This window comes from Pagrus pagrus (assembly GCF_965226575.1).
Source record: "Pagrus pagrus genome assembly, chromosome: 9".
NCBI lineage: Eukaryota > Metazoa > Chordata > Actinopteri > Spariformes > Sparidae > Pagrus > Pagrus pagrus.
Genome location: NC_140193.1, coordinates 29,303,426 through 29,447,604, shown reverse-complemented (window position 1 = coordinate 29,447,604; position 144,179 = coordinate 29,303,426). Strand labels below are relative to the sequence as shown.

General features: G+C 42.8%; 6 protein-coding genes and 1 long non-coding RNA gene across 7 annotated transcripts; all 7 read right to left on the bottom strand.

Moving 5' to 3' along the window:
- Positions 1-5,840: 5,840 nt before the first annotated feature.
- LOC311262396 (trace amine-associated receptor 1-like) lies at positions 5,841-6,974 on the bottom strand (the record flags this gene model as incomplete). The annotated part of the gene is made up of 2 exons (XM_084361738.1): positions 5,841-6,651; positions 6,802-6,974. 2 exons carry the CDS (start codon positions 6,972-6,974, stop codon positions 5,841-5,843), a joined length of 984 nt encoding a protein of 327 aa, XP_084217864.1.
- A 43,797-nt stretch (positions 6,975-50,771) lies between these two features.
- On the bottom strand, positions 50,772-129,467 carry LOC311262154 (trace amine-associated receptor 3-like; the record flags this gene model as incomplete). Its single annotated transcript, XM_084361384.1, has 4 exons — positions 50,772-50,966; positions 51,953-52,661; positions 127,843-127,978; positions 129,383-129,467. The coding sequence occupies 4 exons, from the start codon at positions 129,465-129,467 to the stop codon at positions 50,772-50,774; spliced, it is 1,125 nt and encodes a 374-aa protein (XP_084217510.1).
- LOC311262852 (trace amine-associated receptor 1-like) lies at positions 59,338-60,569 on the bottom strand (the record flags this gene model as incomplete). Its single annotated transcript, XM_084362601.1, has 2 exons — positions 59,338-60,148; positions 60,337-60,569. 2 exons carry the CDS (start codon positions 60,567-60,569, stop codon positions 59,338-59,340), a joined length of 1,044 nt encoding a protein of 347 aa, XP_084218727.1.
- LOC311262654 (trace amine-associated receptor 6-like) lies at positions 76,804-77,976 on the bottom strand (the record flags this gene model as incomplete). Its single annotated transcript, XM_084362219.1, has 2 exons — positions 77,795-77,976; positions 76,804-77,614 (listed from the first exon to the last, which is right to left on the bottom strand). Exons 1-2 carry the CDS (start codon positions 77,965-77,967, stop codon positions 76,804-76,806), a joined length of 984 nt encoding a protein of 327 aa, XP_084218345.1. The 5' UTR covers positions 77,968-77,976.
- Positions 99,064-105,130, bottom strand: LOC311262851 (trace amine-associated receptor 1-like; the record flags this gene model as incomplete). The annotated part of the gene is made up of 4 exons (XM_084362600.1): positions 99,064-99,874; positions 100,050-100,257; positions 102,987-103,200; positions 104,651-105,130. The coding sequence occupies 4 exons, from the start codon at positions 105,128-105,130 to the stop codon at positions 99,064-99,066; spliced, it is 1,713 nt and encodes a 570-aa protein (XP_084218726.1).
- LOC311262647 (trace amine-associated receptor 13c-like) lies at positions 111,313-112,471 on the bottom strand (the record flags this gene model as incomplete). Its single annotated transcript, XM_084362211.1, has 2 exons — positions 111,313-112,123; positions 112,299-112,471. The coding sequence occupies 2 exons, from the start codon at positions 112,469-112,471 to the stop codon at positions 111,313-111,315; spliced, it is 984 nt and encodes a 327-aa protein (XP_084218337.1).
- Positions 113,841-115,266, bottom strand: LOC311262655. The gene is made up of 3 exons (XR_014623285.1): positions 115,188-115,266; positions 115,038-115,107; positions 113,841-114,222 (listed from the first exon to the last, which is right to left on the bottom strand). It is a non-coding gene; the product is annotated as an uncharacterized lncRNA (long non-coding RNA).
- Positions 129,468-144,179: the final 14,712 nt, after the last annotated feature.

Genomic DNA, 144,179 nt, shown 5'->3' with positions numbered 1-144,179 from the left:
ACAATGAGCAAGTTCCACAGGTATTATGCCCTCCAACAGATCATGTGCTAGATCTGGAGGGTAGCTTGCAGTGAGGGTTACAAGAGGGTTACAAACCTCAAAATCGTCAATATAAAGGTTTATGGAAATTCTCAACTTCTCAACAGCTAGAAAGCCATTTCTTTTATAATGCTCACCATCTCGAAAAGATCTGTAAACACACTGATCGCCATTCAGATTGTCTCCACTTTCTTGAGCTATTTGTTTTTCAATCAAACTGTCCAGTAATTTATTGTGACTCAGTATTTCCTGCAACAACTGTAATAAATGGATGTACTTAAATGACTTCCTTTGGTCTGTAGATAAAAAATACTCAACAGGCTCTACAACCCTAAAATTTAGCGTGTAGAACAGTTTTCTTTTTTAAGAAGTGGCAAGAGGGCCACACTTTCCCAAAATTTTAGCCACAGGGTTAGAAACACACACAGAATTAGCAAGTATTTCAATAACAGCCTGACCAATATGGAGGTTATGATCTTTCAAAAATTTCTGCAATTGTACGCTTTGTTAGAGGCGCACTAACGGAACTTAACAGAAAATGTAACTCCTCTAATTACTCATCTACTCCTTTTGCTGGAATATGAAATATTTGTTCCAATTTCAACAATATTACTGCTATTTTTCGTTCAATTAGTTCTGGCTGACTTTCAACAACACTATCAGCACTTTCTGTCATTGACTCACTTTCAAATTCACCATATGATACATCTGCAGAACAGCTAGCCCTTACGTTATCAGAAGAGCTGTCACTTGAACCGGGTCCACAAGTGTAATTACATTGGCTTTAAAATCTTTAAGTGTGTGTGGATGATGCTTCCTCTTTTTGTGTGTATAAAATGTATTGTAAATATTTGTCTTGAAAGGGCAACCAAGAAACACACAACTGTCTCATTACTTTGCAGATGTGTTCCAATATGAACAAAAAAATCTCTCTCCGAGAAGACGTCACTGCATTCAAATAACTCACATTTAAAAGTTACTGAACTGGAAGCTGTCTGTGTAAACTGAGATGAATGAGCTTTATAGACATAAGTGTTCAGTCCACTCCGTGTCTTGAATGTGCATGGACAATTTACATATATGCACAGATAATGTTGGTCTATTCCATAATGATGATGTAATTTATAATGCCGAAGTAATTTGTACCTACTATGCCCTCTGGTGATACAATGTTTGCACTGTCACATACACGTCACTAAAGAAAAATAAATATACATTAGCAAATGATAATATACCAAACACAAGCTGGTATTGGGTCAGGGGGATTAAACTTGTGCATAATGCCAACTAGACAACAGATAAACAATAGGGCAAAAATATGAACTTACCATATATTGTTGGAGGTGCATGAAAATCTCAGAGCATGGGGATGTGGCTTTATTTTGTGATGTATTACTGGAAAAAAGAAAAAATATTTTAAAGTTATAACTATTATTAATATGTATTTTATCTACATACACTGAAATGTGAAGACTGTTAGTCAGCCTTAATGCAAAGCACCAGAAAGCAGAAAAACAATGATAAGAACAATCTTCCACATAAATAATTCTGAATTCAAAAATGAAATGGGGATATTACAGAAAAAGAACATGCACATGCAATGACTGATAGATTTTATCTCGCTTCTTGTTATTATTTCACATTCAGTTAAATGTGAAAATATTCTGCATTCATGCTGTTGTCCCCCACTATATTGCACTCCTCAAAGACACCAAACTCCACTGACAAAAACAGCAATTTTACCAAGCAGAGCATCTTAAAACACTTCAAACTCACCAAAACCGTCTCGGTTAGTCTTTCCATTTTTCAAACAATCACCAACTCCGGTTAAGTAGTAAGAAACCTTTAATTCAGTTATATGTGAAAACATTACGGCTCTATGCGGCTTTCTCACCTACATCGCGTTCTTCAAAGTCAGCAAACTTGCGTGGAAAAACAGTTCTAACCATGCACATAATCATGAAACACACCTCATTCAAACTCAACAGAAACCAAATCTGCCATGTTAGTCTTTGCACTGTTCCAACAATTAGCGACTCTGGTTAAGTTGGAAAAAAACTAATTCACCAATTCAATTAAATGTGAAAACATTCTGGCTCTACACATGGTCTGTTATATCGCACTCTTCAAAGTCAGCAAACTCCACTGGTAAATAATTTTTTCAAACCACGCAGATAACCAAGAAACACCTCATTCAAAGTCGACAGTAACAAAATAAAATTCACTAAAACGATTCAGATATTTCTCACAAACTACTATTTATCACTCACACTACTGACCTAAATACATTTATCAAGAGATTACTTACCTCACTATCAAGTTTTCCAGAGGATTCACTCCGCACACGCTCGTTAACGTCTCAATGGACTTTTCCGCATCAGGTGGGCGTGCCGTGGAGCATGGGCAATAGCTGATGACATAGCTGCCAACTCTCACGCTTTCGCCGTGTGACACATGGTTGAATGCGTGTGAAAACAGGCAAAACCGTGTGTCACACAGCGAAAGTGGAGAGTTGGCAGCTATGTGATGATATCAGAGTCGCTGGTTTGATGGACCTCATTCTCATTGGATTGCCATGAATGAATTTAACCCATCAGAATTTTCTTTGAGTCATGTACAACAAACAAGAATTAAGTATTTAGTGGACATAATCATGATTTATTCATGTAATGTAAGCATATTATTAGTTTGCTAATCAAACACATGTCCTGGCCTAGTTGATTTTTTTGAGTGCAGCCTGTGGTGGCCACACATAGTGACCACCTTTAAGTTGAGTATTTTGTCATTTTATCTTAAATGATGACACACAGTCTTTTCTTTTCATACATCACGTTTATTGACACTTGTTGATTAATTTGAGTGCATGCATTTTGGTTAACAGGCTGTTAATTAACATTTCCTTTGTTTGACTTGAAACTCACCTTGTGTGTCTTGTTGTATGCAGCTCTCCCTAGCTCTGGAAAGGGGGCGGCGCCATCCAAGATGGCCTCTTACGGAAGCAGGACAGGAAATGGAGGAGGCCAACTTGGAGATGCCAGAGGGGAGGCTGTCTTTTTCTTTGAGATCTATTTAATTTGAGATGATTAAGAGCTTTAAGTTTACTTCATGATTTGAGTGTTTATATTGAGTATGTATAGGTTTCCATTTGTAGTCTCTGTTCACATTATGTTTCGTTTGCATTATGGAAGTAATGGTTTATGTCTGTTCCCCCCTATTGTCTGTGTTGGCTAGCCAGTGTCTATATAACCCCCACCTATTGTCTCACTCGTAAGGTAAGTTATGTTGAGTTAAGTCACTGTTTGTTTAAGTTGATCTCAGTTTAAGTTATTAGGGCCCTTATTTGGAGTTGTACCAATATACTTTTTGGATATTGTTCCTTTGAATTGAGTTTGTAAATAAATTAACATCTTTTTGACATTTACACCTTGTGTTCTAGAGCCTTTCCTGTTTGGTCCCTGACACAGCCTCTTAGTGATTGGCCCATTCTCTAGCCCTCCATTCCCAAGCTACCACGTCAGCCCCATTGGCACTGCCACAAGGAAATTTTCTGACAATAAGAGACTCATAATAGACCTCTCTTCTCCCCTGGCACACCCAGCATCAACAGCCTTATCCCCAGTCTGGATTTTCAAAGTCAAATTTCCACACATCATTCACTTTCTGGATGACTTTCTCACTGTATCTCCTTCTACATTATAAATGTCCTTCTTGCCCTCCGATGTACCAAGCATCAGCTTCTCTCCCTGCGTGCACACCTAAATTTCGCCATCATCCTTCAATGTTGATCCTTGATTTCCTGCTTACTGTCCCTGTGTTCAACCATTCCATCACTCCATGACTACATCATCATGAACAAATCCTGCAAATTGAAGTTGGGATTGTGGCACAACTTCTTTTCCTCTTGGAACAACCTTTCTTTTTATCTATGACAACCACATTATTGTAGACCAATGCAGCACCCTTAATCAGTTTTGGAGGTTACTATGGCCGCAGATGGTCAGAACTGTCCTCGCTCTTCATATTAACTTGTCACCACTACCCTTCTTTGGTGGCTTGAGTGGTCAACAAGGTTATCCTCCTTCATTCAGACAACCTCAATGCCGTTGACATCATAAATCACTACACATCATGAAGTTCATCTGCAGACTGACCTTAATTGAATCCAACACCAGTTGATCATTCCTGACTCACTGTTCTCATTCCAGAAATTCAAATCCTCACCCTACACCGGTTGCTCCAATCTCAGCCACCATTTTCACCTGAACCCTCAGCCCCTCCACCTTTTCCACCAGTTCTTGCAGGTGCAGTTTTGAGTCCTAAGACAACCTACCAACCAACCTTCCATTGACAACATATAAACAACCAGCTTCATCTCTGGGCTACTTGCCAGCCACCATCCAAGTTTAATAGGTAACTATTCGACCACAGCCGTGGTGTGGCTGGATCATCATGAACCGTGTGTGTAGCCACTGCCTGATTAGGTGTTGAAGAGTGGGTTTTGTGGGGAAGCATAGAAGGCTAGTCTCTGGTTTATGTTTAACCATGCTGCGTTCAAAACATCTGGAAAATGTCTCATATCACTTTTACTTTATGATCGGATGAATAAAATAGCTCAAGAAGACACCACTCTGTACTAAGCATTGATCACCCTTTCTCAGAATTTATAGAATTTGAAGAGTTCTTATTGTGGTTGCCATTACGTCTGGGTCATTTCACTCACTAGGAACCTTCCTAAGCAAAAAGGACTATAGACAGTAGCACACAAGTTAGGGGATCAGCAGTCAATAGCCTTCCTCCTCTGGGAGGAAATCCAAGATTTCATGGCAGTCAATCTGTAATTGTTGAGATATTTCATTCTGGACTCATGCCACTTGTATGGCTTAGTAGGCAACATACTGAAAACGAAAAATCACCAGCAATATATCACAGTGCTCAAATTATTTTGTGTTGAATTTAAAGGCTGTATTGGGCACACATTTTAGTTTAGCGTTGATTGAGGAGAGTAAGTTTATTTGAATTGTGTAATCGAAAGGATTGAGTGTTGTTTTTATAGCATTACTTAGTAATGAAGCTGAGAAAGAATCCCTCAAAGATGGGCTGTATTTTTTTCTTTTTTTAAATTTACTCTTTTGTCTAACTTGTATAATGGTTTATTGAAGCCACAAGGAATCAGAACAAAAAATGAATAGACCACGAATAGACCAAAATTCAAAAGTTGTTTCAAGTGGGCCGGTATGCTTCAATGTTTTTCTTTTCTTTTTGTATTTCTTGAGGTTCTGAGCTGACTGTTAATTGCTGGCTCTTAGCTTTATTTTTATTTGTAGGTGTTCACATACTAAATGGCTGCATTGAAGGCCTGGCTTGCACCACCAGTGAGGACACAGTACCTGCTAAATTCTGTGGGCATGGACTTCAGTCAAGTATAAAATGGAGTACAACTTCCAACATTTTCTTCTGATGTGGATAATAACATCTGAAAAAACACTACTAGAGGTTGGGAATGGAAACTCAGTTTTCTCACTCCACTGTGAAGCCACCACCACAAAAAAAAGGTTATAGTCCTGATATTTACAGACTACACGGTAAACCCAAGAGATGCTGTTTTGAAAGAAATAATGGAAAATTAACAAGCCCGAAGTTGCTTCTATGTTTCCACTCAGTCATTGTTAGAGAATATCATATTGTAGCATAAGAAATGTAAAAACACACGTGATTCACAGCATTTAATTACTCTTCACCGTGACATGTACATTTGTCTCTTCATGTTCAGGGTCTCATTTTAGGCCCCATGCAGAGTGTCTCTACAGTATGTTCGCCTCACTGGAGTCAGGCTGCAGTATCTTAAATGTAACTATGAGCTTAATTGATTTTCTTAACCAGGGATAACAAAAGGCATAAACCACAGGATTTAGACAGGAGTTAAAATAATACAAACATAAAACAAAGGCAGCAGATGAAGCATTGAGTAAGTTATCTTGGCCTGTAAGAGCAACACAATAAAATGGGCAGAGACATATTAGAAACAAAACTACAACAACACCAAGTGTCCTGGCTGCTTTCATTTCAGATTTCTTTGCAGTTACTTTCCCTGATTGTGTGACAGCTGCAATATGAGACCGCATGGCACGAGCCTGAGACACAGCCACCACAAATATTCTCATATACAAAACAACAATAACAGTAATGGGAACAATGAAGGAAAAAGTGAGATCTGCAAGTCCAGCAATGTAGTTAATGAAAAATATACACTCTCCAATGCAGGAGTGATACCTGCCTGGTTCTTTCAATATATCCTTCAGGATCAGACTTTGAAAAATTACAGAGCATATCCAACACAGACAAACACACACCTGAACTCTTTTTTGTGTGATTTCACTGGAGTAATGCAGAGGATGACAAATAGCCACATAGCGGTCAACAGATATGAGCACCATGGTTCCTACTGAGACAGAGGAAATAACATAATCTACATACTGATACAGAGTACAAGTGAGGTCACCAAGGAACCAGCAGCCGTCTATGAGCATAATTTGAACGAACATGAGGGGGCCAACGAAGAAATCTGTGACAGCCAGAGAGAGGAGGAGGAGGTTGGTGGGAGTGTGGAGCTGCCTGGAGAGGAAGAACAGCATGAATTTATCATTATTTATCAATTTTTAGATAACAGCAGATACAACGATCATACAATACTTTTTTATTCATTAATTTATTTTTTCTTTGTTTTTGTCTATGTATCAGTTTCATAAATTTATGAATGACTACTTGAAGTGGGAGATGGAGATGATGACCAGCAGGTTAAGAGCTGCAGTGAGCAGAGAGATGAAGGACAGCAGAATGTAAATCAGCATGGTCTCAAAGTGAGGACGTATTGGCTTCTTGCAGGAGCTGTTGAGGAGTTGTGGAAAGCAGAGTTCAGTTCCCTCCAAGGTCTCCATCACCAGAGAGAGGAGAACCTGCTGAGCTTTGGCAGCTTTTTGACCAAAGGTTTCCGTCATACAACTAATTTATCACTATCCTTCCAGCCCAGCCCTCCTTCCTCCTCACCTCTGCTGCTTTGTTCCTCTCCATAGAGATTGAAGTATTATGCCTTCTTTTTTCATCCTCCTCAATGTTGGTGACTTTGGTTTATGTTTATCTCCACCTTTGGCCATCTGCCAGATGTCACAGGTCAAAGTTGGCTGAGCTCAAGTGGTAAATGTTGCTCTTTGTGAGAGTACGTTCTTGCTCTAATCCCTGTGCATTTGAGATTATCCCAGCTGGTAGAAATCCCATGAACTTGTTCTTATTTCTGGAAGTGTATGTAAATTATCCCAAAACACCTATCCCAGTCTAGCCCAAAGTAAATTCAAAGCTGTTGGTGAACCATTTGGAGTACAGACATGGTTTGGGGCTCTTTTGAAAGGTTATTAAGATGATTTTGTGCTGGGTTAGAAGAACCTAAATTACTGCTTAATTTTTAATACAAAATAAGCCTGAAGATGACCTGTAACGGCCTCTGTCAGCTGGAAGACACAATGGGCCCTAATTAGACGGTCTATGGCGCCGGTCTAAAGCTCAGCCCCCTAGTACATTTAGGACATGTCCAAGTCCATTTTGCAAGTTGAAGAGGTGGCATAGAGGTGGTTTTTCGACTTCGAATTAGTCATGTTGTGTTTTTTTGGCGAAAATAAATCAAACCAATCTGAGTGTCATCTCCCATTGCCTTTAAGAGCCAGGTGCACCAGGGCCTGACACATATTAAACAGTAGTACTCTTCTTCACAGAGGGAAAGCGATTCCTTGCCATTTCACAATCATCGGTCCCATCAACAACTCTGTTTGACTGCATATGAAAAAATACACTGATATTTAACTGAGGAGGAGGAGAAGTGCTGCTGCTGCGTCCCTCTGTGTGTGCACGGATCTCAGTCCGTGGATCAGACAGCTCATAAAAAGTATCATCCTGATCAATAACCAGTGGGATGAGAGGGGGGAAATACGTCCTTAATGAGAAAAATATTAATGACATTATCGGCAGCGACCCTCCAGCAGTAGAAACTATATGTGTATCTCTACATTAACATGCGCATTTGCGCACAAGAAACAGCTGATGAACTTCACTGATTATTTCAAACTCCTAACTCGTTTTCCTTTGGAGAGTTTATAACTACAGATTTTAGTTTGCCATGATATTTGATACGGTACATGACTGTGTTCATGGAAATGTTTAAAATAACTGAAAGCAGCCTCTCAAAGCAGCAGGAAACAGACTGCGCTGGTGTGACGACCCCTCCCACTCAGCCTGGTGGTCTGACATGCTCTGACTGTTTTTTGCAGATATAGGTGGAGCTGGGAGGGTCGTCTACCTGTACCTGCCTTTCTGGGCTGGGCTTCCAGAGTATATATAAGGACTGCCTTTAGGGGTGTCTTCCCTCTCTCACCCGGGCCTGCAGCAGGGCCCTCAGCTTCTTTTTCCTTTGTTTGGTTTGATGCACTTGACAAACACACAATACAACATATCTTCACTCATCCACACACTGCTAACACCACTGATACCTTTCCTATTGTACACATCCAACTAATTAGTTAACATTTATCTTAGTTTGAGTTAAATAAACTACTTTTTGCTTAAGATGTCTGTGTGTGGCCTCCCTTCTTGTTGCCATCCTTGAGCCAGGTGGTAACAAATGGGGGCTCGTGTTTTGTGTTTAAGGGAGTGTTGCACACAGATTTTGGCTTACTCTGGTATTTGTTGGAGTTGGTTTTTGCCTGGCAGTAATTAACTGGTGTTTTCCTGAACTGGTGGTAGCTGGTAAGGGCTGGTAAGTTGTTTGGAACCCTTATTCCTGACAGGTATAAGCAATGTGGGGCACTTCCTGTCTCCATTGACCCTTTTTTTTGTTTTAGTTTGTTATTTTTGTGCAGTAAGTGGCTAGAGCAGTTGCTCGGGTGCACTTCCACTGCCTAGGTGATTTTCAGCACGATGGAGATTAACCGGGTTGCTGGGCTTTGTGCTTAATTTATCCTACCACTAACTTGCATGAAGACTAGGGTTGAGTGAGTCAGCTAGTATTGGTTAGGCAGTTAGCCAGAGGGATGGAGTTTCATATTTGAAGCAGCCGGTTATCATGTGGTCTGTCACCGTGTGGAAGATTTTTGGTTGGTGTTTCCAGTCTGTCTGGTTGACAGGAGGGTTTTGTGCCAGTTAATTGTGTCTCTTGGTGGTTTTGGGGAGATTGCTTCCATTGAAGATTTTGTGCAGTCTCCAAGTGAGGAATTGCTATAAGAAAGATCAGCTGTTGAAAGTGGCTGACTTCTATAATGTGGATCTTCCCTAGAAGTTGAGTAAAGAGGAACTGTTGGACACATTAAAGGACAAATTGGTTGAAAGAGGGGTTTTGTCTGTTCTTGGGGAGGGTGCACATGTTGGGGTGACTGGTTCTGCTGATGTAGCCTCCCCTGCTGTCAGTGGGTCAGGTATTGTTCCTAGTGTGGCTGGATTTGAAGCTGGACTGACTTCCTAAGTCCTAAGTTTAATGAGCAGGACCCTGACATTTTCTTTGTGCTGTGTGAGCGGTTAGCTGAGACACAACATTTGTCTGATGCTGAGCGTACCTTGCTGCTTCAATGTGTCCTCACTGGAAAAGCCCAGGAAGCTTTCTCAGCCTTGAGTGTTGCTGATAGTGGTAAATATGGATTAGTTAAAGCAGCTGTTCTCAAAGCATATGAGTTGGTACCAGAAGCATACCGTCAGCGGTTCAGACAATTCAGGAGAGGGAGACAGACTCATACTGAGTTTGCTCGTGATTTAGTCACTCATTTTAACCGCTGGTGTGCTGCTTCTCAGGTAGAGGCTTTGGAGGATCTGCAGAAGCCAATCTTGCTGGAGCAGTTCAAGAATACTTTGTCTGATCATGTTGTGACGTACATAAATGAACAGAAGGTGACCACAGTTTCAGATGCTGCTAAGTTGGCGGATGAGTTTGTTTTGACCCACAAAGGTTTTTTTGGTGAGAACAGTGGCCAGGGAAATCCTAATTGTAGAGAAAATATGGCAGGGGCTCACGCCAGTATGTGGTTGTCTGACAGGACTGAAAGGGTTGCAAGTAAAGTTGGCCAGGGGTTACAGGGGAAGCTGGACCCTAATCGTGTCTGTAATAACTGTTTTGGAAAACGTCACTGGCGGAATGAGTGTCCAGTTTTGAAGAAAAAGTGGAAGTCAGGTGCATTTGCGGAAAAACCATGTGGGGCTGCTGCTACTTTGTGTGCTGATGAGCGGAGCCGTGCTATTGCTGCTGTACAGACGCACACAAAACCTTCAGCGGGGCCATTGATTGAGCTTCCTGAAGTGGAAACACAACCGTCCGATTCTTCAGTTGGTGACGAGATTTACCCTGGTTATGCTGCCTCTGTGTCAGATGGCTATGTTTCACTGATTTGTAGTGACAGGAAAGTACCTGTGAAGATATTGGGATTCGGGCGCCCTTGACTAATTTTTTGTAGGCTCTGTGTTGCCTTTCTCTCCTGACTCTGCTGTTGGTTCCAGTGTTGAGGTCCGAGGGATGGATTTGACAGTTTTTTTCTGTTCTGCAGCATCGTTTGACCTTAATCTCAGATCTGATACAGGGTGACGTGGTCATGGGGGTGCGTCCTTCATTGCCTATGGGGGGAATACAGGTCATCCTGGGAAATGACCTGGTTGGTGATCGGGTGTGGTCGGATGTGCGCGCTCGGAGTGTTAAGCCATCTTCTCAGGTAGTAAGTAGTGAGTCTCTTACGGCCACTTCTACAATTCTTCCCACCTGTGCACGAGCTATGAGCTGTGTCAGTGGTGTCTTGCAGTGACCTTGTTCAAGAGCAAAAGGAGGATCCTACACTTCAGGCTTTGTATTGCCAGGTACTCCCGGACCATGAGCTGGAGAGTGCAGCCTGTGGTTATTTTCTCTAAGATGGGCTTTTGGTGAGAAAATGGGTTCCTCGTGGGGATTGTTTTGTGGGGGGTGACATTGTTCTGCCGGCTAAGCTAAGACCCACAGTACTACAGATTGCTCATGATTGCGTGTCAGGTCACCTAGGGGTAAAGAAAACTTATGATCAAGTTATGTGACATTTTTACTGGCCTCGGTTGAAAAAAGACATCTCTGCCTTTATTAAAACTTGTCACACTTGCCAACTGACTGGAAAACCAAATCAGGTAATTAAGTCTGTCCCTGTGTTTCCTATTCCTGTTGTTGAACACCCATTTGAGCATTTGATTGTCGACTGTGTTGGTCCCCTGCCATGCTCCAACTCAGGTAGTAACTTTTTGTTTACCGTGATGTGTCAAGCTACACGTTATCCTGCAGCCTTTCCACTCAGAAATATAACCACAAAATCTGTTGTGAAGGCTTTGACACAGTTCATGTCTACCTTTGGTATTCCTAAAGTTATACAGTCCAATCAGGGGTCTAACTTCTCATCAAAGTTGTTCGCGGAAGTGTTGCAGCAACTAAACATCAACCATTCACAGTCCAGTGCTTATCATGCTCAGAGCCAGGGAGCTTTAGAAAGGTTCCATCAAACTTTGAAGTCCCTTCTTCGTGCATATTGCACTGAGTTGGATCATGACTGGGAAGAAGGGTTACCATGGCTGATGTTATCAACTACGGAGGTGTCTCGAGAGTCTGGGTTTTAGCCCCAATGACTTAGTGTTTGGTCACACTGTGCGTGGCTCTTTGGTCTCTTTACACAGTGATTGGAAAGCAAAAGAGGCTTCACAAAACTTGATAGATTATGTGAATGGTTTCAGACATTGTTTGTATCGGGCCAACAAGCTGGCAAAAGAAAATCTACAGGCAGCTCAGCACAAAATGAAAAGTGTCCATGATCGGCGTGCAGAACGTCGGGAATCAAGTTCTGGCACTTTTGCCTTTAGTGGGATCTCCATTCCAGGCTAAGTTTTGTGGCCCTTATATGGTGGCTTAAAAAGTGTCTGACTTGAATTATTTAATCTCAACCCCTGACTGGAAGAAGTCGGTGCAGTTGTGTCATGTTAACCTGCTTAAACCGTATTTCACTCGGTCTCCAGTGACAGGACCTGGGTTGTCACCTTCTTATGTTGCTGTAGCAGTTCCAGTGGGTCAGGTACATGTACCATCTGATCTGGCAGTAGACGCAGAGGAAGAACTGTGTACACCGGATGATAGCATGTTGAGAGGTCGACTTAAAAACTCTGAGTCTCTTGTGAATCTGGATGAAATGTTGAACCATTTGCCTGAACCAAGGCAATCAGAGTTAGTGAAGCTAGCTAAAAAATACCCCTGCCTGTTTGCAGATACCCCATCTCCAACCTATTGAGCACGACATTGATGTGGGAGATGCTCAACCAGTTAGACAGCGGTTTTATCGTATGTCACCGGACAAACGTGAACATTTAGAGGCAGAAGTCAAATACATGTTGGAAAATAACATTGCTGAGCCATGTGCATCTCGCTGGTCTTCCCCTTGTCTGCTTGTAAAGAAGTCCGATGGTAAGTTTAGACCATGTACAGACCTGTGTAAGGTAAATAAAGTGACCAAACCTGACTCTTTTCGACTCGCACGTATGGAGGACTGTGTGGACCAGGTTGGGTCTGCCAAATTTGTCAGTAAGTTTGACTTGCTTGAAGGTTATTGGCAGGTTCCACTGACACCCAGAGCTAGGGAGACTGCCTCTTTCATTACACCCAGTGGGTTGTACTTGTACACAGTAATGCCATTTGGGTTGCGTAATGCCCCAGCCACCTTCCAGTGCTTAATGAATAAGGTGGTGTCAGGTCTGGTGGGCTGGGCTGTGTATTTGGATGATGTTATTGTTTATAGCGACACTTGGGAGGATCATCTACAGCGAATTCAGGCTTTGTTTGACTGTCTGGCTTGGGCTTGTTTGACTGTTAACTTGGCGAAGTGTGAGTTTGCTAAGGCAATAGCTACCTACCTGGGTAAGGTCGTTGGCCATGGGCAAGTGCATCCGATAAGGGCTAAGGTGTAGGCAGTTGACCAATTTCCTGTTCCTACCACTGGGAAAGACCTGTCGCGTTTCTTGGCTATGGTGGGGTATTATCGTGGGTTTTGTAAGAACTTCTCCACAGTGGTCGCTTCCTTAACTTCTTAGTCCAGAATTTAATTTTGAGTGGTCTCTTACCCATCAAGAAGCTTTTGAGTCTGTTAAGTCTTTGTTGTGCTCTGCCCGTCCTAGCAGCCCCGCAGATCGACAAGCCTTTTTCATTGTATGTGGATGCTAGCAAAGTGGGAGCGGGGGCTGCCCTCATGCAGACTAATGGTCATGGTGTTGACTGTCTGGTGAGTTTCTTTTCCAAAAATTTCAACATACATCAGTTGAACTACTCTATCATTGAAAAAGAGGCACTGGCGCTCATCCTGGAACTGAGACATTTTGAGGTTTATGTGGGCAGTGGAGCTTTAGTGGTCTACACCGCAAAATGCAGTTGCAGATGCCATGACACAAGCGATATCCTCAGTTGTTCTTTTTTCTCCCTGCATGGTCTCTTTGAGTTCATTTTGGTGTTATCTCCCCTTAATCTGCTTCCTAGCTACCATGGTTGCTGAGGTGGTGCCCTTTATGGACAGGGTGTGAGATGTCATGTAGGTTGTACAAACATTCAGGTTTCTTTTAGCATACCAGAGTGTTGAAGTTCCTTAGTAATTATGTTGGCTATTTAGGGCTTGTGTTGTGGTAGTTTAAATGTGGGGATCCTGGTCAGGATCCTCATTTGAAGGGAGGGGGTGTGACGACCCCTCCCACTTTGCCTGGTGGTCTGACATGCTCTGACTGTTTTTTGCAGATTTAGGTGGAGCTGGGAGGGTCATCTGCCTGTACCTGCCTTTCTGGGCTGGGCTTCCAGAGTATATATAAGGACTGCCATAAGGGGTGTGTCTCTCTCTCACCTGGGCCTGCAGCAGGGCCCTCAGCCTCTTTTTCCTTTGTTTAGTTTGATGCACTTGACAGACATACAATACACCATATCTTCACTCATCCACGCACTGCTAACACCACTGATACCATTTCCTATTGTACACATCCAACTAATTAGTTAACATTTACCTTGGTTTGAGTTAAATAAACTACTTTTTGCTTAAGATGTCTGTGTGTGGCCTCCCTTCTTGTTGTCATCCTTGAGCCAGGTGGTAAGAGCTGGTACCAGCTTTTTCTTTGTCCATGACACGTCACTTTCCGCTGCCTCAAGATAGCAATGTGCCATCAGTGCAGGGACGGACTGGCCATTGGGCAATGTGGGCAAATGCCACTGCGGCTGCCCGGTGATGCGGCCGCGAGGCGCATAATAATAAAAACTAAAGCGGAGCTGAAGGCGGCCACAAAAAAGAGGGAAAAATCAAACAAACAAACAAAACGGCCTGTTGACTCTGACAAATAATAGGCATACTAAACTAAATAAAAATAATTCCTTTTTTTTATTTTTCCTGTAAAGGACAACTCGGCGAACCGAGCCGGCGGCGCGGAGCGAGGGTGTGTCGGTCTGATGGTGTTGGTGTCTGATAACTGTACAGATCCTTCACTCAACAAAATAAAGATAAATGTCCCACAAAGCAACGTTACATTACCATACAACAGTAACGTAGTAACTGGTCGTGTCTTTGGCAACTTATATGAGGAAAATAATACCGCAGTTATTCGTGGAGAAGTGTCTGTCAGCCTGTCGGTCCGGCCGACTCTTCATCACATCTCTGCCCGAAAAACAGCGTCTGTCCCCGGCAGAAAACTTTAATTCACCAAGTGTTTGTTGTTGGCTGACGGTCAGCCCTCCGTACTGAGACTTAATGAACTTCGTGAACTCCCCGAGTGAAATGGTCAGACAGCGTCCAGTTTACTGATGGCGATTATGTAATTATGTAAATTATAGAAAAACGTAACTTTGTCACTTTCCACGATGTTTGGTGGGTCAGGATCTCAATCACAACACATTATAACAGCATCATAAGATTATAAACAGACAGCTGGTACATGTTTAGATTAACAGGAGGACACGGGGAAACACCTTGGAAAAAACACATACGTCATCATCATCACGTGTATCGTCACGCCTCCGCATCACTACAGACAATGGTGCTAACATTGTTGCTGCAATAAGGAATCTTGGCTGGCCACAACCTCCATCTTTATTTACTTTGGATATTTAAAATGTCTTCTTCACGTTCCAATGTTAAATATTCTTTAGAAATTAAGGTTTATTGATCTTTGAAAGGGTGTACTTGCATTATTATGCCATTATCATTATATTAGTTGAAAAAATGGTCTCAAAGCGACAATATTATCGTTTATCGCAATAATTTCTAGGACAATTTATCGTCCAGCAAAATGTGTCTTAATGAACTTAAGTGTGAAAGAAGCTTCTCCACACTAAAGTTCATTAAGAGTCGTCTCAGGAGCAGAATGCGAGAGGAAAATTTGGAAGCCTTCATGTTGATGGCAACAGAGGAGATCCTCATGAGACTGGACTCGGATGATGTGATTGATAGAGTGGCAGAGAAAAGCAAATTATTGCGCAACCTGCTAATGTAACTACATAAAGGTAAAACATTTATTTTTCATGTTCTGGTTAAGCTATACTATTATGTTCTGTGGCAGTGTAATGTTTATGTTTCTGTTGGTTGCAGATGACCTGAGAAGACAAACGTGGCCTCTCTCTGTCAAAATTGCCAGTGCCTCTTTTTGGTGCCAGTCCGCCACTGCATCAGTGTGTTACAGGTCTCATACATTTCGTGTGCGTCACAAGTGCGCCTGACATAGGGTGACCAGATGTCCCGCTTTGTGCAAGACTGCACAGCATTTGAATTGCTTGTCCTGCGTCCCACATATTGAGATGATGTCCTGCAATTGAATTGGCTCTAGTTTTAAGTCAAACCACTGCAGGACAGATGCTTCCTCTAAAATGTGTCATTTATCCAGTGGCTGTGAAGTAAGGAGGGACGGCAGTCATCCCCAGTCTGTGTCAGCAGCTGTCAATCAAACTGCGCAGTCAGTCAAGTTAACCTGTCACTGTCTTCGCTGTCTCGCCCCCGCAATGAGGAAAACTGAGAGTGAAAGGGATGCAGATTTTGGCAGCATATAATGGAAACTATTACAAAAAACGACAAAGCAGCTACAACAGAGACTGCGAGACTCTACGATTCTTATCAAGTTTTTTGCAGACTTTGCCAGTTATTTCTCAATTTCACACGGATACGACCTGAAGCAACAGTACTTGCTAGTCTCATAAGAAACATGTGGCTCAAAAAGATATGAGCCAAACTATGAAAACATTCCTCCTGAAACCCAAAGATGACTGCCAGACAGATAAGGTAACAGCAGCTGAAATAACCAGCATTTACCACACTGTGCAGCACTCTCAATCATACAGGTCAGCAGACTGTGGTTGTAAGCTACGACCCGTCATTTTCCCGACTCGGAGATTCCAAAAAAAAATGTCATGTGGTTGAACAAAATCAGCAGCTGTAGTTACAGATGTGCTTGCACCTGCCTCCGTGCAGAGTTGTTTGAGACAATTAAAAACACCAATGGTTCCCCCACGAAGTGACAGAAACACACACGCCATTTTTTTCAGTGGCTCCAGATGCTTCTAAAATAGAAACAGGGCTGCTTAAAATATGATAATTGTTAAGTCCTTCACATGGTAAATAAAGGTCTTACCTGTAACCTGTATAGTCCTATTGTGTGCTACTAAATCAACCAGAAGGTAAAGCATAGATGTTATGAGCTACCAGGCAGAATAGAAATGTTGGTCGCACTTTATTTTACGGTACGTTAATAAGACGTAACAGGCCGTACTTTGTATCATATTAGACAAAAACAATACCTAATAAGACGTAACAAGCTGCACTTTGTATCATATTTGACAAAAACAACACCTAATAAGACGTAACAAGCCACACTTTGTATCATATTAGACAAAAACAATACGTTAATAAGACGTAACAGTACGCTAATAAGACGTAACAAGCCGCACTTTGTATCATATTAGTCAAAAACAAGACGTAACAAGCAGCACTTTGTATCATATTAGACAAAAACAATAGCTAATAAGACGTAACAAGCCGCACTTTGTATCAAATTAGTCAAAAACAAGACGTAACAAGCCGCACTTTGTATCATATTAGTCAAAAACAAAACGTAACAAGCCGCACTTTGTATCATATTAGACAAAAACAATAGCTAATAAGACGTAACAAGCCGCACTTTGTATCAAATTACACAAAAACAATACCTAATAAGACGTAAGAAGCCGTAGGCCTGGGAACAGCATGACGTTCCGAAACACCTCCATTGCGAAACCCCTCCATCTCGACACACCGCTGTTCCGAATCCGACTTTCAACTTCCAATTACTTCCCAATATGGTTAGGGTTAGGGGTTAGGGTCAGGGGTACCACATTAGGCTTTTCGGAATAGCGGGGTCTTTAGAAAAAATGAGAAACCACGTCATTACGATGAATGGAAGTCTATTTTCGGAACAGCGGGGTTTCGGAAAAGCGGGGTGTAACCCGTAGGCCTACTTGTTGGCCTTTATAATAGGCATTGCCTTTATAATAGGCTATTCGGACAAACACACACAGTTCAGAGGAAAATACATTTATTTGAGTTTTAGTTAACATAGTTTCACTTTCTTACAGAGTCATTTATAGATCATTAGAGGAAAACAGTACCTTAACTAAAGTCAAACCACATTGGTTAACATCTGGTCGCTTCTACACACGTCCCTGGTAACCTGGATGTTCCCTGGAGTCTTGTGGAGTTTGTAGGTGGCTTCCTCGACGCCCTGCTCCCATAGTTAAGACATCAGACCATTTAAAGCCATGTCACTATCCAACCCCAGTAATATTAGACCAGCTATTGAAGCTGCCAGGACATTGCATCTTTATTTCTCACTGTTAGTCACTTATTAGTCTTATTAGACCTAATAAAGGATCATTTCTGGCACATTACAACAAAACAGCACTGCAAACTGAAGTGCGCCATCTCACTGTTATAGTCTTATTAGACCTAATAAAGGATAATTTCTGGCACATTACAACAAAACAGCAGTGCACCATGAAGTGTTCCTTATCAATGTTAAACATTTATTAGACTTTCGTAGAGGGTCGCTTTTCTGACCCTTGAGGACGGCCAGAAAAACAATATTATCTCCTGAATTAAGGAACAGATGTCAGTCAAATAACTGAGCTGCTCAGTGACGTTCACTGAACAGCTAACTTGTGCTGGCCGATGCTACATCGGCAACTCAGGCGGCATTCGTGGTGGTGACGGACGAAGACAACCTGTAGGCCTACTGTTGGCATGCCTGAGTTCCTGAGTATCCGCTGTTTTGTTGATGAAGCACAGGAGGACGAACTTATTTCCTTTTAGCAACTGCTAGCTGATTGTGTAGCTACCTGGTTTCTCCTGCACTCGCTCGGCTCTAACGTTACCCGTCTACCTGTTACTCTTCTTCTCTGTACATCATTCTGCAGTCTTTTCTACTCTACACAGTACGGAGACATCTACTGGTGGGGGAGCGTAGCGACACTGACAGTGCGCAGTATTAACATCCATAAAGAGGCTGTCAACACAACAGCTGCCTTAAATCACCAATTTTAATAAAATAAACCAAATAAATGTATTTTCCTCTGAAATAAAAAAAACAAACATTTCACAAGAGCTCCTTCAGCACTTTATTTTGGTACAAACAGTAAAAAAACAACCATTTTACAAAATATATATATATATATGCACAAAACAGGAAGGGCAGAAAACTGTCATTTAAAATATGTAAAATACAACTATCACTTACTAACATTGGAACTGCAAGCATAGCCTATCACAATTAACTAAAATCACACACAATATATTAAACTATGCTATTGACATGCCCTGCCCTAACAACAGCAACACTCCTCAAACAGGGTCTTTTTTGTGGCCCTTCCGTTGTGGCTCAACATCTGTTGGAAATAAAGAAAAATCAAATAAAAATGAAATTTCTCAAACAACATACTATAGAGTGAACAATTTTGATACATGCTGTAGTATATTCATAATGGTGCACTAAACTTAACCAATACAAACACTACAAAAAGGACCTTACTTTCTACTACTTTCTCCTCTTCTGGACCTTTTTCTGGACCATTTTCTGGACTGTTGTCGTAGCATTGTGACTGCTCACTATCCAGAAACAAACAAACAAACAAACAAACAAACACACATCAGTACTGTACATCCATTGCATGTACAGTTTATGGGGCTTTCACGCCACTGTACGGTAACTCGCCACTTCCAGTCATTTCAATGAGGGGAAGCAGTTTCAATCATGGCCGTTTGAACTGGGGTTTGAACTGAAGCGGTTGCAGCCCACGTGAACGCGCACAGATTTTGCTCTGCCACCCAAAGTTCAGCATGATGAACTTTTAGCGGTGTTGCACCAACACTATTACTCTAGACTGCAGCAGCCACTTTTTAAAAACGCTTTGCTTTCTTGGGGAATGCTCTTGCCGGTAGGCGGCTGCCGGGGCAGTTTCCATGCGGCAGTCTGAAAACAGCTTTAGGCTCACAATTAAGCAGACACAAGGGTTATCAAAACTTTAAAAAAGTACAAAATGCATTTAGTGACTTGCTAAAAATCACAAATCAGCCAAGGTTCGCAAAGGATGATCAATACCAGTCAATCCGCTATTTCTGCTGAGGATTTACAGTTCAAAGTTGCCGAGTGTATCCTGCCCTTTTGTTTTAGTGAAATCTTTCCCCTTTTCCCACCCTGACACAAAACATGCCTGGGATAATGCGTAATGGAACAATGCTATTGTAGTCCAAAATGGTGTACTACGAAGCGAGATGTATGGTTTTGTCAGGTATGTTGAGCCTAAAGCCAGAGTTTTCAATGTTGCCAAGGTAGCTCTCTTTTAACCTGGCTACATCACCATGGTTAACTTACGATGCACACCTAACCTGCTCTTGAGCAGTTTATATTCTGAGTTTCAGATGTAAATCAGCTGTAAAAAAGCAGCGTCCTTTCACAAATTCTTTTCCTGACGATATTCTCTATGAGCGATATAGATTGTCAGCTGAGGGAAGATGTTATATACGCATATGATGAGATTTTGCCAAGACAGACATGTTCCTGCGCTGCATTTCATTAGTAGTTCCACTTCCCCTCGTTCACTTACCCTCAGCCCTTGGTATGACGTAAGGTAACGTCGCACGGAGGCCACTTGGAGCACGAAGGGAAAGTGGGCAGGGGAGGAGCGGGGTGGATACAAATGAAACGCACCTGCCCTTGTACACTTTCAGCCCCAAATTATCATGGATCTATCGGCAGTTGCAATGCGTTGTGGGTGATATACACCTCGGAGTAACCACAGTTGTTGACGGGCTCCCTCAGCCCTCTGAGGGTCGATCTCACCAAGTTCACTTCAGTTTTTCAGAGAAATGGAACAACAGTCATGATGGCGGCGGAGATTCCGAAATGAACAAGGGCATGTTGAACGACTAATAGATCAACATTGCGATCAACCAATCACAGCCCTCTGACATCATCAGTGTGCGTGCTGCTGCTCCTGTGCCTCTTTCCAAATTCCTTTGTGCTTCTTCACAGATAAGCTAATTTTTCCAAATTGAAGTTAGTACAATTGAACAGAATCCTCAATAAACTGAACAAAATCCTTAACTGCATGTCTTTAAGTCATTCATATTTAATCTTTATAGTTTAGAACCTACCTAGAGCTGCAGCTATATGAGCTACTGCAGGGTTAGTGAGTCAGCAGAAGTCATCATTTAACTGAACAGGAGCATTGCAGTTTTTCCAGAAACAATTTATGATGCGAAATAATTTTGATGGCAACTAGTTGAACCATACTTATTCATACGAGAAACTAATTTTGCTCTTTTCATATAGGCCATGCTGACAATAACGAAAATGTATATAAATAATAAAAAGACTTATCCTTTAGTACCGACTTGTTTACCATTGTGAGTCACACAAAGATCTGCAATGAACACATTTTCCCTCCCTTTTTATAGCCCATTCAAAAGTTCTTTTTTTTGTAGTGCTAGTGTTGATCAAGGACCATCATGGCCATGTTGACCCTGGATAATTTGCTTATATTGGTCAACATGGCCATGATGGTCCTGGATCCACACTAGCACTTCCAAAAAAAAAAGATTGGTCTGTGATTGTAGATGTGATTGGTCCACTAGTCAGACCTAAATACACTTAAATTTGCTTTAAAGTTTAAAGCTCTGAATGTGCAACTGCCACGATAGAAATAAGTGGGAGTCACTGAGAGGAAAAATAAATGACCTTACGAATTTACACAAATAAACATTTTCTGCCAGCATTCCTCTCTTGCCTTTTTTACAGCAACAGTGTTGCTTTTTACAGTAATATTTTTCATAGCACTCCATTACTATTGCTTTAATTGGTGGTGTAAAAATATTGCCTCCATGATAACTGAAATACTATTTGGCTTATAACTCTGGACATCAAACCTGCATTCAGACTCAGATGCCAATAGCCACTAATCTGGTGCAGAAGCATCACAAAATTTCATAGTGTACATCGCATACAATGCATTATACCTTTTATTAAGTCCAACACTTCCTTGAGGAATTTGCACTCCTCCCGCAGTTCCTTCTCCTGCTCTCTTAGCCTCTTTAATTGAATCGAGGCAGTATCAGAGGACTTCTTCTTCTTCGAGGACCCCTCCTCAGTAACTGGAAAATATTTCACACAGAGCAAAAGCACATAATGATAGTTATTGTATGAGCTATCCATGTGTATGCATGTATGAATTAAAATAATTTTGGTCTGCTAAATACAAGGCAGATACAGTTTGACACAGATGGGCAGTATCGCCATTTCTTCTACATGTACTCCTATGTTTACATTACAGGCAACAAGTCTTTAATGGAAGTTGGTGACATGAAAAAAAAAGTCATAATCAAATAAATTCCATTTCCACAAATGCTAAGCAATGACATCCAACATCTCAGACTATACTATAATATACTATACTACAATATACACAACTGAACTACAACAATATGTGTTTTTTTTTTTTGTTGTTATGTTAATGACTGGATGCTCATCATTTCTGTAAGGATAAATTTTCACTAACCCATGGCATTGATTTTTAAGTCTTGTACATCCTGCACTTCCTGCAGAAATGTCTCCATGTCAGTTTTGTTTTTAAAAACTGTATGTATGTAAACTGTAGCTATACGTATTTGGGTGTTTTAAATGTTTTAACAAGATTCTTACCATAGGCCTCTCTGATTTCGACATCCGATTCAGACATTTTCTGAAAAGTATGGAAAGTTAACCCTCATTACTGCAAAATAGACTTAACTGTATGCAATGAAAAACAATGTTGTTTCATCATAACTCAGATATATGTCATTGTCTTCATTCATGCAGCTAACGTGAAATAAAGTTACCGAACAGAACTTGTTCAAATAACTTTTTATTTTTATAGCTATTCAGGAGTGTTTTTGCATCACCTTACATTGGCAGCAACTTTATACACACAGCAGTTGCGAAGTAGCCGCCTTAATCAGCGATTTTAATGTAATACTTACGTAATATTAATTAGGACTGAACTTGACTACTTTTAATGAGCTCACGCAGCTGGCTGGTGCACGATGAGAAAATGGCCGTCTTCTTCGTCGTCGTCGTTGTCTTCTTCTTCTTCTTCTTCTTCTTCTTCTTCTTCTTCTTCTTCTTTTTCTGCTGCTGCTTCTTCTTCGTGTTTAAATGGCGGTTGACTAGCCATCTTAAATGTGCATTACTGCCATCTACTGGACAGAAGTAGGTTACGGGGCAGTAGATTTGCAGAAAATAAGTAAATTAATTAATTAAGAAAATAAACTACATTGTCTCTATTATTCCTGTTACTCTGAAGTAATTCATTAGAAGATTGCGTACTTGTCATGATGTCTTTCTCAGCAGATCAATGTTGCGTTTTACATCATCTTGTAGGCCCTACTGATATTCCCTTCCTCCTGCATCACATAGTAGCCTTTTGCAGTCTATCAGTAGGTCTACATCTTTGACATTTTCAAGTTTAGTGTATGCATAGTCTAGTAGGGTGCTTGCCTATTCTATGATGTTTGTCATTTAACCCTGAATTTCCTGTTGTCAAACAATAATGACCATCTCTTCCTATGATTTCCCACTTCGTATTCCACCAGAGTTACATGTTTTTGAATACTGTAAAGATGTCTTCCTGTGTCACTTAAGTGCCAGAATTCCTGCCATGTTTTGAGCATATAATCCCTTAAAATAGTTTTAACCTCTGCTTTACTTAACAGTACTTGTATGTCAATTAACTGTCGTTTCATTGTTTAGCCAATATGTCTACCTTCTCATTTCCTTTCATGAGCAGGATCCCAAAAGAGAAGATTTCCAAACCCCTACAATGTCTGAGCAGCAAATGCACGATTTGATCAACAATATCCTGCCTGCATGACGTTTTTTCCACACTTAATACTTAAAAGCACTGACAAGCTATCAGAAGCAATTACAACACTGGGTTTGTTATTGTCTTCCATGCAAATGCTAACAATATTCAGAGGAATTCAGCTCAGTGAAAGATGGTTTAATACTCTCTTTTTCGCTGCTACCTGCTTCACAATGAGGGATGAAGAATGCAACACTGTGCCCAGTCTCCAGTTTTTTGGAACCATCTGTAAAAAATGATATCTTGTGTTAGTAGTTAGTACTTCTAACCCACATCAAATCGTGTCAATATACGCCATACTTTATTAGTGTTATTAAATACGTTGTTATGTTGATAAGCAACTGGTTGTGTATATTTTAAATTGGGTTTTGTATTTCCCCTCAGTGTCCAAGAAAGATCCACTGACAGGTGTAGTGTGTGTGAGGGCGTTATCATATCATTATGTTAGTCATAATTTACAATACTTTTACTTTTGATATTTGATGTACACTTGTAAGGTGGACTTTTAGTGGAGCAACATTTTACCATGTATAGGCCATCTTTACTTTCACTCAGTACAGGGTGTGATTTTTCGTCCATCACTGTTAATATGGTACAAGACATCAGCATTCTGCAATTCAAAACACCTTAATTATGACTTACCTGGTATAAAATCTGATGTCCTCGTCTGATCCTGCAAAGCGCTTCAGTCCAAAACAACTCCGCAGCTGTACAGTCTGAATTTGTAGTTCGAGCTCCTTTACTTTCTGGCGAAGTGTATCATTTTCCTCAGCCAACTGATCTGCGATCATTGTTGTTGTTGGAGTAAGACAGTAATCATGGTCTGGTGCCAGGGTAGCCACCTCCATCTCTTCCTCTGAGTCGATGTCATGGACAGGAGGAGGGCTCTCCGCTTTGGGTCTCTGCTCCCACACGCTCGCCCTCTGTGCCGGTATTTGAAAGTTATTCCAAGAAAAAAGCACAGGAACGGTCCCTTTCTTCAACCTTCTCAATTTCCCTGCCTTGTTAACAAAATCTTCCCTTTTGAAATGCCTGCTGCAAACACGACTCGTCTTGCTTGGTGTGAAGTCGTCCTGCCGTACCCTCACCATCCATTCAGCTCTCACAGACACATCCACTGGAAAGCTATGGAAGCTTATAGTACTATTGTACCTCGATGAATTGTTACAAAGGGGTACACAACAATGGAGTGTGGTCTTTTTCACACGTTGATACGCCAACCGCCTCTCTTTTAGCCGAAATCCGCTCATATTGAAACTTTGTCAATCAAAATATTAGCAGCTACTCGAAACTAGCATCTCCGCAAAATCTCCACCGCAACACGACCTACCGGAAGTACTTGAGCGTACACTCAAAACACGGAAGTTAACCGGAAGTTCCATTGTGCTCGTAGCCTAGCCTATCTTCGCCAGAATGTCCTTAGCTAAGAAATTGTTGAGAAAAGTTCAAAAGCGGGGGAGGAAAAGGATAGCTAAATGGCTCCAAAAAAAGAAATTACTTGTGAGGGGAGCTTAAGTGTCCGTCCTGCCGGAGGAAGATGAAAATGACCAAAACCAAATCAACGAAGGATGGATATCGGTGGTGAGTTCTGATTATTTTCAAACCCCATATGGCTTTTTGTAAATTAAGACTGAATTGTGTGCCGTTATTAATACAGTTAATTTATGCAAGATCATTTCATGTGCCTCATTGTCTATATATTATTCACTGAATAAGTTACATTAGTGTAGACCTTGTGGCGCCGTGGTTCTTTTGGAAGACGGTGGTCTTCAGGCGCCATGTTGAAAAGGGCTGTTAGAACCGTGTAACATTAGCTAATCCTTTGTTACTGATGCTGCTGTCTTTAGCGTTTCAGGTGCACGAAAACTTACAGAGGACAACTTCTGTTCTTCTGTTATACTGTCAGTGGCTACTATGTCATATTAGACATAGTTTTTGTGCCAAAGTGGCCAGCAAAGGCGTCCACAATTTATATAGGCTTGTTAACATGTACAAAACAAAATTAAATAAATAAAGCTATATTGGGCATTTCTATTTAACTTTTATTTGGCCAGGATTTGTAATTGTAAGTTGTTGAAAGGTCATGTTGCTGTGCTTTCCAAAGCCTATGTTTAGGATATGAAAACTATCACCTCCAAGAACACACTATGCACACATTTGTGGAGAGGGGTGGTAAAATGCATGCATTTCTAACCAATTTATTTCCATGTTGTAGGGTATGCAGAAGAAAAGGACACAAGGCTGTGACATGGAGCATATGAGTTGGTTCCATTTTTAGCCAATCCCATTTGTCACTGGGGGCTTGGTTTACCTTCATGCATAGGTATGTTTTTAAATGGTTAAAACGTGTTAAAATGATAATGCAGAATCAAAAACAGGTGCCATGTTTTACACATTTCCAAATACGTATTAAAGCACCAACATAACATTTGTAATACTGTGTTAGTAATAACTTGTGTTGGGGTTTAACCCTTCATTATTAGCGCTCTTGTTTCAAGTGGATGTATGGCGTCAGATTTATGTCATATTTAGCGAGCAAGCTAAAACATGCTTATAAACAAATTATATTATTTCACACTTGCAGATATTACCTGCCACTTACACAATAGAAGACGCACTCGGTGTGTGTGTGTGTGTGTGTGTGTGTGTGTGTGTGTGTATGTATGTATGTATGTATATGTATAAATACATAATTACATAAAAGGTGACAATTTTTGGTTGAATAATTCGTAACATTATTGTTGATTTTCAGATTTGCACAGGGATTAAGGCTGCGTCACATTGACCTGATAGACGATGGCTTGTGTGGTAGCAGTGCTACCTTAACAAAGATGACCAAGGCACTGAAGAAAGTGTGTATCAAAGCCTTAAAACGGCACAGACAGAGGGGCAGAATGACCATCGGTGGACACAGAGCATATGTGGTGATAGATGAAAGCAAGTTCTGCCACAAGAGAAAGGTACTGCGCACATTTAAATCGAGCTTCATTGGATTACATTCCCATCAATATATGCAATTATTTATTCAAAGTTTGGCCATTTGCTAGTGTCCTGCCTATATGTCGAACCTGGCTTTCATTCTTAAATCGTCGATATAATAATTATCCGGTTTGAATTGGCTTGATTCAGTCCCCCTGGGACCACCAGAGGAAGTACAGCTATTCTGGCTAAGTCTGTCTTAATTTCAGAAGTTTTATTAATCTGCATTGTCCTTTCCAAATAAAAAGCCTTAAAGAGCAGTCTTGCTCACCTGGTATTCGATCAATGCATCACAATGTAATTCTTAAGACAATCTTAATATTCTCACAAATCTTCTAAAGCACTAGCATCGACTTTATGGTTTGTCTTATTTCAGTATGCCCGTGGACGGTTCCGATCGACCTGGAGCAGAAGAGCTTGGGTTTTGGGCATGTTGGAAATTAAAGGAAGAAGAAGAAGGCCACTGCTCAAAGTTGTGAGGCGAAGATCAGCACAAACCTTGGTTCCAATCATCCGAAAGTATGTGCGCCGTGGAACAACCATCCTCAGTGACTCATGGGCATCATACAGACGTTTGTCTGATCATGGCTACATTCACTATCAAGTGAATCATAACAGGTACTTTGTGCATCCTGGCACAGGAGCCCACACCCAACACATTGAACGAGCATGGAGGAGCTTCAAGACTGACGTATACCGCTATAGGGGGAATATGACTCTAAAAACTCTCAAAGAACACCTTTTGTTCATTGAATGGGATCACTGGTGAGCAAAGCTGCACAAAAAAGGCAAACTTGCAGCTTTGTTTGCAGACATTAGAGCTGCCTATAAATTCTAAAGGACTGGTGACGAATTAGCATGTTTCTCTGGAAAAACGTTTTTGAATCAGAGTTGCACTGATTCAGCCAATACAGAGTTTCCGATTGTTCTTAAAAATAAACACTGATTGTTACACCTGTTTACTCTTGTGATTGTGTATTTTTAAAAGGTAAACAGTTCAATTACATGTGGCTTCATAATTACAATGTCATTTTTTTTGTCTTATTAAACTTTGTTAAAAAATTGAATACTGGTATAGTTAGTTAAATTACTTTTGTGGCTTGGTCACGCCAGCCCAGCGAGCTCCACCATTACACCCCCTTAGTGCTGGTGAGCATGTCTGCTAATGCCATTGTGTTCTTCTGATTTTGTACTTCTGTTTGCCAGCCAGTCTAGTCTCTTCCTGTAATCACAAGACCAATATTTATGTAAATGTTGCATTACAAAATCACAATTCAACAGCTGCTGGCAAAACTGGAAAAAAAAAAGATTCCTCTGGCCAGGACAGATATTTTGTTCAATATAAGATGTTTGTTTGTTATTCTTATAGATTTGGAGGGACTAGTATACTCATTGACCTTCTTGTAAAAATGATTCATGTCTTACTGACCAGTGTAAGAACTCGTAATGTAAATGTGATGCCAAAAAACGTGTTCTGTGCCTTGAACAGTATAAATCAGATCCATAAAATAAATACCTAAAGTAAAACATGCTTAAAATACAATAAATAAACATAAAACATTAAAATGGATTTGAGTAGGTGGCCATAATAGAAATATAAGGAAATAACACTTTTCGGTAAAGGGTTCCAGCGTTTGTGGCAGGACATCCGCCCAATCACAGGCGGAGTTCACAGTTGGAGGCGGACCGGGCAGACGGACTTTCTCCATCTTTAGAACTTTACGTGTGTCGTACTTCTTTACTGGCGTTAGCTATTACCAGGTGCTGGAATATACGGAGGTGAGCTTTTTAAAATAGATATGTGTCTTTGCCTCTGTAAGTTACAGATGTGAAGAAATTACCGTAATTATCATTAGGCTATATAAATGTGTTATACGCTACGTTAGTGCCATCGTGGTAGCTAGCTAACTAAGCTAGTGAGGCTAACGCTAAGTTAACAAGCCTGCCTGAGACTGCAAACCTGAAACATTACTAGGGTGGGTCTTTAAATATGGTCTACCGGTTACATAACATTCCCGTTATGTTGTGACAAGCAACAAGTGATGCCGGTAACGCGTTAGTTAGTTAGTAACGCGTTACTGTAATCTGACCACTTTTTTCTGTAACGCGTTAATATTTCCAAAACAGTAAGCACATTAAAGTTACTTATTCAAGTCACTGTGCGTTACTATTATTTTTGGCATTTTCCTTCGTAAAAATATATATTTTTGCTTTGTTCTTGAGTCTCGGAGAGTGATGTCACTTATGCGACAAGATACGTTTTCAGCATGAGGACAGCCCTGGTGTAACACCACACAGAAACACAAACGACAATGGAGGGAGGAGAGAGATGCGCGTTTTCTAGCTTGAAATACAGTCATTATTTTGAGTTAGTGTCAGCTAAAGATGCGAATATTAAGTTTCGTTGTACATTCTGTGCTGGCGACAAAGTACTTTCAAGCTTCAAAGACACGACGTCAAATTTGAAGTCGCAGCACAGCACAGTTAAGTTTACAGAGCAAGTCCCACCAGGTGGTGTTAAGCAGAGAGCTGCAAGCAAAGCCACGGTGTTGTCGGCACCTGCTGAATGTAACTAATAAAGTAGCTTGTAATCTAACTTAGTTAGTGTTAAAAACAAGTAATCAGTAGAGTAACTAAATATAAAGGAGTCATCAGTAATCAGATTACTTTTCAAGGTAACTGTGGCAAAACTGCTAGCCCCATATCATTAAATTAGCCAATTGTATTTGTATTTTCAAGGAATGCCACGAAAAGTGGTAAAAACTGGCTCCAAGAAGCCTTCAGGCTCCCACAGGGAGGGTCACAGGTGATCCTGCAGATGAGCAAGGTAAGAGAAACGGAGAGAGTCTCAACAGCCTGCTTTGTAATTGTGGGAAAGTTGATTTGTTTTGGACAGGAGGCTTCCAAGTTCACAACATTGCCAGTACACCCATTAAAAATTGAGAAAAGGCCTAAATAATTCCACTTCATGTCATTGACACTGGGGCTGCACTGGGGCTAACAACTACTTTGATAATTGATTGTTATTCTATTAATTGATTATTGATCAGATAAAAACAAAAAAGCTACATTTGGATGAGACCTGTGCTTTGTTATTAGAAAACCTAAACAAATGGTTAATCTAGTATGTAATCTTATATCTCTAAAATGTGGTCACAGTAAGATTTAAATATAATTGTTTGAATTGTGATCTTGTAACCTCCAGAGACACAGTCTGACATATCCAGATAAAGTTAAATAAAAATCTGTCATCAATACTGACTATAGACAATGCTTTGGAAAAATGTAGTAACAATATATGTTGTTGTTGTTGAAGGTGTAAGTGGACTCAACCATCCACCACAGCAAGCCCCTCAGATGCCAGCGCTTGCCCCAACTGGACTTGCAGCAATTGCAAGTCAGGAGGCCATTGTCCGAAAGCTGCAAAGTCAGAGGGATAAACTTCGGGTGGAGGTTTTAAATACATTGAGGGCAGCATCCACCACAAGCCTGCCACCAGCAGATTTGACCTTACCAGGTAAAGTGAGGCTAAAAAAATATTTTGTTGTATCCTGTTTAATGTGGGTTAAAGCTTTTTTCAGTCTCTGTTTTTTTCAAGTTGATTTATTAGGGGTGTAACTATTCTCCAAATCCACAACTTTGGTTCAGCCCTAGATTTTTGAGCCACGGTTTTAAACCCTGTGGACTTTGGTATTGCGGTTACACCGCTATTATTTGTCTTTATTTAACTTTGCTGAGCATGTTTGTTATTTATTCACCACTTTGAGTCGCACTTAGGCCGACCTTACACATGAAACCGTTTCATGCAATGCAATTTGCCTCACCAGGGGAGGAAAGGGCCACGTCCCCTCCGGCCCAGGTGGAGCACCTGTCATGATCCCCCTAAATCCACGAACGGAAACATACTTATGAATATTGCATTCCATTTCAGTCAATAGATCCCCTAAATGTTACATGCGTGAAAAAGTTCCCTGTGTAATGTCGGCCATATATAGTGTGTCATTTATATCTGTGGATGTATCTGTGATAGTCGCTGTGTTGTAATGACAACATTTATTTTAGTGCCCAGATGCGGGAGGGACTACTCCTCAAGTGATAGCACCTCAACGTCTGAGGATTCGTCCAGTGAGGTATCTTCAAAGAAGAAGAAAAAGGGCACGGGAAAAAAGAAAAAAAGGCAAAGGCGCAAGGTTTCAAAAAGGGGTATGTAAATTGGATAATTTTTTTGTTTGTTTAATACAGGACTTTAATATAGTACTTGAAATCCAACTGCCTATCTGAGAGCCAGAACCTCTTGCTTTGCTTGCTCGTGCATTAAAGCTGACACAGCCCCCTGATAAAGCCTGATAAATCATATTGACATCATACAGCAACAGTACACCTTTCACTACAGTTTCGATGTCTATATCTGTAGAATATGTCACAGACATGACAAAAACATATATATATTTTTAATTTAAACTCAATACTTCCTGTATCTGTTCCAAATTAAAAGCCCTCTAGCATTTCTGAGGACAGAGTCACTTCATTTATTAACAAGGCTTTTATTAGGGCCCGAGCACAGAGTTGCGTGAAGGCTTGAAGGTTGAAGGTTTCTGTGCAACGTCATCATAGACATGCTCGTGCAACTAGGGGGCAGAAAGCAGCACTCTTCACGGGATATCTAGCAGAAAAGCAGAGATGACAAGGAGTTGTTGTGCAGTAAACGGAAACAACGACAGAAAAGATGGAATGAAAACGTTCAATAGTTCCATAGTGTAACTGACTGGCCAAAGGGGCAGTTTTAGGGGGCTTGAGTGAGAGTCAGGGGGCCCAGAGCACAGCCTGGATCTGTGGGACTTGATAGAGGCTGTTTGGGGGCTGTGGGACAGCCAGGCCGCTGAGAGGCAAGCCAGGTAAACCCCGGGGAGCAATGTAAGTGAGGTGGGATCTCGGCCCCACGGGATCCGGTGTTGAATCGAACAGTAGACCGCTTCTCATCAGTCCGTCATTTATATTCTCCGGCCGCACAGCGAATATCAGGCTACACGTCATCGCTGACGTGTTCTCAGATCTGAACAATCCTCTTCTTTTTTCTTTTTTTTTTTTTAAATCACTTCGCAGGTTAATCAATCACCTTCCAGCAGCCAGAAAAAGAGAAATAACTCACATTTCATGTGGCTTTCTTTATTTCCCACATTTAGCTACAAAAGTAACCATCAGTAGCCTATTGTATTTTTTCCAACAACGTAATTTCAAAGTCTGTGTTTCTAGTTTGCCGCCGCATTGAGTATAAGACTAAATGACTTCTAGTTCAATCTAAACAAAGTGTGTGTCTGCCTCTAATGTTCGGTCCTGGGGGTGAGTGACGCCCTCAGCCTCTGGCGGACGTGGTGGAGGTGGAGGTGATCATGACTTCATGTTCATCTACTCAGCAGGATGTTAGGAAACAGATGTGTGTTAAACAGCATCTGTTGGTGATAAATCTACTACAAGTTAAAATATCCACTGAATAAACTTTAACTTTGTTTAATATGTGAAATAAAACCAAAGTGAGGAGCCATCGTGAGACTGCCTTTATATATTTCATTTTCAGCCGATTTAAATTAAATAAAATAGCCTAAAATAAAACATTGAACAACATTCAACCACTTCCTCAAAGGCTAAAAGAAAGTGATGTTAAATTCAAAATGAAAAGACGACCGCATCTAAAATTCTGTCAGTGATTTTTATTACGGCCGCAGCCGTGTTACTTTTTTTCCCCCAGAAAATGTCTGCTTCCTGTTTTCTCCCCTGTTGCCATGGTGAATCACAGTATCGGAGCTCCATTGATGATGGCTTTTTACTAGTCGTCAGGCACGAGCTAAACTCAGAGTTAACATACTCAGAGTCGACTTACCTAACTCAGATCAGCTGTTCTGGAACTGAAAACTCAGAGTTTCACTTCACAGGGTGAGTCAACTCAGAGTTCAGGGTTAGCCTCAGAGTTTGTTGAACCTCCTTTCTGAAATAGCCCTCTGGCCTGAACACATCTACATGCCAATTAGGAGTCATACTCATTGTGCCATCTACTGGCAACAAGAAGTAACCCTTCGGTGACAATCAATATTTGATTTACATTACATTTTCATGGTTTGGATCTACACTAATTTAAATGTAACGAATAATTAGTGGGTGTTCTCTATCGACACATAGTGGCAGAGCTTTCCATAAGCGCCAGCTGTCCAAATGACTCATTACTACTCATTTAAGTCCAACTGGCTACTTTATTATATTAGTTTGTGACTCTAATGAAATAGTTTTGATTAACAAGTTATGCGTGTACAATTTAAGACCACTAACATCCGCTTCATAACAATGCAAGCAGGATTAGAGAAACGTAGTCATCTGTCTGCAGGGCACAAAATTAGCACCATCCACCAGCCAAATGCTGGTAAAATATGCAAGTGGCTGGTAGATTTGCTTCAGTCACCAGCTAAAAAAACAATGGTAATCTCTATTTTGTGGTTGGTAAACTTTGAACATTCACTAGCCATTTGGCCGGTGGACAAAAAAAGTTATTTTTGCACCCTGTCTGTCTGTATCAGTCCCGCCCCCAAAATGCTCTATATGACTATGTGTGTGTGTGTGTGCGCGTGCGTGTGTGCACTAAGCTGAGAGGTTGTGTCCTGGCGAGTACAGAGCAGAGTTGTCTTTAGCCAGCGAAGCTAGCCGCTAGCCAGTTAGACCCTTGTCAATGACGGACAACCCAGTGGAGCTGAGTGCTTTAGCCTTTCCCCGCACACAGCAGCACGAAATGTGGTTACCCATCTCTTGATGGTGAGAGATGTTAGTTGCCTGGAAGTGCTGGTCGTAGCCTTTAATGTACAAACTGTTTGACCATATTTTTAACTTGAGTCTTGCCTCCACTCCTGTACTGTCCTGTTTTTCAGACAAGTGCAGTTTTAATGGCTTTTATGTGTTTGGAATTTTTTTTTTTTTTTTTTTAGCCCTTAAGCGCAAGAGGAGGGATTACTCCAGCTCAGAGTCTGAAAGTACCTCCTCTTCCGATGACTCTTCTGAGTAGAGGAGGCCAAAGAAGAAAAAGAGCAAAAAGGAGAAAGGGAGACATTTTCCCCAAAGAGGTATGTGCCCTTTTTTGTATGTCTTACTCAAGGCTGCTATCGTACTTGTACTTTATTTACAATAGTGATCATTTTACATTTGCCAGCATTATTTGTATTGTACTTTGTAGTGTGTTAGTGGGAAAGGGGCTGTGTAAGAAATGATCCACAAGATATACTACACATTCTTCTTAAGCTACTAAAAAGTTAACTTTTTACTTTTGTAACCAAATCTAGGACAGCAATTTTCTTCACTATTGGTGATTGAATTTGTCCTATGTGAAATATCTTGTTTTGTAGTGAAAGATGTGGGGGACGTCCAGCAACGCTATGACGTGTTGCTGAGGAAATATAAAAAATGCAGAAGCTTGAAGATGACTGTCAAGCGCTACAATATTGACAAGGTGACAATAAGGAACACGGCAGTAATCGCTGAAATAGCAATTGCTGCCCCAGATGTCATCCCAACACCACAGGGAGAGGGGCAGACACTACTTGCCTATGCCAATTCGGTGAAGGCATTTATTAATGGACTGCCAGAGGTGAAGGAGACCATTAAAAAAATGAAAAAGGGCAAAATGTTGCTCCCTGTTTGAGGAGTGTTGCTGTTGTTAGGGCAGGGCATGTCAATAGCATAGTTTAATATATTGTGTGTGATTTTAGTTAATTGTGATAGGCTATGCTTGCAGTTCCAATGTTAGTAAGTGATAGTTGTATTTTACATATTTTAAATGACAGTTTTCTGCCCTTCCTGTTTTGTGTATATATATATATATTTTTGTAAAATGGTTATTTTTTTACTGTTTGTACCAAAATAAAGTGCTGAAGGAGCTCTTGTGAAATGTTTGTTTTTTTTATTTCAGAGGAAAATACATTTATTTGGTTTATTTTATTAAAATTGGTGATTTAAGGCAGCTGTTGTGTTGACAGACTCTATGGATGTTAATACTGCGCACTGTCAGTGTCGCTACGCTCCCCCACCAGTAGATGTCTCCGCACTGTGTAGAGTAGAAAAGACTGCAGAATGATGTACAGAGAAGAAGAGTAACAGGTAGACGGGTAACGTTAGAGCCGAGCGAGTGCAGTAGAAACCAGGTAGCTACGCAATCAGCTAGCAGTTGCTAAAAGGAAATAAGTTCGTCCTCCTGTGCTTCATCAACAAAACAGCGGACACTCCGGAACTCAGGCATGCCAACAGTAGGCCTACAGGTTGTCTTCGTCCGTCACCACCACGAATGCCGCCTGAGTCGCCGTTGTAGCATCGGCCAGCACAAGTTAGCTGTTCAGTGAACGTCACTGAGCAGCTCAGTTATTTGACTGACATCTGTTCCTTAATTTAGGAGATAATATTGTTTTTCTGAGAGCTTCGATAGCTCAGCAAACCTCCAGAGAAGGACTTCCAGAGAGCGACCATCAGCTCCTCACGAGCAGCGTGTGTTTGAGCTGGAGCTCGGCTACAAACAGCTGTGGAGGCCCCTGTGTGAAGAGAGGGCCACTGTGATGCATTGTGAGCCGCACAGCGCCCTTTAGCCCTGTGCGGACAGAGCTCTGGAGCACTGGAGGCTGTCCTCAAGGGTCAGAAAGCGACCCTCTACGAAAGTCTAATAAATGTTTAACATTGAGAAGGAACACTTCATGTTACTATAACAGTGAGATGGCGCACTTCAGTTTGCAGTGCTTTTTTGTTGTAATGTGCCACACATTATCCTTTATTAGGTCTACTAAGACTATAACAGTGAGATGGCGCACTTCAGTTTGCAGTGCTGTTTTGTTGTAATGTGCCAGAAATGATCCTTTATTAGGTCTAATAAGACTATAACAGTGAGATGGCGCACTTCAGTTTGCAGTGCTGTTTTGTTGTAATGTGCCAGAAATGATCCTTTATTAGGTCTAATAAGACTATAACAGTGAGACGGCGCACTTCAGTTTGCAGTGCTGTTTTGTTGTAATGTGCCAGAAATGATCCTGTATTAGGTCTAATAAGACTAATAAGTGACTAACAGTGAGAAATAAAGATGCAATGTCCTGGCAGCTTCAATAGCTGGTCTAATATTACAGGGGTTGGATAGTGACATGGCTTTAAATGGTCTGATGTCTTAACTATGGGAGCAGGGCGAGGGAACATCCAGGGACGTGTGTAGTAGCGACCAGATGTTAACCAATGTGGTTTGACTTTAGTTAAGGTACTGTTTTCCTCTAATGATCTATAAATGACTCTGTAAGAAAGTGAAACTATGTTAACTAAAACTCAAATAAATGTATTTTCCTCTGAACTGTGTGTGTTTGTCCGAATAGCCTATTATAAAGGCCATGCCTATTATAAAGGCCAACAAGTAGGCCTACGGCTTCTTACATCTTATTAGGTATTGTGTTTGTGTAATTTGATACAAAGTGCGGCTTGTTACGTCTTATTAGCTATTGTTTTTGTGTAATATGATACAAAGTGCGGCTTGTTACATCTTGTTTTTGACTAATATGATACAAAGTGCGGCTTGTTACGTCTTATTAGCGTACTGTTACGTCTTATTAACGTATTGTTTTTGTCTAATATGATACAAAGTGCGGCTTTTTACGTCTTATTAGGTGTTGTTTTTGTCTAATATGATACAAACTGCGGCTCGTTACGTCTTATTAGGTGTTGTTTTTGTCTAATATGATACAAAGTATGGCCTGTTACGTCTTATTAACATACCGTAAAATACACCCTAGGCTGACCACACCTCATTTTCAGACCAACACGCCAGGGGGCGCAGGAACGTCTACTTTTTATACAATGTGGGGTCTGGGCAAGAAAATGACAGCTGCGTCGGTCTGAAACTAGCATTTACCGCTTTGCACTGAGCATAAGATAGAATGGGTCCACATCACGTAATCTTACATGGTCCAATTCAAGTTCAATTCATTAACAATACACTCAGCACTTGTTTTTTCTGAGGAAATATCCAGGCAAATAATGCTATTGTATGACCTCAAGAGTAAACAGAGTAACACGGGCAAAAACTCAATATAGTTCTTTATTTCCTTATTTACTCTACCTTTGTGTATATAATATAGTCAAAAAAGTGCTTAAAGCCTATTAAAAGAAAAAAATGCATAAAACTACATAAACTTTAAATTTATAGCTTTAAAACCTGAAATAAACTGGTGTCTGTGAGGAGTTTTTTCACAGATAAAAGCATGAATAGGCATCCATGATTGCAATTTTTTGCCACTTCGACACCGTTTCCTCTTGGAATACTGTGTGTTTGGACATAATATGTTACTGAAATGGATGTACTGGACATTTGGGAATAAGAGAAAACTCTTATTGTTTCAGCTGCCATTTGCCTCCTTTCACTCTTGCAGGGGTGTAGCTGAGCACTCAGTGGAATTTAGGACTGTAGCTGCAGATGCTGGGTTGAAAGATGAAGCCTCACAGGGGGTGTTTTTTTTAGGGGTGTTAGTGAGTAGCTTAAGGGTGCGTTAGTGGCCTGAGATGACCCAGACTTGGCTCTCTAATTTCCCTGACCATTAAGTTACATAATTGCCTTTGCTTTGTAAGTGAGCACCTCTCGCCTCTCTTCACAACCATTCCAGAGTGCAGCGTCAGTCCCCATCCCAGCCAACCAAGCTACCTACCTACCGACCAAGGTCCTAACACCTCCCTGTCCCGTGGCGAGGAACCCATGCAGCTGGGCTGAGAGTCAGTCGATAGTACCAATGCCCTAGATGTACGTTTCAAGCAATTGCAAATTGCCCACACAGGCCCATTGTAGGTTACCCCACAGAGTTTTTCTCTTTGGGCCACAGAAATCTCTGATGGATTCACATACTTTACTCATACAGGGCCCCCCAAGTGGTAATTGCTGATTTTTTTCAACCTTGAAAATCAGTCCAACATAAGTGACCAGTCATAACGTCTAGTGGAAATGTCCTCATGAAAACATGAAGCAAACTTTGTATGCAGCATGATTAATATTCTGTCGTACAACTAATCTTTTACGAGCCTTCCAGCCCAGCCCTCCTTCCTCCTCACCTCTGCTGCTTCTCTTCAGAGATTGAAGTATTATGCCTTCTTTGTTCATCCACCTCAATGTTGGTGACTTTGGTTTATGTTTATCTCCACCTTTGTGTATCTCCAATGTAAAGTGTAGATAATGGTCTGTCAGTGATGAAGGCTGCAGCTTCTCAACACCAAAGTAGGCTTAATCTCTGGAAAAGTGAAGACACATTGTTTACAATCTCCCAATGCTCTGCTAATATAACGTAATACCAGACAGACTCCATTATAAAGTCATGGTGAGTTCTTGAGTTAGAGGAAAACTTGATAAAGTGAACTGCCATCTCTAATAAAAGATTTGTATTCCTCCTTGTACCATTGTGTTGGCTACTCTGTGACTAGATCAATTACCTGCCTAGTGAACTGCTGATTAGCTGCACAGATGAGTGCACTGCACCGACTCAATTTTGACTTTACACTGGATGCAAGATTTACGACCAGTAAGTTTTAGTCACTTTGTCTCCTTTGTAGTTAGTTCAGTCTCAGTTCAGTTATGTAGGGGCCCCTTTTTCTTTTGGTTTTGTCAAATCTTATCTGGAATCCAGTTGAAGCTGTAGTATCCTGATCCACGGAGTGGCTCCACTTGAAGCTGTAGTAGCGACCGGACTGCCGCTCACCCGCTGAAACCACTGCGAGTCGCCGTCGTCTCCTCTCAGAAGTCAACCATAAAAAAAACAACCTGCATAGTGTACAGTTTAACCTTATTTAAAGTCCATATTGATTGTTTAAACTATGGAGCATCAGTAGATCTTAGCAGCTCGTTTTGATATCTTTCATCTTTACTTATTCACACAGTCACAACACAAATAAACACGCTTTTAAGAAAATAAAACTTAAAAGGCTATTGTTCCTACTAGTAGTATCTCATACATTATTAAGGCAACAGTGATAAGAATTTTTTTCCAAACACCTCACATACCTCCGATTGTTTTTTTTCCTCACTCACGTTCGTGAATTGAGCTCAAGCTAACAAAGTTAAGCTAGCACAGAAAACGTAACACACTCACCGGAGAATAGTCATCAAAACACATTAGTTAGTTGTCCTCCTTAATCTTCTGGTGACACAACATGAAGCAGCGAGGTTTGGATTTCTCGGTCTTACATTTTTTTAAAAAGCTTTTTTTTTTTTACCAAAAACTGTGCAATTTCACATAATTTTGACCACTATCATTACTATAGGTAACTAAAAAACAGACTCAATTTGCTGTAGTTGTAATTTACACTTTATTTGCACAATTCACAGCCCCCTTTTGAACATTTAATTCTTCTGGCTGAATTGCTTCTGTAGAACCGCCGAACAACCCAGTGAGCAAAGAGTGGTCTAGATCACGTCTTTTAGACATCATTTATGGACATCCAAGACGTCTAAAAGACGTCCTCTGGGGAGCCAGAATGAAAGTTTTTTATGTCTTTTCTGGACGTTGTATAGACGTTTATACATCGTTTATCGACTAATTCTGGCTGTCAGTGGACGTCCAGATCATAGTCAGTATGACGTCTATTCTCAACTAAGATGGTCAGTGGATGTCTAGATTATGGCCTGACTGGACGTCTTTTCTCAACGTCATTTATCGACTAATTCTGGCTGTCAATGGACGTCCAGATCATGGCCTGGCAATGTTAATAGTCAGGCCATAATCTAGACATCCACTGACATCCAGAATTAGTTGAGAATAGACGTTCATACTGGCTATGATCTGGACGTCCATTGACAGCCAGAATTAGTCAATAAATGACGTTGAGAAAAGATGTCCAATCAGGCCATGATCTGGACATCCACTGACAGCCAGAATTAGTCGATAAACCACATATAAACGTCTATACAACATCCAGAAAAGACGTATAAAAAACTTTCATTCTGGCTCCCCAGAGAACGTCTTTTAGACGTCTTGGATGTCCTTAAATGATGTCTAAAAGACGTGATCTAGACCACTCTTTGCTCACTGGGAAACTTCTCCATGGTAGAAGTTCCTGGCTGAGGGCCATCAATTGCCACCCGGCAGCAGACAACTAAGTGGCAATCTGTCAGCCTGTTTCGCAGAGGTGTCTTCACCTAAAAATTAGATTAACCTTAAAAATTAGCATCTTAATTTGTGTAATTTCCTTCTTTGAATAATGATATTTTCATATAAAATTTCTTACTAGCTTGAGGGCTGAGAAGAGCCTCTCCACGTCTGCAGTCTGAACTGGGGCAGTGAGTGCTATAGCAGCAGCCAGACTCAGTTGAGGGAACAGCTCCATGGCATCTGGGCTTATCAGCCACTTCATGGCCTATTCCAGAGTTTTTGACTGAAGAAAGAACAAAAACACACATTCTGTAACATTTCCATGCACTTGACAGTGAACAGTTCATTAGTTGTTTATTAATTATATATTGTTGTTTGTGTATTGTGTTTTGTGTTATCAGGATTACAGATGGCAGTAGGTTGTCTGCTAAATCTAATGCACACGTCTATCTATCGCCCTTTAAGAGATCATAATATTGCTGCTGTGTTTTAAACATCACTGTTTCAGATTGAGAGGTCTAATGTGGAGTTATAGAGCTGGGTGGAGGTGTGTGGGCAAATCTATGCTTTCTGTCACGCTCCCTCACTTCATTAGCTCCCTACCTCACTCGACCGCAGCTATGCTAGCTAAAGTAGCAGCATACTATAGAAACTTACTAACGCAGCAACGCCTTTTTATATTCTAATATTTCACATTGCATTAACATTTTTTATATCTAACAGTAAAGCGGAATAAAGCTATAGTAGTGCCCCATCGAAAGGACCAAGCAGTAGCTGACGTCAGCAGCCTGTGTTTTAGATGTACAAAACAGAGATATTATGAGACAGGCTGCGAAAACAGCAATTCGAAAATACAGTCTATAGAATTAGGGACCCTTTATCTAAGAAAAATACATATGAATTAGAGGGGATACAAAAACCATTCGAGAAATTTTACCAGGCCTTGTACACCCAGCCCAAACCATTTGATGCCTGTCATTTTTGAGTCAGCTGGACCTGCCCTCTCTGGGTAGACTGCATAACGAAAAATTGATAAAAGAAATAAAAATAGAAATAGAAATCGATGAAGTGATCTCCTCCTTGAAATATCCGGGTACAGACGAATTTCCAGGAGAATGGTATAAGTCACTGAGGGAGCGATGAATACCAATATTACATAAGAGTTTCAACTACACTCTGAAGGAGGGAGTCCTCCCCCTATTTTGGAGGGAGGGCACCATCTCAGTAATTCCAAAAGAGGGTAAGGACTTGATGGAATGTGGGGCATATAGACCCAGGATTATAAAATAAATGCCGCTATTTTAACCAAATGAATGGAGGAAGTGATGCCCTTATTGATTGAGGAGGACCAGTGTGGATTTATTCAGTGTAGACAGACTCAGGACAATATAAGGAGGACTTTAGGACTTCGCCAGCTGCACATGTGGCTGAAGGGGTATTTGTGGACAATTTTATGGCTTTTTTTTACAGACCCCACCTTTTTAAACAGGACGGCCTGCACCCAAACCAGGAGGGATCGAGGCTTTTATCAGTCAACATTGACCTGACTGTCCGGTCCTGCACCACAGCCACCTCCTGACTCACTACACCTACACACAGACACTCACCTTCACCCCCCCCCCCCCCCCCCCTACCTACACCATACATGACAGCTTTAACAATAAAATAAGGGCAACACTGGACTCAGTAGCTAAGTAAAGCCCACAACCTGCCTTTTAGATCCAAGTCCCACACCATTTTTTAAAACACTCTATGGATTCTTTGAGGAACAGCCGTTATATATGGTGAACTGCTCTCTTCAGATGGGTGTCTTCCCCACCTCCTTTAAAACGGCAGTGGTGAAGCCCCTTCTGAAGAAGAGCGATTTAGACCCCAATGTTTTAAATAGTTATCGGCCTGTATCCCACTTACCATTTTTAAGTAAAATTTTAGAAAAACTTGTTTTAAATCAAGTGAATGATCTCTTAAACTCAAAACATATTTTAGAGAGCCATCAGTCTGGTTTTAGGATGGACCACAGTACAGAGACAGCCCTTTTTAAGATTTTAAATGACATCAGGAGCAATTTAGATAATCATAAACTCACACTCTTGGTACTACTGGATCTAACCTCCGCCTTCTGTACAGTAGACCATCACATTTTATTAAACAGACTGAGGAACCTGGTCGGCCTCTCTGGTACTATTCTTAACTGGTTCACGTCCTACCTTACTGATCGAAGTTTCTTTGTAAGTGTAGTATATTGATACTATAATTGCTTAGCTGCTATATGTTACACAGTTTGTGTTTAACCACCGCCATCTAGTGGTCATTTGGTAATACAGCAATACCCAGATGTTTACTGGTTTTGAGTGGTCTGAGAACTGCAATAAAGGAGTGCAGACGTTTGCAAGTTGGCTCCGTGTTCCGTATCTGTTATGGATATATTAACAGTGTTATATTAGGGCAAAGTTATCACAGTGGCGACGAGGATGGGATCCTTTTAAAGGACAACTACCGTTTTTTACAACCTGGACCTTATTTCTAGCAAAATATATGGTCATTTACTCACCCAGATAACTTTGGTGTCATTCGGCGTCGTTCGGACGAAATTAGATCCAGCGTAGCGCCGATATATCCATATAATGCGAGTAACGGGGCATCGACACACAGCCTCTATATAACGCATTATCTGCCACGAAACTAGTTAATTTCACCAATATTTTGTAACGATATGCTAGTGCTATTCCCCTCTGAGTCAGGGCTCGTCTGTTGTCAACATCCGGGGTCTGTAGGTTGACCTACTACCTCTGACCTGGAAGATGTCGTCTCTGAGCTGCGCGCGCACCCGCGACAGCCCAGCTTGTTTACCTGTAGCTGCTACTGCTAGTTTGACCCCGGATGTTGATAACGGACGAGCCCGGACTCAGAGGGGAATAGCGCTAGCATATCGTAACAAAATATTGGTGAAATGAACTAGTTTCGTGGCAGATAATGCGTTATATAGAGGCTGTGTGTCGGTGCCCCGTTACTCGCATTATATGGATATATCGGCGCTACGCTGGATCTAATTTTGTCGGAACGACTTCAAATGACACCAGAGTTATCTGGGTGAGTAAATGACCATATATTTTGCTAGAAATAAGGTCCAGGTTGTAAAAAACGGTAGTTATCCTTTAAGTCGGAAGGGAATTCCAGTGGCAGTGCGAGGAAATTAAGGCGTTACACGGAGGTAACGGGACTGTGCAAACTAGCGCTAGCAAGACAAGCCAAGCTAACGTCGACGGTGCAGCATGGCCATGTTCATCGGAAATCTCGGCGAATACAAGGAAGGTCAAGAAGACTTTGAGTCATACCTCGAGATGTTTGAGCAATGGATGATTGTAAACGAATTGGAGGACGGTAAACAAGCCAACGTTTTCCTGTCTGTAATAGGTGCAGAAGCCTATGGACTATTAAAAAACCTTTACATACCAGATAAGCCAAGTAGCCTCTCGTATGAAGTGCTAAGCGGAAAACTATCATCCCATTACAAACCGAAACTGCTAGTTATCGCGGAACGATTTAAATTTCAAAAAAGAAATCAGCAAGAAAATGAGTCCGTGTCGGATTATGTTGTGGCGTTAAAGCAGCTATCCTCCCATTGTGAATTTGGTCCCCATTTAGACGAAGCACTGAGGGACACATTTGTTAGTGGATTGAGAGTGGAGGCTATTCAGAGAAAGTTGCCCACGGAGCAAGATCTGACATTTGCAAAAGCATGTGAACTGTCTTTATCAATGGAAATGGCATCGAAGAATACTTTGGAGTTTGCAAGCAAAATGAAAGGACCTGCCACGGTGAATAGGATTGACAAGAAGAGAACAAGCAAGGGTGTGTGGAAAAGTAAACCAGCCACCAGTGAATGGAAAAGTAAAGCCACAAGTGACAATTCCAGACCACAGAGAACAGAAAACAGAACAGACAGAATAAAAACAAATAATACTTAAAAGAACTGTTCTTTCTAATGCACAGAATTCCAAGAACTAAACTTGATCTGTAAATAATATGACATAGTAGCCTATAGCTAACGGTCATTATGCTTCTGGCCTCTACCTGGTCTTTTTAGTAAACTTTTCTCCCCCGGTCTGCTGTCAGCAGGGTCGCCGGCTGCAGCAGCCTCGCGCCTGTGAAGTGGGCTCAAGCCGCGTTCAGCCGCGCTCGAGTGTGACACTCGAGCCTGTGACACAATGTGTATTTCTTTTACTCTGTGGAAGATCTCCCAACGGAGTGAGGGACAAAGCAAGTGGGACAGATCTGCCCAGTCCCTGAGCAGCGCGCGTTTCAAAGACAAGCCACAACGCAGAGTGTAAACAACGTCACCTGGTTCAGCAGCACCATGGACAGCTGCGGGGGCGGGGGGGTCGGAACAGCGGTGTTTTGACACTCCCACCCCCGACTCCTGAACGTCACTCACTCACTCATCCGGGCATGTACTGCGGTCTCATGAGGAAACGTAGCTTTTTCATATGATGTTTTTCTTGTTCCCGAATACAAATATTTTTTAAAGTATTTGTTCGAAATAAGTATTTGTAAAAAACACGTTATTTGTGCCTTTCCGAATACCGTATTCCGGTTCGGCTCCACCCCTAGTAGGTATAAAACAGAGACATGCCACAAGTGTTCAAAAGTAGGACACATAGCAAGGATGTGTAAAACTAAAAATAGGCAGGGACATACACAGTATGTAACTGAAAATAAAAATGAGACAGCAGGAAATGGTGATGATGAACTGTTTGGGTCATATCCTATGAATGCTGTGTATCCCACACACACTCCTCTAGAGATGCAGCTCGACACAGGAGCTGCTGTAACACTTGTTTCTGAAATAGTGTATAAGAAGCATCTCTCTCATCTGCCACTGAAAGAAAGTAAAGTGCAGCTGTCAACCTTTTCCGGTGAGAACATTCCCTTGATGGAACAAGTGACTGTCAATGCAAAATATGGGAACCAGAGTGGTGATCTACCCCTAGTGATCGTGAAGGGTGACAGACCAGCCCTTTTTGGCCGTAACTGGCTCACAAATCAGACAAGTCAATTCGTATCTGTGGAGACTATAAGGTCACAGTAAATCAGAGTGTGGAAGAGGAGAACTATCCACTACTGAACGTCGAAGATCTCTTTGCCACACTGGCTGGGGGCACTCTCTTCAGCAAGTTAGACCTGTCACATGCTTACCAACAGCTTGAGTTAGAGAAAGACTCAGAAAAGTATTTTCGACAATAAATACTCACAAAGGACTGTATGTCTATCATAGACTTTCATATGGAGTGTCTAGTGCGCCTTCTATGTTTCAGAATGTGATGGACCAGATCCTCCAAGGCTTGGAGCACGTGACCTGCTTTTTGGATGACATATTGGTCACAGGAAAAACGAGAGCTGAGCACCCGAGGAACCTGGAGGAGGTACTGAGCCGCCTGGAGAGCTACGGGGTGAGAGTGAAAAGAGCAAAATGTGACTTCATGCAGGAGAAAGTAGAATACCTGGGGCATCTGATTGATAGTGAGGGACTGCACCCCACTGAGACAAAGGTTGCCGCCATAGTTAATGCACCCCAGCCTACAAACGTCACAGAGCTACGGTCATTTCTAGGACTGTTAAATTATTACGGTCGGTTCATGAAAGACCTGTCGACTGTACTGCAGCCGCTACATCAACTTCTAAACAAGGAAGTCGATTGGAAATGGACTCCTGAATGTGCAGCAGCATTCAAAGATGCAAAAGAACAGTTAGTGAAGAACTCAGTAGTAGTTCACTATGATACCAAGAAACCCCTGAGATTAGCTTCAGATGCATCCCCTTATGGGATAGGGGCGGTCATGTCTCACATAATGGAAAATGGGGATGAGAAACCTATTGCCTTTGCGTCTCGTACATTGACAGAGGCAGAAAATAAATATAGTCAGATAGAGAAAGAGGCTTTGGCCATAATTTTTGGCGTGACCAAATTTCATAAATACTTGTATGGCCGCAAGTTCAGTTTAATAACTGACCACAAGCCCCTCCTTGCCATTTTGGGACCCAAGTCTGAAATTCCCACATTAGCTGCCTTACGAATGCAGCGATGGGCTCTGAGACTGATGGCTTATGACTACAGTATAGAGTACAGAACGTCAGCAGAGAATGCAAACGCAGATGCATTATCTAGACTGCCGGGGAAGGAAAAGGATAATACAGCGGAGGAAAACAGTATCTTCTATTTCTCAGTAGTGGATGAGCTCCCCGTGCAGGCTACAGAGATCGCACAGAGCACTCTCAAGGACCCAGTCCTATGCAAAGTACTGGAGCTGACTCGGTCCGGATGGCCAAGTCATATCAAGGATGAGAGACTGAAACCATACTTTACCCGAAAGAATGAACTGTCTGTGGAACAAGGTTGTATTCTGTGGGGAATTCGAGTTATCATTCCACCAGCACACCGAGAGCGACTACTGCGTGATCTACACCAAGGCCACCCTGGAGGGTGCAAGATGAAGGCCTTGGCCAGGAGCTACTTGTGGTGGCCCCAGCTAGACAGTGAAATGAGAACATGCAGTACAGCAATGTGATTCCTGTCAGAGTGTGAGGAAACTACCAGCAGCAGCACCACTACACTAGTGGCAGTGGCCGACTAGGGTTTGGCAGAGGATACATATTGACTTTGCAGAGAAAGATCAACACCACTTCTTAGTATTAGTGGACAGTCATTCGAAATGGCTTGAGGTAATCGCCATGGCAACAACCACAGCCGCCAAAACGATTGAGGTTTTGCGGAACATCTTTTCTTCCTACGGCCTCCCTGAGGAGATTGTTTCTGACAACGGTCCTCAATTTACTTCGCAGGAGTACAAGACATTCCTGCTAAGCAACGGCATAAAATAGACTTTGGTACCAGCTTACCATCCCGCTTCCAATGGAGCTGCAGAGCGAGCAGTTCAGACAGTGAAAGCATCACTGCTGAAACAAGTGCTCGGTGAAAAGAAACAGAATGTCACAATAACAATGCAGCACAGGCTAGCAAACTTCCTGATGTCATACAGGAGTACACCACACAGCGCTACAGGATACACACCAGCTGAACTGTTCCTCAAACGTCAAATCAGGACCAGGTTCAGCTTACTGAAACCAGATCTTGCTCGTGTGGTGGAAGCAAAACAACAAAAGCAGAAAGACTACCATGATCAAACCGCCTCCAAGCTGAGACATCTGTCTGAGGGTGACTCAGTCCTGGTCCGAAATTTCCGCGGAGGAAAGGAGAGGTGGACGAAAGGAACAGTGGAAAAAAGACTCGGACCAGTCACCTACCTGGTATGGAACAGAGTGAGCCGACGCTCAGTCCACATCGACCATCTGCTGTACAACCGACTGTCCAGTCCAGAGACATTGGAGTTTCCGGATGAGCAGTTGGACGTCACTAACAACTACCCTGCGGTGGTTCATGCGGACTTGGGGGGGAAAGGCACACCTGGAGCAGTAGGTGGTAGCCCGTACTCACCTGAAGAGAAACCATTGAAACGTATGCAGACTAAAGAGACACTTGTAACACCTTCACCAGGCTCAGTGGCCTGTGACAAGGCAGTTACACCTGCCAAACGAGCAGCCAGTTCCCCAGAGGTGCTTGGGCGCAGGTACAATGTGAGAGAAAGAGCGCCTCCTAAACGACTGAACTTGTGATCAGTCAGTTGTGAGGAATGTTGTTCCTAAAGTAAAAGAGTTCCTGTTCATACAAAAATGTGAAAAAGAGTTCCTGAGACTGAAATGTAAAAGACTGAAATTCTGGGTCTAATGGTTGTGTTAGCAGTAATAATTTAGTTACAATTTTGAAAGTAAAGTAATTAAATTACTTAAGCAAAGGTATTTATGGGTTATGAGTTTATTCTTAATAGGAACTTCATAGTTTAAGGGGAAGGAGTGTAGTATATTGATACTATAATTGCTTAGCTGCTATATGTTACACAGTTTGTGTTTAACCACCGCCATCTAGTGGTCATTTGGTAATACGGCAATACCCAGATGTTTACTGGTTTTGAGTGGTCTGAGAACTGCAATAAAGGAGTGCAGACGTTTGCAAGTTGGCTCCGTGTTCCGTATCTGTTATGGATATATTAACAGTGTGAAATTAGGGCAAAGTTATCACAGTAAGTATGGATACATGTTCCTCGAGAAGCCACAAGACAAAGTGTGGAGTTCCCAAAAAGAACATGCATAATCTACAATTACTACAAAACTCAGCCGCACGCTCGCTGACGAGGACCAGAGGGCGGGAGCACATTACACCAGGTTTAAAATCGCTGCATTGGCTCCCTGTGACAGGACTTCTATAGATTTCTCCAACTCCGACATTATTTTGATAAGAACATTAAAGGGGACATATTATGCAAAACTGACTTTTTCCTTGCCTTTAGTATGTATAGTTGCGTATCCGGAGTGCCTCCCCACCCCCTAAGCATGAGTTTTGACAACTAAGTCAATATTTTGTACCTGGCAGAGTCAGGAATTGAGTCTCTAAACGAGCCGTTTGGATTTCGACTGGATTGTGACGTAACAATCCGGTCTTTTGCATTCTCCCAGCCCTTGCGCTGGCTATCTCCTCCCACATTACGCCAGCTACCTGAACGAGGATCCGCCATTTTTTTCCCCTCGCTAACTTGTACGCGACAGCCTGACCGCTACCATGTACGACCCGAAAGCCAAGCACTGCTGCTCTGTCGTTGGATGCACGGATCCTCATGTTTCGCTACATCCCCTCCCTACCAAAGAGGATATCAGAGCGAAGAGGCTACTTTTTATTTATCAGGGTCCCAGCTTCAGTGAGCAGAAGCGTTATGGTCTTTGCCAGTCACTTCACCCCGGACTGTTTCAGCAACCAGGGTCAGTACAACGCTGGACTGGCAACGAGATTGTCCCTTAAAAGATGGATCCATACCCACTGTCAGTGATGGAACTGTAAGTATTTAAAAAACAGTATAGTTTGTGTTACTTTGGCCGTTTAGCACATGAGCTAACGCCAACCGTGGATGTAAATATGAGGCTGAGCTAACATTACATGTGAAGTTATCAACGTTGGGCTTACTGGCCGTAGGATTCACGATAATGTTAATGATACGAAACGCTTATTTGTCATATCAGCACTCTTTTAAAACATGACAGTGAATTGAGCAAATTAAATTGTATATTGAGATTTTATCGCTTCTAACCAGCCGGTGAACCACTGCTCGGCCATGAACATGGGGAGGAGACGGGGTGAAATGTCTCAGTTGTTCGCGGACAGTGAGCTGCTGCTCCGCGGTGAACAAACAGAGGAGACGGGGTGACATCGTCTCAGTTGTGTGTGTCAGTTGTTCGCGGACGTTTAGCTGTTGTTCCGCGGTGAACACGCAGAGGAAACGGTATGAACTGGTCTCTGTTATTCACGGCCAGTGAGCTACGTTAATTCATTAGCATGTTGTGCTAAAGGACAGTGTGTAAGCAAACTTCTAGAAGCGTGTCTTGTCTGAATGCACTGCTGACTGTGTGACAGCCCGAGGAGCTGCTGTAGTTTGGCAGATGTCATGGCTCTGGGAGACTGTCCTCTGACCGTTTTTCTGTGTGTTGGTATACATGTAATACGTGTGTAGCGTTAGCCGTAGCGTTAGCTGTAGGCTACAGCTAACGGTACAGCTAATGCTACAGCCTGTAGCGTTAGCTGCTGGCATGAGAGACCAGACCTGAGAGTATCAAAACGTTATCTGCCGTAAAGCAATCACTACTTTGTTTTGGAGCTGGAGACAAGAGCTACCTGCTACATGTCTGCTGTGCTACTATCAGTTTTATGCAGGCACGGACACAGAAAAGCTGCGTTGCGCTGTGTATTGCTCGTTGTTTTTTTTTTTGTTTTTTTTTCTCAACTTTATTGGAGGTTGCTGTGTAGCGCTCGTTGCCATGGTCCCGCGATGCCGTCCTCACGTCTTCCGGTCGGCAGGAAGAAGTGGGCGGTGCACGCAGTAGCTTATTAGCATAAAAGGGAAAGTCACTGAATCCGGCTGCTGAGAGCAGGGCTGTGAAACTGGTGTGTAAACAACCCTGCTGTGCTCAATCCTTCGGTTTTTTCGACCAAAGCATGTTACTGTCATTCCATTTAGACATCAAGGACCCATGTCAACAAGCAGAAATGAGCATAATATGTCACCTTTAAAGTACATATGCCAAGAAATGTATCAGGCATCACCCAAATGTTTATTAGGTCTTATAATGCAAAATTGTCTAGAAAAATCACTGGTGAATAACACAAGTACATAGTTGAACTAAGAAGCCGCTCAACCAATTACATAAAGGTAAAATGGGAAAAAGAATTGGGAATTGTCATTGCCTCTGAGGAATGGCCAAATATAATCAACACACATATCACTACCACAGCCTCACAACTGTGGAGGGATTTTTCTTGGAAAAACTGTGTTAGTTTTTGTATAACACCAAAGCAAAAATCTAGACAGACCGGATCACTACCCAAGTGCTGGAGAGGATGTGGCGACTGTGTGGCAGACCATGCACACATATTCTGGGGCCGTCCAGTTCTTAAACCCTTCTGGGAGGGTGTTCATAGTATTATCAGAGAAGTCCTAAGCTGTGATACTAAATTCACCTGTCTGTCCTTTTACCTGGGGAATATGGACCCAGAATAACCAAAAAATCTTTATGGCAGCAAGTAAAAAGGCCATAACAAGGCGATGGCTCCGTAAAGAACCTCCCACTATTGACCAATGGGTAGTTATAATTAAAAACATTCAGTGTATGTGTAAGGAGTGGGGAGTGTAAACAATAATGAAAGGAGATAATTATTGAATAGGTGTAGGTTCTGAGTAATATCGGGGGAGAGCACGCTGTCGGTGACGTTTACAAGAGGGCAAAAGCGACAGATGCCGGTGCATACAATGATTTATTCAAAGTTTTTTTTTACAGGAGTAAACAATACAATGATAAAACTCTCTAAATGAGGGTTAAAAAGATAACTACGTTAATGTCCATTAAAAGAGAAGTCTCTGTTCCTTAAACGAAAAAGTCTTAAAAGATCGTCAGACCAGGACAGTTGCGTCACGTGGAGGTCCAGTAAAGCACAATGCCCTAACATAGGGATGCATACACCAGAGTGTTACTAACGGCCCGAAGGGATACTCACACGCCAGGCAGAGCGATTAAGCTCTGCCGCTGCGATTGTGACGCGTCGTAACACTGGATTTTCCGTCGCCGTCTCGAACTCTTCCTCTCTCTGCCTTGTTTCTCGGTCTCTCCGTCTTCTCTGGACACGCTCCCGTTGCCACTCTTCCACTACGCTTTTGTTCGTTCCTTTTTCCCGGTTCAAACCCCGTTCCTCCGCCGTCGATTGGTTCCTGTTGGGGACAAGGGCAGAACCTCCAGGTGCAGTGCATTTATCATTTTATGGTGCGTTCACAGGCAGTAGGACATTTCTAAAACGTGCAGTAAAAAACTAAAAACACGCTGGTGAATAAAACCATGCAAAAACTCTAAAAATATACAATAATATACACAATAAAATAATAAATAAACCCAGTCCCAACTGCCGTGTGACATATGGAATGTATGACATTCAGTCTAAGACTGCAAAAGGACAAAGGTGATGCGTCTGGGAAAAATGGGACAAATACCTTACACAAAGTGGTGATAACTCGTCACACATTTGATATACATTGATTAGGGAAAACAATGATACCATTATAGCCTCTGGCGACCTACTCATACCCCCCATTCAAATGTTTTTTTGTTTTTGGTTTGTTTTTTGTTTGTCTTTTGTATGTCTCTCTTTTTTGGTTTGTTCCGTTCTCTCTAGCTTAACTAGAGGGCTACATATTCTATTCTGGTGTTATCACTGGGATGTATTGTATGCAATTCTCCAAAGTGTACTTTCCATTGGTGTGCCTATTCATTGATGTGATACTGTCTGTATTCTGTTTGCAAAATTCTGGAAATTTGGGAAAAAATCTGGAAAAAATTCTTTCTCTGACCTGTATTATCATTAATAGTAATATGAAGTAAGGAAGCATGTTGGGTTATGGTTTCAGCTATAGTAATGACAATGACCACCATTTTTTGTGTGACAGACAACATGAATCATGAAGGTTTGAAATTATAAAGTTACTTTGTCCAACCATGACACCTTTTTTACTTGACTTCAGTGTCTCGTCTACAACCGTGAAAGCTATTTCAATATTTCTCTGTTTTATTGGGGTTGCGCACCAGTCACTCTCTACAGTATTTTAGCATCACAAGAGTCATGCTGCAGTATCTTAAGTGTTACAGTGAGTTTAATAGATTTTCTAAACCAGGGATAAAATAAGGCATAGATCACAGGGTTTACACAGGAGTTAAAATACAGCAGCCACACTATAATGGGTGAAGATGAACTACTGTCTTCAATATCCTGGCCTACAAGGGATGGGGAGTAATATGGACAGAAACATATTAGAAACACAATCACTAAAACACCAAGAGTCTTGGCTGCTTTCATCTCAGATTTCTTAGCAGTTTCACGCACTGAACTCTGCCGTGTGACAGCTGCGATGTGGGACCTCATAGCTTGAGCCTGAGACACAGCCACCACAAATACTCTCATATACAGAACTATGATGACAGTGATGGGGGCAACAAAGGTAAAGACAAAGTCAACAGCTCCTGTGATGTGGTTGAGGACCACTACACACTCTCCATAGCAGGAATTGTGTGAATCAGGATGTCTCAGAAAGTCCTTTAAAATGACACTGTTATAGAAAATAGAGCAGATCCAACACAGACAAACACAGACTTTTGTTCTGTCCAGAGTAACTCTGGTGGTATAATGTAGAGGGTCACAAATAGCAAAATAACGATCGATTGATATGAGCACCATATTTCCTACTGAAGAAGAGGTAATGATAAAATCTGCAACATAATACAGAGCACACATGAGGTCACCCAGGAACCAGCAAGTGTCTGTCAAAAGGATCTCAACTGGCATCAGCAGGAGGCCCACAAGGAAGTCTGAGACAGCCAGGGAGAGGATGAGAAGGTTGGTGGGGGTATGGAGCTGCCTGGGGAGGAAAAATCATCATTAAATCACATTATCATCAACGATAGCTTGTTAGTTAATGCAGTAGTAGGAAAGGCATTCGTATGGATATGAATCTATTCTGGAGTGCCAGGTTAAATTATTTTGTCATAACATTACATTTAAATATATATTTCTTTGTGAGACACACAAATGGAACATTAACATTAAAAGAAGACATGCAGTTCTTGATATTTTCATTCTGAAAATAAAGTATTTTGTGCTGAGTGTTTATCTGTGCCTGAAGTGGGAAATGGAGACGATGACAAGCAGGTTGAGAGCTGCAGTGAGCAGAGAGATGAAGGACAGCAGAATGTTAGTCAGCATGGTCTCAGACTGAGATGGTGTAGGTTTCCTGCAGGAATTGTTGAGGAGTTTTGGAAAGCAGAGTTCAGCTCCTTTTGTAGTCTCCATCTTCAGAGAGTGAAGCTGCTGATTTCTAGCTGCTTTCTGACTGCATCTCTATGTTATACAGCTGACTTATTTATCCCTTCTCATCTCTCTGAGTTGCTCCTGCTATTTTTTTCTCTCCAGCAGAGACTGAAGTCCCTCCCTTTATTGCTATAGTCTATCTTTTTCATCATCCTCTGCAAGGACAATTTTAGCTTTCTTTAATATCATCATTGTTGGGTAACTTGGTACGTTACTGTGTTATCTACTGAAGCGAGTACTTTAGAATTACCAAAATTTACAATAAAACCCCTTTGTGACTCGTTGCACATGTCAGTTATATTGTTCAGACGGCATGTAGCCTACTGTACATGTACCTTTGAATGTATTGACTCTACTGTCATTTTGTAGCCTTCTTTACGGTTACAGCTTAGGAGTTCAGCTCCTGTAGTCTCTTCAGAGAGAGAAGCTGCTGTTGTCAAGACGAGGTAATGATAAAATCTGCAACATAATTCAGAGCACGCATTAGGTCACCCAGGAACCAGCAAGTGTCTGTCAAAAGATTTATCATTTTAGTTTCTAGTGTGGGAGTTTCAAAACACAAGTTTTTACGTTTCAAGAGAGTGCAAGTCGCCCACATAAAAGCCCAAACTGGTCATCTCTCGATTAACCCACACAGGGTCCCCAAGAGTGTCTCGTCTTTTGGCAACAGAAGTCTCAATGGCTCCACATGATTTAGCCCATCAGGCCCAAAGCAATGTTTTCCCTTTTAAATCAAGTGGTCATTTTCAGAATGGTGAAGCTGGACTATCCAATATTTGATAAAGAGCTGCCACTGTTGTCAAAAGAGGTAAGAGAGAGGTTTTCACTTTTGTGATAAACATTTAAGTATGTCTGATAAAGAAAATGTAGTGGAACAGTAGCATGAGAAAAAAATAGTCATTAACAGCAATGTAAGAATTACAAAGCAATATTTATCATAACTCATTAACCACCATAGTGGTCCTCTCAAATGATCCAACAAACAAAATTACATGATCTACCAATAAAAGCTGGCCCAAAATACAGGCCTCCCCAAAAAACAAGGGTGGACAAAAATTCTGATGTCTGTCATATAATTTGAATGCCACCGAAGCACAATGTACAATTCCATTGCTTTGCTGTGGCTGGACTTTAGTCTATGGGCCCGGCCAGGCCCAGCCCGACACAGCTAAGTGGAGGCGCCCCCCTGTGGGCTCACCACCCACAGTGGAAAAAAATCAGGTCATGTGCATTGTGTATCAGGTGGTGAGCGAGGGTGGGTACTTGGGTGTCCTGACCCCAGACTTTGCAGCCTGGCATTTGGGACATAGAAGGTCACCTCTCTGGTGGGGAAGTCACTGGTGTAGGAGGGAGAGAGGAAGTTAAACATCAGGGATATTAGTCCATTTTGGAAGCACAAGTGATTATGAATAAATTTGACCTGCTTTGATATTAATGAAAGTGACAACAGGGGGGTACTTGAGGCAGTACCTGCAGCCCAATCAGGTTGTACAGGTAGTCCAGCTTCTCCAGGATGGCACATCCATATGTGTGGTCGCAAGAAGGTTTGCTGCGTCTTCCAGCACAGTCTCAAGAGCATGGAGGAGATACCAGTAGACCATCTGTTGCATGAGGGGAGCTGGACAGGGCTGTAGAAGGGCATCAACCGAGCAGCAGGACCAGTATCTGCTCCTTTTGTGTGAAGAGGAACATGAGGAGCACTGCCAGAACCCTACAAAATGACCTCCAGTAGGCTACTGGTGTGCATGTTTCTGACCAAACTGTCAGAAAGAGACTCCATGAGGGTGACATGTGGGACCTGTGCTCACAGCTCAGCACCGTGCAGCTTGATTGGCAATTTCAAGAGAACTCCAGGATTGGCAGGTCAGCCATCGGCACCCCGTTCTCTTTACAGATGAGAGCAGGTTCACACTGAGCACATTTGACAGGCTTGAAAGAGTCTGGAAGTGCTGTGGTGAATGACCGGTTTGGCAGTAGGTCAGTGATCGTCTGGGGAGGCATATCCTTGGAGGGTTGCACATACCTCCGTGTCATAGCCCACAGTACTCTGACTGCTGTTAGTTACAGGGATGAAATCCTCAGAGTGATTGTCAGACCTTAGGCTGGTGCAGCGGGCCCTGGGTTCCTCCTGGTGCAGGACAATGCCCGCCCTCATGTTGAGTGTGTAGGCAGTTCCTGAATGACGAAGGCATTGATGCCATTGACCCTTTCGCCCTGATTATGAAATAATTATAAATAAGGCTCAGGAACAAGACTATGTCACTCTTACTAATTCAGCCACCTGTACCTCACTAGTTCAATCTACTTTGAAAACCTTAGATTGCTTACTTTATGGATTATGAGCTGGTTCTCAACCCCTCGGACAGTGGTCTGTTTGATGATCAATCCGTGTTCTCTGCATCTCCCTCCTTCCATCATCATCTCCATTCTGACACAACTAGCCACCAAGCCATCACGTCCATTATTCCCTACTCTTCATAAGTAGCTCTGGCCAGACACCACTGAACCCACACAGAGGTTGTAGCTGCCATTGCCATCCTTCAGGAGAAAGTTGACCTTCAAGCTTTTATAGCTCTTGATGGCCACCACCACTCCAAACAGCTTGTCACTTCTGGGGATCCTACCCAGCACCACCCACAAGCAGCACACTGATGACATCACCACACAACCTACTACAGTGGAGCAGCAAACTCATCCAGCCCTCACTGAGGTCCAGCCCAGGTCATATCTCCCAATGTGCCTTCTCTCCACGTCTCTTATTTGTCTAAAGTGTTTTCTCTTTTCTGTCGACCCTGTGTCCACAGGCCGCAAAATGGACCCTTGTACACAAAGCTTTCCATTCCAGCATCATTTCTTCTACACTTCCTCAAGTGGCTAACAAAGCTCCTCTGGCTCTGCCCACTTCTGCAGCTAATCCTGCTTTCTCTCAAGCAGTGAGCACCACTGCCCACACTGCTGTTCATATTGCCACAGCCACAATGAGGCAGGAGGACCTTTTCTGTCCTTGTTCCCCTCCCTCACTAACACCTCCCTAACATCCACAAGTTATTTGTATTCCTGCAGCATGTCTCTCAGTCTCCCCCTAATTTATCCCATGACCACCAATAATTTAATTTTGGCAGGGCTCTTTCACACTTAGCCACTGAATGTGTCATTGAAAACCTGCTACCCCACCCTTTCGCCCCACCTGCACACACTCCTGTGTGTTCCAGGCTTGGACCTACTGCACATTTTCCACCCATTGCTCCAAAACATGCCCTGTAGGATGTAGGATGTAGACAAGCCTTGTCTCTGACCATGTTGTTATCTTAAAACGGCCATTGGCATCAAAACCTGGAAGTCCACTTCGAAATCTCACTGGCAGTTAGTCCACTTCCACATTCATTGCTTCACTTTTGGTTTCCACCCAGACATCGAGGTCGTCACAGAATCTTCATTCACTTGTCATAATCCCCAGTCCACACATGCTGAGTCGATACGGTAGGCAGACTGCATGCCAAAGAAGTCGATGGCGGCTTACAGGCTGGACACACTGGATGCATGTGCAGCGCTGCTGTGTGGCGTTACCTCTCATGTTGACATTGGATGCCTGAGACATGCTTCTCATGCGCGTGTCAAGCGTGGCTGCTGCGTCGTGTCATCTAGAGATTCAGAGTCTTCTTGACAAAAATTAACCTGAAAACGACCTAGACAGTCATCTGGACATCATACCAGCATTTTAAGACAGTTTTAATGTCTGTATGTGTAGAATATGTCACAGACATGAAGAGAATACACACAACAGGTGAGGGGTAGTTATTTTCCTGTGTACTCTCTTTCACTTTCACTTTCTCTCCCTCGCTCCCTCTTGCAAAAACTCTATGTAAACAGATACAGCAGGCAGGAGCCGTGCTGCAGCAGCTGCCACGCAGCCTTTGTGAACCCAAACACTCAAGTGAGCAGCAGCAGCTCTGTAACGCAGCAGCCAGGCAGTACACAGGAATCCAGTGTGCCCAGCCTGTTAGTGATTGGCCCATTCTCTAGCCCTCCATTCCCAAGCTACCATGTCAGCCCAATTGGCACTGCCACTAGGACATTTTCTGGCAAGAAGAGACTCATAAATGACTGCTCTTCTCCCCTGGCACACCTAGCATCAACAGCCTTATCCCCAGTCTGGATTTTCCTATGCCATCAATCTCATCCATCTCACCTGTCATTGTGCCTGGTTGGCCAAAGCAAATGTCATTATTGCCTTCAAATTTCTGCCAATACATCCAGATTTCTTAAATTTCTTTGAGGTGTTCTCTTGAAAGATTCCATCTCACCTTTTGGTGCAAGAGCAGCCCAAAACAACTCAACAATCACCAATTTCCACATATCATTCACCTTCTGGATGACTTTCTCACTGTATCTCCTTATACATTACAAATGTCCTCCTTGCCCTCCAATGTACCAAGCATCAGCTTCTCTCCCTGCTTGCACACCTAAATTTCACCATCATCCTTCAATGTTGATCCTTGATCTCCTACTTACTGTCCCTGTGTTCAACCATTCCATCACTCCATGACTACATCATCATGGACGAATCCTGCAAATTGGAGCTGGGATTGTGGCACAACTTCTTTTCCTCTTGGAACAACCTTTCTTTTTTGTCTATGACAACCACATTACTCAACCCAAAGACATCCAGCTGTAGACCAACGCATCACCCTTAATCAGATTTGGAGGTTACTATGGCCACTAGAACTCCAGAACTCTCCTCACACCAACTTGTCATCACTGCCCTTCTTTGGTGGCACGAGTGGTCCAAAAGTTAATCCGCAGACTGACCTTAACTGAGCCCAACAACAGTTGATCATTGCTGACTCACTGTTCTTATTCAAGAAATCTATCTTTGAGCCATTTAAAATAAAACTACTATGTGCTATGGTGGTCTTTGTTAGTAAATCAAATGCAAGACATTCATTCTCATAGTTATCAAGACATTTCACTAAAAGCCACAAATGTCAAACTATTTGTGGCATTCGAGGTGAAGTAAGGGGATCAACAGTCAATAGCCTTCCTCCTCTGGGGACCATAAATCCAATCCAAAATTTCATAGCAATCAATCTGTAACTATTGAGATATTTCATTCTGGACTCATGCCACTTGCATGGCTTAATAGGCAAGATACTGAAAACGAAAAATCACCAACAATAAATCACAATGCTCAAATTATTTTGTGTTGAATTTAAAGGCTTTATGGGGCACACATTTAAGTTTAGCTTTGATTGGAGAGAGTAAGTTTAATTTAATTGTATATTTGTAAGGATTGAGTGTTGTTTTTATAGCATTAATTACAACATTTATTACAACCTCCAAAGGAGGGGAAGAGAATGTGCACAGCCCCACCAGATGCATACAAAGGCCAACAACCCCAAGACCCATGGTTAATGTCTGCCATGATCAAGTAGATCACTTCCCAGCTTTATCAGATGAGGGAAGGTGCAGGCTTTGCCCAGAAGGACAGACAACAATCTACTGCACAAAATGTGGTGTTCGTCTGTGCATCATAACCAGGAAAAACCCACACAACTGCTTCCAAGCGTTCCATAAAAAATGAAATATAGAACGGAAATGAGGGGAATTGATCAGAGTTCCCACCATTATGGAAAACCTGGACCCATAAAACTTTGTCCAGTGTTCAGTTGTGTATGCATCATTTGAGAAAATGAAATTGCAGTGTTGTTTTGTTTTTATGTAATCTTCAGTGCACAAAAAGTTCAATATATTCATCATGAAATGAAATTTGTGTCACTTTTTTATGAGATTGCTTTGTTGTGAGATTACTAAACTGGATTGGTAAAAATGAATAAAATCAACTTTAAAAGTGCTATGTGTAATGTAAATGACCAATGAATACAACAATGTATAATCTATCTTCATCAAATTGAACATTTATATGTTTATCATTTGGGCTCTGTTTATACCTTAATAGAGCAACATATCCTGGGAGATACAACTCATGAAATCCAAAATATTGAATATATATATATATTGAATGTGGAAATATTTTTCTTAGGGCCTAGAGAGATGAGTTATGACATTAAATTATTTTTTGCAACTTATTTTCCACTCCTTCCTGTTTTATGGGTAGCATAAGCAATGTAAAGACAAACGTGATTCACAGCATTTAATTACTCTTCACAGTGACATGTACGTTTGTCTCTTCATGTTCAGGGTCTCATTTCAGGCCCCATGCAGTGTCTCTACAGTATGTTCGCCTCACTGGAGTCAGGCTGCAGTATCTTAAATGTAACTATGAGCTTAATTGATTTTCTTAACCAGGGATAACAAAATGCATAAACCACAGGATTTAGACAGGAGTTAAAATCATACAACCAGAAAACAAAGGCAGCAGATGAAGCATTGAGCAAGTTATCTTGGCCTGTAAGAGCAACACAATAATATGGGCAGAGACATATTAGAAACAAAACTACAACAATACCAAGAGTCCTGGCTGCTTTCATTTCAGATTTCTTTGCAGTTACTTTCCCTGATTGTGTGACAGCTGCAATATGAGACCGCATGGCACGAGCCTGAGACACAGCCACCACAAATACTCTCATGTACAAAACAACAATAACAGTAATGGGAACAATGAAGGAAAAAGTGAGATCTGCAAGTCCAGCAATGTAGTTAATGAAAAATATACACTCTCCAATGCAGGAGTGATACCTGCCTGGTTCTTTCATTATATCCTTCAGGATCAGACTTTGAAAAATTACAGAGCATATCCAACACAGACAAACACACACCTGAACTCTTTTTTGTGTGATTTCACTGGAGTAATGCAGAGGATGACAAATAGCCACATAGCGGTCAACAGATATGAGCACCATGGTTCCTACTGAGGCAGAGGAAATAACATAATCTACATACTGGTACACAGTACACATGAGGTCACCAAGGAACCAGCAGCCGTCTACAACGACAATTTGAAAGAACACGAGGAGACCAATGAAGAAATCTGAGACAGCCAGAGAGAGGAGGAGGAGGTTGGTGGGAGTGTGGAGCTGCCTGGAGAGGAAGAACAGCATGAATTTATCATTATTTATAGTATCAATCATCATTCAGATAACAGATGATCGAGCACATGACTGAAATACAATCAGATTACTATCAAAAAAATCCTCTGTTTCTCACAGTTTAAATGTCAATACTTTTTTACTACTATACATTAGTTTCATATATTAATGAATCATTACTTGAAGTGGGAGATAGAGATGATGACCAGCAGGTTAAGAGCTGCAGTGAGCAGAGAGCTGAAGGAAAGTAGAATGTAAATCGGCATGGTCTCAAAGTGAGGACGTATTGGCTTCCTGCAGGAGCTGTTGAGGAGTTGTGGAAAGCAGAGGTCAGTTCCCTCCAAGGTCTCCATCAGCAGAGAGAGGAGAACCTGCTGAGCTCTGGCGGCCTTTTGACCAAAGCTTTCTGTCATACAACTAATTTATCACTATCCTTCCAGCCCAGCCCTCCTTCCTCCTCACCTCTGCTGCTTTGTTCCTCTCCATAGAGATTGAAGTATTATGCCTTCTTTGTTCATCCTCCTCAATGTCGGTGACTTTGGTTTATGTTTATCTCCACCTTTGGCCATCTGCCAGATGTCACAGGTCAGTTGACTGAGCTCAAGTGGTAAATGTTGCTCCCTGTGAGAGTACGTTCTTGCTCTAATCTTTGTGCACTTCAGATTATCTCAGCTGGTAGGAATCTCATGAACTTGTCCCTATTCCTGGAAATGTATGTAAAATTATCACAAAACACCTATCCCAGTCTAGCCAAAAGTAAATTCAAAGCTGCTGGTGAACCATTTGGAGTAACGACATGGTTTGGGGCTCTTTTGAAAGGTTATTAAGATTACATCTTCTAATCCAAAAATAAGCCTGAAGATGACCTGTAACGGCCTCTATCAGCTGGAAGACACAATGGGCCCTATTTAGACAGTGTATAGCACTCGGTCTAAAGCATTGCACGCTAGTGCATTTAGGGCGTCTCCAAGTCCTTTGTGCTAGTTAAATGATAGACTTCGACTTTATTGACAGATAAGTCGACTTGAAAAAATCTGAAGTCATTAATGCCCTAAACTAGTAGAAACTACATGTGTATCTCTACATTAACATGAGCATTTGCGCACAAGGAACATCTAATAAACTTCATTGATTATTTAAAACTCCTAACTCGTTTCCTTTGGAGAGTTTATAACTACAGCTTTTAGTTTGCCATGATATTTGATGCAGTACATGACTGTGTTCATGGAAATGTTAACTGAAAGCAGCCTCTCAAATCATAAAATCAGAGTGTATGAACGGTGTGAACCCATCAGTGTAGGCGCATCTAATGTGCTCTTTAAATAGCAGGAAACAGACTGCGCTTTTGACTTTAGACCAGCATTTTGTTCGTCCATGGTCACTTTCCGCTGCCTCAAGATAGCAATCCGTCATCAGCAAGCCTGACCACACCTCATTTTAAGACAAATGCCAAGGAGCGCACGGGTGGGTGCAAGTGTGCTATTTACACAGTGTGGGTGCTGGCCGTGAAAATGACAGCTGCGTCGGTCTGAAAACTAGCAATGACCGCTTTGTGCTGAGCGTATGATAGAATGGGTCCACATAATGTAGTCTTACATGGTCCAAGTTCAATTTACTAACAATATTACTGAAAATGGGCTCTTAACACTTATGGACTCTTAACAAATATACAAGCGCTTGGCAAAACAATGCTATTGTATGACCTCAAAATACCACTGATAGCCTGAGCAGAGTAACACGGCAAAAACTCATTATAGTTCTTTATTTCCTTATTTACTAATAGTCAAAGGTGCTTAAAGCCTATTAAAAGAAAAAAGTGCATAAAACTATATAAATTTGATTTTCAATTTATAGCTTCAAAAGCAGAAATAAACTACATATTACTGGATTTAAAATCTCAGCTGTAGTTTTGGTTACAGGATGCATCAATCATTCGGAGGCTGGTGTGTAAGTGGCTCAGGAGAGAGGATCACTCATTGGATATTGTAGGCTCTAGGGCGGACAAAGAAGCTCATATCTGCTAAAATGAGCTGTCGATCAAATGGCTGCCATCTCAGGATCCCCGGTGTAGAGGGATAATGGTGTCTGCGAGGAGTTGTTTGACAGATAAAAGCATGAATAAGCGTCTGCGATCGCAACACCAAGACAGTTTATTGTTGAGTTGGCAAATCTTCATATACTAGTTTGTTTTTTCATTGACTGTACTTTGCTGATGTGATTTTATCTTGAAGTGGTTTGTATGAATAGACTAATGAAAATCTACACTTTCTAACAATGTATGGTATGTCTGTACATTAAATTGAGACATTTGCATATTTGCTTAGCTGTGACTGTAAAGTTTGGCGAACTAGCCAGATGCTGACTTTTAAGAGGTTAACAGCACATGACTTCTCTGATTCAGTTCCGGGAAGTCGAGTGTTATTGCGTGAGTGTCTATTCACCAACAGGTACAACACTTTACTGTACCCTAGCCTTAAGTTATTGTGTAACGGCACACATTGAGTGTGTGAGTCTGTGTGTTTGAATTCAATTGAGCCTCTCAATGAATGAATGTATTCACCAGTCACTCTTTCTTCTCTTTACGCTCTCTTATGTGCATTCATTCCTTGAAGTACAGTTCCCCTGCAACTCCATTCAGATGAAGTCAACATTATAGTACAATTCTACTAATGATAAGCGGGGGTGAAAATCAATCTACATTTTAATCCTGTGTCTGTGGGTGTGGCAGCGGTGACAACAGCAGCAGAGAGGCACGCCTGCAGATCATCAACTCATCAACCTCTGCTATTTATTCCCGGTTTCTTCTCCACTCCGGTGCCAGATTGTTCCGTTCCGTATGGTGATTGTATCAGCGCCGCTTGCAATTTTGTTTAGATTTGTTGAGATTTCTCCTGTGCCTATGCTCCAGTGTTTGTGTCCAGTGTCCCTGTCTGGGCTACGTCTCATGCTTGTGTTTTGCTTCCCTTGTGTGCAGAACCTCCAGCGCCTCTCCGTTCTGCTTTCTGCTCCAATGGCTCACCTGAGTTCCCTCCATGCTGCCACCAGACAACCCTGCCTGCCTGCTGCCCTCCTCATCCGCTATTTCCTCAAGAACTCAGTCCTGTAATAAATTCCTTTAAACCTGATTTCCAGCCTCCGATCTCTGCATTTTGGGTCTAGACCAAAACCCACCGTAACACATCAAATGTCTAGGAGCCTTTCATGTGTCAACAAGCCAGCACAGCTGAGTGACTTAGCTGAGTGACTTTTATAAAAAGGTCTGGTCTATCCAGTGTCATGTGACTCCAAAGTAACTGCGTTGTCTGACAGTCCAGCAATCTGTGGTTGTAGCGCCATGGTTCACAAAACTCAACGTCCTAATAATCAAGCTTTTTGGCTTTGGCAGCTTCTCGTATTTTCAAGGCCACTGTTTTTCATGACGTTATTGTGCAGTGAGGTTGTAATGTTTGTATTATGTTCTGAAATTACGGTAATTCAATCACAGAGAATGGCTGGTTGCCTTCACTGATAAAGCCAAGCAAAGCCTTGTCTAAGGTTCCCTGCCTTACCTGTAGGACAGACAAGGAAAAGGCACTTATATTTGCATTCTTAAAGTTAGTTTGGGTGTTTAATGTGGAGTTGTATGAGGTACTTATCCCTAGTCGATGAATTACCTTCAGCAGATCTCCCCTTGCGTGGAGAGGCAGTGCGTAGCATCTACAGGGAAGCAGAGCACTGTTCTGCTGTACACTTCTCCATACAGGAGGTGGACTGACAGTCATATACTGCAGGTAATTAACTGTTACCAGCAAAAGCAATGAAGGACCCACTTCATGTATAACAGCATTTAATAACAATGACATAATAATTATAATGCACATATATACACAAACCATTTCAGTGAGACAGGTGAACCTTAGCTGTGGTGATCTTTGTGGCAGTGAGAGCAGAAAAGCATTTCACACAAAGATAGGTTGTTACAAAAGGCATCAAAAACTACATAGCTTTCAGAGATGATGCTGGGTACTCAGCCTGTTGTTGGATCCAAAAATTAACAAGTGACATTTTGGGGAATTCCAAAACCAGAATGCTGTCTGATAATTCACACAGCATCTCCTGTTCGGCACCTGTCAGATCATCTGGTATTTCTGTTGCGTCAACAGAAAAGGGGTCTCTGATCCAGTCAGGCCTGGCCTCAACTGAAAGTTACTCAGTGAACTGGTCTGCCATGGGTAAGAGGTGCCAAGACATTGCATCTCGAATCAAAGTGTCAGATGAACCCAGCTTGAGATAGGTCTCCAAAGCTGGAAAAGCAGCGACATCCCCAGCCCTGACTTTTGTGGCAAGCAGCTGCAGCTTTTTCTTCATGACAGTGATTTTGTCATGGACCTCAACAACTGTCAGACTGTATTTCTGTAGTCCCATGTTGTGCTAATTCAGATATGGAAATGTATGCTGGATAGGCAAAATTTCCCAGCCACTGTGGGTCATGGCACAGATTATTTGCCCAACAGTTATAATTTTGTTAACTTCTGAAATTATTTTGTTTAATTTTGTTTTGTTGGGAGCGGGTTTACTTCAGTGTGTGTGCCACATATGCTGGGTGATTTTGGTTGACTTCTTTATTTTTGGTGGAACCCCCCACTGCACTAGTCATTGTCCACTCACTCAGCTCCAGCCCCTTATTTGACTTTCTTTTTTTTTCTTTAATTTTGTGTGAATGATAAAAAGACTCGTTTTTTTAAAAAAGAGAGAATTATTTAATAAAATTGTATCTTTCCATAACATTCAAACCATGTCTCATGCCTTTTAATGAGTGAACTTACCTGTGTGCCTTGCACTTTAAATTAATTCTCTGGGTGAATATAGCCTTCCTGTGCTACTGTGGGTTACCTCAGTTATTTCAAGCACACAGTTCTTTGGTTTTACACCATTTATTGCTCTCACAAAATGATCACAGTCTCTGGGACACCGAACGCGGCTCGTGCGTCTCGGCCACCAACACTTCCTGCAGAGACCGTCCTGTTCTCCCGTCTGTCTCCCCGGCATCTCATCTCTGCCGTCCAGCACGCTACTGCATAAGAAAGGAGATGGTAATTACTAACTCGGTGCCAGCTCTGTCGATAACTCACCTGGCGCTGCTCTCCTGAGCCCTCCCCACCTCTCTCTCTCTCACACAGCCGCACCTCGACCACGCCCACCTCCACATACCTCCATCGCCCGACTTAAGCCGGGGAGCCGTACGGCCGAACCGACTCCCCCGCCCGCCTCCTCCCCATGGGAGTGAGAGAGGAAATCGGCCACGGCCATCTGCGCCTCTGGTTTATGCACCACCCTGAATTTAAATGGCTGCAGAGCCAGGTACCAACGGGTGATACGGCCGTTGGTATCCTTCATGCGGTGGAGCCACTGGAGGGGAGCGTGGTCCGAGCAGAGGACGAACGGCCGCCCCAGCAGGTTATAGCGCAGAGCACCGACCGCCCACCGGATAGCCAAGCACTCCTCCTCGGCCCCCCACCCCTGCTGAGACAAAACCGCCCCAAGTCCTCTGCTTGAGGCGTCGGTCTGCAAGAGAAAAGGGAGAGAGAAGTTAGGTGTGTAGAGGAGAGGCTCCCCACAGAGGGCTTGTTTGACCCTCTCAAACGCCAGCTGGCACGGCCCCGTCCACTGGACCGGATCTGAGGCACCCTTCCGGGTGAGGTCAGTCATGGGGCTGGTCAGTAGCCGGCCAGCCCCAAGAACTGCCTCACCTCTTTTTTGGTCTTGGGTCTCGGGCAGGCCGCAATCGCAGCTGTCTTATCTACCTGAGGACGCACCTGCCCGCCACCCAAGTGGTACCCCAGATACCGTACCTCCCCCCGTCCAACCGCACACTTCTTTGGGTTGGCCGTGACCCCTGCCCGCCACAGTGACTCGAGCACTGTGGCCACCTGCTGCATATGCTCGGCCCAGCTGCCACTGTTACACATCATTCACCTTGCGATAGTCCACACAGAACCGGACAGACCCATCCTTCTTGGCCACCAGAACTATGGGCCTACACCAGGCATTGTTGGACTCTTCTATTACCCCCATCTTGAGCATGGCCGCCAATTCCTCCTGAACCACTTTTCTCTTGTGTTCCAGTAACCGATAGGGCTGTGAATGCACCGCCACGCCCGGGCGCATCTCGATGTGATGCTGTATGAGGTCTGTTAGTCCTGGCAGGGGGGAGAACACATCAGCGTAACGCTGCTACAACCTGGCAACATCTGCTCCCTGGGACGGTGTGAGATGGTCACCACAGAGGAGCGAAGCAGGATTGGCAGATTTTGGCACCTCAGGCCCCAGCTCATCTCTCTCAGCCACCGTTGTCACCAGGGAAACAGGCTCCGCCTCTCTCTAGGCTTTGAGGAGGTTGAGGTGGTAGATCTGCGTTGCTCCTCCCCTGTCAGAATGCACAACCTCATAGTCGACATCGCCCACCCGCCGTGTGACCATGAAGGGTCCTTGCCACTTGGCCAGTAATTTGGAACTGGATGATGGAAGTAATACAAACAGTTTGTCTCCCGGTGCAAATTGTCTCAGTCTAGTTCCCCTGTTGTACAGGCGCTGTTGACGCTCCTGGGCCTTAAGCAAATTCTCCCGTGATAACTGCCCTAATGTGTGGAGTTTTGCTCTAAAGGTCCAGGACGTACTGAACTTCATATTTACTCGGGCTCGGCCCTTCCTCCCAGCTTTCTTTAACCGGTCCAGACCCCCCCGCGGTGTCCTGCCAAACAGCAGTTCAAAGAAAGAAAATCCCGTGGAGGCCTGGGGTACCTCCCGCACTGCAAACAACAGGGGATCCAGCCACCTATCCCAATTGCGGCCGTCCTTGTGCACAAACTTATGGATCATGGACTTCAAAGTTTTATTCAGACGCTCGACAAGCCCGTCGGTCTGCAGATGATATACACTAGTCCGAATTTACTTGATGCCCAATACCCCATAAAGTTCCCGCAGTGTACGTGACATAAACGAGCTGGTCAGTTAGGATTTCTTTCAGGATCCCAACCCGGGAGATGACCTGAAACAGTGCCTGTGCCTCACTCTTTGCAGAGATGGTGCGCAGGGGCACTGCTTCAGGATATCGCGTTGCGTAGTCCACGAGGACTAACACAAAGCGATACCCCCGTGCGCACCGGTAAAACGGCCCAATGAGGTCCATACCAATCTGCTCAAATGGGACCTCCATGAGTGGTAATGGGCGCAAAGGCGCTCTTGGGATGGCCGGCTGGTTAACCAGCTGGCATTCAGGGCAAGATGCACACCAGCGGTGTACATCTCCCCGGATGCCTGGCCAATAGAATCGGACCATAGAACCATTAGCACCATTAATCCGAGCTGTTGAAAGCTCCATGTATATGACGTCCAAAAGAGAGAGAATCCAAGACTGAGTAGTCAGAGAATGAGGTGGCTTCCAGCGAGTTGCAATCATTTTCTTGGCTGCTGTCAGTCCAGCAAAGATGACTCTCTTTTTGAGTTTAGAAATATTGAGGATTGACAGATTATTTAAAATCAACACACATATAGTTGCTGGTACTGTATCATCTATCAAATCAGATCATTTGGATGCAACATTGCCCCCAAATTGTCTAACAGGAGGACAGTCCCAGAACATGTGAATAAATGTGCCCTGGGTTTTCAATGAGCACAGATTACAACGCGGGTCATTTATAATTTTCATGTGATGGAGTTTAACAGGGTTGAGGTATGTTCTGTGCAAGAAATTAAAGTGAATCTGCTGATGATCTGGATTACGAGATGCATCATGAATGCTGGACCACATCGCGTCCCAATCAAAATCCTGAGCTAGGTCTGGGCAATCTCTCCTCCAGACTCTCTCCACACGGAGTGAAACAAGGTCTGTTACCTGCAAAAAATGATACAGTTTGGATACCATACCCTTAGCTCTGTTTTGTTTAGTTAATAAATCTCGGAGTGGGTGGGTAGGTAAAGGACATTGCCAGGGCACGCCATGTGCTCTAAGCGCTGACCTTAGCTGTAAATAAAAGAAAAAAGTGGAACTTGGCAGATCGAATGCATCCTTAATATCAGCAAAAGAGAGTAATCCGAAATCATTATAAATGTCTTTTAAATAGTGAACACCCCTCTACTCCCACTGGGGAGCACAGATAGGTCTCCCCCCAATTAGAAGTGCCTTGTTATTGAATATTGGAGAAAAGGTGTGCCAGTTGCAGGAAAGATGACAGTGTGTTTCAACTAATCTCCATACCAGCACAAGATGAGAGATACGCCAAGGCGTAGTTGACACTGTTTTTTAGGAATGTTGCTAAAAAGAACGTCTTGAAGTGTCCATGGCTGAACTATATTGCTCTCTAGCATGCGCCAAGAGACAGAAGAATGAGAATCAAACCAGGAGAGCAGTGGCCTGAGCACGAACGACCAAGAATAGAGTTTAAAATTAGGGATGGCCAGGCCACCATCCTCCCTCCTTCTCTGAAGAATAGACAGTTTCAGACGCGGCCGCTTCCGGTCCCAAATGAATTTGGAGGTTGCAGATTGGAGCTTGCTCCAATAATCAGATGGAGGGGGAAGAGGAACCATAGAGCTTACAAAATTGATCCGGGGCAGAATATTCATTTTAACAATAGAGATACGGGCACGAATAGACATAGGGAGGTCAATCCACCGGTCCATGTCCCTCAAGATCTTATTCAGGACAGATGAATAGTTATGCTTAATAATCTGATTTAAAGAAGAAAATATTTCAATTCCTAAATACTTAAAGTGTTGTACTATGGGAATATTGGCCGGAAGGACAGATGTTTTTGCAATGTCATTTAGATGTAAGAGAGCAGATTTGGACCAGTTAATTTTAAAACCTGACATATTACCAAACTCCTCACAGATGGTCAAAAGGTGTGGTACCGACTGAGCAGGATTTTCCAAGAAAACTAAAACATCGTCCGCATATAGCGACAGCTGGTGTTGGGTGTTATAAACAGAGATGGGGGAGATCAAATCAGACTGACAAATTGCTTGAGCTAGTGGCTCCAAGGAGAGCACAAATAGTGCAGGGCTTAATGGACAGCCCTGGCGTGAGGACCTGGAGACTGAGAAGAGGGAGGAGTATGTTTGACCAGTAAGTACCTGTGCTGAGGGGCCTGAGTATAGTGTCTTAATCATACCGATAAAAGTGTTACCGAAACCCATTGCTTCTAAAACAGACCATAAATATGACCATTCTAGTTGGTCAAAGGCCTTCATAGCATCAAGTGAGAGTACAGACATGGGTGTTTTATTATCTGTTGCAGCGTCTAACATTATCTGCTGCAAGCCGCGACTTTATGAAGCCTGTCTGATCAGGATTGACTAATGATGGCATGTGGTGTTCAAGGCGGCGAGCAAGGAGCTTTGCAAAAATTTTTAAGTCAGAATTTAGGAGACTGAGAGGACGGTAGCTAGAGCAGTCAGTAGGATCCTTATCTTTTTTCAACAGCAGAGAGATGAGGGCCGTGTTAACATCCCTTGAGAATCTACCTTTTTCAATTGAAAAAACAATCATATCCAGAAGAAATGGGCCCAACTGCTCCCAGAAAATAACGTAGAATTCAGGAGGGATCCCATCATTGCCTGGTGATTTACCTCTATGCATAGCCTTTGCTGCTTCCCACACCTCTTCTAATAAAATTGGCTTATCTAAGTCAGTAGAACCTGTACTTGATAGCTGGGGCAAATGTAATCGACTTAAAAAATTATCACATTGATTTTGGTCTATGGACACCTCTGATTTATATAATTTGGAGTAAAATGTTTGAAATATGCCATTTATCTGTTTAGGGTCAGTGGTAATATTGCCACCTGCCGACTTAATAGCTGGGATGTCTGCGAAGTGGTCACTGGTCCTTATTGTCATGGCCAGGAGATGGCTAGGTCTGGCATCATGAAAGTAGTACTTTTGTCTGGTCCTGTGTATTTGAAATTCTGACTGTTGCTTCAAAATGTTGTTGATTTCCTTCTTAACAAGTGTACGCTGTAGAGCAACTTGCTCTGTAAAATTAGTTTGCAAGATAGAATCCAACCTGGAAAACTCTGCCTCAAGATTTTATAACTGAAGAGATCTAGATTTGCGAGCATTAGAGCTAAATAATATTGTGTTACTCCTAATGAAACCTTTTATAGCATCCCAAAGAATTCTGGGGTCCTCTACAGAACCAACATTAAAATCAACAAATTCTCTGAATCCTGTAATAAACTGATTAATATATGCTTCATTTTTTAATAACGAGGTATTAAAACGCCATCTGGCTGCACATTTAGATAGACGGCCCAGAGTTGCTGAACAGAAGACGCCTTTATGGTCTGACAGAGCTATCGGGAGTAAAACAGCGGTATTAATACGATGAAAGAGCTGGGGGGAAGCAAAAAGGAAGTCTATTCTAGAAAAAGATTTATGTCGGCCAGAGAAAAAAGTGTAGTCTTTGATGGAGGGGTTTATTAATCGCCACATATCCACAAGCCCCAAATTACTAGCCCAAGATTTTAGAGCGTTCGTGGCCATAACCTGCCCCTCTGAGGAGGTTGCGCTCGACTTATCAAGAACTGGATCCCACACTGTATTGAAGTCTTCACCTACAATGAAGGAGTAATCTGTTAATTCTAACATTTTTGATGTAATTAAATTGTAGAAATAGCTGTCGAAATTATTAGGAGCATATGCTGATATAAGAGCTATTTTCCTTGAGTTAAATTCTATTCTAGCAATCACAAGTCTACCCATGTCATCTGCCCAGGATATTATAATTCTCATTGGAAGACTGCATCTAACAACAATGGCCACACCTTTAGTTTTCGTGTCAGCAGAGGAGAATGCTACAGTATGAAAAAATCTATTAGCAAGACGACCAGCATCAGCTTTCAACAAATGCGTCTCTTGCAACAATGCTATGTCAATATTCTTTCTTTTCAACAAACCAAGAGTGCTAGCACGTTTGTGAGGAGCATTCGATCCGCCACAGTTCCATACTAAAATGTTAAGTTCACCCATAATCTAAAGGAAATGTTCTGAATGAGAAAATGTTTCTATAGCCCTCTTTCTGGAATAACTCTGGCACAAGTGCACCCAAAGTAAAGTCCTTCATTACACAACACAAACGAGACGTGGACACAACATATAAAACATGTAAAAAAAGAGAAAAAGAAAAAGAAAAGGAGAACACGAACATATAAACATAAAATAAACTGTAAAGTAGGTCTGTGATCATATTGGATATGGGGCAGCCAGGGGGAGCAGCAGCCCAGCACTATAACAATAACATTGATTGTAGCTTGGGTAAAATAACTTAGTGAAGCTGAGGCATCATACATAATATGTTTAAGTATGAAGGTCTTGCATTTTAACTTTCAAACCTTCCATATAGCCTACAGAATAACATTAGGTACCACTGTGCCTACAAAATACAAATTTGACTGAACATAGTGCAAAACTTGGGTTATTTATGAACTCAGATAGGCCTACTGCCATAATAAAACAAAATAATAACCCATATACATAGTTATATCAGGCTCATTGGCAGCTTACCAACTGAAGAGCATCAGGTGGCTAGTAAAGCAGTGACTTAATGTCAGTCCTCAGTGTCCGGTGACAGCAGAATGTCTGTCCTGTGAAGTAGTGTGAGAAAAACAAAGCAACAGCCCACACGTATCAAGTCTTTAATTCGACAGGGAGTCGGTCCGCTTAGGCGTCAAACAAGGACAGAGTTCCGCCACAGAAATGGCCGATGTGAATCTGTGGTCAAGGCGAGGAGGCGCTGTCATCCCGCGCCGAAGTCTCCGGGCATGGAGCCGGCACTGACGCCAGAAAATCCTCCGCTTCTTTTGGTGAGGTGAAGGCTTTATACTGAGCACCGTCTTTAATTTTCAGAGTGGCCGGATAAATTAAAAAGAAGTCCAGACCTTTAGCTCGAGCTGCATCCATAGCCTGGTGAAAACCTTGGCGTCATTTGACGGTGAAGTTGCTGAAATCTGCAGAAAAGCGAATCCTCCGACCTTCGATGGAGAGAGGGTCTTTCCTGGCAGCGCGCAGAATGGCCTGGCGGGTCGAGTAGCGAAGTACGTTGAAAATCAGGGTGCGGTTAGCTCCTCGGTTGTGGGCGTTGTCGTTGTAAATTCGGTGCGCTCTCATAATCTCAATCTGGATGTCACTGAGAGTGGGGAACCATTTAGGTAGAGAGTGCGAAAGAAACTGAGTGGCACTGGACCCCTCGAGTCCCTCTTCAAGGCCAGTGGCGCGGATGTTACACCTTCTGTTCCTGTCCTCCATGTCGGCTAGCTTGAGCTCCATAGCCTGAAGAGCCTGGTCGAGTTGCTTACGACGGTGGTTTTCAGTGTTTTTACGTCCGATCTAATGGTCAGCCTGGATAGCACTTAGCTTCTCGTCGTTGTCCTTCCCCACCTGTTGAATCTGGCAGAGGCGCGGTTCAAGATAGTCACGCTGCTTCTGCAATACGGACTCGGCAATGGCGTCAATATCTTGACGGTTGCTTTTGGCTTTTGTAGACATCGTTGTTATCTATCTTTAGACAACACAATAGGCCAGTATGGAAACCTGTAGCGCCGAAAAAAATCAACAATTTGGCGATGCTGGGCCGGGAGCTGAAAGCCTAGGCTGCCATCTTGTCCAGCCGATCACGTGACTCCACTCTATATAATCTGTCCCTGATCAATGAAAAGTGTGGATATGTCTGCACGGCATCAGGGCGCACCAAATGACCATCAATTGTTATCACTTGGTCGGAGGCAAAGCGTAGAGTATCATCACGAGACTGTTTGAGTGGAAATCTTCCATGGAGTATAGCAAGGGAACCTGCGGAGCCTCCTGCGAAGGCTCCGCCGGTTCCTCCTCCCCGTCTGCAGCGTCGGACAACCCCGCATCACCACTGAGCACCGCACACATATCCCATGTCCCTACCGGTCGTGACTGCACCCCCGCACATTGCCCCACTAACCTATTAAACCCCAGCTAATCCGTGCCCAAAATTAGGGGGTGCACCAGGCGGGAGCTTACCGCAGCCTTAAAGCTATGCTTTTTTCCCCCATATCTAATTTCCACTGGCACCACAGGGTAGCTGTGAATATCCCCATGTACACACCTAATATCCACAAAGGACGCCTCCACCAAAGACCCGGGTTGAATCAGGCTCAGGTGGATTATAGACTGCATACAGCCCGAATCCACCATTGCCTGATGTATACCCCCTTGAATCCTTATCGGAACGCTGTATGCCCCCCCTGGACCGGGGGAGGGTGGAGGAGGGCCAGCGACCCGGATCACCTGACCGACCTCCATCAGTGGGGACTCCCGGCGAAAGTGTCCGGGCCGCCCGCACCTCCAGCATTCCTGCCCCGGCGCTTGAGGAGCCCCCTGTGGGTCGAGAGCAGCGCCCGTAGCGGCTGGGACCTGGGAGGGAGAGAGAGCATAGGATTAGAGCGGGGCGCGGGGGAGGGCCGAGCGGACGTGCGGGATGGGTCAGGGCCCCCGGCCAGCGGCAGGGCTCTCCTGCGGGCCGCCGGGATCGGACGGCTTGGTGTCAGAGGCTGAGCCTCCAGTGGCTGGCCCCTGCGGTGGACCGCGAGGTGATCCTCCGCGACGTCTACCGCGGCTGTCAGGTCCGACGGTTGGTGGCACCGCATCCACTCCGATGTCCCCGTCGGGAGCCCTTCTACGAACTGCTCCAGCACGAGCAGCTCAAGGATCTGCTTCTCCCCCGCCGACTCCCCCGGCTGCAGCCACCTGGCCGAGGCGTCCCTCAGTTGCTGGGCGAACACGAATGGCCGGCCAGCAGACCCCAGACGAATGGTCCGGAACCGACGACGGTGATCCTCGGGGGAGAAGCCCATCCGGTCCAAGACAGCTTTCTTCATGTCCTGGAAGCTCCCCCGGGCGGAGGCTGGCAGGCCGAGGGCTGCCGTCTGAGCCTCCCCCGAGAGTAGGGGAAGCAGCTGCACGGCCCACTCACCCACCAGCCATCCGCACGCCACCGCCGTCGCCTCGAACATCTCGAGGAAGCTCTGGGGGTCGTCCTCCGCCGGCAGTTTATGAAGCACGATCCCTGAGAGCGCGCATGGAGGGGGAGACGGTGCCACTGCCCCCGACATGAAATGACATTGACCGAGTTACCCACATTGTTCGCATTCTCCAAGGTACCATTATTTTACAGGACTGTAGATGCCTTGGAAAGTCTTGCAAAATGCCATGACATTAAACCTTTTGATATTTGACTGTGTCCATGTATTTGTGTCATAATAAACTATATTCAAGTGAGGACAACTGAAGCTTATTGGGTTTATTAAGTTTGTTAATGTATTCATTAAAGCAATGAGCTGTCACTCAAAGCAGGCTGAGGCTTCACCTCAGCTAATTCCAGTCACTGAACTTGATTCTCAGCCTTGTTTGTGGTGTCTTGGAATTTTTTTATAGCAAAATATTGGACAATGAAAAGTAGAGACATTAGAGGATAATGGAAATGTAATAAAGGAATAACTGAATTTGGCTATCTTGACTTGACTGTTGCCGGTTTGGGGAAACAAACCCACCATAGATGGTTGTTCAGAATCATGAGGAGCCAGTAGTTCAGGTTTAGTTAAGTTCTTTATTGATGCTTGTGATTGAAAGAATAATAGCTGTGTGGTTTATAGATAAGTACGCACACCGTGCTGAGGGACAAAAGGACTAGCTGTGTGGAAAAGGATTGACTATATAGGGGATGACAGGTGTGCTAATTAGGTGCACTGCAGGTTTCACTAGGCCATCCCCCGGAATGTACCATTGCTGTGGGGGAGTGTGATTATCTTTTGTACAGGAAAGAAATGGAATATCTATAGTCTACCCAAGCTCCACCTTTTTACCCATCAGATACTGCCAAGATGGTGACGACTGGTACCATCCACTCTAAGCCTGTCGCAAGCCCTTCAGAAACCTATGAGTAACTTCACGCTGGCTTGTTTTACAGTCAGTGGTCTAGGGTTGTCACAAGAACCGATACTTCGGTACCAATTCGATGCCGACACAAAAAAAATAATACGATACTTGCTTTTTTCTGGTAACGTCAGAACCGAACTTTTCACTCGGCAAGCCGTGTCGATTCTTGGCAGAACTGACGGGGGCAGTATACGCGTGTGAGCAGCACAGAGCAGTCAGCGGCGCTGAAGAAGGAAACCTGCCGTCTTAGGAAAAATGGCTTCAGCAAGTGAGAGTGAAAGCACAACACGTCGGCTCGTCGACAAGACAGGTACTAAGAGTTGCGTGTGGAAATATTTTGCATTCGAGGCGGATGAATACGGAGCAATTCTAGACTCAAACAAGCCGACATGCAAACAGTGCCTCAGAAGTTTTCAAACGAAAGGAGGAAGCACGTCAAACATGGCCAAACACCTCAAAGACAGGCACCCCGACTTGTTTAGAGAATTCAAGTGAGTTTCGAGTGAGTTTCCGTTTACTATCACTGTTGTGTCACGTCATACGTTAACCCGAATATGCCTACGTTCCGTCATTTGGGCATGAGAGTCAGCTGGGGCGCAGGCTTCTACTCTCGCTCAGTCGCTCCCTCATGTAGATGTTTAACGTAATGTAACGGTACGGTCTGCGTCATTATACGTAAGGTGACATGATGAGATACTGTCTGACAGTCTCTTACCTTATGTTATTTAAGCTAAAAGTACCTTTTGGCAGCTGGTACTGCAATTTAAATTCTGTGCAAAAAGATGTTGAAGCACAGTGGTGTTAAATACTTGACAGTTTGAAGCAGTTTTCAATAAATTAGTGAATTTAAAAGTACATGGGTTCTGTTGTTTTTTTTTTAAATTGTGGTATTGAATTAGTATCGAGAATCGTGGGAATTCACAGGTATTGGTATCGACTACTGAAATTCTGGTATCGTGACAACCCTACAGTGGTCACAGCGCATCATTTTGAAAGCTGGGATAAATTTCCATCTCTTGTGATAGATAACACCCCTTGGAGTTTTCCACACTGACTCCAGGTATTTATTCTCCAGAGGGTCTGGCTCCAATTCAGAATTTCTAGCCGACCCTAAGCAGCTGAGCAGTGGCTCCTGCCCCCCACTCTGCCCAGCCCTTCACACAAACCTCCACAAACTTACGTTTGTTTTGATAGAGAGCCTGCTGGCAGAATTTACATATTGTACATTTAAAAGTTTTTGTAGGTGTTCACATACAAAATGGACCTAACCTAGCACTGCATCCCCAGTGAGGACACAGTACCTGCTAATGTGCTAATGTCTACAGTATTCAGTCATGTATAAAATAGGGTGCACTTTCAGACAAGATTCTTCTAATTAACCTCTGAAAAATACGACTACAAGTTGGGAATAAAAACCTGCAGTTTCCTTTAAAATCCACCGTGCTTAACACACTGCCATCAAAACAAAAATAGGTTCCAGTCCTGATATTTACAGACTACACAGTGAATCCAAGAGATGCTGTTTTGAAAAAAATAACAAACCTGAAGAAGCTTCTGAAGTAGCTTCTCTGTTCTCCACTCAGTGGCTTCACTCAGTCATTCTTCAAGAATAATAATGTACCATAAGCAATGTAAACGCATAGATAACATTAGCAGCATTTGATTACTTTACTGTCATATTATTTCACCATGACAGAGTATTTCTACAGTATGCTCAACTCACAGGAGTCAGGCTGCAGTATCTGAAATGTAACTATGAGCTTAGTTGATTTTCTAAACCAGGGATAATAAAGGGCATAAATTACGGGGTTTAGGCAGGAGTTAAAATAATACAGACATATTACAAAGGCAGCAGATGAAGCATTGAGCACGGTATCTTGGCCTGTAAGAGCAACACAGTAAAATGGGCAGAGACATATTAGAAACAAAACTACAACAACACCAAGAGTCCTGGCTGCTTTCATTTCAGATTTCTTTGCAGTTACTTTCCCTGATTGTGTGACAGCTGCAATATGAGCCCGCATGGCACGAGCCTGAGACACAGCCACCACAAATATTCTCATATACAAAACAACAATAACAGTAATGGGAACAATGAAGGAAAAAGTGAGATCTGCAAGTACAGCAATGTAGTTAATGACAAATACACACTCCCCAATGCAGGAGTGATACCTGCCAGGTTCTTTCAATATATCCTTCAGAATCAGACTTTGAAAAATTACAGAGCATATCCAACACAGACAAACACACACCTGAACTCTTTTTTGTGTGATTTCACTGGAGTAATGCAGAGGATGACAAATAGCCACATAGCGGTCAACAGATACGAGCACCATGGTTCCTACTGAGGCAGAGGCAATAACATAATCTACATACTGATACAGAGTACACGTGAGGTCACCAAGGAACCAGCAGCCGTCTATGAGGACAATTTGAAAGAACATGAGGAGGCCCACGTAGAAATCTGAGACAGCCAGAGAGAGGAGGAGGAGGTTGGTGGGGGTGTGGAGCTGCCTGGAGAGGAAGACCAGCAATATATTTATCAATATTTATAGCATCAATTGCCATTGAGATAACAGCAGATAGAGCACATGACTGAAATACAATCAGATTACTATGAAAAAAATCCTCTGTTTCTCACAGGCAAGACTCTTTGTTACTATGTATCAGTTTTATGAATTAATGAATGTCTACTTGAAGTGGGAGATAGAGATGATGACCAGCAGGTTAAGAGCTGCAGTGAGCAGAGAGATGAAGGACAGCAGAATGTAAATCAGCATGGTCTCAAAGTGAGGACGTATTGGCTTCCTGCAGGAGCTGTTGAGGAGTTGTGGAAAGCAGAGTTCAGTTCCCTCCAAGGTCTCCATCACCAGAGAGAGGAGAACCTGCTGAGCTTTTTGACCAAAGCAAACAACTAATTTATCACTATCCTTCCGGCCCAGCCCTCCTTCCTCCTCACCTCTGCTGCTGTGTTCCTCTCCATAGAGATTGAAGTATTATGCCTTCTTTGTTCATCCTCCTCAATGTCGGTGACTTTGGTTTATGTTTATCTCCACCTTTGGCCATCTGCCAGATGTCACAGGTCAAAGTTGGCTGAGCTCAAGTGGTAAATGTTGCTCTTTGTGAGAGTACATCCTTGCCCTAATCTTTTTGCAACCGGGTTATCCCAGCTGGTAGAAATCTCATGAATAGCACTGACTTCTTTGATTCAATTTCAGGACGCCATATGGTCTGTTTACCCAAACACAAAGCACATTTTGCATCATATTACTTATGTGAGTTTGATCACGGGGATCTGTTTTGTTTACTTGCCCTAGACAGCTACAACACTTTATTGTGCATTATCCGTAAGCTAGCGAGCAAAGGCACACGACTGTCAACGAACTCAGTATTCACCAGATATTCCGGTTCTCTCTCTTCTTCTCCCCTTCTTTTCTGTGTATTCATAACTTGAACTAAGTGTATGGGTGTTGGAATTGATAGTAGGGCAGGTGTGGTTATTAGCAATGAATAATTATTGATAGTTTTATTAAAATTAAATTAATACAAATTAATAATCACAACATTACAAACGGGGCACCACCCTGGAATCAGGGACCAATAACCAGACCAAAAACAGTCTCAAAAGAAGGGTTCACTTTAAATGTAAGTATTTGTAAAATATTTTAAATTAAAGGAACAGTGAAGGAAATTCATTCGAGCACTGACCATCACAACCAGTAATTACCACAAAACATATGCACAAAATAATCACAGAAAACTGCTCTGTACAATATAATAGAATTTATTAATGTTAGCAAATTGATCAAATCAGTAATACTTAGTGTAAGGGAAATTCTCCTTGTTGAAGTAGAGAGTTGCTAATTCTCTGAAGAACTTCAGAATCATTATCATGAATCAGATCTCTTTAATACATGCAGCATGGAGAGAAGACCTGAAGTGTTCTCTCCCGTCTTCCAAATGTTTCTGACTTAAATACAAAACAGAGTGGGGGGTTACAACATTTCTTCCCAGAACAATGACCCCTTGATGTTTGGTGGATCGTCTCTTTCCCAGGACAGTGACCCTTTGCTATTTCATTAGAATGTAAATGTCGTCTACCATCTATCTTCCTGTAACACCTCAGACGAGAGGCAATTGTCTCTCGTCTGACTCTATGACACTTACAGCAAAAGGGGTTTCCCCCCTATTTAATTTCTCACATTAGATCAACAAAAATCCATCATTCAACTACAGCAGCTAAACTATGAAACTAAAACACTAAGACAAACTCAAGCAACAAATAACAAACAAGCATGCAGTATTTGTGTGTGTGTGTGTGAGTGTGTGTGTGTGTGTGTTTTGGAGTATGTATGTTTTTTCACTACCCGGGTAGGTTTATGTGTGATCTTATCTGTATTTCAAATGAAGGAGTGGGATGATGCTGTTTCCAAAGATGCCACGGCTGGCCACACCAGGCTCTTGGTCCATTCAGTCGACTTCAGTTGGCTCGCCACTGACCGCCAGGGTCAGGTTCTAGATGATCTCTCCCTCACAGTCCTTGATGCTTTCTGGCAACGTCTCCACCGGAAGAAAAGAAAAGTAAGTGCTTCTAGAAAATTCCCAGGGGTGTATGCGCCACCCTCTGGCAGAGTAGAGGATTGCACTCAAGTAACCCTGTGCGGGTTACACATGAGTTGTGGAGAGTAGTGGCATCAGTAGTGAATGTAGTGTGTGGATGAGTAAGGCATGTGTGCTGCTGTTGAATGCATAAGAAAACACCAAAATGAACCCAGAACCTGTAGCGGTGTGGAGCCTAGGAGAGAGAGAGAGAGACACAATGAGACCAAGTTGGCATTTATAACTTTGGTAGAGGCCTAGCCAGGTGTCAGCACCTTGCCCTAAAGACCCTCCCTGACTGCCAGCTCCTGCAAGAAGTGATCAACTGCATCATGGCGAGTATAAAGGGAGGGGTCGTAACACCCCTCTCCATAAGAACGAGGTTCTACCTCGTGTTATACATCGAACAATTGACACTATACAAACATGTCCAAATCTGTCATGGTTAATACATTACCCATAGCTGATGAGCAGTACTGCACTCCTTCCAGGCTGCATCCTCCAGCACATCCCTCCGTCCTCACTAACCCAGCAGCCTTGGTACCAGAAGGGCAGTTTAAGGGGAGGAAGAGCTGAGAGATGAGCAGCGGAGGGCATGGAAATGAGACACAGCATGCAAATGAATTGACTAAGGGTCCACAGGCGCCCGAGATTGTGCGTCCGCAATTACATCAGTCAGTCTCCTTAATGTATCGGATGTCCAAGTTATATAGCTGCAGGAACAGTGACCACCTCATTAGCCTCTGAGTAGGGTTATGCAGTTACTTAAAAAAAGGTGAGGGGGTTGTGGTCAGTGAAACCTGTCAACGGAGATACCCCAGAGCCAACATAGACATGCTGCAGAGCCCAAACAAGTGCCAAAGCCTCCTTTTCAATCACTGAATAGTTGTATTGATGCTTGTTAAATTTTTGTGAGAAGCTGCTCACTGGGCAGTCTACCCCCTCCGTATTCTCCTGCAACAGGACGGCCCCAACACCCACATTGCTTGCATTTATGTGAAGCTTAAAAGGGCTGATCAAGTCTTGGAGCTGCCAACACTGGGGCTGAACACAAGGCCTTTACACTGTCAAATGCATTTTGACATGTTGAAGACCAAATACCAAAAGGTTGGTCAATGATGCAACCACAGATGAAAAGTTCTTGCAAAAGCTGCGATAGTAGCCTACCAACCCTAGGAAATGCATCAGCTCTTTCTTGGTGGTAGGTGGGGGGAGCTTTTGCACTGCCATGACCTTGGCCTCCACTGGTCGAACCTGGCCTTGACCCATGACCTTCCCAAGACAGGTCACAGTGGCTCTGGCAAACTCACACTTGGCAAGATTTACTGTCAAGTACGCCCAGACCAACCTGTCAAAGAGAGCACCTATAAGCTGGACATGTTCTTCCCAGGTGTCAGAATACACCACAACGTCATCTAGACACACTGCACAACCGCTAAGTCCCGAAACAACCTGATTCATTAGCTGTTGAAATGTTGCAGGAGCATTCCTCAAACCAAATGGCATTTGGAGTACAAGCCAGAAGGAGTTATGAAGGCTGAAATTTCCCTTGCCCTTTTGGTGAACGGGACTTGCCAGTACCCTCTGACAAGATCAAATTTGCTCACAAATGTGGCTGAATCTACCAGATCAATGCAATCTTCCATACGAGGAAGTGGATACAGATCAGGTTTAGTGCGACTGTTCACTTTCAGATAGTCAGTGCAGGGCCTCAAACTAGCATCTGCCTTTTTGACTAGGAGGCATGGGGAGGCCCAGTTGGATGAACAAGGCTCAGCAATGCCATTATCCAGCATGTACTGTATTTCAGTCTCCAACTGTCTCCTCTTCTCATCTGACAGGCGATAAAAGCGCTGCTTGATAGGCTCAGCAACTCCAACATCTATGTTGTGCTCGATTAAGTGTGTTTGGGTTGGGGTATCAGAAAACAGTGATAGATGGCTGTTAGTTTAGTCAACTCATCATAGCCACATCTAAGTGCCCGACAAGGTTATCCGGATCTTTTAGTCTCTGAATTTCTCAACCGGCCCTGCAACAACCCATCATCAGGAGCAATGTCCGCCCCTTCCACCTCAACTACCACTGGTTCAGACATGGGGGATGTCACAACAGGGCCAGAGACCAAAATTGGCTTGACTGGGGAGCTCTGCTGCAGTTGAAACAGACTCACGTGTAATATGGCTTCAGGAGGTTAACATGACACATCTTTGCAGATTTCCTATGGCCAGGAGTTTCAATCAAATAGTTTAGATCAGGAGACTTGACCCACCACAGAGAAAGGTCCACTGTACATTGCTTGGAAAGGTGAATCTACAAGAAGCAGAAGAGTAAGCACATGGTCACCTGGGTTAAACTGGCGAGCCTCAGCCCATTGGTCATTGTTTTTTCCTCTTGCCCTGTGACTTCTGCAGCTTTTGCTTAGCCAGCTCACCTGCCCTGTACAGTTTTAGTCTGAAGCCGTTGACATATTCTAAGATTTTGAGGTGGATCCTCTGGCAAACATCCATCTTGCAAAACTGCAAATTGGCCACACACTTTATGGCCAAACACCAGCTCATTCGGAATGAATCCAGTACTTTCCTGAACAACTTCGCGGGTTGCTAACAGCAACCAGGTCCACCCATCCTCCCAGTCACCTGACAGTTCTGTACAATAAGCACGCAACAACGTTTGGTGGAAACGTTCAACAGCATACCATGCACAAAGTCAGGATGTACTTGATTTGTTATGCTTTATGTGTAGCTGTTTAAGCACCTGGATGTGAAGTTGGAACCTTGGTCAGACTGTATTACTTTGGGGATGCCAAATACTGAAATGAACTGGGTCAAAGCTCTAACCACTGCCTTTACTGTAATACTGCAAAGTGGATAAGCAGCAGGATACCTGGTAACCTGACACATTACAGTCAGCAAATATGTGTGTCCAGATTTGGACCGAGGCAGGGGACCCACACAATCAATGATCAAATACTCAAATGGATGTCCAATGGCAGGGATTGGCTGTAGAGAAGCAGGTTTAACGACCTGATTTGGCTTGCCAGTGAGCTGACAGGTATGACATGTCTTAATGAAAAGAGTAACATAGTAGGGACTACAACTCGGAAGATAGGCTCTCCCACAGATGCATCAGCATGTGGCAGCCACTTCCGAACCAATAGACCATTTACTAGGGAAATAGCACTAAGCAGTATCCCTCACCTCTGATGCTGGCACAACTCAGTTAAGAGGAATCAGCCTTCTGTTCTGCCACTAGCTCAGCTTGAGAACCTCTTAACTGGTCAAGCAGCAAAGAATCTGGCAACTCCAAACAGTTTGGCTCCACCACACTTTTGCTCCACTGCATCAAAGCTGGCAGCACGGGTGATGGCACAGGCTAGGAAAATGTTACCCAAGTGCAGTTGTGTCACAGAGGGGAACGTAGGTGGCTTCACTACATTAGGCTCACCATCAGCCCACACCTTGTCACCAGCCAAATCATTCCCCAAAATCATATGCACACCCTCAACAGGCAACTAGGGACGAACATCCACTGACACCTCCCCCTGAACAATGCCACAGTTGAGAACCACTCAATGCAATGGGACAGAGAATGGAACCATACCCATCCCAAGTGTGATTACACATCCACCAGTGTCTGTCTTGGATGAAAATGGTAACACAGACTCAAGAATTAAAGAATCTAGTGCTCCAGTGTCTCTTAGGATTTTAACTGGAACCTGCACACCACCTCCTAGCAAAGAGACCCACCCATCTGATATAAAAGCAGAGTAGTCAGCCTGAGGAGCTACCAGCTCAGTACAAGCCTGCACTTGACCTAGCTCCCTGCTCTCAGATGTAATGACTGGAGCAGCCAGAACAGCTAGTTTCACCTGACCAGAGGACCTCCTGGCTTTCAACACTGGACACTCCTTTTTCCAGTGCCCCATTGACTGACAGTACATACAGGTGTCAGAATTGACTGCTGAACTCCACCCACCCTGACTAAAATTTTGCAGAGCTGCCTCATGAGCGGTTTTTACCTTACCTGGCCTAGAATAAGTCATTTTTATGAGAAGTTTCTCCCTTTGCGTCAAAGAAACTTCTGTGCCTTAGAACATACTCATCAGCCAAGACTGCAGCCTCTCTGGGAGTTTTTACTTTATGTTCATTAATGTATGTAGCTACACGCTCAGGCACAGTTTTTAAGTTGTTCCAGTACCACCAGTTTGCAGAGATCATCAAATGTATCAACTTCAGATGCTGCACACCAGCGGTTAAACTAGGAAATTTAGTCACGGGCAAATTCAGTGTAGGTCTGATTATCCAGCTTCTTCCTAGATCTAAAACGCTGGCGATATGCCTCTGGCACAAGTTCATACACCTTCAACACTGCTGCCTTCACTGTGTCCTAAACCTTACTCTCAGCTACTGTAGTGTCTGTGTGTTTCTTATACCTCCTGAGCTCTGAGTGACAGGACAGGATGGGACAGGACCAGATGCTTCCCTTAAAGTATATGTGGGAAGGTGACGACGTAAAGGTCTCATGTCCTGAACAACAACTCCTTAGCCTGTAGTGTGCGTCAGAGAGTAGCTAAAGGAAGAGGTCCACACTGAGAACTGACCAGTTCAGAGGTTCAGGATTGATTTAATATATACATTTCCATCTAAGTATAGAGAAACTAGCAGGTCAACTTCAGATAACATCAATATGGTCACACAAACATATTCCCTTGAGAAATATTCTACGGAGGTGTTATGCAGACCCATTCCTTCTCAACAGGATAGAGGGGCCCTCAGTTCCCCTAAAGTGAACAATTAGAGGAAATGAACAGACTCTCAAAAGGACCCGCACACCAAAGAACGGGGGTGAATTTGGTTGATCTCCTAAGACCGAGGGTCCGAGAGGAGTTCTGATAGAGCAGAGGGCAAAGCAGTTTGGGCATCACTTTGCCGAGATTTAAGAATACCAGGGAGTGGCCACACTGGTTCGGACGCTGGCTTGAGATCTGTTTCAATAAAGATTGCTCTATCTTCCACCCAGCCTGCCTCCGCAGAATTTCTTTATCAACATACTACACACCGACGCCTTTGGATGGACGACAGCCCATACACTTCACTACACTTAAAGCTGAGTAGGCCTCCCGGGCCTTACCAGTCAGAACACACTGTAGCAACATGGTTCTGTCCTGCCAGTCTCGAGCATCTGCTATCCTCTCAAACAGGAAAGGATGAGTCTGGATCAGACTCGCTGAACCTGGGAAGCAATCAGAGATTATTAACCAGGTCAAACTGAGAAGACTTGCCCTCTGAGGCCTCAAGACTATCAGCTCTGCACACATCTGAAAGTTTACCCTCTTACCAGCTGCAATTGATACTGTTGCACTTCCAACTTTGCACTCAGTTTTATGCTTTACGGTTTCCAATTCTACTTCCTTTTCAAATTTCAGCCTCTCCAACTCTAACTGCTGCTTTAATTGCAACTGTAGCAACTCCTTCTGTTCTTCAAACATTAGAGTTCCATGATTAGGCACCACACTGGTCACTGGACTGCTAACTGGCTGCCAGCCTCTCCTTTAACTTCTTATCTAGAATGTCATCTTCATAGTGCTTTGCAATCCTAAGAGGCTGTTCTTTAGTGCACTGCTCTAGCAAAGACTCTGAAGGATCCTGGATGAAACTCTCCACAAGGGAAGCCATCCTCAAAACCAATCAGCCAAACAAGTTACCAACCTTGACTGGGGCACAAAGAAAAACCCAAACCTGAGGTTTACAGGTGAACAGGAGCCTCACCCCTATCCTGATGCTAACTACAACCATTAAAGCTAGCTAACCAACTCATCCCTAGTCTTTGTGCAGTTAATGTTGGGGGGTTATTATGCACGCTAAACCAGTGGTGTGAAGAAAGCAACCAGAAGACTGGAAACCCTCTCACAACCACAGAGATGCTCCCGAGCTAAAAGCTCTACCCACCTTTGCCACAGCCTAAAGTAGTCACCACGAGTCCCCTAGAGGAGCCCGCTGCCAAGCCTAACAGGGGAGAAGGAACTCCTGCTCAACGAGACACCAAAATACTCCAGATAGGGCCCACCACAAAACCCAGGTCAAGTTTAATCAAGCTCGCAACAAAACAGAAAGGGACCAAATATCCCTCCTAAATCTCCTACAACCTTCTTACAGGAAGCAACCAGCACTAACAACCTGACATTTCACCTCCCAAAACAGTTGGTGAATACCCATAGCACAGACAGCTATGTCCAAAAACAACTAGTGTACACTCCAACAAGGCAAACCAAAGACCATTGTCTGCAATAGGAGGAAACACACCAATCTGAACCGGGCCAATTTACTTGTACAGACCAAATTATATTAAAGATAATTTAATACCAATACTGGATCAGCCGGACAAGCCCCCACTTGTCACAAACTGGCATAGAGGGGAGACAAGTCAAGATTTAAGTGCAAATACAACATAACTTTCTACAAAAAGCATGAGTTGTGGAGAGTAGCGGCATCAGTAGAGAATGCAGTGTGTGGATGAGTGAGGCGTATGTGTGCTGTTGTTGAATGCATAAGATAACACCAAAATGAACGCAGAACCTGTAGCAGTGTGGAGCCTAGGAGAGAGAGAGAGAGAGACGATAAGACCAAGCTGGCATTTATAACCTTGGTAGAGGCCTAGCCAGGTGTCAGCACCTTGCCCTAACGACCCTCCCGAGCATAAAGGGAGGGGTCGTAATACTTGGCATTGGCACAATAAAACTAGCTTTAATGGCAGCCTCACATTGAGATTTTGCTTTTGTGAACATAGTCTGCTGTGACACCAGACTCTTTTTTTAACTCTTGTACCTTCTGGAGCTTCTGCTGTATGTTCAGATCCTTGATACTTGTCCTGGTGTATCGTTTCACAGTGTCGTCTTGTGTTATATTCTTTAATTACAGCCACATCAGCTCCATTCACAAGACAAACAGGTTTACCCTTTATGTTAGTGAACAGACACACTGAGTCCACCTTTCGTTTGGCCATTTCTTTTAGGGGCTATCTTACATTTGACTCAGTGACTGGATGAGCACAGGACTTGATGAGTAGGTCAGTAAAGAGGGGGGAGAGGGGGGCTATTGCAGTGCAATCTGGGATTTGTAGTATCAGTGATGTGCCTCTTGTACCGGCGGGCCTTGAGTTTAACATGTATGGCTTAGATGTTGACTCAACTATATGACGTTTTATAGAAACCTTTTATTTTTGCTGATTTTGAAGGTTTAGAAGACATGCTGTGTGGGTGGGTGGAGACTAAATGGACAACATTCATATTTTTAGGGCTGGGTATCAATCAAAAATGTTCGATACCGGTACTAATACCGATACCTTCACTTTGATACTGGTTCCTGATTGATACTTTTTTCAATACCAATTTTATAATATTAATTCTAACACAAAGAATATTACATAACACATTACAGTGCAAATCTTGAGTTTTATTTTTCAGCTGTTTTTCAACAGATTTACAGTGTTGGATTTTTTTCATTGCAGGCAACACAAAACATTGTTTTTCAGCTTCTGGCCCCTGCAGTATTTGCAAAACAATGATTTTGGTGTTCACTGTCTGATAACTGAACAGGTCCATCACTCAACAAAATATAGAGTAATGTCCCACAAAGCAACGTCACATGACCATACAACTGTAAGGTAGTAACTGCTTGTGTCTTTGGCAACTTATATGAGGAAAAGCCTCTGTCCTCCTGTCTGTCCGACCGACTCTTCGTCACATTTCTGGCCGAAAAACAGCGTCTGTCCCTGTCAAAAAAAACTTAAACTCACCAACTGTTTGTCAACCCTCCCGACCGAGGCGCACGCTTTCTGTGTGAATTATACTCCGGTTCGTCTTTCACGCCAGAGCTGCTCGGCTCTGTGTGAACAACCAATGGCGGAGAATTGGCGAACCACCGCTGCGGCGATAATGTGGTGTCTGTGTGAAAAGGGCTGGTAACTTGTGGTTGTGATGGTAACTTGTGACCTTTGCTCACACACTGTACGCCAAAATCATTTTCCCGGTTGCACATACATTTTTTAAGGGGCAAATGCGAGTGAAATACTCGCAGTATAGAGCCCTGCACAGGCGGACTTAAGTGCTGAGAGGAGGATGGTCGGTCCGCTCGTCTTGGAGAATCTTGCAGTCAAACACTTCCTGCATGCCGCAATCATGTGTTACGTTACAGCCAATCATCGACAGCATTATCAGATCTTGATCCCGTGATCAACCTCTGGGAACCGAAACTTGGCACCGAAAGACGAGGCATATTTTGATACTCGGTACTATAGAAGCATTTCGGTCAGTGCCATAAAAGAACCGAAGTTCGGTACCCAGCCCTACATATTATAAACAGCAAAACAATGAATAATTGTCTATATTAACATTTGACTAATTTAAAGGAATAGTTCACGCTAAAACAAAATTCAGTCATTATCGACTCACCCACATGCTGATGAGAAGTCCGGTGGAGTTTTTTTATTCCTCAAAGTGCAGCTGCTTTGAGCGACTGCGCGACACACAAACACAAGAGGGATCTGCCTGCACTAGTGATTTGAAACTTTGACACTCACAGCAGGATGTAAATACCAGTGTGTATCTATCGACAGGTTCAGGTTAAAGTCAGGTGTTTAATTAACTAAGGAGAGTTGCTCTTGCACAAAGAAATACAACAGAAAGAGGGTAAGGCTATACAGGTGCTGATAAAACCAATGCACACAAAACAAAGTTGAATAAATACAGGCAGTTAGCTCTTTGCTCAACTAAAAATACTATAAAGAACAAAAATAGGTCAGCACCCTCTAGCTTACAACACACAATGGACAAAAACAAACTAGCGCTTAATCAGCCACTTAAACTTCTCAAACAAGAGTATCCAACTCTAGGTACTCTGTGTCAAATCAAACAAAGCACAAACACACAATGCCAAAGAATATACCTCTCTAGATTCTCTCTAACACAACGATATGCAACCAACAGCGAGGCAGACTGATCACTGGTTCACAGCTGCCCTGAACTGTGGACACACAAGCTATTTAAAGGGCAGCTCTGGTTGATTGAAGACTCCTGATAGGATCGGTTGATTCACAGCCACACCAATCACGGACGCCAGTGAACAGCAACCAGGAAGTAGGCGGTCTCAGCTCCAGAAGGACCAATCCTCGACAGGGAATCACACAGCTGGATTTGCATAACCTGCAACAGCACTCATGAAAACACAATACATAAACGGCAGCCACCGGCAGCCGTAACACTACACCAGACTTCTCATCAGCATGTGGGTGAGTCGATAATGACTGAATTTTGTTTTAGAGTGAACTATTCCTTTAAGTCGGCCTATCAAATATTAAATGGTATGTGAGGATTCAGATGTGAAGCCTTGACAATATAAATATGTGACAGATCAATAATGTAAACTATTGTCTTTTTTTTTCTTCCTTTGTGTTTGACTTTTAGTGTATTCCAGTTATTAATGTGGTCTGGGAGGGACAGGTCTGGACAGCTTCAAACTGATATGAAGCTGATTTACATGAGAATTTATGTAAAATGGAGGTTGATCCATGATCAGAAATCACAGATTGCCTGTGTAGAGCTTTCAGTTTAAAATTTTATTTTTTCAATCAAATAATTTTTTTTTCAAATTAACAAACCTTTTGTCCTTGATCTGGCTCCATACACAGTCAACCCTACCCACTGAGCAAGCAACGTCTGTGGATGTCCAAAACAGTTGATGATCTGGACATCCATTGACAGCCAGAATTAGTCTATAAATGACGTTGAGAAAAGATGCCAGTCAGGCCATAATCTAGACATCCACTGACATCCAGAATTAGTTGAGAATAGATGTTCATACTGGTTATGATCTGGACGTCCACGGACAGCCAGAATTAGTCGACAAATGACATCGTCTATAAAACGTCCAGAAAAGACAAATAAAAAACTTTAATTATGGCTCCCCAGAGGACGTCTTTTAGACGTCTTGGATGTCCATAAATGACATCTAAAAGTGATCTAGACCACTTTTTGCTCACTGGGTAGAGGCTTCTTTGTAAAACAATAACTGAATTATAGCTGCTGCGCAGCGATGGGTCAGGTCCGGGCCATTTTTGGCAAATTTAGGCAATTCTGAGCAACAAACAGGAGAATAGGAAGACAAGACAGTTGACAACAATGTTCATTTTGGACTACTCAAGGCTTGAACTCACAACTTCTGGAACCAAAGACTGTCATCTATCACTCTGAGCTAATTGGCAAGTAGCAATACGACAGTGGCTTCACAAATTGAGTAAGCCATTCACTGCTGTGCAGGCAGATTTGAAATCACTGTAAAAAATTCAGTTATCAAGACAAAAATCTGAAAATACACATATTGCAGCATGGAGATGTTGGTAATTTTAAAAATGATTGATTTGCTCCATAAGTGAATAACTGATGTTTAGCTATGTCATTATTGCATTGACTCCAATTGTTCACATGAAAGAAAAATTTAAAATGCTGTGAAAAATTCAGTTTTTGAGGCTCAATTTTTGATAAATCAAAGGAGGAGAGAGGAAATAGGTTTAAGAAGTTTTACAGTTTTTGAAAAAAAACTGAGTGATGTACTTCATAATTTTTAATAGGTTTAAATGTACAAAAGTTTCTTCAATATTGAGGCTACAGTTTGATGAAAGTTCTGAAGCTGTAGCAAGTATGGTTGATTTGTTATGAATTTTCAAAGTTTTGAACTTTAGACGCTTGCTGTAGCACCACCATCAGGACTATTGGCTTGGATTTACAGCTGAGGTAATCTGGCATGAGACTGGACCTTTGTGCAAAATTTGGTTAGCTTTCATACATGGTCCAGTCCAAGCTATTTGTTTTTACTTAGTTTAGAGGCTTGTTGTGATGCAACCATCAGGACAATTGTCTTGTGTTTCATGTTGAGGACATCTGGATCTGTTGTCAACATCATCATCATCATCCTTGCTGGGTCTTGAACCCACAACCCCTGACACCAAGCACCAGCTCCTAACTCACTGAGCTAATTGGCTGGAAGTGAGACCTGCTGTGTAGCTTCATTTGTCGACTCAGGGAGTCACTGTCTGGGCAGCTGTTGTCAAGGCAGATTTAAAAAATGGTCAAAATGTCAGAAATTCTGTTACCTGAACAAAAATCTGATAATACATAAATTGCATCTTGACAGCATGGAAATGTTGCTGATTTGTTTTTAACTTGAAGTGTTTTGCTTCATAAGAGAAAATCTGATGTTTAAAAATGCCACTCTTCCATTGACTCCAGTTGTTCCCATGAGAGCAGAATTCAAAATGTTCTCAAAAATTCAGTTTTTGAGATAAAATTCTGATATTTGCCAAACTCCATCAAACATGACTCCAAAATATTCTCAAGTTTTTTCAGGAAGATTGAAAATGTATTTAGCAAGAATTTGATAGTATATGTTTACAGTACTGTTTACAGTCAAACATTTTGGTGCACTGTAGGCTTAATTTTTGATCAATCAAAAGTCCGAGAAACAAGTTTTGTGGAGGACGGTCTGAAGATGCTCTCTAGCAAGTTTGGTGACAATTGAGCAAAAATTGTGGGAGGAGATAGGTTTTATAAGTTTTACAGGCTTTGAAAAAACTGAGTGATTTGTAGATAATTTGTAATGAGTTTAAGTGGACTAAAGTTTCAGCAGTATTGGGGCTACAGTTTGGTGAAAGTCTCAAAACTGTAGCATGTACTGTTGATTGTGTAGGTATTTTTAAAGTTTTTAAATTTAAACGCTTATTGACCAGCGTCAAGCAGAATATCCGAGCTGCTGAGGTCAGATATGGCCTCTTGTTTCCCGCACGGCTGCAGCTCACATTCAACAATGAGAAGCACATATTCAACACCCCAGAGGCTGCCGAAAAATACTACTTGGAAAAGATTGCCCCAGCCCGGCCACCGGAGAAGGGTCCTGCCCCAAATGGTTAAGTTTTCTCCGGGTCTCCTTATCTCTCCACTCAGGGTCTATGTACCCGGTCGGCCAGGCAGAAATCCGTGGACTTGTTGAAATGTTGTAGGCTTTGCGAATTAAACTGTTTGACAAACTGGCTGGACGGTGATGATGTTCGGGACTGTGGCGGCTGTTTTTGTTACACGGCAATTTTCTTCCTTTTTTTTTTTAATAAGCCTGTTTCAACAATTTAAACTGCTTGAAACCTGTCATCCCAAACTGTTTGAGGTGCCACCAAGGTGGCCTGTCAGGATATTGTTTCTCTAATCTGTTTATATTTTTACAGTTAAATTATATGTGTTAAATTATTCCTCCGATTGTAGTTTTGCTAATGCACATATATACATCTGGAGTACTGGTCTAGTGCAAAGTTTAGATGCACAGTTGTAGTTTAGGGTTTTGGTGCTTCGTTTGGGGAAGTACTGGGGGGGGGGGTTATTATTATTATTTGGTTTTTATCTCCCACACTTGTGTTTTGTTCTTTTTTTATCTCTTGATTGTTTGATCTCGAGCACTTTTTTCAGATTGACATTGGGGGTTGAACATATTTCTGTGACTATCTCAGGCATGCATTTGTCTATTCGAAATTTGCTCGATTATGGTTGATAACTCAACAATTAAACTCTGCTCATGGAATGTACACGGGATCCAGAGCCCTGTTAAACAGAAGAAAGTTCTTAACTCTTTAAAGAGGGAAAAGGTACAAATAGCTTTCATCCAGGAGTCTCATCTGAGTAATGAAGAACACCAAAAATTAAAGAGAGATTGGGTTGGCCAGATATTTTATTCCTCCTTTACATCGAGGAGCAGGGGGATTGCAATTCTGATCCATAAAGCCTTGCCTCTTACTGAAAGGTTAAACTTGGACGTTATGTAATGATCTCAGAGACACTATATGGTGACAATGTTTCTTATTTAAATGTCTATACTCCACCAATACGTCCTCCTGACTTCCACACCACAGTATTCTCCCTGTTTTCTGATTGGATTGTTGAATCCTCAGTAATTGCGGGTGATTTTAATTGCTGTCTCAACCCCCGCCTAGATAAATCACACACTGGGTCGACACTTCTAGGCTGCTGTAGAGATTTAAATCTCGACACCTGATGGGCCATCCACCCTAGAGACAAACAATATTCTTTCTATTCCAAGGTCCACAAAGATTATTTTTTCACACCTAGTCATGCCCTTCACAAAGTGATCTCATGGTCAATTGGTAATATTGTTACTTCAGATCATTCCCCATTGTTTTTGGTTATGTCCTGTAAAGAGCAGCGTCCTCTGCCACAGTGGCGATTTAAAAACTATCTGCTTAAAAACCCTGATTTCATACAATATTTTACAGAGCAGTTCAAGCTCTTTTTGGCTGAGAATGATACCCAAGAAGTCTCTCCCAATGTGCTTTGGGAGACTGCTAAAGCTGTGTCTAGGGGCATTACAATATCTTTTTCTGCTCATCTCAAACACAAGAAGGAGGCACAACAGCAGAATTTGGAACAACAATTAAAGAAGCTCCAAAGAGAATTTGATATTAACCCTTCCAATGACCTGAGATCTCAAATTGATACCACAACAGCAGCTCTGGATACACTCATGTCATCAGAGGCTCAAGAAATCACTGTTTTTTTCTAAACACAGAATGTATGAGTTAAGTCCAGTAAATACTTGGCAAATTTAGTTAGGACTAGCTCTGACTCACAGGCTATTTCAGCTATAAAAGACGAGACAGGTAAAATAGTCCATTATAGTAAGGATATTAACAGATGCTTTCAGGTGTTTTATGAATCTTTATATAAATCTGAAACTGGGCCTCAGTCTGAGGCCCTGATACAAAACTTTCTGTCAGCCATCAATCTACCTCAGGCTTCTCGGACCCAGAAAGATCTGTTAAACAGTCCCATCTCACGAGAGAAGGTCATTGCTGCTATTAATGAACTGCAAAATAACAAGGCCCCGGATGGCCTGACTCCTGAGTTTTTAAAATCTTTTCAGAGCCTGCTAGTCGACCGTCTGCTTAAAATGTTATCCCACTCGTTTAATTCTGGCCACCTCCCAAATACTATGGTGGATACCAACATTTTGTTGATTCTGAAGAAGGGCAGACCATTAGAGGATTGCTCCTCATACAGACCAATCGCTTTGCTTGATGTAGATAAAAAACTTACCGCAAAGATTAGAGCATGTCCTTCCAGACCTTATTTCGATGGACCAGACCGGTTTTATTTTAGGACGTAATTCCTGTAATAATATTAGGAGACTGCTGAAAATTATTCAATGTGGTACAAATTTGAAAGCCAAAGCTGTCGTAGTCTCTCTCAATGCCGAGAAGGCTTTTGACAGAGTCCAGTGGCCATATTTAGTGAATGTCCTCTCTAAATTTAATTTAGGAGATAGCTTCATTAAATGGATTTCTGTCTTATATGATTCCCTCGTGCATCCGTCATTTCAAATGGTTGGAAATCTCCCACATTTTCAGTTGCATGTGGCACTCGCCAGGGCTGCCCAATCTCTCCTCCCCTGTTTGCGCTCGCCATTGAGCCCTTGGCAGAGACGATAAGGAGCAATCCTCAGGTGGCTGGCATTACTATAGGTCCCCAAGAGCACATCATTTCCCTTTATGCGGATGATGTGTTGCTCTTTCTAAGTAACCTTGAGATCTCTATTGTCAGAATTGTCGAAATTATTCAAACCTTCGGCCATTTTTTGGGCTACAAGATTAATTATTTGAAGTCAGAGGCTATGCCCCGAACCCTTCATACCCCCTGGACCTCTTCTAGTGCTGCCCCTTTTCGATGGTCACCTTCTGGGTTCGTCTATCGTGGTATACATATAACTCCCTCCCTCTCTGGTCTTTATAAAGCCAATTTTATACCTTTTTAATCTGTAAAATTAAAGAGGATCTGACATGCTGGACCAGTCTTCCATTATCTCTTATAGGTAGGGTAAACCTTTTTAAGATGAACATGAACACTCGCCTGCTTTACGTGTTCCCAATGGTCCCAGTTCTTCTGACTAGAAAGCCACTTGCCATCCTAAATAGTTCATTATCTTCCTTTTTGTGGAGGAACAAACGGGCCAGATTGAAATTACAAAAGTTTCAACTTCGCCTAGGAGAGGGAGGGTTGTCACTGCCGAATATTAAATATTATCAATTGGCTTGCCTCGGCCGCTATCTCTGGGAATGGTTTAGAAATGATCCCCGATCCACTTGGCTTAGCATTGAGGCCGCCCCTCTGGATCCAATTCCTCTTCGTAATATTATGTATGTTTCTAAAAAATTGGTGTTGACCAAAGTAAGGGCCAATTACCTTCTCCAAAACACATTGAAGGTTTGGAGATTTTTTAATAAAATTGGGACTCAGGAGGATTCTCTCTCTTTTTTCACTCCCATTCATTTAAACCCAGATTTTGCCCCTGGCCTTGAAGACAGCACATTTTCCTTATGGTCTGAAAAGGGTATTTGTACTATAGGAGACTTAGTAGCTGACAGCACTGTCAAATCCTTTAACCAGTTAATTGAACAACACGACCTACCCTCCAGACATTTATTTAGGTATCTGCAGATCCGTAGCTTTGTCTCTTCAAAAGCAAGGTTGTATCCTGGTGGGTTCTCCTGCTCTTCTATAGAACAGGTACTGCAAGACCCTGAGCCCCGAAAACTGACAACCAGGTTCTATAATGTTCTGTCTCATCCAGCAGAGGGCACTGGTCATCTTAAATTGCTCTGGGAGGCTGACCTGGGGATAACAATCTCAGATGGTGAATGGGGTGATGTGTTGCTGAGCTCATCTGGCTGTTTGTCCACCAACAAAGTTAAGGAATCTCAATTCAAAATTACCCATAGGCTCCAGATTACACCAGTGCTACAGAATAAATTTAATCCTACACTTTCCAAATACTGTAATAAATGCAAGCTCTCAGAGGGATCATACTACCATTGCATCTTTGACTGTCCCTTTATTAAAAATTTCTGGAGAAAGGTCTGCAAAGAAATTTCCGACATATTTGGTAAAGACCTGGATCTCACTCCACTGTCCTGCATCCTTGGATTACATCCTGCACTGATTCTAAAACCTTGTATGCTGAGACTGCTTGATGTTCTTCTGTTTGGTGCCTGACGGTGTATCCTACTTCAGTGGATCTCTGACAAACCTCCTAAACTCTCATAGTGGTTACAGGGTATAATGGAATGAAGCAATGACCTAAAGGACAAACCTCTGTTATTTTATAAAACTTGGAACCCCTTTTTGAATTATATTGGTATGGAGAGTGCACAGACACTACAGAAGGGCCTCTATGGACTTATCTGGTCAGACATTCCTAGAAAGAACCACACTTGAGTTTTGGTATCAACCATAGTAACACTGTAATGCCTGGATATCTGCTTCAACTGTCAATTTGAGCTTTCAATGCTGTTGAATTTTTTTTTCTTTTCCCTTATGTTGTTACATATTTCTGTACTTCATATTAATCTTCTTTGAATTTATTTTTACTTATTAGTTTGTTTTGTTTTTTTTGTTTTTTTCACCATGTGGGGGTTTCTGTTCACCATGTTCTGTGTAGTATGAGGCGCTTTTATGTTTTTGTACAATGCTTTTCTTGTATAAATTGATAAAGTGTTCCTATGTTTCAAAAATTACCCAACATTACAATATTTAGGATAATTTTTCTTAAACACATCCATGTCACCTCCCGGGCTCCATAATTTTCCACAGTCCTTCTTCTAAAAATAGCATTTCTTACCTGCGGGCCTGCTCCCGCAGGTTGTCCTTGTGAGGAGGATGCCACTGTAATCCGTGATACTGCACTGCAATAAACATTGCTTTTTAAAGGATGGCTGTTAAACCTCAAAATCTGCCATATTTTACTGCTCTTTCCCTCTCTCTATATATATATGGCGTATATATATTGATGATTGCCAAGAGTGGTCTAAAACAGCTTGTTAAATGTAACTTTGTCCTGAGCATCACTTAGTTCACTGCTAATCAGGTGAATACAGTGTATAGAAAGTGTTAAGTCATGTTTCTCCAAGTACCCACATTTCCTGAAAGCAACATATTTGGGGAAGGCCCTGAGCCTTATTTATTATATGCCACTCACAACCCCACGCCCCTCTCAGTTGATGCCACGCCCCCAACGCCAGATCAGGCCCAAACTCTGAAACTTGAAAAAATAGGATCTGAATCTGAAAACATAAAATCTGCAACTGAAAAAAATTAGACCACAAATCTAAAATTATATATAATTGAAAATAAATAAATTATTCCAAAGAAAATCTGAATTAAATGAAAATTACATTTACATTTTAATTAACCTTTTCCTACACTAATTTTATTTTGAAAATGTTTTGATTTTTTTTTTTTATAATTCAAGATCAAACCTTGAACCTTCAGTTTCAAATTTGATTTTTTCAATCAAATTCTTTTTTTCCCCTTCAAATTAACAAACCTTTTGTCCTTCCATACACAGTCAACCCTAGAGGCTTCTTAAAAACAATAACTGAATTAAAGCAGCGATGAACGGGCCCTCGCAGTCCACGCGGTCGGGGTGTGCTGCTGTCGCTGCCTGCTGCTGTGGTGTCATGCTGCTGTCGGGGCCATGCTGCTGTTGGGGTTTGTTCATGCAACACCTTCCATTGAGTAATCAAAAGTCAAGGCAGTCAAGCTGTTATTTCGTCATTTAGCAATAAAAACGCCCCCTATTGGCCGATTTGCACCAAATTTTGCACAAACCGTCATCAGGCCATGGAACACAATAAAAAAAACTTTAGTGTGAATGGGACTTTATTTCACCAAGATATGGAAGATTGTCTGTGTTACCACAATGTGCAGGAAATTGTTGTTTCATATTTTGGCTGTTCTTTGGACTATCACAATTCTTTTAATAAGTTTTTGTCAGCAGGGTCCACAGGTGCTGTGTGCAAAATTTGGTGCAAATCGGAGAAATTGCCTGGGAGGAGTTCGAAAAAGTAGGTTTGCGACATTCCGGAATTTGCAAATGGAAATGTACCACGAAAGTGGGCGTGGCCTACATCACACAATTCAGCTGAATGCAGGGAACACATAGATATAAGGTTTAACAATGTGCACCATGTTATGTGGGAGTTATTAGGAAAAAATGGTTTTGTGTTGATAATAGCGCCACCTGCTGGTTATTTTTGGTGTGTGAGTTACAGGGGCCAGTCTATACCACCCCTATGAATTTCATATCCATAAGTGTTGTGGTGTGGGCACAGTGGGAAATATAAAATGAAACTGCCACCAGAGCGCCACCTAGTGTTGGATCGGTAAGACCTTCGTCAGCTATCCTCAGGAGGGCATTGGCAATGAGTGTACCAAGTTTCATGTTAATCCGACAAACGGATGTGGAGATATAAATTAGTTCAATTTAAAGAGCGCCACCTAGTGGTCATTGGCCAAAACTTTGCACAGAGCCTTAGGGGCTCATGGGGAAGTAGTATCCTGAGTTTCATGTCATTCGGACACACCACTGTGGAGATATGCAACACTTCCTGTTTGGAGCAAAATCTGCAGGAAGTTGTTACTTTATAACTTCAGTATTGTTTGGAATATCAAAATTATTTTAATAACAACAAAAAGTAGGTTTGCGACATTTTGCGAGCTAGCAAAAAAAAACGGTAGGCGGATATGGGCGTGGCCTATATCAGGAGATTCAGCACAATTCACTGAACGCGTGGATATGAGGTTTTTGAATGTGCGACAAAGTTTATGGGAGTTATTAGCCAAAACGCACTTTCCTTGATTATAGCGCCACCTAGTGGTGAAAATTCACAATGACAACAGATTATAACATTTTTCGCCAGGTGTGACATATATGTGATCATTTTGGCAGAAGAAAAATAACTAAAAAAAAAATAATAATCACCACAAAAACAATAGGGACCTCGCAGGTTTCCTGCTCGGGCCCTAATTAACAAACTAGCACTAGCTTCACACAGCCATTCTTAGAGAAGATCATATTGTAGTCTACACAATGTGAAGACAAATACACACTGATCAGCCACAACATTAAAACCATTGTCATCAATCAGCCACAGCATTTCAATGTCATCAGATAAAGCCATTGCCAAGTACAGGCCGTCAGCATGAATGAAAAATGTGCTTGGTCATGGTGAAAAGTAATTAAATACTGAAAGATCATACACAAGATCATACAATGAACATCCACTTGACCACTAAGCAGAATATTGCCTTGTAAATAAATGATCAATGTCATTCACTTCACCTGTAGGCAGTTTTGACCTTATATGATTTTGTGTATGATCTTGTGAATGATCTTGCAGTATTTAATTACTTTTCACCATGACCAATTCTGTTTTTCAGTCATGCTGAGGGCCTAATTTCAGGCCCATGCAGAATCTTTCTATAGTATGTTAAACTCACAAGAGTCAGGCTGCAGTATCTTAAATGTAACTATGAGCTTAATTGATTTTCTAAACCAAGTATAAAAAAGGGCATATATTACAGGGTTTAGGCAGGAGTTAAAACTGTACATGCATATTACAAAGGCAGCAGATGAAGCATTGAGCAAGTTATCTTGGCCTGTAAGAGCAACACAATAATATGGGCAGAGACATATTAGAAACACAACTACAACAACACCAAGAGTCCTGGCTGCTTTCATTTCAGATTTCTTTGCAGTTACTTTCCCTGATTGTGTGACAGCTGCAATATGAGACCGCATGGCACGAGCCTGAGACACAGCCACCACAAATACTCTCATATACAAAACAATAATAACAGTAATGGGAACAATGAAGGAAAAAATGAGATCTGCAAGTCCAGCAATGTAGTTAATGAAAAATATACACTCCCCAATGCAGGAGTGATACCTGCCTGGTTCTTTCAATATATCCTTCAGGATCAGACTTTGAAATATTGCAGAGCATATCCAACACAGACAAACACACACCTGAACTCTTTTTTGTGTGATTTCACTGGAGTAATGCAGAGGATGACAAATAGCCACATAGCGGTCAACAGATACAAGCACCATGGTTCCTGCTGAGGCAGAGGAAATAACATATGCTAGATACTGATACACAGTACACATGAGGTCACCAAGGAACCAGCAGCCTTCTATGAGGACAATTTGAAAGAACATGAGGAGACCAACGAAGAAATCTGAGACAGCCAGAGAGAGGAGGAGGAGGTTGGTGGGGGTGTGGAGCTGCCTGGAGAGGAAGAACAGCAATATATTTATCAATATTTATAGCATCAATTATCATTGAGATAACAGCAGATAGAGCACATGACTGAAATACAATCAGAATACTATTTCTCACAGTTTAATATCAGGCAATACTTTTTATTACTGTTCATTAGTTTCATATATTAATGAATCACTACTTGAAGTGGGAGATGGAGATGATGACCAGCAGGTTAAGAGCTGCAGTGAGCAGAGAGATGAAGGACAGCAGAATGTAAATCAGCATGGTCTCAAAGTGAGGACGTATTGGCTTCCTGCAGGAGCTGTTGAGGAGTTGTGGAAAGCAGAGGTCAGTTCCCATCAAGGTCTCCATCACCAGAGAGAGGAGAACCTGCTGAGCTCTGGCAGCTTTTTGACCAAAGCTTTCTGTCATACAACTAATTTATCACTATCCTTCTGGCCCAGCCCTCCTTCCTCCTCACCTCTGCTGCTTTGTTCCTCTCCATGGAGATTGAAGTATTATGCCTTCTTTGTTCATCCTCCTCAATGTTGGTGACTTTGGTTTATGTTTATCTCTACCTCTGACCATCTGCCAGATGTCACAGGTCAAAGTTGGCTGAGGGAGTACATCCTTGCCCTAATCTTTTTGCACAAAGTTTATCCCAGCTGGTAGAAATCCCATGAACAGCACTGACTTCTTTGATTCAATTACAGGAAGTCTTGTCTTTTTTGCCTCACGTTACTCATGAGTTTGATTGCAGGGATCTTTTGTGTTTACTTGCCCCGAACTAGCCTTAACCTAGTGAGCAAAGGCTCACAATGAGGGTGTGTGTGTCTGTGTATAAATTTGCCAGATATTGGAGTTCACTCGCTTCTTTTTCCCTTGTTTTCTGTGGATTCATAATTTAAAGTACAAATTCCCTGCAGCTCCATTCAGCTCAAAGTGTATGGGTTTTTTGAATGAGGTCTTTAATAAATGCAAATCGCCATGTGAACTCTATACTAAATATGCTCAGTTTTTCAGCAAAATGTGCACTTGGAAAGACAGTGGTAGAGACCTGCTGTCATGGATTGGCAGCATGGAAAGTGACCCAAGTTTCCTTACAACATCTGCGTCTCCTACAGGCACAGCTCCACTTTAAAACTGTCATTGCACGGTCCCGGGCCTGAAGCTGGAGGTTTAGTGCATTTATCTTGCACAGAAACGCCAACTCACACAGCCACTTTTCATCCTGGAGCTCTGTGGTGTTTCTCCCTTTGCTTTCCACAAACTGACAGATGTCCTCACGTAACTGGAAACATCTGTTCAGCATTTTCCCTCGACTTAGCCAGTGCACCACTGTGTGACAAGGTGCCATGTTCAGAACTTATCTCCTTCAGAAAAGACTTAAATTGTTGGTGATTTAAACCTTTGGCTCTTACAAAGTTAACTGCCCCTGTTACAGTGCTCATTACATTTTACATTTTCAGGGTTTTACTGCACAACACTTCCTGGTGCATGATGCTTCTCCCGCAACCTGCCCATAATCCACTCTTTTCACCGCACAGCGCAGGCGCTACATTTGTCGTCAGTCCTACCAGCTTGTCCCAAGGCAGCTTCATTTCATTTACACATTTAGTTATTTCTTCAAATATGTCTTTCCTGTGGTTGTGCCATGCATTGATTTAATTCCCCAAAGTTCCTCTGTAACCCATGAATTGGAGTCCACTCCACGGATGAAGATTGACAGCTGGGCAGTATCAGTTGTGTCGCTGCTCTCATCCACAGCAAGGGAATATGCAATGAAGTATTTTCCTTTTTACATCAGCTGTATTTGTAGATTGGTGGCAAGCTCACATGATTGATGTTTTCGCTTAGGCCTACATTTAAAAATGCTTGCTTCTTGTCTGGGCACATGCAGCACACATTTGAATCATGCATCGCTTCATAAACTCTCTCTCAGTAAATGGCCAGGCTGATTTAGCTATTTCTTCTGCCACAATAAAACTAGCTTTAATGGCAGCCTCACATTGAGATTTTGCTTTTATGAGCATAGTCTGCTGTGACACCAGACTTTTTTTTAAACTCTTGTACCTTCTGGAGCTTCCGCTGTATGTCCAGATCCTTGATACTTGTCCTGGTGTATCGTTTCACAGTGTCGTCTTGTGTTATATTCTTTAATTAATAATAATAATAATAATAATAATAATGCATGTTATTTAAAGGCGCCTTTCAAAGCACTCAAGGTCACCACACATAGCAACAACGATACAACAAAAAAGAAAATCAGAAACATTTTAGTGCAATTGTGAAAGGTAGGTAAATAAATAAATAAATATGGATGTGGGATTACGTGATTAAGTTATGTGCAATAGTAGAATATTGGCAAGGTTGGTTGTATGATTAGTCTGATACAGAATAAGCCACTCAGAATAAGTGCGTTTTCAGGCGGGATTTAAAGGTGGAGACAGTGTCGGAAGTGCAAATGTCTGGTGGGAGAGAGTTCCAAAGGGTTGGGGCAGATCGGCTGAAAGCTCTAGACCCCATGGTGGTTAGGTTGGCAGATGGGGCAAAGAGCTGGATGGTAGAAGAGGATCGGAGAGTGCGGGGAGGTGTGTGGATATGGATAAGTTCTGAGAGATATGATGGTGCCAGGTTGTGAAGGATCTTGAAAGTCAGGAATAGAATCTTAAAATCAATGCGGAATTTGATAGGGAGCCAATGTAGTTGCTGCAGGGCTGGAGTGATGTGCTCAGTCGAGGGAGTTCTGGTGATGATACGAGCAGCTGCGTTCCGGACCAGTTGGAGTTTATGGAGTGATTTCCCAGGAAGACCATGGAGGAGAGAGTTACAGTAGTCCAGACGGGATGTAATCAGGGTGTTTACGAGAATAGCAGTGCAGGTTGGTGTAAGTGAGGGACGGAGACAGTTGATGTTGCGTAGATGGAAGTATGCAGTATGCTGCTTGGTGGAAATATAGAGCTGGGTATCGTCAGCATAGCAGTGGAATTGAATATGAATTTCCTGAGAATATGTCCAAGGGGCAGAAGATAAATAGTGAACAGGAGGGGGCCAAGGACAGAGCCCTGGGGAACACCACTGGAGACTGGAGAGGAGCCGGATCTTAGGTTCTTTAGTTGAACAAATTGGGTGCGACCAGTGAGATAGGATTTCAGCCAAGCCAGAGGGATGTCAGTGATTCCAATGGAGGCCAGTCTGTCTATGAGGATGTCATGAGAGACGGTGTCAAAGGCTGCGCTGAGGTCGAGGAGAACCAGGATGGAGAGTAAGCCATAGTCGGATGCCATCAGGAGGTCATTTGTGATTTTCACCAGGGCTGTCTCAGTGCTATGGAGGGGACGAAAGCCGGACTGAAATTGTTCAAAGAGGTTGTAGTGAGACAGATGTGTATTTAGCTGTGCTGCAACAGTTCTTTCGAGTATTTTGGAGAGAAATGGCAGGTTTGAGATGGGACGAAAGTTGTTAAAGTCATTTGGGTCTGCACCAGGTTTCTTGATAGTTGGAGTGATTGCAGCAGTCTTTAGTGATGATGGAACAACACCAGAGGTCAGTGAGGAATGAATGATGTCAGTTATGAGAGGACAAGGCAGGCAGACAGCTTTTTACCAGGTAGGTAGGTAGGGGGTCTAGTTGGCAGGTGGATGGTTTGGATTTAAGGATGAGTCCAGTTATTTCGGAGACAGTTGGTAGTTTGAAGCTGGCAAGTGGGCAGAGAGTGCAGAGAGGATGTAGAGTTATTTGAAGCAGTCAAATAACTGGCGTAGTGCTGGTGTAAACCAAGGAGCGGAATGGGCAAAGGTAACAGATCTGGTTTTCAGAGGTGCAAGAGTATTTAGCAGTCGATGAAGTCCAATATTGTAGTGGGATATCAGTTCATCCGTGGTGGATAAGTTGTCTCTGCTGGGAAACTCAACAATTCCATTAGAGAGGGCTGCCAAGTCAATATTTTTGATGTTTTCGAAATGAGATAGAGCGAGGCATGTTGGTCTTGGATAATCTTAGATTGGTATTAAAGGATATTAGCTTGTGGTCTGAGATAGGCAAATCTGAGGCACAACAGTTTTGAGGGGTTACACCAGAACAGCAGAGTAGGTCAAGAATGTGTCCTTTGGAGTGTGTCAAAAAGTCAATATATTGCTGTAGTACAAAGCTGTCTAGGCAAGAAGTAAAGTCCTTTGTAAAAACATTGTTGATGCTATCCATGTGGATATTAAAATCACCCAGCAATATTAAGTTTGGGGACACAGAGCATAAGGTTGTTAGGAAGGCAGAGAATTCCTGTAGGAAGGCATTATTTGGCTTGGGTGGTCGATAAATAGTGGCCAGAATAGTAGCCAGAAATAGCCACAGAATAGTGGCCAGAGGCACGGGGTTGTGATGAGTAGACAAATCCAGGGGGGATAGTTAGATTAAGGTGTGAAAAGTCATTAGGCTGCTGCCAAGTTTCAGTCAAACAAAAGAAATCAAACTTTCGGTCATTCAGTAGATCATGGAGTAGAGGTCCCTTGTTGGTCAGTGAGCGGATGTTAAATAACCCAAAGGTTAGATTGCTGGTGGAAGGTTTGGTGTTAGCTGACCTGGTTGGTTTAACAAGCACACTGTGATTGATCAAGGATAACCGGCACCGTGGCTCCAGGAAAGCAGTGTGTGGCTGCGTTGAAAAAGCGCATTTTCCTAGTGATTGAGTCTCCTATGATGAGTGTGGTAGGAGCAAAGAGGGGACGAGGAGAGGATGGCTGTGGGCTTTCAGTACTCTGTGGCCGAGCAGGGGAGTGCTGTGGCTGTGTAGTAGCTATGTACCTCGGAGATGTGTCGATAGCCGGGTTGGTGTGAGGAAGAGCACCGGAGGACCGCATCACAGCATCCCTCAGCATCCCTCAGCATCCGGCGCCGCGAGGAGGTGGTTTTGGACCTGGATGAGAGCCGCCGGTTCGGACCCGGGAGAGGAAGGTTATCTGGATCAGCCGGCGTAGTTATCATTTGAAGAGGAGCAGCAGGCGTCATCATCGGGCGATGAGGAGTCGCAGGGGGGTTATCTGGATGAGCCGGGTCATTAGCTGACAAGGCTGCATAGCGGTTTGAGAGGTTCAGACAGGGCGGAGAAGCAGACCCATCTGGGTCCCTCTTTCGACCGAGGACCAAAACCTCGGTCCAAGGCAGCTGTTTGGGTGTTGAGCAGGAGGAGAGTTGTGGGCCAGCAGCTGGGTCCCAAACAACCGTGTCCTGGAGGATTGCACTGAGCGAAGCAATCTCTTTGGATTGCACGGACGCTACATCCATGAAGTTGGATAGCAGTGAGTCTATCTTCTGGAGTTCATCGGAGAGCCGGCGGATATCGTCTTTGAGGTCAGAGATCTTTTTGTTTGCTTGCTATAGTAGTTCATAGTCAATACCGGGCATGGTTAGCAATGTTGTTGTTGTTGTTAGCTTAGCCATGACGCTAGCAAGCGACACTGGTCAGGTAGTTAGACTCTTGGATCAGTCCAAAAAGTTAGGTTGAAAGAGTGTTCAGAGTATCCTCACTGTTTGTGTGTCCTCAGCCCAGATTTGTAAAAGGCTGTACGCTGCTGAGAATGCCCAAAAAAATTACAGCCACATCAGCTCCGCACACAAGACAAACAGGTTTACCCTTTATGATAGTGAACAGATACTCTGAGTCCACCTTTCGTTTGGCCATTTCTTTTAGGGGCTATCTTAAATTTGACTCGAAGTGACTGGATGAGCACAGGACTTGATTAGTATGTCAGTAAAGAGGGGGGAGGGGGGGCTATTGCAGTGCAATCTGTGATTTGTAGTATCAGTGGTGTGCCTCCTATATACTGGTGGGCCAGTATAGACACAAGATATTATCTCGCGGGCCAGATACAATTGTACCCTTGAGTTTGACATGTATGGCTTAGATGTTGACTCAACTATATGACGTTTTATAGAAACCTTTTATTTTTGCTGATTTTGAAGGTTTAGAAGACATGCTGTGTGGGTGGGTGGAGATTAAATAGCCCACATTCATATTATAAACAGCAAAACAATGAATAACTGTTGTCTATATTAACATTTGACTAATTTAAGTTGGGCTGCCAAATATTAAATGGTATGTGAGGATTAAGATGTGAAGTATGTATGTGACAGATCAATAATGTAAACTATTGTCTTGTATTTTTTCCTTTGTGTTTGACTTTTAGTGTATTCCAGTTATTAATGTGGTCTGAGAGGGACAGGTCTGGACAGCATCAAACTGATATGAAGCTGATTTACATGAGAATTTATGTAAAATGGAGGTTGATCCATGAACAGAAATCACAGATCGCCTGTGTAGAACTTTCAGTTTAAAATTTTATTTTTTCAATCAAATATATATATATATATTTTCAAATTAAAGCAACACTAGGTAGTTTGGACTCATTACTACTCCCGGCTGGTTGAGAAGCGCAATTATCTGTTACTAGCGTCATAAATACTGTCGCTGTATGAGCATCCCTGGGGAAAATGAATACACGTGAATTTGTTGACGGAGCCGGCGAATCACGAAGCTTTGTTTGGAAACATCAAAAACATGAAACCTCAATCAGTGCCAACAACAAGCTAGATTCAGAGATAGCAGTTGGTAGTTTGTGAGCATGTAGGCTGCACAGCACATTAGCATGCTAGAGTTATTCTCATACCGAGTTGGTTATAGTGATTGCACTGACTAAGTTACTGCCAAAACACAACGCTTGGGCGTGAATGTGTTTAGTAACGTCTGAAAATATAACTACGTTTTCGGGAGTTACTGAATACAATCGCAAGTTGACGTTGTGTTCGGCGTAATAACTACAACCAACTCGGTATGACAACAGTAAGTAGCATGCTAATGTTACCTCCCGATCACACTGTTCAACAATTACATTGATTATCTGCATGAACTAAGGAATCCGCAACTTTTCAAGACAAGACGTTCGTAGTGTTTTAGTAAGTTACTCATCGTTTACAGTCACTACATGAAAACATGCAAGCTGACGCTGTGTTTGGTGCAATAACTACAACCAACTTGGGACGACAACAGTAGCTAAGTAGCATGCTAACGTTACCGATAACAACAATAGCCTATCGTTACCTCTCGACCACACTGTTCAACAATTGTGTTTATTATCTGCATGAACTAAGGAATCTGCAACTTTACAAGACAAGACGTTCATAGTGTTTTAGTAAGTTAGTCATCGTTTACAGTCACTACATGAAAACGTGCAAGCTATCGAAACAGACAGCATTAGCTTATCTCCCGGCTTTATTGCGGTTATAAACTGTGGACAAATAGAGCCCCAATGAACACCACATGACAACAAATCAACTCAAAGTAAAAGTCGGTAAGATAATAAATATGTATATATGTAATGTATGACTTACAGATCCAGTAGCATCAAGGCTAGGTTGCCATCAGTTCTTTCAGCTTGCTCCACCGAGTGTAAGCTGGTCTAATATTTATCCATGTCCGGCTCATGTTATATCACTTTCTCTTTTTCTTTTCTTCGCCTCCTCAGACAATACCTTATTGGCTTTTTTAGCTGGCTTGGCCATGGCGTTGGTTTACAAAACATCCAAGTAGCTGCTGGCCAAATCAACCGATGAATAAATGTGTTGTAAAGCAGGTCGCACTAGACTTCTTTACGTCAGGTATGTACCTACCCGCTCTGGGAAGTTACACAGTGCGGTTCCTGCTGGCGCGATCCCCCTCAGGCTGCAGAGACGTCACCGTTCATCCTATTAACCGTTATTCTACCACTTAACGGAGTTTAGAAACATTATTTTAAGGTCGAAAAACTACCTAGTGTTGCTTTAACAAACCTTTTGTCCTTGATCTGGCTCCATACACAGTCAACCCTACCCACTGAGCAGGCAACATCTGTGGACGTCCAAAACAGGTTGATATCATGTCCATCGGGCCAGGCCATGATCTGGATGTCCATTGACAGGCAGAATTAGTCGACAAACGAAATATAAACGTCTATTCAACGTCAAGAAAAGACGTATAAAAAACTTTCATTCTGGCTCTCCAGAGGACGTCTTTTAGACATCTTGGATGTCCATAAATGACGTCTAAAAGATGTGATCTAGACCACTTTTTGTTCACTGGGTAGAGGCTTCTTTGTAAAACAATAACTGAATAAACAAACCAGCAGTAGCTTCACACAGTCATTCTTAGAGAAGATCATATTGTAGTCTACACAATGTGAAGACAAATACACTGATCCCCTTACAAAAAATAAGTTTATTCAAGTGTGCTATTAGTATACTTCTTTTAAACTAAAAAATAAGAAAGTATGCTTTCAGTTTACTTTCCATGTACTAATCAAAGATATGCTTAACAAAATTATACTTAAGTATACTTAACTCTTACGTTGTTGTTGTTGGTCATAAAGAATTGCTTCGAGGAATAAAATACCACCACCAGTAAAAGCTTCCTTAACCCGTTTAATCCCACCGGCAACAATTGTTGCCACTCTTTTTTTTTTACTTCTGGAAGCTCTAAAAAGTGCTGTTTTGGTTTTGGCAGCTAATGCAAGTTTTTAAATGAAAGAATATGTTGTCTCCTCTAATTTGTACCAATGTCATGTAACTAGTGTGAATGGTCACATGACCAGGCCTCTTCACTTCCTGTTTGCACCGCTGGCGGGAAATGTCTGCCTCAAACTTGTACAAGAGGAAGTAATTAAAATACCTTAATTAACAGATATAAGTGAAATATTTTGCACATAAATTATTTAAAGGGTCTACTACTGATATATAATGAGAATTATATGCCTGCATAAATCTTTTGATCATAAAATGAGTAAATGTAACCACGGCAACATTTGTTGCCGCTAGCATAACACATAGTCATCACGTTATGCTAGGTGTCAAAAGTTTTAGCTGTTTATTCTATTTTTCCTATGTTTTTCTATACACAACTTAAAACTATCAGAGGTTTTGGATCTTCTAGACTTAAAAGAACCCCAAAGTGATGTGTGCTACATAACAGTCATTCCTACAGTTGAAAAAGATGCAATTGAAAGTGACTGTGATAGTGACTGCTCAGATAGAGAGTACCAAGGCGAAACAGGCCTGCTAGACTGCTGAATGGTGAAGCATCTGGAGGATGAGAAAGCTTTTAACCTGATAAGTCCAGAACTACCCCCAGAACCCTCCCTGCCCCCACAACTCCCCCACTCCCTCATCTCTCACTCCGGCAGCATTTGGTGCTGAAGAAAACCCATTGCAGCTAGTTGGTGAATGGGGACGGCCTTCCAGTCCGAAACCCCTCCATTGCGAAACACCACTGTTCCGAATACGACTTTCAAGTTCCAATTACTTCCCAATAGGGTTAGGGTTAGAGTCAGGGGTACCCCAATAGCCTTTTCGGAATAGTGGGGTCTTTAGAAAAAAATGGGAAACCACGCCATTACGAAGAATGGAAGTCTATTTTCGGAACAGCAGGGTTCGGAAAGGCAGGGTTTAACCTTGGTGAATCTCCCACAGTGTCCAGCCAGAAACCCAGAACACTAACCAGAAAAAGATGATGCCCTGAGGAAAATGAGATCCCCAAACAAAAAAGAACCCAGAAAAAAAGATCACAACGCCCAGCCACATCCGGTATTCTAGATTTTGTGACCTATGGTCCAACTGCAGCAGATTGCATAAAACAAACTAAATCTGACCCTGTTGATTTGTTCCTTTTGATATATCCTCCTACTCTGAGGGAGCTCACTGTTGAGATGTCAAACCTCTACTCAATGCAAACCAAAGGGAAGGCACTTGATCTGAGCATGATGAGTTGCTGAGTTTTTATGGGGTTCTGCTCGCATCTGGCTACAGATGCCACAGAGGCACATGTATTGGCCATATGACCCTGATGTCTACAATGAAGCCATCTCAAATGCAATAAGAAGGAACCGCTTTGACAAGATAATTGATTTCATTTTTTACAAACTAATATCAGTTCTTATTTTTTAAGTTCAAACACACTTAGCTCTATGGTTATTTAATCGTTTTTATGAGACTATGAAATACAGTAATTGTGTTGTGTCCTTGTTAGTTCCCTTCAGTATGCATTGAAATATCTAAAAGTATCTAATAAAGTTCTAAACACATTTGTAACCATGCCTAGTTATAAAATGTTACTCATGTTCATGTTATTTTTATTCTCTACATGTGTAAATAAGTCAAATTGAAGAATTTGTGTAAATTTAGACTATGCGGTTTCCCACCGGCAACAATTGTTGCCGAGTATAAAACCTACATTTTCACTAACATAACCAACATGAAATGAAAAAATTCATACATATTATATGTTAGGGAGGTCTAAGGAGTGAAATGCATGCACTTATTTTGCAGGGAAAAATTTGGGATTAAACGGGTTTTAACTGGCGCTACACTATTATTTGCAACACACACACAGTAACTTTGACGAGTGGTTAACAACACCGTCGGGTAAACTCAACGTTATAATTTTACCTTTTCAAGGCTGTTTGCATTGGCTGAGAACTATAGGGATGCAGGCGATTAGCAGTGACAGCAAGCGGGCAAAGAGGGATTGGTTATCCAGCCACCCTGGCTTGCTTGAGGCACTGAATTGAATTGAACGTGGGAAGCATTTGGCTAGGAGGCGCAGGTGGGCGAGGGTGTTAAAATGCCTATAAGTTCACTTGCAGTATACTTTCCATGTATACTTTCATAAACTTAAAAGTGGACTAGAAGTATATAAATAGTAAACTAGCAGTATACCTATAAGTTCACTTGCAGTATACTTCAAAGTATACTTTCATAAACTGAAAAGTGGACTAGAAGTATACAACTAGTAAACTAACAGTATACCTATAAGTTCACTGATAGTATAGTTGCAGTACAAAATAATACTTAGACGTAAACTAGTTGTTTACTCAAAGTTTACTGCTCTTACACTTCAAGTATACTTGAAAGTATATTAAGATAAACGAAAAAATGGGCCAATTTAGTCCCAAGAAGTATTGAAATAGTACACTTATAAGTATACTATTGGTAAATTGATATTGGTATACTTACTAGATAAAGTATATTTGGGAAATATACTTGAACTTTACTTAAGTTTACTTGATAAAATAAACTTGAAGTACACTTCTTTTTCGTAAGGGTCAGCCACAACATTAAAACCATTGTCATCAATCAGCCACAGCATTTCAATGTCATCAGATAAAGCCGTTGCCAAGTACACCCCCTCATGGCAACCATGAGGGGGTGTACTTGGTCTGCAGCCGTGCCCAGACTGTTGCTAACCTCTGTCAATGAACATCCACTTGACCACTAAGCAGAACAATGCCTTGTAAAGAAATTATCAACGTCATTCACTTCACCTGTAGGCAGTTTTGACCTTGTATGATCTTGTGTATGATCTTTCAGTATCTATTACTTTTCACCATGACCAAGTATGTTTTTCAGTCATGCTGAGGGTCTAATTTCAAATTTCAGTCTTTCTACAGTATGTTCACCTCACAGGAGTCAGGCTGCAGTATCTTAAATGTAACTATGAGCTTAATTGATTTTCTAAACCAAGTATAAAAAAGGGCATATATTACAGGGTTTAGGCAGGAGTTAAACCAGTACATGCATATTGCAAAGGCAGCAGATGAAGTATTGAACAAGTTATCTTGGCCTGTAAGAGCAACACAATAATATGGGCAGAGACATATTAGAAACACAACTACAACAACACCAAGAGTCCTGGCTGCTTTCATTTCAGATTTCTTTGCAGTTACTTTCCCTGATTGTGTGACAGCTGCAATATGAGACCGCATGGCATGAGCCTGAGACACAGCCACTACAAATACTCTCATATACAAAACAATAATAACAGTAATGGGAACAAGGAAGGAAAAAGTGAGATCTGCAAGTCCAGCAATGTAGTTAATGAAAAATATACACTCTCCAATGCAGGAGTGATACCTGCCTGGTTCTTTCAATATATTCTCCAGGATCAGACTTTGAAATATTACAGAGCATATCCAACACAGACAAACACACACCTGAACTCTTTTTTGTGTGATTTCACTGGAGTAATGCAGAGGATGACAAATAGCCACATAGCGGTCAACAGATACGAGCACCATGGTTCCTACTGAAGCAGATGTAATAACATATGCTAGATACTGATACACAGTACACATGAGGTCACCAAGGAACCAGCAGCCGTCTATGAGCATAATTGTAAAAAACATGAAGAGGCCAACGAGGAAATCTGTGACAGCCAGAGAGAGGAGGATAACGTTGGTGGGGGTGTGGAGCTGCCTGGAGAGGAAGAACAGCAATATATTTATCAATATTTAAAGCATCAATTTCCATTGAGATAACAGCAGATAGAGCACATGACTGAAATACAATAAGATCACTATTTTTCACAGTTAAATATCAGGCAATACTTTTTATTACTATTCATTAGTTTCATGAATTAATGAATGTCTACTTGAAGTGGGAGATAGAGATGATGACCAGCAGGTTAAGAGCTGCAGTGAGCAGAGAGATGAAGGACAGCAGAATGTAAATCAGCATGGTCTCAAAGTGAGGACGTATTGGCTTCCTGCAGGAGCTGTTGAGGAGTTGTGGAAAGCAGAGTTCAGTTCCCTCCAAGGTCTCCATCACCAGAGAGAGGAGAACCTGCTGAGCTCTGGCAGCTTTTTGACCAAAGGTTTCCGTCATACAACTAATTTATCACTATCCTTCTGGCCCAGCCCTCCTTCCTCCTCACCTCTGCTGCTTTGTTCCTCTCCATGGAGATTGAAGTATTATGCCTTCTTTGTTCATCCTCCTCAATGTTGGTGACTTTGGTTTATGTTTATCTCCACCTTTGGCCATCTGCCAGATGTCACAGGTCAAAGTTGGCTGAGGGAGTACATCCTTGCCCTAATCTTTTTGCACAAAGTTTATCCCAGCTGGTAGAAATCCCATGAACAGCACTGACTTCTTTGATTCAATTACAGGAAGTCTTGTCTTTATTGCCTCATGTTACTCATGAGTTTGATTGCGGGGATCTTTTGTGTTTACTTGCCCCAAACTAGACTTCAGCTAGTGAGCAAAGGCTCACAATGAGGGTGTGTGTGTCTGTGTATAAATTTGCCAGATATTGGAGTTTGCTTGCTTCTTTTTCCCTTCTTTTCTGTGGATTCATAACTTAAAGTACAAATTCCCTGCAGCTCCATTCAGCTCAAAGTGTATGGGTTTTTTGAATGAGTTCTTCAATAAATGCAAATCGCCATGTGAACTCTATACTAAATATGCTCAGTTTTTCAGCAAGATGTGCACTTGGAAAGACAGTGGTAGAGACCTGCTGTCATGGATTGGCAGCATGGAAAGTGACCCAAGTTTCCTTACAACATCTGCGTCTCCTACAGGCACAGCTCCACTCTAAAACTGTCATTGCACGGTCCCGGGCCTGAAGCTGGAGGTTTAGTGCATTTATGTTGCACAGAAACGCCAACTCACACAGCCACTTTTCATCCTGGAGCTCTGTGATGTCTCTCCCTTTGCTTTCCACAAACTGACAGATTTCCTCATGTAACTGGAAACATCTGTTCAGCATTTTCCCTCGACTTAGCCAGTGCACCACTGTGTGACAAGGTGCCATGTTCAGAACTTATCTCCTTCAGAAAAGACTTAAATTGTTGGTGATTTAAACCTTTGGCTCTTACAAAGTTAACTGCCCCTGTTACAGTGCTCATTACATTTTACATTTTCAGGGCTTTACTGCACAACACTTCCTGGTGTATGATGCTTCTCCCGCATCCTGCCCATTAATCCACTGTTTTCACCGCACAGCGCAGGCGCTACATTTGTCATCAGTCCTACCGGTTTGTCCCAAGGCAGCTTCATTTCATTTACATGTAGCGCCCTTAGCCTGGCTAGAAGAAACACTATTGACACTTACACTCTATCTCTCTAGGTTCGGAGAGTTGGACCCCTTAATCATTCAAATGAGGGAACATGAAGTTGAAAGTTGACAGTTTATTGCCTCACACAACAACAACTTTTTGGCAGTGTTTGAAAACAAATAATAACAAAACAAATAGAGCTCTTTCATGGGAAAAAAAAAAAAATAAAATAAAATTAAAGTGTCCCTTCTTCTTTATTAGAAGGTAAGAGTTCAGTTCCGTTCTGTGGTGTGTGTGTAATGTTCTGTTCATATGACTACTACCCGGGTAGATTTTTGTGTTATTTTCTAATCTGTGTCAACGAGTGAAATGAGATGATGTCTGGGGTTCTCCGGAGTGGATCCCACAGCTGGCCACACCGTGCTCCACTCCGTCCGAGTCGCTCGTCTTTCCTGGCTCGCCACCGAACCTCCACGGGCTCGGAATCTGAATCAATTTCTAATCCAGCAAATAAAAACCAATCTACACATAGAGTGTAGAAACATAACCATTAATCTCTATTCAATCACATGACATCTTTCTACTTTCTACTTTTCACTCTCAATATCTCATATCTATACCCAGATGTAGGATATACAGTATTCAAATCAATTTAAATGAGTCTGTATACATTTACAGTACAGTATAAGTATTTTTACCATGACAGTTACTCACAATGAACTTATATTTTAACATAAATACACTTATTTATCTTCATAAAGCACTATTTATATTTTTAAACAGCTCCTTTAATCACTATTTATCTGGTTAACTGTAACATATTTCTCCTTTAAACCTTTTTAACCATAAATGAACAGTATCAAATCACTCTATTTTAACTAAAATGAATATTTAAACAACTTCAGTGCAATAAAACACATACATCTCAGTTGTCAGAAAACAATTATCATAACCTGGCATCTTATCAACACAATTATGCATCTTATGCTGTCTCTATTTCTCTATTAATTGCAGTAGCGGCACATTAGCTTACCCAGTTACATCGTTAGCACTCGCATTACATTTTACAGGATATACCTGAGCTAGCATAGCAGCAGCACCACTCACAACTAGCGTTAGCATCGCGCTAACTTAGCTAGCGATCTTTTTAAAGTCAGTTTACATGGTTCACAATGATACAAAGAGTACCACGGTGGGTTCAAACATTAGGAAACACTCCTGTAGCTCCGATTGGTTCTTAAGAAAAGTATCTCAATGCAAGGCATTTTCACACAACAAGCCACATCAACAAGCTAACAACGAGGCTTAGCCCCTTAGCATGTAGCAGCCACGCTTACCGGAGTTCTCTCAGAGGGCTCACACGGTGAAACGGCTCCTCTTATCCAGCGTACTACACAAGAGTCGTTCCTAACAAGTAAGCGACCAGTTAGTTATATGACTCAAGGGATTTTTAATCATTTTGCAGCTTCTACACTGTATTTTCTCACCAGGGCTCGTCAGCTTGTATGTTGGTGGGTGCTCTAGTCAGCGGCTCGGCTCAGCGTGAGCACACACTGCGTGATCATGACAATGAGTCAAGGGCTGATGCGCCGCCTTGTGGTGGGCATGGTTAACACTTAAATGACATAAATGGCTTTAGTAACCATGTGACACCGAGACACAAGACACTACCAAGACCAGAGAGTATCAAGACCAAGACAAGACCAAGACCAAGACAGACCAAGTCAAGACCAAGACTAGTTCAGCTCAAGACCGAGACCGAGACCAAAAAAAAAACTGGTTGTGTGTGAACTCACTATAAGTGTTTTCATCAATTGGCTGAAATCAAATATGTGTAGCAATTGCATGACCGCTATTTCTACACTCTTTGAGGATTATTATTATTATTATTATTATTATTGCGTGCTTCTCCATGGATCCGTGACCATGCTTTTGGGGGGGGGGTGTCTGTGTCACAAAATGCATGTGATTGGTACCACTTGAAGGGGGCGTATAATGATATAAAAAAACAAAACAAAACTTTGCCTGCCTGGATATTAAAGGTTACAAATCCCTTCGAGACCGCTCGGCCAGTCCGAGACATTGCGAGACCGAGAAACCCGAGACCAAGACAAGACCGAGACCAAAGACTGTCGAGGTCGTGACAAGACCAAGACCAGAAAAAAAGTGGTCTTGAGACCGGTCTCGAGACCAAGACCACTCTCGAGAACTACAAGTCTACTTTCCTGTGGTTGTGCCATGCATTAATTTAATTCCCCAAAGTTCCTCTGTAACCCATGAATTGGAGTCCACTCCACGGGTAAAGATTGACAGCTGGGCAGTATTGGTTGTGTCTGGGCTCTCATCCACAGCAAGGGTTTTCTTTGCAGTTACTTTCCCTGATTGTGTGACGGCTGCAATATGAGACCGCATGGCACAAGGCTGAGACACAGCCACCACAAATACTCTCATACAAAACAATAATAACAGTAATGGGAACAATGAAGGAAAAAGTGAGATCTGCAAGTCCAGCAATGTAGTTAATGACCAATATACATTCCCCAATGCAGGAGTGATACCTGCCTGGTTCTTTCAAGATATCCTTCAGGATCAGACTTTGAAATATTACAGAGCATATCCAACACAGACAAACACACACCTGAACTCTTTTTTGTGTGATTTCACTGGAGTAATGCAGAGGATGACAAATAGCCACATAGCGGTCAACAGATATGAGCACCATGGTTCCTACTGAGGCTGAGGAAATAACATATGCTAGATACTGATACACAGTACACATGAGGTCACCAAGGAACCAGCAGCCGTCTATGAGCATAATTGTAAAAAACATGAAGAGGCCAACGAAAAAATCTGTGGTGGTGGGTGTGGAGCTGCCTGGAGAGGAAGACCAGCAATGTATTTATCAATATTTATAGTATCAATTACCATTGAGATAACAGCAGATAGAGCACATGACTGAAATACAATAAGATCACCATTTTTCACAGTTTAATATCAGGCAATACTTTTTATTACTATTCATTAGTTTCATGAATTAATGAATGTCTACTTGAAGTGGGAGATAGAGATGATGACCAGCAGGTTGAGAGCTGCAGTGAGCAGAGAGATGAAGGACAGCAGAATGTAAATCAGCATGGTCTCAAAGTGAGGACGTATTGGCTTCCTGCAGGAGCTGTTGAGGAGTTGTGGAAAGCAGAGGTCAGTTCCCATCAAGGTCTCCATCACCAGAGAGAGGAGAACCTGCTGAGCTCTGGCAGCTTTTTGACCAAAATGTTCCATCATACAACTAATTTATCACTATCCTTCCGGCCCAGCCCTCCTTCCTCCTCACCTCTGCTGCTTTGTTCCTCTCCATAGAGATTGAAGTATTATGCCTTTTATGCTCATTATTCTCAACATTGATGACTTTTTTATCTCCTCTGGCCATCTGCCATCGGCCATCTGCTAGATATCTGAGCTCAATATTGCACTCATTGTATCACACCTGGTAGAAATCCCATCAAAGTACATGACTTGTCTGTTTCTGGTTCAGTTTTGGGGAAAGTTATGGTTTCATTTGGAGTTAGCTGTTGATTTAAGCAAACTCACATTGACAGTGACATCAACAGCCTTTAGTGAAAGTCTTTTCATGTCTTATATGAATCTGGAAAAACAATGGATGTAAACTGCAACTTAACTGGTGCACGGTATTTTATTTTTGTCTAGAAATGCTAGCTGACAAGCCAAAATGCTAATATCAGTGAAATGCAAAAAGTCTACTAGAAAGAGTAAGTAGTTTTAAGTAACCCTGACATAAATCAGTAGATTGTGGTTATTCAATAAGACAAACAAAAGCCCACAAAAATTACTGCAATGTGCAAACACAGAATTAGTGTTGAGTATACATCAATAAGCCACAACATTAAAATCACAGGCAGGTGAAGTGAATATTATTTGTCATCTCGTTACAATCAAAACTTCTGCTGGGAAACCTTGGGTCCTGACATGAGATACACCACCCACCCAATCATGGTTGCAGACCAAGTACACCCCCTCATGGCAATGGCACTCCCCAATGGCAGCGTACCCCCTCAGCAGAGCAATGCATCCTGCAACACTGCAAAAATGGTTCAGGAATGGTCCGAGGAGGTCAAGGTGTTGAACTGGCCTCCAGATTTCCCAGATCCCAATCAGTTTGCGCATTCGTGGGATGTGCCAGAACATGTCCGATCTGTGGAGGCACCAAAGTGGACTTGGCTCTAACCTGTTAATGCATGAGCACAGGCCCTCTGAGGGATTCCTGTCATTTGTGTCAGTGGGGGAGTCCCGTAGACATGTGGAGGTAGTATTGGTCTACAATGGTGTTTGGGTGGGTGATTCCGTGTCAAGTGGCATCCACATGAATGCCAGGTCCCAAGGTTTCCCAGCAGCCCATTGCTAACAAGATGATCAATGTTTGTTGGTTCACTTGTTAGTGGTTTTAATGTTGTGGCTGATTGGTGTATAGCGGGCTGTCGCCTTTGTTTTGGGGGACATACAGATGCTCATTTTGCTGCCTTACGTGTGTGCCTTCTATTGCTCCTACCACATTTGGAAATCCTGCTTTTGCCCAAAACGCCACTTTTACCTTATTCAGAGCCATAGTGCTTGTTGGAAATAAAGTAAGCTTCTTTCACAGTTCATTTGATACCCTTTAGGTAATCCGCGATGCAGTTAGTTTGCATAATCCAACAGCATCACCCAGTGAGTTTAGGGAACTTTCTTTAGCATAAAGCTGTAACACTACATACACTTTCAAAACTGCAGGAACATGATGGTTTCTTGCTGCTGCAGGGTTTATGGTATCCTAGAGTTTGCCAGCCAGCAAAAGGATAGTTTCTCTAGAAAACCGAAATGTCTCGACTAGTTCTTGATTGTTATATCTATCTAGTGGATTGTTTCTATCCCTTAAGAGTCTCTCCCTTCTACGGGCTCTTTCCAAAATCCAAATATTTAACTTGGGGCAAACAATGTTTTATTCCATCCTGAAGCAACAATCCTTCAGTGTAGTTTTGTCAAGGTTCTATCAATCAATCAATCAATCAATCAAAGCTTTATTGTCATTTAGCTGTAACAACAAAAGAAGTGCAGCAAAAATGAGACTACGTTTCTCCGGGATCCCAAGACACGAACACAACAAATACACACAATACATTAGTATAATAATTTAAATAATTTAAAACTAAAACTATGACTAAGGCTCATGAAGTGCAGTAGTGAGCATGCTCCAGATCAGCAGTCAACAATCTAACAGCCTGTGGAAGGAAGCTGTTGATTAGTCTGTTTGTTCGACCTTTTAGAATCCGGAACCCTTTTTCTGATGGGGGCAGTTCAAAGAATGTGTGGAGAGGGTGGAAGGGGTCCCTTAGGAAGAGTTCTTGGACAGAGGGGAGGGAAACTCCAATGACCATCTCAGCTCCTCTAACTATTCTCTGCAGGGCTTTTTTGTCTGGCATACTGCAGCTGGAGTACCATGTCGAGATACAAATTCAAAGGGGGCTTTATTGGCTGTCTCTGCTTTCTATCTCTGACAGTAGAGAGATATTCTGCTAATTCATAATCTCTTTGTAGGGCTAGATAACATTCTAATCTACTTTGGCTTTTAGTTTCTTTTTTCCAACGTTCCAGATAGGTTTCTTTACATTGTGCTATAATTTGCTTTACTCTGATTGGTGTTTGGAGAGCAGTGTTATTGTGAGGCTGGTCAGACTGTGTCTGAGAGGGGGCAGTTCAGTACCAACTGACATAAGGGACTCTTTTCTGGGCTCAGCTCTTCAGTTTGGAGGGCTTTGGAGTGGAGGGTGCCTCGGGGGCTGAATTTCAGGTGGTTAAAAAAGTTGAGTGTTCTCTTTTGAATGTTAATTATCAGTGGGTAAACATTAAAGTACAATACAATATGTCAGAACGCTCTCCAACACACCACTATAGAAGGTCCTGAGGATGCTGATGGGGAGAGAGGCTTGTTTCAGCTTACTCAGGAAGTACAGTCTCTGATGGGCCTGTTTCGTGATCCCTGAGGTGTTCTTTTTCCAGCTTAGGTCCTGCAAGATCTGCACTCCGAGGAACTTGATGTTCTCCACCCTCTCCACTGTGTGACTGCGAGGAGCGTGCTCGGGCTGAGACCTCTGGAAGTCGATAATCATCTCCCTGGTTTTGTCCGCATTGAGCACCAGATTTTCTCTGCACCAACCCTCTAGGTGTTTAACTTCTTCTCTATACATTGATTCCTCATTTCTATGAATGAGTCCCACCACTGTGGTGTCATCCGCAAACTTGATGATCTGGTTCCCCTCGTGCCTGGATGCACAGTCGTGTGTTAGCAGTGTAAATAACAATGGACTGAGTACACAGCCTCGAGGAGATCCAGTGCTCAGTGTGATGGAGTTGGAGGTGTTATTTCCGACACGGACAGACTGAGGTCTCTCCGTCAGAAAGTCCCAGATCCAGAGACATGTGGCGGTGTTTAGGCCGAGTAGGAGAAGTTTCTCCATTAGTCTCTGGGGGATGACAGATAGATGATCAGAACGGCCAATGTGGGGGCGGGGCGTTGCCTTGTATGCATCTGGGGAGTTTGTATATGCCAGGTCCAGCATGTTCTCTCCTCTGGTTTTAAAGTCCACAACTTGCTTGAACTTGGGGAAAATAGCCTTTAAACTGGTGTGGTTGAAATCCCCTGCTACCACTACAAAGCTGTCTGGGTGTTTAATCAGGAGCTCACTGATGGCATCATGTAGCCCTCCAAGTGTCTCGTTAGCATTAGCTTTAGCATTTGCGCTAGGAGCTATGTAAACAACGGCCACAATCACTATGGTGAAATCCCTTGGCAGATAGAATGGCCAGCATTTCACGATGAGGAACTCCGCCAGCTGAGAGCAGTGTTTAGTGGCTAACGTGGCGTTTACACACCAGTCTTTGTTGATAAAGATGCACAGACCCCCTCCTTGACTTTTACCGGAGGTAGCTGCATCTCTGTCCGCCCGGAAAGCCGTCATCCCCTCCAGCTGTATGGCCACGTCTGGGATATTGTCCTGGAGCCATGTTTCCGTGAAAGCAAACACACCGATAAATATAAAATAAAATATAAATCAGGCAAAATTAATGGTTTAAAACACATTGTTTCAAAAGAAATATAGCTGAAATCAAGCTTACAATAGCATGTAGATGTAGCTTTATAAACAAATTGCACATTTGATCTGTTTTCATTATGTGCATTATTTACAATAAGATTTTTTATGAATATATGGCAGATAATTTTAAGAAACAGTCAGAGAAAATACCACAAACTAGAATGACAGACTCCTCAGCTCAATAGTTTAATATTTGTTTGATAAAAATATAAAAATGTTTAAAAGCTTCATTCAAGATACTCAAAACATGGTAAGTAATGCTAATGCATGAAGTTTAAAAGATTGTTTAAAAGCACTGATTAAAAGTGATGTTTAATTTCATTTTATAAAAAAGTGAATATATTGAGTATCGCAGTGATGCATAGTGTGTTGGCACTAAGCACAAATATATCTATCTGTCTGTCTGTCTATTAACAGATAGATAGATAATGTATATGTATTGTTTCCTGTTCAAAGAGTTTTCATCAAAGCACCCAACACGGCTTACACAGAAATTTAAACTGCAAATAAATTAAATTACTTTACTTTACTAACCTTTTTTGAAAAAAATGGGGAAAATATTTGAATCTAGTGTACTTTTAAGTGGAGAAATAATATTTTTTTAATATTTGCACTTCAATTAGGCAACTTGACAGGCTTTGACACTTTTTCTCTCTGCACAACTTAAACCATTATTTCTAAAAATTCTCTCTTGGTGTTTGTTTCACCTAATCATTTTATTTCCTCCGGAATTTCAGGTTCCTTGACTACAAGACAGGACAACAGGCAGATGCTACACAGCCAACTATCCCATCCTTTGCCCAGAAAGTGCAGCTCTACAGTCTACATTCCCCACGGCAGCACACCATCAGTGAGGCCATTGTTAAAGATTTGATAATAGGGTGTTGTCACTGTCCCTTGTGGAAAATGAACATTTTAAACACTTTCTTGAGACTGTGGATATCAAGTACACACCAATCTCAAGAAGAACAATTACTGAGAAATACATACCAGTTTTGGTAAAGCAAGTTAAGGAGACTGTTTTGGAGAAGCTGAAGAAAAAATCAACAGTGTCCTTAACTACGGACATCTGGTCTGATCGCAGGCTTCGCTCCTTCCTTGGAGTAACAGCTCATTTGTGCAACAAGTCAAAGGATTGCTAGGCCCTTGAATCCTACTTGCTGGACTGTAGACGGTTCCCAGGCAAACATAGTGGAGAGCGAATTTCCTCTGCCTTTGAGGAGATCACAGAAGAATATGGTATCCCTCACAGCTCTGGACCATAAAGCTCTGACTAGGGGTGGGCGATATATATCGTTTGCGATAATATCGTCATTGTTGTTTTGACGATGTGCAAACTTCCATTATCGAATATTACTTCGCCAAAAATATTGAAACGCCCATATTTTTGCCCAAATCGCCCACCCCTAGCTCTGACTGAAATGTGTAGCAAGGATTATGAAGAAGTGGTATTCAGCGCTCGTGAGTGGAACCAGCTCAAGGAATTGACTTCACTTCTCGCACCATTCTTGGAGGCAACAGACCTGACGGAGGGAGAGAAAGCAGTTACCATTAGCATGGTGGTACCGACTGTTCTGGACTTGCATACACATCTTGTGAAGATGGAGGAGACACGAATACAGTGTCGGCCAATAGTAAAGGCCCTTCGTCAGTCTCTGATGAGAATCTTTGCCAAAACAGACATGACCAAAGAGAGTGGGGGAGAGGAACCTTTCAGCCACAATGTGTACTTTTTGGCCACAATGCTTGACCCACAGTTTGGATTAAAACTGCGTGGATCTGGATGCTACAAATGAGCAAAATGCAACATCAATCAAGAACTTCAGAGAAGATCTGAAGAAAACACTGACAGGTATACACATGTACATTTTACATTGAGAGAAAAATTCTGAAGTAGCCTTGTAGTGTAATTTATTAGGTTTTAATTTCATATTGTAAAACTCTAATACCATCTTTGTAATTCACCTTTCGGGAATATGCTTGTTCTAAACAACATATTGTTAGGAGTTAATTATTTGATACCTGCTGACACTATCACTATGTATCTTTCTATCTAATTCAGTAATTTTCTTTCATTTGCTTGTATTTTTCAGACACTTTGATCTCTGAGGTTGAGAACTTGATGGACAGCGAAGGTGAAGAGTGCGGAGCCACAGATGGAGATCCATCCAGTGATTCACCTCCAGTCAAATGCCCAAGCCTTCTTACTCGCTACAAAGCTCACAAAAAGCGCAGCTCAGTCCAGGGTTCAAGCATCAGAACACAGATAAGCAAATACTTTGATGCCATACAGGACACCGACACTGACAATGCACTTGTCTTCTGGTACAAAAAACAGGACAGATTCCCACAACTCCACAACTTGGCAATGAAGGTGCTGTCAGTTCCCGCATCCTCTGCACCAGTTGAGGATTTTTAGTAGAGGAGGCATCATAATGAGACCCCACCGTGGACGTTTAGGTCACAGAATGCTGCAGTCTCTCATGTTTCTGAAATGCAACCAAGCTCTTCTTAAATCTTAGTTTTCATGGAATGAAATTGGACCTTTGAGCTTTGACCTTTGAGGTCTTCAGCAACAAGCCCTTTATGAGTTTACTGTTATTGTTGAGCTCAGACTTTTAGGGGTGTTTTGTTACCACATGTTGTTCAGGCTTGGCATGACATTTTCAGTTCAACTGTTCCTGATTAATTAATGTTGTAATTTCATGAAGGAAAGACCAATGTTCAAGAATGTTAACAAAAAAATACCTTACTGAAATGTCAGCTTTTTCACACAGCTCATTTAATTTAGGTGGTACCGACTCTTTACTTTTTTCATTCTTTCTCTCTGAAATGAAAGGTTTATTGTGACTTGTCAGGTCAATTCAGTTTTGATAATATGATGAACTTTTTCAAGAAGTGAAACACGACAACTTTGCTAAGATTTGAGATTTGTTTCATTCATTGTGCTGCTTTGAAAACAACAGAGCAAAGATTTTTTGTTGTCGCATTTATTTAAAAGCAAACTTAAATAAAAGGAAAACTCACATTTTGATGTTTTGTTATGATTTTCTTTTGATATATATGGTCTTGGTCTTGTCTCAGTCTCGACCACCAAATGTCTTGGCCTTGTCTCGGTCCTCTCCAGTCTCGGTAATGTCTTGGTCTCAGTTGGCGCTGTCTTGACTATGTGGCGTGACGAAGGCTTTAAATGCCAATATGGTTGCTCAACAACGCCACCTTGGGAATTGCACCCAAAGAATTATTTAGCAGTCAGAAACGCAGGTTCGTTCCCCTCAGATGGCAAGTCACATGGTTCCCAGTTTACAAACAAAAACAACTTTATTTAGAAATATATGTTTTAACACCATCTACCATTCATTCAAACAAAAGAAAAATAATATAAAAGGGGAGCCTAATCAGGGGCTGAGGCCTACTGATGGTGGAAGAGCTAGTGGAAGGGAAGGCGATTTCATCAAAAATAAATGAATTAAAGAAAAACAGGGGGTTCACCCAGGCACACGTGGCAGTCACACACAGTGATACAACAGAAATCCAAGAAGGCACAGCACACAAGGAGAGACACCACCACCCACGTCACCAGCACCACCACCAGCCTACTGGATAGCACTCAGTCTAACGCAGAGAGAGAGGACACTTACCACCGCCAGAGAGAACCAGAACCAAACGGAGCACGGAGCACTCGGTTGCTGCTCTGCAGTGAAACCACACACACAAGCTGTAAACATCAGGGGCATCATGTATCAATGTTGCGTACGCACAACATTTTCCACGCCAACGTTCAGATGTATCAAAAGTGAAATGACCATGGAAATTTGCGGTGCCCCACGCCAGCTTCATGGCTGGCGTACGCACGTTTCTACAGCTATTGTTCCTTTGGCGACACTTTGAGGTGATGCTGGGAAACTGTTAATTATGTGAAAACAATTTGTCCTCAGAGTAATTTGCACATCAGAGACACGGACAATTAACACACACGTGTTTGCAATCATATGGATCATAACTCATAAATCATAAAAGCATGCGCAAAGTAATGAAAAAAATGCCATTAACAATGGCAGCCTTGGCCTTGTTAGTGCTGACCACTCTGGGGTTCCTGGCAACAGGAGCCTTCCAGAGGGAACTGGCCGACCGGTCAGGAGTGTGACAGTCCACTCTGAGCCCAGCCATGCCAGCTGTGGGGGACGGGATCATAAGAATGTCATCCAGGTACATCAAATTCCCATACAATGCTGTTGAACAGGCCAACATTAAAGCGCAATTTGCAGCAAGAGCCGGTTTCCCTAATGTAATCGGAGCTATTGACTGCACACATGTTGCTATAAAAGCGCCATCACAGGATGAATTTGTTTTTGTCAACAGAAAACATTTTCATTCAATTAATGTATTCAATTAATTCAAATAATATGTGATGCGCAAATGCAGGTCACCAACATCGTGGCAAGGTGGCCTGGTTCAATGCATGACTCGTTCATTCTTACCAATAGCATGGTTGGTATCAGGCTGGAGGCTGGCACGGTGCGCAATGGGTGACTTCTCGGTGAGTAAATCCGTTTAATAGCGCCCCGAATGTAAACCAGCACAATGCCCATTTGGGCACGTGCATTCAAATATGTGCATTTGTTTTTTTGAAAATAGAGCGACAGAGCTATCTAACAAGCCCTTTATTGTCTCCTTGTGTTCAGTATTTGTGTCATTAAACGCGTGCGTAAAGTTGGAAATGTCACACTGCAGTAGCCACGGCGCACGTCTGCAGTCATTAATATAAGTGTGATCAGTCTTGTCAATCCTTGTAAGGAAGTTGTTTTGTCCTTCTGTTTATTTCCCACTAACGGTGGCACTTATATATATTATTTCTTTTGAAAAAAGTAATACTGATTCAATCAAGTGGTGCATGAACAAAGGAAACCAAATCTATTTCACATGTTATTGGGCAGAAATCCTCCGCTTCACCTTCACGTCGGACCATTTTTTATTTTTAATTTCAGTGAGTGTGCACACAAAGGAAAAGTGCTTGGATCGATGCGTACGCACACTTTGATACATCTGATTTTTTTTTGTGCGTACGACAGTTTCTGGATTCTAGCGTACGCCATGTTTCAGTAGGAAATCCTTAGTACATGAGGACCCAGGACACTGAGTGATATAAAGCGAAGCAGCAGCGCAAAGCATTACCTGCACGGGCAAACACCTCTGACCCGGAAGTGATGTGTCAGTGAGAGCACAGGAAGGAGGGCCGTACTTATGTACTGCCGCCCTAGTGATCAGCTGTGTGCAATTACTGCCGCAAGACAACCCCATTTCTATGCTGCTATAACTACAACACTACCCTGATTTTTAGTAAAGTCGCTCGGCTGTAAATTTTGCAGCCTGAACGTCTGACTCACCCAGAACACCCAAAACTTTCACTCTCGCTGATCCCTAGAGGGGCCTCTGCATCCATGCGCGCTGCCGCCATAGCAACACTAGATAACTGTGGCTGTCAGGGTTTTTTTTGTCGTTTGTGTTTTTTCCCTTATCTGTCTTCCCCCCTCCCTTCTCCCTCACCTGCTCCTTTCCCTGTGTGTGTGTCTGTGTCTTTGGGTGTGGCAGCAGAGAGGCACTACTGCAGATCATCAGCTCATCAACCTCAGCTATATCATCCTGGTCTCTTGTCTACTCTGGTGCCAGATTGTTCCATTATTTTGTTTTCCTGCAAATGTTTTGTCTTGTTTAAGAAATGCGAACTGATAATGTGTTTGTTTTCCATAAAAAACATGTTAAGTTTGTGCTTGTAAATATGGCTCAAAAGCATAAAATATTTTATATTTTTTTACTTTTATTTTAAAAGAAATAAGCAATGGCAATTATATAATAATGACAATAAGCAGCAGAGGCTCATGGGGACTGAATCATTCAATCACTATTTATTTATACGACATATTTCTGACACTTTTGTAATTCACTCAGACAACAACATAAATTAAATACCTATTTTCTCTGTATAGAAAATACAGTTGCTGGTGTGTCGGCCTCTTTATACATCAAATTCTCTCGCTACAGCATGTTCATTTCACATGAGTCAACTTGCAGAATCCTGAGTGTAACAATGAGTTTGATGGATTTTCTGAACCAGGCGTAGAAAAAGGCGTAGATCAGAGGATTTAAACAGGAGTTAAAATAGAACAGACATATTACAAAGGCAGCAGCCACAGCATTGAGCATGGTGTCCTGGCCTGTAAGTGCAACACAAAAGTATGGGCAGACACATATTAAAAACACAACTACAACAACTCCAAGAGTAGTGGCTGCTTTCAACTCAGATTTCTTAGCAATTACTTTCCCTGAACAATGGTGAGTGACAGCTGCAATATGAGACCGCATGGCACGAGCCTGAGACACAGCCACAACAAATACTCTTATGTACAGAATGACAATGACAGTGACAGGACCAATAAAGGACAAAAAGAGATCAACACGTCCTGCAACATGATCAATGACAATCACACATTGTCCAATACAGGAGTTATACCTGCCTGGTTGTTTCAGGTTATCTTTCAGCAGCAGACTGTGAAAGAGAGCAGAAAACATCCAACACAGACAAACACAGACTTGAACTCTTTTTTGAGTGACTTTAGTGGGGTAATGTAAAGGATCACAAATAGCAACATAGCGGTCAATTGATATGAGCACCATGGTTCCTATTGAGGCAGAGGTAATAATATAATCCAAAACATAATACACAGTACACATGAGGTCACCGAGGAACCAGCAGCCGTCTACAAGGACAATTTGAAAGATCATGAGGAGGCCCACAAAGAAATCTGAGGTGGCCAGAGAAAGAAGGAGGAGGTTGGCGGGGGTGTGAAGTTGCCTGGGAAGATAAGAGAGCAAAATAATGTCGATATCTGTATCATTCCATCTATTAAAAGCAATTATAGAAACATAGAAACATGGGTTGCACAGATTTCACTATTTCTTTTGTTGAGGCATAAATCAGTGGAAAATATTTGCCTACTTGAAGTGTGAGATGGAGATGATCACAAGCAGATTGAGAGCCACAGTGAGCAGAGAGATGGAGGACAGAATGATGTAAGTGAGCATGGATACAGAGTGAGGACGCTGAGTCTTCCTGCAGGAGGAGTTGAGGAGTTCTGGAAAGCAGAGTTCAACTTCATCAAGAGTTTTCATCATCAGAATGAGGAGACGAGATGCTGCTCGATCTTTCAAGTGTCTGCCTGAAGCTCTGTCATACAACTTATTTATGATGACATCCCTCCTCCCTTTTTCCCTCTGGTGACATTTTTTTTAACAAGCAGTGACTAAACACTCTTCTTTAATTACATCATCTATCTTCAATACACTAAGTCCGAACCTAGCCACCCATGGCCACCACCTGAATATACTCTCTTTCCAGGTCAGCAGTTCTCCTCCCCTGCTAAACCAGCCTGCTTTCACTTGCTGAGTGTGTGAATGGTTGCCAGAGCTTTAACTGGGCCAACAGAAAGTCCTTATCCATAGCCTCCCAGAACTCTTCCCACACCATGGTTTTTTGCTTCAGCAACCGCTGAGGCTTGAGAGAAGGACCAGGTTGGGGCGCTGCACTACACTTTTATTCTCTGGCCTAAAACCTGCATATGTGACAGATGGAACAATGTGTATTATGTTGACAGAGAGTTACAGCAGAGTGAAGTATTTTTGTGTTTTCATGTGTTTTAAGTTGAAAATGTCATTGTCAATGCCTGCCTACTCTTAGGAGGATCCCTTGCTCACACTATCAAGAGAGGAGTGCAACTGAGCTATACAAACAGCTTACCACTAAAGTCCAGAACAATAACACTCCACAAAACGTCTTAATTAGAGCAATAGATTGAAGGCAGAAAATATTGTGTGCATCACAGGAAGCAGAGTCTAGCGTCAAGTATGACCCTGCACTTTTGCAGAGCATGTTCATGCACACAGTACTTACAGGCTTACAAAATGACAACATTAAAACTGTATCCTCGGGTTAGCAAAGAGACAGATTTTGGGGGACCCAACCACCCAGTGAACCCCTTAGCTAACCTCCCAGCTAAACACCCAGTCGACTCGTCAGCCCACCACCCACTGTATGTTCGCTCACCTGTTGACGTAAACAACATTCAAGCGCAGCATACAGAAGACCAGGAAAAGAGGACAGAGCTCTGGGACGCCCCAATGGTCTCAGCCACCTTGTCACAACTTCAGCCAGGCTTTAGTTTTTCATTTGTCTGTTTCCTGTTTTGCCACACTAACTCTCATGTCATTTCAGACTCTGCCACTCCCTTACCTGCTGGTTTGATTCACCTGGCCTGCCCCACCCCCATACACACCTGCTCCTCATCAGCTAATCAGCCCCTCAGTATTTGTACAGATCCTTTTCCCTCAGTTCTTTGCCAGATTGTCTAGTGTATTCGCCTAGCTCTCCAGCATTCTGTTAGTCTGATCCTGCCTGTTCGAGTTTTGACCTGCCCTTTTGGACTTTGGACTCTCCCTTTTGCCTGCTCCTTTTGGATTTGTTCGCTACACTGACTGATCACCTGGTTTGACCTTCTGCTTCGCAATAAACCCTGTTTCTGCACCTGAACTGTTCTTGTGTCGTGCTATTGGCTTCTTGCCTGCCATTTTGTGAAACCTGACAGTACAATCTGGCCAAAAATGAACCCAGCCGACACGGAGAACATAAAGCAAGAACTGGCAGCACAAGCTGCTGCTCTACACCATCAGGAGAAGCGCTTCACCGCTATGGAGGTGGCTTTCCGGGAGGCTTCTGCACGCCACAATCAACATTTGGAGACTCTGAGCAGTCAGCTCCAGCAGCTCATGCAGGCCAGTCAAATGCCAGCGGTTTCACCACCCACCAGCCCTTCTGTTCCCGCAGTCCCAGGTCCAGAACCCCGCTTAAGTGCTCTAGAGCGCTTTTCTGGAGCCCCAGGTACCTGCCGCTCTTTTCTGACTCTGTGCTCATTGACTTTTGAACTACAGCCTCTCACATATCCCACTGAGAGGTCAAGAGTGGCTTTCATGATCACCCAGCTTACTGGGCGGGCTCGGGAATGGGGCGCCGCTGAGTGGGAGAAGCAATCGGCTGTCTATTCTTCCGTGACTGCACTCTCTGAGGGTCTTCAGAAGGTGTTTGACCATGCTACTCCTGGTCGAGAGGCTGCTCATGGACTGTTTAACCTGGTTCAGGGGAGCCGGAGAGTGACTGATGATTCCATTGAGTTCCAGACACTCGCTGAGTGAGAGTAACTGGAACTCTTCCTCCCTGACTGACGCCTTCTATAACGGACTCTCCGATGACATCAAGGACGAGCTGGTGGCTCGGGACCCTCTGACAGGTCTAGACGCTCTCATCACCACGGCCATCCGCATCGAAGGACGTCTCCAGGAGAGGAGACGAGAGAGAGCGCTGACCGGTACTCCCCGGAGTCTTCCTTATCCTCCAGCGTCACCTCCCCCATCAATGTCTTCTCCTCCCGCTGGCGCCCCTAGCGACCCGGTTGAGCCCATGCAACTTGGCAGGACCAGGCTGTCAGCTGCTGAACGACAGCGGCGCCAAAGGGAGAACTGCTGCATGTACTGTGGGCAGGGAGGTCATTACGTGTCTTCCTGTCCAGTAAAAGACAGGGCTCATCAGGAATCCAGAGGGCGCTGGTGAGCCGCATCATGAACTCTGAAACGCTCTCTCGGTCACTACTTCACACCCAGCGCATCGATTACCACGGTCTGAATGATGTCACCATTAAAAACAGGTACCCCCTCCCACTCATCTCTACTGCATTTGAACTGTTGCAAGGGGCTTCTGTGTTTACCAAGCTTGATCTCAGGAATGCCTATCACCTTGTACGCATTCGGGGGGGGGGGATGAGTGGAAGACGGCATTCAATACTAATGCTCCTGCAGTATTCCAAGCCTTAGTGAATGATGTGCTCCGGGTTTTTCTCAATGTATTTGTGTTTGTATACCTTGACGATATTCTCATCTTCTCAAAGTCTGAGCAGGAACATGCGCAGCATGTACGTAGTGTTCTCCAGAGACTCCTAGAAAACCAGCTGTTCGTGAAGGCAGAGAAGTCTGAGTTCCATGCCACTGAGGTGTCGTTCCTGGGATACATCATTTCGGTCGGACGTATTCACATGGATCCCACCAAAGTTAAAGCGGTGGTGGATTGGCCAGTTCCCACCACTCGGAAGAAACTTCAACAGTTCCTGGGGTTTGCCAATTTCTATCATAGGTTTATCCGCTACTATAGTTCTGTGGCAGCTGCCCTGACAGCCCTCACCTCCCAGAAGGTAGCCTTTCTATGGTCCCCTGCTGCAGAAAGGGGGTTCAGAGAGTTAAGATCACGGTTCTCTTCTGCTCCCATTCTCATCCTTCCAGATCCAGAATACCAGTTTGTGGATGCGTCAGACTCCAGGGTGGGAGCAGTCCTGTCTCAGCGGTCAGCAGAGGACCAAAAGTTACATCAATGTGCCTTTTTCTCCCGCAAATTATCCCCAGCAGAAAGGAATTATGATGTTGGAAATCGGGAGCTATTGGCTGTCAAGATTGCTCTCGAGGAGTGGAGGCACTGGTTGGAGGGGGCGAAGCATCCGTTTGTGGTGTGGACAGACCACAAAAACCTGGAGTACATCCGGTCAGCCAAGCGGTTGAACTCCCGTCAGGCCAGGTGGGCATTATTCTTGACATTCCTCAATTTGAGGAATGTCAAACCAGATGCCCTGTCCTGTCAGTTCCAGTCTGACAACTGTCCCACACAATCTGAGAGTATCCTCCCCACTAAGGTGGTCATCGACGCGGTTACCTGGGACATCGTGGACAAGGTAAAACAGTCTCAGGCCGACCACCCAGCTCCCAGTGCTTGCCCTGATAATCGTCTGTATGTGCCTGTGAATTTTCGCTCTCAGGTCCTCCAGTGGGGACATTGGTCTCGCCTTGCCTGTCACCCAGGGGTTAGGCGCACCCTAGCTCTGCTGCAGCAACGTTTCCCACGTCTCACTCGACTGTCACCGGACTGCCTCCCTCAGAGAGTAACACCACCATTCTTACTATTGTGGACAGATTTTCTAAATCTGCTCAGTTTGTTCCATTGCCCAAATTACCATCTGCCAAAGAAACAGCTGAGCTTATGTTGCATCATGTTTTCCGTCTGCACGGCCTCCCCTGTGACATGGTCTCAGACCGGGGGCCACAGTTCACTTCTCGTTTCTGGACAGAGTTTTGCCAGCTGTTGGGGGCCACGTCAGCCTATCCTTTGGTTTCCATCCTCAATCCAACGGACAGACTGAACGGATGAACCAGGAAATGGAGACTGCCTTGCGTTGCATCACGTCCCAGAACCCGTCCTCCTGGTCCAAGCAGCTTCTGTGGGTTGATGCTCACAATACGCTTCCAAGCTCAGCAACGGGGCTTTCTCCTTTCCAGTGCTCTCGGGGATATCAACCTCCACTGTTCCCTGAGCAGGAGCAAGAAGCTAGTGTCCCGTCTGTCCAGGCGTTCATCCAGCGTTGTCGGCGCACCTGGTTGCGGGCCCGTTCTGCTCTCCTGCGTTCGTCCAACCGGTACCAGAGAAATGCCAACCGCCGACGGACCTGGTCAGAAGGTTTGGCTGTCCACACATGACCTCCCACTCCGGGTAGAGTCTAGGAAGTTGGCCCCTAGGTTTGTGGGCCCGTTCTCCATCAATAAGGTCATCAACCCTGCTGCAGTCCGTCTCCGCCTTCCTCGCTCTATGAGGACTCATCCCACCTTCCATGTCTCTAAGTTCAAACCCGTTAAGGAGAGCCAGCTCCTTGCCTCTCACAGTTAGGGAAGAGGGAACAGAAAAAAGGGCTGTTCTAGCCTCCCCGATCTAATCAAAGATGGAGGGGGCAGAATCAGTCATTGTTGAGGGGTGGATGCCAAGGGTCTTAGAAGCCCTTTCCACCAGAAACCTAGTGAGGTGGCCCAGTTGTTTGGTATGGTTACCTATTTCCTCCTCTGGATCTGCCTGTGGCTGACCAGAGGGGAGGCCGTCCTCCACTGTCTCTGGGAACAATGATTCAACATCTATTCTTTCCTCCTCCTCCTCTCCTATGTCTGTGGGCAGGAGGCACGCAAGATGGACCGAGGGTGGGGCCTGACAAACAATGTAAGCTCAGCTCCTTTAGCTCCAAACTCTTGGGGCTCTTTGTTGAGGTACTGGAATGGAAACAACAGGAGTTGTTCCTTTAAAGAGGCACTTTGTCTTCCTGGTATGACTTAGGTGGTTTTTCATTTTGGGCCAATGGCAAGGACATAGTCCCTGCTTGAACAACACAGGCACAGACATGCAATATATCCATGCTGCACTCCTATTCTTGGAAAGGTGAGGAGACGGAGTTACCCAAAGACACGGAAGCAGGCGCAGCCTTGCAGTGTGTCCATATGGTGCACTCCTATCACCCCTGGCAAACTCAGCATGCTCTGCTGCTTCAAATCAACAACATCGGATTCCACAAGAGCTACACCAGGCGCATCAGTGGGCCCACCATGCAACAGCCATCAGTGTGCTTGAACTGCCAGAAAACCCTTGAAAAACCTACAACCTCTAATCACAACTGTCCTTCAGGTTGTGATTAGAGGTTGTGATTCCCTTATTTTTAGGGAATTTGTTTTTTTTTCATTGCATGTAATTTTGGTCTCCAAGGCACTCTAATCTGCGCAAATGTGATCAATTTACATGCATGTAAAAACTGTTCATAACACAAATCATAGTAAACTAACTAACTAACTAAAACAAATCATTGTGTGAGATAAATGGAATGCCAGCTTCTGATTTAATCTTATAATTGGTCCTGTTGCTTTTTCTTTTTAACAGCTGACTTGCTCAAAATTGAAATAGGTCTTTGTGGTAAACATGAAGGCTCTAGCAATTCTTTCACAAGCATTCAAAGCTGGTGATTGACAGTTTTCTTGTGTTCAAGTGGATGGTTGAATGGCATGTTTCTTTTGCAATGATTGATAGGAGATAACGTATCCACTCACATTTGCTTCAAAAGTCTCCCATAACAAAATTGGTGAAACATCATTTTATATCATCATTATATCATCTGAATCAACAAAAATGTTTTTTTGTGAGCAATTAGGATCAAGCCTCTAGTTTTCTTTCTTTCCTCAAGCAGCGTCAGTGAAACAATGACAATGGGCAATGGTTAGAGAGCATAATGTTGTGTTTTTTAGCATTATGAGCTCAAGACACAAGTTTTCCATCCAGTGTATATATTGTCAACTTTAGAATGAAATGAGTACTTTCTCCCTGCATTTGAAATTCTCCACACATCAAATCATTTTGTATTGTTGATATGTGATTTCAGGAAATTGGAGCATTAGATGCTGCCACTCTTTTAGTAAATGATCCCAGGACTACAATTAAATCAATTTATTACATTTATAGTAGTAAAAGGGAGGATTGAGGAAAAGATTTTCCTAAAAAAAATTGCGGATCATCCCAGTTTGGCCCATAAATGTCCAGCAATGTAATTGGTGTGGGTTGTATATCACCTGTAACCAAAAATATATCTCCCCTATATCCCCGTATATCTTCAAGCCTAGTTTTTGTTTCACACTTTGAATGGTGCATCTGACTTATGCATTTGGCTGTAATTTTACCATGTTTAAAATTTTTCAAATGCATCTCTTGTAAGGACATTGCATCAGCCTGAAGCTTTCTTAGATGATACAATGCTTTACCCCATTTTACTTGCTCCTTTATTTTATTCACATTCCCTCCTGTCCTTAGCTGTATCTCAATTCAGGGGCTGCATCCTTTCAAGGCTGCATTTGAAGACCAAATTTGTCACAGCAGCAATGTGCCACTTCAAAGGCTCCTTAAAATCTGTTTTTTTTTCTTTTTCTTTTTTTTTCCAAAAAGAGAATTATGCCCAATTATGTTGAGCCAATTTATAGTTCATAATACTTACACAAAGGGAACAAGATGAAAATTTTTAGACTGGTTTACAGTTTTTTCCAAGCGCGCAAACACTAAAATCAAAAGTATTACAAAATTATCAAAACCTTAAACTCAAGAAGCAAAACATGGCTCAGATGTGCACCACTATAAGCACAATGTCAGCCTCACACTTTTTGCAAAACAATACACACAGTGATTTGCAAAACACTAAACACACTTGTATACATTAGACACAGAATTATATCATGATGTCACTTCCTTGCAATTCCAAAGCACTGACTGTCAAATTACCACACCTATGAGCCAGTCAGTAAACACAGCCATCAGGTGCGCAAACACATGATTGTTTAATTGGAGACACACCAATCACGTTCAAGCACTATAAAAATGCAGCAGGTAAGTTCACCTGCCTTTAACCAAAATGGAAGGAGTCAGAAGAAGAGTGAGAGTGAGGGTGAGAGGGGGAATCCACAGAGGAGAAGAAGGAGGTAGAGGAAGAGGCGGAGGCCCAGCCAGAGGTAGAGGTCGAGGTGGAGGAAGAGTAAGAGGGGAAAGGAAGACCTGAAGCAGGAGGAGAATGTGGAAGAAGAAGAAGAGGACCAATTTTATCTAATGAAATTCGTGCAACACTACCGGACCATGTCGTGAACCATGAATTGACGCTAAGGGAGGCTGGACTAAGAGTTCAGCCAAATGTTAGCAGATATACAGTGGCATCTGTTATATGGATGTTTCAACAAGGAATCAGTAATCAGCTGCTTATTGTATGCACCTTTTTTTGTTTTTTTTGTTTTTAGTCAGAGAAACCCAGAAACTCCTCATCCTCAGAAGTGTCTTGGAGAAGGTCCAGTATCCTTTGTTTCTCCTGGCTCTCCCATTCCTCAGCACTGGGATAACATGGCTTGAGGTTGCACACATTTACCGTTCTGACATCCTCACCAGTCTCTTCCATTACGAATTGGTAATTAAGGGGTCCTAGTTGAGTAACTACTCGGTAGGGTCCTTTCCACTTTGGAGCCAACTTGGCCATGAATTTGTCCTTCGCACTGGACTGTGGAAAGTGTCTGACCCACACTCTATCCTTAGTTTTGAAACCAACATCTCATCGGTTTTTATTGTAGTTCCTCAGCTGACGTTTATGTGCTTTCTCACTGCTTTCCTTGGCCCTTGCCTGGAGCTGCTTCAACTGATGAATAACATCATAAGGAGGGGAGTCTGGAGTTGCAGCACCACTTTGTAGAAGCTTATCCATGGGGCTTTTCAACTTCCTTCCCAGTTGCAACTCAGCTGGGGAGACACCTGTTGTTTCCTGATCTGCAGAATTCAGGGCAAAGCGGAACTCTGGTATATACTTGTCCCAATTTTTATGGTTATCTTCCACATATGAAGCGATCATGCATTTCAATGTCTGATTAATTCGCTCGGTCATATTGGTCTGGGGATGATAGGCAGTGGTAAGCTTAGATGTAACCGTCCACTGCTCACAGATCTCTTTGAAAACAGAGGACACAAACTGTGATCCTCTGTCAGACAGGATGAAATCTGGGACACCCCATCTTGTGAAAATGTATTTTCTGAGGATACGAGCGATTATCTGAGCATTGGCAACCCGGATAGGAAAAAGTTCAACCCATCGAGTGAAGTAATCCACCAGGACCAAGAGATACTCGTTCCTTTCAGGGCTTTGAGGTAGAGGGCCCATTAAGTCCATACCCAACATTGAGTTGGGTTTTGTAACTGTGGTTTTCTGGAGTTTCCCAGCAGGTTTTTGGTATTCTGCTTTCAGAGTTTGACATTTCAAACAGCACTTCACAAACTGTTTAACGTCTCTCCACATCCCAGGCCAAACAGCTACTTCTTGAAGTCTTTTGTACGTTTTGAAGATTCCCAAATGACCACTTAAGGGACTACTGTGGTAAGCTCTGAGCATAGGATGAACTAAGCTCCCTGGAATGTAGAGGCGGTAGTGACATTGATTGTCTGCCATTTGTTTTCAGAGATACAATTTGTCCTCCAAAATGACATAATTCTGTTCTCTGGTGTCATCCTCTTCTGCCAGAGTTTTAAAGATTCTCTCTAATTTGGGGTCTTTGTGTTGTTCTTCCCAGACCACCTGGAGTGTCACTGGAAGAGCATCCGCATCCTTTTTACTTGAATAGAGATTACATTCACCGCATGTAGGTATCCTGGAGAGAGCATCTGGTACAACATTTAATTTTCCTTTCCGATACTCCACTACAAAGTCAAATTTCTGCAGTCGCAGAGCCCATCTGATAAGACGACTGGTGGTTTTTGTGGAGCTCAAACCCATTGCAGAGCGGAATGGTCGGTGACAATGGTGAACAGCTTAGGCTCCAAATAATGCTGCCATTTTTCCAAAGCCCAAACCACGGCAAGACATTCTTTTTCTGTGGCAGAATAGTTTCGTTCAGCCTGAATCAGGGTTCGACTGGCATAGGCAAGTACTTCCTCCGTACTGCCATCCTTTTTCTGTGTCAGCACAGCTCCTAGCCCTGTCTCACTTGCATCTGTATAGACAGTGAATGGTAAATTGAGATTGGGGTGACCCAGAATGGGAGGAAGAAGCAGGTTTGTTTTCAACTGGTCAAAAGCATTTTGGCACTCTGTACTCCAGATGAATCTCTTTCCTTTCTTCTTCAGGGCATTTATTGGTTCCGCTGTTTTGGAGAAGTCTGGCACAAATATGTGGTACCATCCAGCAAGCCCAAGAAAACGCTGAACTTCTTTTAGATTAGTTGGTACTGGATATGACTGGATGGCATTGACTTTGTCCGGATCAGCTGAAATGCCCTGTCCATTAACAATGTGTCCCAGGAATCTTATTTCCTGTAAACAGAATCGGGACTTCTTTTGGTTGATGGTCAGTCTTGCTTCATGGAGTTTATCCCAAACTCTCTGGAGGTCTTTGAAATGTTGTGACACCGAGGATGAATAGACAGTGATGTCCATCCAAGTAGACCAGAAAAAGTTGTCCCCTCAGATCTCCTAAGACAGTTTCCATCAACCTTTGAAAGGTAGCGGGAGCATTTTTCAGCCCAAAAGGCATAACATTGAAATGATAGAGTCCAGATGGCGTAATGAAAGCCGTCTTGTCTTTGCATCTGCGCTCCATAGGTACTTGCCAGTATCCACTATTTAGGTCTATTGTAGAGAAGATAGCTGCTCCTGAAAGGGATTCAAGAATTTCATTTATATTTGGAAGAGGATATGCATCAGTTTCAGTAATGGCATTGACTTTTCTGAAATCAACACAGAATCTGTGTCCTCCATCTTTCTTTGGTGCCAGAACAACAGGGGATGCCCATCCTGAATGTGATGGCTCTACTATACCAGCTGCCAACATCTCCTGCAACTGCTCTTTTACAATTACTTGTTTTGTAGGTGACATACGGTAAGGCTTTTGTTTGATGGGTACTGTACTAGTAGTATGTATTTGATGTTGCAAAACAGCAGTTCTTCCTGGTTTGTGTGTACAGACTTCTGGATTTGACTCGAGTAACTCTCGTAGCCGTGGCTTGTCTTGATCCATTAAATGGGCATTGGTAACAGCAAGATGGATATAGTCCGTAACATCCATGCGGACAGGTTCCAAACAGAGTGCAGGAGGTGGAATGGAGCTTATAAGGACAACACTTGGCTCCCCTGGGCGGAACTGAGCTACATGCCGAAGCATCCTTGAGCAAGATGCTGAACCCCTAATCTGCTCCTGATGTGCAGTTGGCACCTTGCAAGCTGCAAGGCAGCCTCTGCCATCAGAGGGCCCTGGATGAACTGGCGTCTCATCCAGGGGTGTACCCTGGCCTTCGCCCGGTGAGAGCTGGATTTGGCCCCAGTAGCCCCGCAACCCCCCGAAAGGGGGGATAAAAGCGGCAACACCCCGTGACCCCAATAGGGAAATAGCGGAAAGAAAATGAGATGAGATGAGATGAGGACAACACTTGGCATGTATTTTGGTTTGGGGCCCTTTTTTACTTGATTTTGTCTCTGAAAATGGTGGACCGTTTCTGGCATACGGGCACTGCCAGGCTGAAATGGATAGACAACTGTTGGATTGGACTTGAAACTGTACACTCTATCTGTCACATTAAGCTGCATGGTGCTGAGGAATATGTAGTCCAGGCCAAGGACAATGCCATTAGCGAGGGCTTTAGGAGCCAGCACGGCTGCTGGTAGGCTAACTACACTCCCTTGAATGTCAATTTCCAAGTCTTTCCATCCTAGTGGCGTTGCTTCCTCACCATTAGCCAAATACAGTGGACCTCGTAGCCAAGGCTTTAGGTCAGCCCTGGACCCTCCAAGTTCCTTCCAGAGGTATTCATGTATTAAAGTAAAGCTTGCTCCAGTATCCACTATAGCTTTTCCACGCCATGTTCCAATAGTAATGGGGACCACTAATTGTTCTGGTTTAGGCAACTGCCCCGTAGACTGGGTTCGGTTACTTGGAACAGGGATAGGGGTTTTCTCTCCTGATTGGACTGGGTTCTGTGTGGGTTTTTTAGCTGTTACAGTTGACACAGAGCTGCGACGAGGGAAAACAGTTGTATTTCCTGGACGATAAGGGTTTCTGCTCTGCTGAGCACTTGATAGATTTTTGGAGGGGTTGGATGGGTGGGATGGGCTTATCTTATAATTGGGGCACTGACCAGGTGGATGCTGACCATTACATCTCCAGCACAGCACAGGGTTTTCAGCTAATCTATTGGAGACATTTTTCTGATTTCTTGGAGCATTAACACTTCTGACATTTACATTATGTTTATATTCCTGCTGCTGTTCAAAATCCTTTTCCAGTTGATGACCCAAGCGTACCAACTCATCCACACTATTAACTTGACCCCTGAGTTGGCTTGCCAGATGGGGATTGATATTCTTGAGAATCATCTTGACAATGGTAAACTCAGGGAGAGTGGAATTCCATTTATTACACAGGGCTCTATAGGAGAAAGCAAAATGTCTTATTCTTTCTTCCTTTCCTTGTCTCCTATTTCTCACTTGTTCCACCAACTCATCCTCGTAGTCCTCAGCAAGAAATGCTGCCTGAAAAGCAGATTCAAACTCTTTCCATGTGGACACACTGGATTTGGCTATGTCCCACCAGTCCCGGGCTGTACCATGAAGCGCTGTTCTGAAAGTTGCCAGAAGATCAGGATCAGATAATGGTTGTAGGGCCAGAAAATCCCTACATTTGGATAGATAATTTAGGGGATCTGGAACGTCATTAGGTTTTCCAAAAGTTGGGAATATCAGTTTGATATGATCACCTTTTACAATGCAGGAGGGGATGGATGATATCGGAGGGGCTTGATGTGACTCTCTAGGGTGTGAAGTTGAACTTAAAGGTTTAAAACAAGATTCAGCCTCCTCTTTCCTGCTCAAAGCGGCCATTTTCTCTTTCCCATCATTCCTTTGTTCCTTTATATTGCTTTCTATTTTCTCAACTTTTATGGATAGCTCGTGGATCTGAGACACACAGTAGTTGACAACTTTGCATAAGTTGCCATTACTATCCAGGACATGTTTATGTAAGGCACGCACCTCTTGTTGCAGTTCCACTTGAAGTTGTTCCATCATGAAACGAATCTCAGACAAGAGAGAGCTTTCAGAGTTTTTCATTTCCTCTGAGGTCACAGTTTTAACTACTTTCACTATTTGATCCAGTTCCGTTTCCATCCTGTCAGTGGTGGATGAAACTGCTGCTTTAAGTTGAGAAAATTGTCCATTATTTTGGTCAACAAAGGCTTGGTATTGGTCTTTAGAATGAGTTTGATTTTCCTTGACACATTTTATCAGTTCCTTTATTTCCTTATCTTGGTCCTCCATTTTCTTTACCATCGTCCGCCAGGTGTACTGAGTAGCTGCTACTATTTGACCCAATTCTTTTGCAGGTGTTTCAAGTTCTCCAGGTAAAGCACAGCAAGACACTGATCCAGAAGATGAAGATGGGAGGGTTTCTCTGCTGACCTCTGGTGGGGCAGTCCAGTATGGTGGATTTTGAGGAGGGATTGAAGGATGAGGAAAGGAAAGAGTGATTGGTTCATTCTCCCAAACCAAGGATTGAAGGGAGGAATTGAATTGTTCAGTTTGTGGAAAAGGAGAAAACTGCACACGTTGGGCATTCCTCCTTAGAGAAAGCTGGGCTGGGGTCTGGAGATATGTTTGAATCGGAGCTTGTATGGGTAAGGATGGTTGAACCTGTGATGGAGTATGTATGCTTGGTGCATCAGGTGCCTCTATATCCAGAGAGACAGACCTGGAGTGGAGTTGGGCTTGGTCAGAACTAGACATTATCAGTTTTCTTATTTAGGAATCAATGCGTCAACATAAATCATTAATGAAAATACTTCTTTTCATCAGTCACATTATTCAATTACCAACATAGCATAGCATAGCTTCATAGCACCATATGTAATAAACCAGCAAACATTTGGAAACATTTAAACATGGAAACCATTGAAACATAGCCAATTAGAAAAGTTGACTTTCGTCGTCAAATTTACTTTTGGTAGCTGCCGGGCCCCACGTTGGGCGCCATTTCTGTAGCGTAACTTATGAAGGCCTACAAGTATATTAATAAGGGCGCCAGATATAACATTCATTATATCAAATTTATACAAAATATCTCTAATTGGACACACTACAAAAGGTCCAATGAAAAATGTTAAACATAATCAAAAGAATGTCCACTCCCAGTTTACTTTTCAAAATTATGAATCAACTCAAACTTTGCAGAACACAATTAAATTCACAACCAACCTACTTCACCACAGTTCACAACAGGGCCTGGATTTTACAAGAAAACATAAACAGAAATAACATAAATCACTTCATCCAAACTAAATCTCCTTCTGGGGCTTAAGAGTAATTAAAATAAAGTCCATTGAAAATGTCCAGCCATGTAGGTTGAATGGGAAGGTGTGTGGGTGTGTGTGTTCAGTCCATGTGGTATGACAGGAGGGGGAAGGGAGAGTCCAACTTGGGAAATGTGGAGATTCCCCAGGTTTATGAAAGGGGTAAGGGTATGCGGGCTAGTGAGAAGTGGGGAAGCAGTGGTGAGTTCAGGGGCAAGCAGTCTCTGGCAAAAAGGAAATCTTAAGTGTCCAACTGACGATTAATAATCCAACTGATGAGACTCACATCTAGGAGCGATAGTTCCAGCCTGCCTCAGTAGCAAAAAAAAGGTAATGTTTATCAAACCCGCTCTGAAGGTAGGTGACCTGTGGTCATCAGACTTGGCCTCTCCAGGGTTATCTCCCAGTACTCCTTCCTTTCCAGACCCTCTTCCTCTGTTTCTGCTCCCAGTCTCTCCTTCTCCTCACACACACTCCCCTGGTTCTCTTCACCCTCAGGTGTAGTGCACACCTGTGGCTCATATAACTTTTGCCACACCCACTCTACCACAGCCCCTCCTCTCTGAGGGAGAGGAAAGGAGCAGCAGTCCAGTCTGCTACAATATCAGCACTTTGGATACCCCTTCCTGTGACATTTTACAGTATGTTACATTTGTTACTTTCGACATAGGATTGAGGCTGGAGAACAGCGAGGAGGAAGGGAGCACATATTCACACAACAACAACAGAGAAAGATATTGCAGTTTTTCTCGATTGTTTACACACATTTTCTGAAAGCATGCCTCATACTCTCAGAACTCTACACACAAATCAAAAAACACACACAATGGGCAAAACCCCTCACTTCTCCTGCAAAATGAAACTTTACATTCAAAACAATGTTATTTCTTCTCAAAATGATATTTTTATTTCAAATGACACACACAAACCATCATATGAATAGACATTTATAAGAACCAGTTGAACTCTGATGTGCTCAATGTAAAACACTATGATGAATGGAAAACACTTCTCCATTCATCATTCACATCATTCATCTTTTTTGTTCAGTGTTACACTTACTACAGACAGTGCATACATAAGTGTGTTGTAAAATATTTTAGAATATTGTTTTTATACTCAGAACACACAAATACACAGTAACAAATATATTTTATTTTTCCCACAAAAACAATGTACACGGTGTACATCCCAACCAACACAAAGTTGAACATACAGTGGTCGACATACAAAACAACAGAAGAATTTGCAGTTACAGTAAAAAAAAAAACTACGCTGCATCCTCTCTTCTGTTTCGGTCGGGCCACAGCACCTCATCCACATCACAAGCAATGTTTTCCCTGGCCAAGCAGCGGGGGAAATATCGCCTAGCATGGCGAATCCAGCCATGAAAAGCGTCAACTGCTGTATCTCCACATGCGTCTTCCATAGCTTGGAGAAGGGGTATACGCGTTTGTGGATTTCAATCATACACTTTCCATCTCCAGGCAGAAAAAAATTCCTCAATAGGATTGAGGAATGGAGAATATGGAGGGAGACAAACCACTAAAAAGCGTGGGTGGGCAGTGAACCAGTTACGAACCAGAGCAGCCCGGTGGAAACTTACGTTGTCCCAAATGACAACGTACCTGAGCTGCTCTGGGCCGTCTATCTGATCTGGTGGAATGAGTGTGTTGTGTAGGGTGTCCAGGAATGTGATCAGATGGGCAGTGTTGTAGGGGCCAAGGGTAGCATGGTGATGGATGATGCCGTGGTGGGTAATCGCTGCACACATTATGATGTTCCCTCCGCGCCGGCCGGGGACTTCAACAATGGCACGCTGGCCGATGATATTCCTTCCCCTCCTTCGTCTTTTTGTGAGGTTGAATCCAACCTCATCAATGAAGATGAACTGGTGCTCCACTGCAGCCACCTTTAGCTCAAGGACTCTCTAAAACACACATGACAATATCAGAAGTAGACATGGAGTGGTCACTATTGTGAAGCACAATCATTATGATTACAATACTGAAATATGTATAATTTATACAGTGTTGAGAGTATGCATCAATTGTGGGATTGTATAGGACTCACTTGCACATAGTTATGTCGCAATTCTTTGACTCTTTCTGAATTGCGTTCAAATGGCACCCTGTAGACCTGCTTTATCGTCACATTATTTCTGCGCAAGACACGGTCCAGTGTTGATAAGCTTACCCTATCAATATTTTGAAACATCTCATTGTTTTCTATTATTTTTCTTTGTATTTGCCGTAATGTTATGGCATTATTTTCTAGGACCATGCTCATGATTTCAGTTTCCCGTTAAGGAGACAGAAGACGTTCCCGACGTTCCTCACTCCTCTGGCTCTGGCTCTGCCTCTGTTTCCAATGTTGGCATCCATTTCTCCAAAACAGGAGAGCTCACCTGTTGCCCTTTTATGCTAAAGCTCTGATTGCTAATTGTAAAACTGTGTGACAGGTGTTTGCCCATGTGATGAGTCAGTGTGCATAGTAGGGCAATTAACTTTAGAATTTTGAATAACAGTGTGTTCC